At 31.9% G+C, this 127,968-nt stretch overlaps 1 protein-coding gene and 1 pseudogene across 1 annotated transcript; both read right to left on the bottom strand.

The window, feature by feature from the left end:
• Positions 1-36,273: 36,273 nt before the first annotated feature.
• Positions 36,274-101,015, bottom strand: LOC108104198 (vesicular glutamate transporter 3). The gene is made up of 3 exons (XM_017210142.2): positions 100,788-101,015; positions 99,656-100,726; positions 36,274-36,584 (listed from the first exon to the last, which is right to left on the bottom strand). Exons 1-3 carry the CDS (start codon positions 100,974-100,976, stop codon positions 36,384-36,386), a joined length of 1,461 nt encoding a protein of 486 aa, XP_017065631.1. The 5' UTR covers positions 100,977-101,015; the 3' UTR covers positions 36,274-36,383.
• On the bottom strand, positions 50,020-50,949 carry LOC108104199 (annotated as a pseudogene).
• Positions 101,016-127,968: the final 26,953 nt, after the last annotated feature.

Raw genomic sequence — 127,968 nt, 5'->3', positions numbered from 1 at the left:
GTATTATGAATATGTATTATGTATTATGTAATATGTATTATGTATTTTAGGACATCCAATATGTAATATGTATTGAAGGTATTATGTATTATGTGTATTGTGTAATATGTATTATAATTATGTATTATGTATTATGTATTATGTAATATGTATTATGTAATTTGTATTATGTATTATGTATTATGTATTATGTAATATGTAATATGTATTACATAATATGTACATGTATTATGTATTATGTAATATAATATGTATTATGTATTATGTATTATGTATTATGTATTATGTATTATGTATTATGTATTATGTATTATGTATTATGTATTATGTATTATGTATTATGTATTATGTATTATGTATTATGTATTATGTATTATGTATTATGTATTATGTATTATGTATTATGTAATATGTATTATGTATTATGTATTATGTATTATGTATTATGTATTATGTATTATGTATTATGTATTATGCATTATTATGTATTATGTATTATGTATTATGTATTATGTAATATGTATTATGTATTATGTATTATGTATTATGTAATATGTATTATGTATTATGTATTATGTATTATGTATTATGTATTATGTATTATGTATTATGTATTATGTATTATGTAATATGTAATATGTATTATGTATTATGTATTATGTAATATGTATTATGTATTATGTATTATGTATTATGTATTATGTAGAATATGTATTATGTATTATGTATTATGTATTATGTATTATGTATTATGTAATATGTATTATGTATTATGTATTATGTATTATGTATTATGTAATATGTATTATGTAATATGTATTATGTAATATGTATTATGTATTATGTAATATGTATTATGTATTATGTATTATGTATTATGTATTATGTATTATGTATTATGTATTATGTATTATATGTATTATGTATTATGTATTATGTATTATGTAATATGTATTATGTATTATGTATTATGTATTATGTAATATGTATTATGTATTATGTATTATGTATTATGTATTATGTATTATGTAATATGTATTATGTATTATGTATTATGTATTATGTATTATGTATTATGTATTATGTATTATGTATATGTATTATGTATTATGTATTATGTATTATGTATTATGTATTATGTATTATGTATTATGTATTATGTATTATGTATTATGTATTATGTAATATGTATTATGTATTATGTATTATGTATTATGTATGATGTATTATGTATTATGTATTATGTATTATGTATTATGTATTATGTATTATGTATTATGTATTATGTATTATGTATTATGTATTATGTATTATGTATTATGTATTATGTATTATGTATTATGTATTATGTATTATGTATTATGTAATAATGTATTATGTATTATGTATTATGTATTATGTAATATGTATTATGTATTATGTATTATGTATTATGTATTATGTATTATGTATTATGTATTATGTATTATGTATTATGTATTATGTATTATGTATTATGTATTATGTATTATGTATTATGTATTATGTATTATGTATTATGTATTATGTATTATGTATTATGTATTATGTATTATGTATTATGTATTATGTATTATGTATTATGTAATATGTATTATGTATTATGTATTATGTATTATGTATTTATTATGTATTATGTATTATGTATTATGTATTATGTATTATGTATTATGTATTATGTATTATGTATTATGTATTATGTATTATGTATTATGTATTATGTATTATGTATTATGTATTATGTATTATGTATTATGTATTATGTATTATGTATTATGTATTATGTATTATGTATTATGTAATATGTAATATGTAATATGTATTATGTATTATGTATTATGTATTATGTAATATGTATTATGTAGTATTATGTATTATGTATTATGTAATATGTAATATGTAATATGTATTATGTATTATGTATTATGTATTATGTATTATGTATTATGTATTATGTATTATGTATTATGTATTATGTATTATGTATTATGTATTATGTATTATGTATTATGTATTATGTATTATGTATTATGTAATATGTAATATGTATTATGTATTATGTATTATGTATTATGTATTATGTAATATGTATTATGTATTATGTATTATGTATTATGTATTATGTATTATGTATTATGTATTATGTATTATGTATTATGTATTATGTATTATGTATTATGTATTATGTATTATGTATTATGCATTATGTAATATGTATTATGTATTATGTATTATGTATTATGTATTATGTATTATATGTATTATGTATTATGTATTATGTATTATGTATTATGTATTATGTATTATGTATTATGTATTATGTATTATGTATTATGTATTATGTATTATGTAATATGTATTATGTATTATGTATTATGTATTATGTATTATGTATTATGTATTATGTATTATGTATTATGTATTATGTATTATGTATTATGTATTATGTATTATGTATTATGTATTATGTATTATGTATTATGTATTATGTATTATGTATTATGTATTATGTATTATGTATTATGTATTATGTATTATGTATTATGTATTATGTATTATGTATTATGTATTATGTATTATGTATTATGTATTATGTATTATGTATTATGTATTATGTATTATGTATTATGTATTATGTATTATGTATTATGTATTATGTAATATGTATTATGTATTATGTATTATGTATTATGTATTATGTATTATATTATGTATTATGTATTATGTATTATGTATTATGTATTATGTATTATGTATTATGTATTATGTATTATGTATTATGTATTATGTATTATGTATTATGTATTATGTATTATGTATTATGTATTATGTATTATGTAATATGTATTATGTATTATGTATTATGTATTATGTATTATGTATTATGTATTATGTAATATGTATTATGTATTATGTATTATGTATTATGTATTATGTATGTATATGTATTATGTATTATGTAATATGTATTATGTATTATGTATTATGTATTATGTATTATGTATTATGTATTATGTATTATGTATTATGTATTATGTATTATGTATTATGTATTATGTATTATGTATTATGTATTATGTATTATGTATTATGTATTATGTATTATGTATTATGTATTATGTATTATGTATTATGTATTATGTATTATGTATTATGTATTATGTATTATGTATTATGTATTATGTATTATGTATTATGTATTATGTATTATGTATTATGTATTATGTATTATGTATATGTATTATGTATTATGTATTATGTATTATGTATTATGTATTATGTATTATGTATTATGTATTATGTATTATGTATTATGTATTATGTATTATGTATTATGTATTATGTATTATGTATTATGTATTATGTATTATGTATTATGTATTATGTATTATGTATTATGTATTATGTATTATGTATTATGTATTATGTATTATGTATTATGTATTATGTATTATGTATTATGTATTATGTATTATGTATTATGTATTATGTATTATGTATTATGTATTATGTATTATGTATTATGTATTATGTATTATGTATTATGTATTATGTATTATGTATTATGTATTATGTATTATGTATTATGTATTATGTATTATGTATTATGTATTATGTATTATGTATTATGTATTATGTATTATGTATTATGTATTATGTATTATGTATTATGTATTATGTATTATGTATTATGTATTATGTATTATGTATTATGTATTATGTATTATGTATTATGTATTATGTATTATGTATTATGTATTATGTATTATGTATTATGTATTATGTATTATGTATTATGTATTATGTATTATGTATTATGTATTATGTATTATGTATTATGTATTATGTATTATGTATTATGTATTATGTATTATGTATTATGTATTATGTAATATGTATTATGTATTATGTATTATGTATTATGTATTATGTATTATGTATTTATATTATGTATTATGTATTATGTATTATGTATTATGTATTATGTATTATGTAATATGTATTATGTATTATGTATTATGTATATTATGTATTATATGTATTATGTATTATGTATTATGTATTATGTATTATGTATATTATGTATTATGTATTATGTATTATGTATTATGTATTATGTATTATAATATTATGGTTATGTATTATGTATTATGTATTATGTATTATGTATTATGTATTTATGTATTATGTATTATGTATTATGTATTATGTATTATGTATTATTGTATTATGTATTATGTATTATGTATTATGTATTATGTATTATGTATTATGTATTATGTATTATGTATTATGTATTATGTATTATGTAATATGTATTATGTATTATGTATTATGTATTATGTATTATGTATTATGTATTATGTATTATGTATTATGTATTATGTATTATGTATTATATGTATTATGTATTATGTATTATGTATTATGTATTATGTATTATGTATTATGTATTATGTATTATGAATATATTATGTATTATGTGTAATATGTATTATGTATTATGTATTATGTATTATGTAATATGTATATGTATTATGTATTATGTATTATGTATTATGTATTATGATTATGTATTATGTATTATGTATTATGTATTATGTATTATGTATTATGTATTATGTATTATGTATTATGTATTATGTATTATGTATTATGTAATATGTATTATGTATTATGTATTATGTATTATGTATTATGTATTATGTATTATGTATTATGTATTATGTATTATGTATTATGTATTATGTATTATGTATTATGTATTGTATTATGTATTATGTATTATGTATTATGTATTATGTATTATGTATTATGTATTATGTATTATGTATTATGTATTATGTATTATAATAGTATTATGTATTATGTATTATGTATTATGTATTATGTATTATGTATTATGTATTATGTATTATGTATTATGTATTATGTATTATGTATTATGTATTATGTATTATGTATTATGTATTATGTATTATGTATTATGTATTATGTATTATGTATTATGTATTATGTATTATGTATTATGTATTATGTATTATGTATTATGTATTATGTATTATGTATTATGTATTATGTATTATGTATTATGTATTATGTAATATGTATTATGATATGTATTGTATTATGTATTATGTATTATGTAATAATATGTATTAGTATTATGTAATATGTATTATGTATTATGTATTATGTATTATGTATTATGTATTATGTAATATGTATTATGTATTATGTATTATAATATGTATTATGTATTATGTATTATGTATTATGTATTATGTATTATGTATTATGTATTATGTATTATGTATTATGTATTATGTATTATGTATTATGTAATATGTATTATATATGTATTATGTATTATGTATTATGTAATATGTATTATGTATTATGTATTATGTATTATGTATTATGTGTTATGTATTATGTATTATGTATTATGTATTATGTATTATGATTATGAAATATGTATTATGTATTATGTATTATGTATTATGTATTATGTATTATGTATTATGTATTATGTATTATGTATTATGTATTATGTATTATGTATTATGTATTATGTATTATGTATTATGTATTATGTATTATATTATGTATTATGTATTATGTATTATGTATTATGTATTATGTATTATGTATTATGTATTATGTATTATGTATTATGTATTATGTATTATGTATTATGTATTATGTATGTATGTATTATGTATTATATGTATTATGTATTATGTATGTATTATGTATTATGTATTATGTATTATGTATTATGTATTATGTATTATGTATTATGTATTATGTATTATATATGTATTATGTATTATGTATTATGTATTATGTATTATGTATTATGTATTATGTATTATGTATTATGTATTATGTATTATGTATTATGTATTATGTATTATGTATTATGTATTATGTATTATGTATTATGTATTATGTATTATGTATTATGTATTATGTATTATGTATTATGTATTATGTATTATGTATTATGTATTATGTATTATGTATTATGTATTATGTATTATGTATTATGTATTATGTATTATGTATTATGTATTATGTATTATGTATTATGTATGTATTATGTATTATGTATTATGTATTATGTATTATGTATTATGTATTATGTATTATGTATTATGTATTATGTATTATGTATTATGTATTATGTATTATGTATTATGTATTATGTATTATGTATTATGTATTATGTATTATGTATTATGTATTATGTATTATGTATTATGTATTATGTATTATGTATTATGTATTATGTATTATGTATTATGTATTATGTATTATGTATGTATTATGTATTATGTATTATGTATTATGTATTATGTATTATGTATTATGTATTATGTATTATGTATTATGTATTATGTATTATGTATTATGTATTATGTATTATGTATTATGTATTATGTATTATGTATTATGTATTATGTATTATGTATTATGTATTATGTATTATGTATTATGTATTATGTATTATGTATTATGTATTATGTATTATGTATTATGTATTATGTATTATGTATTATGTATTATGTATTATGTATTATGTATTATGTATTATGTATTATGTATTATGTATTATGTATTATGTATTATGTATTATGTATTATGTATTATGTATTATGTATTATGTATTATGTATTATGTATTATGTATTATGTATTATGTATTATGTATTATGTAATTATGTATTATGTATTATGTATTATGTATTATGTATTATGTATTATGTATTATGTATTATGTATTATGTATTATGTATTATGTATTATGTATTATGTATTATGTATTATGTATTATGTATTATGTATTATGTATTATGTATTATGTATTATGTATTATGTATTATGTATTATGTATTATGTATTATGTATTATGTATTATGTATTATGTATTATGTATTATGTATTATGTATTATGTATTATGTATTATGTATTATGTATTATGTATTATGTATTATGTATTATGTATTATGTATTATATTATGTATTATGTATTATGTATTATGTATTATGTATTATGTATTATGTATTAATGTATTATGTATTATGTATTATGTATTATGTATTATGTATTATGTATTATGTATTATGTATTATGTATTATGTATTATGTATTATGTATATTATGTATTATGTATTATGTATTATGTATTATATTATTATGTATTATGTATTATAATTATGTATGTATTATGTATTATGTATTATGTATTATGTATTATGTATTATGTATTATGTATTATGTATTATATGTATTATGTATTATGTATGTAATATGTATTATGTATTATGTATTATGTAATATGTATTATGTATTATGTATTATTATGTATTATGTATTATGTATTATGTGATTATGTATTATGTATTATGTATTATGTATTATGTATTATGTATTATGTATTATGTATTATGTATTATGTATTATGTATTATGTATTATGTATTATGTATTATGTATTATGTATTATGTATTATGTATTATGTATTATGTATTATGTATTATGTATTATGTATTATGTATTATGTATTATGTATTATGTATTATGTATTATGTATTATGTATTATGTATTATGTATTATGTATTATGTATTATGTATTATGTATTATGTATTATGTATTATGTATTATGTATTATGTATTATGTATTATGTATATGTATGTATTATGTATTATGTATTATGTATTATGTATTATGTATTATGTATTATGTATTATTATGTATTATGTATTATGTATTATGTATTATGTATTATGTATTATGTATTATGTATTATGTATTATGTATTATGTATTATGTATTATGTATTATGTATTATGTATTATGTATTATGTATTATGTATTATGTATTATGTATTATGTATTATGTATTATGTATTATGTATTATGTATTATGTATTATGTATTATGTATTATGTATTATGTATTATGTATTATGTATTATGTATTATGTATTATGTATTATGTATTATGTATTATGTATTATGTATTATGTATTATGTATTATGTATTATGTATTATGTATTATGTATTATGTATTATGTATTATGTATGTATTATGTATTATGTATTATGTATTATGTATTATGTATTATGTATTATGTATTATGTATTATGTATTATGTATTATGTATTATGTATTATGTATTATGTATTATGTATTATGTATTATGTGTATTATGTATTATGTATTATGTATTATGTATTATGTATTATGTATTATGTATTATGTATTATGTATTATGTATTATGTATTATGTATTATGTATTATGTATTATGTATTATGTATTATGTATTATGTATTATGTATTATGTATTATGTATTATGTATTATGTATTATGTATTATGTATTATGTATTATGTATTATGTATTATGTATTATGTATTATGTATTATGTATTATGTATTATGTATTATGTATTATGTATTATGTATTATGTATTATGTATTATGTATTATGTATTATGTATTATGTATTATGTATTATGTATTATGTATTATGTATTATGTATTATGTATTATGTATTATGTATTATGTATTATGTATTATGTATTATGTATTATGTATTATGTATTATGTATTATGTATTATGTATTATGTATTATGTATTATGTATTATGTATTATGTATTATGTATTATGTATTATGTATTATGTATTATGTATTATGTATTATGTATTATGTATTATGTATTATGTATTATGTATTATGTATTATGTATTATGTATTATGTATTATGTATTATGTATTATGTATTATGTATTATGTATTATGTATTATGTATTATGTATTATGTATTATGTATTATGTATTATGTATTATGTATTATGTATTATGTATTATGTATTATGTATTATGTATTATGTATTATGTATTATGTATTATGTATTATGTATTATGTATTATGTATTATGTATTATGTATTATGTATTATGTATTATGTATTATGTATTATGTATTATGTATTATGTATTATGTATTATGTATTATGTATTATGTATTATGTATTATGTATTATGTATTATGTATTATGTATTATGTATTATGTATTATGTATTATGTATTATGTATTATGTATTATGTATTATGTATTATGTATTATGTATTATGTATTATGTATTATGTATTATGTATTATGTATTATGTATTATGTATTATGTATTATGTATTATGTATTATGTATTATGTATTATGTATTATGTATTATGTATTATGTATTATGTATTATGTATTATGTATTATGTATTATGTATTATGTATTATGTATTATGTATTATGTATTATGTATTATGTATTATGTATTATGTATTATGTATTATGTATTATGTATTATGTATTATGTATTATGTATTATGTATTATGTATTATGTATTATGTATTATGTATTATGTATTATGTATTATGTATTATGTATTATGTATTATGTATTATGTATTATGTATTATGTATTATGTATTATGTATTATGTATTATGTATTATGTATTATGTATTATGTATTATGTATTATGTATTATGTATTATGTATTATGTATTATGTATTATGTATTATGTATTATGTATTATGTATTATGTATATGTATTATGTATTATGTATTATGTATTATGTATTATGTATTATGTATTATGTATTATGTATTATGTATTATGTATTATGTATTATGTATTATGTATTATGTATTATGTATTATGTATTATGTATTATGTATTATGTATTATGTATTATGTATTATGTATTATGTATTATGTATTATGTATTATGTATTATGTATTATGTATTATGTATTATGTATTATGTATTATGTATTATGTATTATGTATTATGTATTATGTATTATGTATTATGTATTATGTATTATGTATTATGTATTATGTATTATGTATTATGTATTATGTATTATGTATTATGTATTATGTATTATGTATTATGTATTATGTATTATGTATTATGTATTATGTATTATGTATTATGTATTATGTATTATGTATTATGTATTATGTATTATGTATTATGTATTATGTATTATGTATTATGTATTATGTATTATGTATTATGTATTATGTATTATGTATTATGTATTATGTATTATGTATTATGTATTATGTATTATGTATTATGTATTATGTATTATGTATTATGTATTATGTATTATGTATTATGTATTATGTATTATGTATTATGTATTATGTATTATGTATTATGTATTATGTATTATGTATTATGTATTATGTATTATGTATTATGTATTATGTATTATGTATTATGTATTATGTATTATGTATTATGTATTATGTATTATGTATTATGTATTATGTATTATGTATTATGTATTATGTATTATGTATTATGTATTATGTATTATGTATTATGTATTATGTATTATGTATTATGTATTATGTATTATGTATTATGTATTATGTATTATGTATTATGTATTATGTATTATGTATTATGTATTATGTATTATGTATTATGTATTATGTATTATGTATTATGTATTATGTATTATGTATTATGTATTATGTATTATGTATTATGTATTATGTATTATGTATTATGTATTATGTATTATGTATTATGTATTATGTATTATGTATTATGTATTATGTATTATGTATTATGTATTATGTATTATGTATTATGTATTATGTATTATGTATTATGTATTATGTATTATGTATTATGTATTATGTATTATGTATTATGTATTATGTATTATGTATTATGTATTATGTATTATGTATTATGTATTATGTATTATGTATTATGTATTATGTATTATGTATTATGTATTATGTATTATGTATTATGTATTATGTATTATGTATTATGTATTATGTATTATGTATTATGTATTATGTATTATGTATTATGTATTATGTATTATGTATTATGTATTATGTATTATGTATTATGTATTATGTATTATGTATTATGTATTATGTATTATGTATTATGTATTATGTATTATGTATTATGTATTATGTATTATGTATTATGTATTATGTATTATGTATTATGTATTATGTATTATGTATTATGTATTATGTATTATGTATTATGTATTATGTATTATGTATTATGTATTATGTATTATGTATTATGTATTATGTATTATGTATTATGTATTATGTATTATGTATTATGTATTATGTATTATGTATTATGTATTATGTATTATGTATTATGTATTATGTATTATGTATTATGTATTATGTATTATGTATTATGTATTATGTATTATGTATTATGTATTATGTATTATGTATTATGTATTATGTATTATGTATTATGTATTATGTATTATGTATTATGTATTATGTATTATATGTATTATGTATTATGTATTATGTATTATGTATTATGTATTATGTATTATGTATTATGTATTATGTATTATGTATTATGTATTATGTATTATGTATTATGTATTATGTATTATGTATTATGTATTATGTATTATGTATTATGTATTATGTATTATGTATTATGTATTATGTATTATGTATTATGTATTATGTATTATGTATTATGTATTATGTATTATGTATTATGTATTATGTATTATGTATTATGTATTATGTATTATGTATTATGTATTATGTATTATGTATTATGTATTATGTATTATGTATTATGTATTATGTATTATGTATTATGTATTATGTATTATGTATTATGTATTATGTATTATGTATTATGTATTATGTATTATGTATTATGTATTATGTATTATGTATTATGTATTATGTATTATGTATTATGTATTATGTATTATGTATTATGTATTATGTATTATGTATTATGTATTATGTATTATGTATTATGTATTATGTATTATGTATTATGTATTATGTATTATGTATTATGTATTATGTATTATGTATTATGTATTATGTATTATGTATTATGTATTATGTATTATGTATTATGTATTATGTATTATGTATTATGTATTATGTATTATGTATTATGTATTATGTATTATGTATTATGTATTATGTATTATGTATTATGTATTATGTATTATGTATTATGTATTATGTATTATGTATTATGTATTATGTATTATGTATTATGTATTATGTATTATGTATTATGTATTATGTATTATGTATTATGTATTATGTATTATGTATTATGTATTATGTATTATGTATTATGTATTATGTATTATGTATTATGTATTATGTATTATGTATTATGTATTATGTATTATGTATTATGTATTATGTATTATGTATTATGTATTATGTATTATGTATTATGTATTATGTATTATGTATTATGTATTATGTATTATGTATTATGTATTATGTATTATGTATTATGTATTATGTATTATGTATTATGTATTATGTATTATGTATTATGTATTATGTATTATGTATTATGTATTATGTATTATGTATTATGTAATATGTATTATGTATTATGTATTATGTATTATGTATATATGTAATATGTGTATTATGTATTAATAATATTATGTAATATGTATTATGTATTATGTGTTATGTATTATGTAATATGTATTTATGTGTTAATATGTATTATGTATTATGTATTATGTATTATGTATTATGTATTATGTATTATGTATTATGTATTATGTATTATGTATTATGTATTATGTAATATGTATTATGTATTATGTATTATGTATTATGTATTATGTATTATGTATTATGTATTATGTATTATGTATTATGTATTATGTATTATGTATTATGTATTATGTATTATGTATTATGTATTATGTATTATGTATTATGTATTATGTATTAATGTATTATGTATTATGTATTATGTATTATGTATTATGTATTATGTATTATGTATTATGTAATATGTATTATGTATTATGTATTATGTATTATGTATTATGTATTATGTATTATGTATTATGTATTATGTATTATGTAATATGTATTATGTATTATGTATTGTATTATGTATTATGTATTATGTATTATGTATATATGTATTATGTATTATGTATTATGTATTATGTATTATGTATTATGTATTATGTATTATGTATTATGTATTATGTATTATGTATTATGTAATTATGTATTATGTATTATGTATTATGCATGTATTATGTATTATGTATATATAAATATGTATTATGTATTATGTAATATTATGTATTATGTATTATGTAATATGTATTATGTATTATGTATTATGTATTATGTATTATGTATTATGTATTATGTATTATGTATTATGTATTATGTATTATGTATTATGTATTATGTATTATGTATTATGTATTATGTATTATGTATTATGTATTATGTATTATGTATTATGTATTATGTAATATGTATTATGTATTATGTATTATGTATTATGTATTATGTATTATGTATTATGTATTATGTATTATGTATTATGTGTATTATGTATTATGTATTATGTATTATGTATAGTATTATGTATTATGTATTATGTATTATGTATTATGTATTATGTATTATGTATTATGTATTATGTATTATGTATATTATGTATTATGTATTATGTATTATGTATTATGTATTATGTATTATGTATTATGTATTATGTATTATGTATTATGTATTATGTATTATGTATTATGTATTATGTATTATGTAATATGTATTATGTATTATGTATTATGTATTATGTATTATGTATTATGTATTATGTATTATGTATTATGTATTATGTATTATGTATTATGTATTATGTATTATGTATTATGTATTATGTATTATGATTATGTATTATGTATTATGTATTATGTATTATGTATTATGTATTATGTATTATGTATTATGTATTATGTATTATGTATTATGTATTATGTATTATGTATTATGTATTATGTATTATGTATTATGTATTATGTATATATGTATTATGTATTATGTATTATGTATTATGTATTATGTATTATGTATTATGTATTATGTATTATGTATTATGTATTATGTATTATGTAATATGTATTATGTATTATGTATTATGTATTATGTATTATATTATTATGTATTATAGTATTATGTATTATGTATTATGTATTATGTATTATGTATTATGTATTATGTATTATGTATTATGTATTATGTATTATGTATTATGTATTATGTATTATGTATTATGTATTATGTAATATGTATTATGTATTATGTATTATGATTATGTATTATGTATTATGTATTATGTATTATGTATTATGTATTATGTATTATGTAATATGTATTATGTATTATGTATTATGTATTATGTATTATGTATTATGTATTATGTATTATGTATTATGTATTATGTATTATGTATTATGTATTATGTATTATGTATTATGTATTATGATTATGTATTATGTATTATGTATTATGTATTATGTATTATGTATTATGTATTATGTATTATGTATTATGTATTATGTATTATGTATTATGTATTATGTATTAGTATTATGTATGTATTATGTATTATGTATTATGTATTATGTATTATGTATTATGTATTATGTATTATGTATTATGTATTATGTATTATGTATTATGTATTATGTATTATGTATTATGTATTATGTATTATGTATTATGTATTATGTATTATGTATTATGTATTATGTATTATGTATTATGTATTATGTATTATGTATTATGTATTATGTATTATGTATTATGTATTATGTATTATGTATTATGTATTATGTATTATGTATTATGTATTATGTATTATGTATTATGTATTATGTATGTATTATGTATGTATTATGTATTATGTATTATGTATTATGTATTATGTATTATGTATTATGTATTATGTATTATGTATTATGTATTATGTATTATGTATTATGTATTATGTATTATGTATTATGTATTATGTATTATGTATTATGTATTATGTATTATGTATTATGTATATATGTATTATGTATTATGTATTATGTATTATGTATTATGTATTATGTATTATGTATTATGTATTATGTATTATGATTATGTATTATGTATTATGTATTATGTATTATGTATTATGTATTATGTATTATGTATTATGTATTATGTATTATGTATTATGTATTATGTATTATGTATTATGTATTATGTATTATGTATTATGTATTATGTATTATGTATTATGTATTATGTATTATGTATTATTTATTATGTATTATGTATTATGTATTATGTATTATGTATTATGTATTATGTATTATGTATTATGTATTATGTATTATGTATTATGTATTATGTAATATGTATTATGTATTATGTATTATGTATTATGTATTATGTATTATGTATTATGTATTATGTATTATGTATTATGTATTATGTATTATGTATTATGTATTATGTAATATGTATTATGTATTATGTATTATGTATTATGTATTATGTATTATGTATTATGTATTATGTATTATGTATTATGTATTATGTATTATGATTATGTATTATGTATTATGTATTATGTATTATGTATTATGTATTATGTATTATGTATTATGTATTATGTATTATGTATTATGTATTATGTATTATGTATTATGTATTATGTATTATGTATTATGATTATGTATGTATTATGTATTATGTATTATGTATTATGTATTATGTATTATGTATTATGTATTATGTATTATGTATTATGTATTATGTATTATGTATTATGTATTATGTATTATGTATTATGTATTATGTATTATGTATTATGTATTATGTATTATGTATTATGTATTATGTATTATGTATTATGTATTATGTATTATGTATTATGTATTATGTATTATGTATTATGAATATGTATTATGTATTATGTATTATGTATTATGTATTATGTATTATGTATTATGTATTATGTATTATGTATTATGTATTATGTATTATGTAATATGTATTATGTATTATGTATATATGTATTATGTATTATGTATTATGTATTATGTATTATGTATTATGTATTATGTATTATGTAATATGTATTATGTATTATGTATTATGTATTATGTATTATGTATTATGTATTATGTATTATGTATTATGTATTATGTATTATGTATTATGTATTATGTATTATGTATTATGTATTATGTATTATGTATTATGTATTATGTATTATGAATATGTATTATGTATTATGTATTATGTATTATGTATTATGTATTATGTATTATGTATTATGTATTATGTATTATGTATTATGTATTATGTATTATGTATTATGTATTATGTATTATGTATTATGTATTATGTAATATGTATTATGTATTATGTATTATGTATTATGTATTATGTATTATGTATTATGTATTATGTATTATGTATTATGTATTATGTATTATGTATTATGTATTATGTATTATGTATTATGTATTATGTATTATGTATTATGTATTATGTATTATGTATTATGTATTATGTAATATGTATTATGTATTATGTATTATGTATTATGTATTATGTATTATGTATTATGTATTATGTATTATGTATTATGTATTATGTATTATGTATTATGTATTATGTATTATGTATTATGTATTATGTATTATGTATTATGTATTATGTATTATGTATTATGTATTATGTATTATGTATTATGTATTATGTATTATGTATTATGTATTATGTATTATGTATTATGTATTATGTATTATGTATTATGTATTATGTATTATGTATTATGTATTATGTAATGTATTATGTATTATGTAATATGTATTATGTATTATGTAATATGTATTATTATGTATTATGTATTATGTATTATGTATTATGTATTATGTATTATGTATTATGTATTATGTATTATGTATTATGTATTATGTATTATGTATTATGTATTATGTATTATGTATTATGTATTATGTATTATGTATTATGTAATATGTATTATGTATTATGTATTATGTATTATGTATTATGTATTATGTATTATGTATTATGTATTATGTATTATGTATTATGTATTATGTATTATGTATTATGTATTATGTATTATGTATTATGTATTATGTATTATGTATTATGTATTATGTATTATGTATTATGTATTATGTATTATGTATTATGTAATATGTATTATGTATTATGTATTATGTATTATGTATTATGTATTATGTATTATGTATTATGTATTATGTATTATGTATTATGTATTATGTATTATGTATTATGTATTATGTATTATGTATTATGTATTATGTATTATGTATTATGTATTATGTATTATGTATTATGTATTATGTATTATGTATTATGTATTATGTATTATGTATTATGTATTATGTATTATGTATTATGTATTATGTATTATGTATTATGTATTATGTATTATGTATTATGTATTATGTATTATGTATTATGTATTATGTATTATGTATTATGTATTATGTATTATGTATTATGTATTATGTATTATGTATTATGTATTATGTATTATGTATTATGTATTATGTATTATGTATTATGTATTATGTATTATGTATTATGTATTATGTGTATTATGTATTATGTATTATGTATTATGTATTATGTATTATGTATTATGATTATGTATTATGTATTATGTATTATGTATTATGTATTATGTATTATGTATTATGTATTATGTATTATGTATTATGTATTATGTATTATGTATTATGTATTATGTATTATGTATTATGTATTATGTATTATGTATTATGTATTATGTATTATGTATTATGTATTATGTATTATGTATTATGTATTATGATTATGTATTATGTATTATGTATTATGTATTATGTATTATGTATTATGTATTATGTATTATGTATGTATTATGTATTATGTATTATGTATTATGTATTATGTATTATGTATTATGTATTATGTATTATGTATTATGTATTATGTATTATGTGTATTATGTATTATGTATTATGTATTATGTATTATGTATTATGTATTATGTATTATGTATTATGTATTATGTATTATGTATTATGTATTATGTATTATGTATTATGTATTATGTATTATGTATTATGTATTATGTATTATGTATTATGTATTATGTATTATGTATTATGTATTATGTATTATGTATTATGTATTATGTATTATGTATTATGTATTATGTATTATGTATTATGTGATTATGTATTATGTATTATGTATTATGTATTATGTATTATGTATTATGTATTATATATGTATTATGTATTATGTATTATGTATTATGTATTATGTATTATGTATTATGTATTATGTATTATGTATTATGTATTATGTATTATGTATTATGTATTATGTATTATGTATTATGTATTATGTATTATGTATTATGTGTATTATGTATTATGTATTATGTATTATGTATTATGTATTATGTATTATGTATTATGTATTATGTATTATGTATTATGTATTATGTATTATGTATTATGTATTATGTATTATGTATTATGTATTATGTATTATGTATTATGTATTATGTATTATGTATTATGTATTATGTATTATGTATTATGTATTATGTATTATGTATTATGTATTATGTATTATGTATTATGTATTATGTATTATGTATTATGTATTATGTATTATGTATTATGTATTATGTATTATGTATTATGTATTATTTATTATGTATTATGTATTATGTATTATGTATTATGTATTATGTATTATGTATTATGTATTATGTATTATGTATTATGTATTATGTATTATGTATTATGTATTATGTATTATGTATTATGTATTATGTATTATGTATTATGTATTATGTATTATGTATTATGTATTATGTATTATGTATTATGTATTATGTATTATGTATTATGTATTATGTATTATGTATTATGTATTATGTATTATGTATTATGTATTATGTATTATGTATTATGTATTATGTATTATGTATTATGTATTATGTATTATGTATTATGTATTATGTATTATGTATTATGTATTATGTATTATGTATTATGTATTATGTATTATGTATTATGTATTATGTATTATGTATTATGTATTATGTATTATGTATTATGTATTATGTATTATGTATTATGTATTATGTATTATGTATTATGTATTATGTGATTATGTATTATGTATTATGTATTATGTATTATGTATTATGTATTATGTATTATGTATTATGTATTATGTATTATGTATTATGTATTATGTATTATGTATTATGTATTATGTATTATGTATTATGTATTATGTATTATGTATTATGTATTATGTATTATGTATTATGTATTATGTATTATGTATTATGTATTATGTATTATGTATTATGTATTATGTATTATGTATTATGTATTATGTATTATGTATTATGTATTATGTATTATGTATTATGTATTATGTATTATGTATTATGTATTATGTATTATGTATTATGTATTATGTATTATGTATTATGTATTATGTATTATGTATTATGTATTATGTATTATGTATTATGTATTATGTATTATGTATTATGTATTATGTATTATGTATTATGTATTATGTATTATGTATTATGTATTATGTATTATGTATTATGTATTATGTATTATGTATTATGTATTATGTATTATGTATTATGTATTATGTATTATGTATTATGTATTATGTATTATGTATTATTTATTATGTATTATGTATTATGTATTATGTATTATGTATTATGTATTATGTATTATGTATTATGTATTATGTATTATATGTATTATGTATTATGTATTATGTATTATGTATTATGTATTATGTATTATGTATTATGTATTATGTATTATGTATTATGTATTATGTATTATGATTATGTATTATGTATTATGTATTATGTATTATGTATTATGTATTATGTATTATGTATTATGTATTATGTATTATGTATTATGTATTATGTATTATGTATTATGTATTATGTATTATGTATTATGTATTATGTATTATGTATTATGTATTATGTATTATGTATTATGTATTATGTATTATGTATTATGTATTATGTATTATGTATTATGTATTATGTATTATGTATTATGTATTATGTATTATGTATTATGTATTATGTATTATGTATTATGTATTATGTATTATGTATTATGTATTATGTATTATGTATTATGTATTATGTATTATGTATTATGTATTATGTATTATGTATTATGTATTATGTATTATGTATTATGTATTATGTATTATGTATTATGTATTATGTATTATGTATTATGTATTATGTATTATGTATTATGTATTATGTATTATGTATTATGTATTATGTATTATGTATTATGTATTATGTATTATGTATTATGTATTATGTATTATGTATTATGTATTATGTATTATGTATTATGTATTATGTATTATGTATTATGTATTATGTATTATGTATTATGTATTATGTATTATGTATTATGTATTATGTATTATGTATTATGTATTATGTATTATGTATTATGTATTATGTATTATGTATTATGTATTATGTATTATGTATTATGTATTATGTATTATGTATTATGTATTATGTATTATGTATTATGTATTATGTATTATGTATTATGTATTATGTATTATGTATTATGTATTATGTATTATGTATTATGTATTATGTATTATGTATTATGTATTATGTATTATGTATTATGTATTATGTATTATGTATTATGTATTATGTATTATGTATTATGTATTATGTATTATGTATTATGTATTATGTATTATGTATTATGTATTATGTATTATGTATTATGTATTATGTATTATGTATTATGTATTATGTATTATGTATTATGTATTATGTATTATGTATTATGTATTATGTATTATGTATTATGTATTATGTATATGTATTATGTATTATGTATTATGTATTATGTATTATGTATTATGTATTATGTATTATGTATTATGTATTATGTATTATGTATTATGTATTATGTATTATGTATTATGTATATATGTATTATGTATTATGTATTATGTATTATGTATTATGTATTATGTATTATGTATTATGTATTATGTATTATGTATTATGTATTATGTATATATGTATTATGTATTATGTATTATGTATTATGTATTATGTATTATGTATTATGTATTATGTATTATGTATTATGTATTATGTATTATGTATTATGTATTATGTATTATGTATTATGTATTATGTATTATGTATTAGTATGTATTATGTATTATGTATTATGTATTATGTATTATGTATTATGTATTATGTATTATGTATTATGTATTATGTATTATGTATTATGTATTATGTATTATGTATTATGTATTATGTATTATGTATTATGTATTATGTATTATGTATTATGTATTATGTATTATGTATGTATTATGTATTATGTATTATGTATTATGTATTATGTATTATGTATTATGTATTATGTATTATGTATTATGTATTATGTATTATGTATTATGTATTATGTATTATGTATTATGTATTATGTATTATGTATTATGTATTATGTATTATGTATTATGTATTATGTATTATGTATTATGTATTATGTATTATGTATTATGTATTATGTATTATGTATTATGTATTATGTATTATGTATTATGTATTATGTATGTATTATGTATTATGTATTATGTATTATGTATTATGTATTATGTATTATGTATTATGTATTATGTATTATGTATTATGTATTATGTATTATGTATTATGTATTATGTATGTATTATGTATTATGTATTATGTATTATGTATTATGTATTATGTATTATGTATTATGTATTATGTATTATGTATTATGTATTATGTATTATGTATTATGTATTATGTATTATGTATTATATTATGTATTATGTATTATGTATTATGTATTATGTATTATGTATTATGTATTATGTATTATGTATTATGTATTATGTATTATGTATTATGTATTATGTATTATGTATTATGTATTATGTATTATGTATTATGTATTATGTATTATGTATTATGTATTATGTATTATGTATTATGTATTATGTATTATGTATTATGTATTATGTATTATGTATTATGTATTATGTATTATGTATTATGTATTATGTATTATATGTATTATGTATTATGTATTATGTATTATGTATTATGTATTATGTATTATGTAATATGTATTATGTATTATGTATTATGTATTATGTATTATGTATTATGTATTATGTATTATGTATTATGTATTATGTATTATGTATTATGTATTATGTATTATGTATTATGTATTATGTATTATGTATTATGTATTATGTATTATGTATTATGTATTATGTATTATGTATTATGTATTATGTATTATGTATTATGTATTATGTATTATGTATGTATTATGTATTATGTATTATGTATTATGTATTATGTATTATGTATTATGTATTATGTATTATGTATTATGTATTATGTATTATGTATTATGTATTATGTATTATGTATTATGTATTATGTATTATGTATTATGTATTATGTATTATGTATTATGTATTATGTATGTATTATGTATTATGTATTATGTATTATGTATTATGTATTATGTATTATGTATTATGTATTATGTATTATGTATTATGTATTATGTATTATGTATTATGTATTATGTATTATGTATTATGTATTATGTATTATGTATTATGTATTATGTATTATGTATTATGTATTATGTATTATGTATTATGTATTATGTATTATGTATTATGTATTATGTATTATGTATTATGTATTATGTATTATGTATTATGTATTATGTATTATGTATTATGTATTATGTATTATGTATTATGTATTATGTATGTATTATGTATTATGTATTATGTATTATGTATTATGTATTATGTATTATGTATTATGTATTATGTATTATGTATTATGTATTATGTATTATGTATTATGTATTATGTATTATGTATTATGTATTATGTATTATGTATTATGTATTATGTATTATGTATTATGTATTATGTATTATGTATTATGTATTATGTATTATGTATTATGTATTATGTATTATGTATTATGTATTATGTATTATGTATTATGTATTATGTATTATGTATTATGTATTATGTATTATGTATTATGTATTGTATTATGTATTATGTATTATGTATTATGTATTATGTATTATGTATTATGTATTATGTATATTATGTATTATGTATTATGTATTATGTATTATGTATTATGTATTATGTATTATGTATTATGTATTATGTATTATGTATTATGTATTATGTATTATGTATTATGTATTATGTATTATGTATTATGTAATATGTATTATGTATTATGTATTATGTATTATGTATTATGTATTATGTATTATGTATTATGTATTATGTATTATGTATTATGTATTATGTATTATGTATTATGTATTATGTATTATGTATTATGTATTATGTATTATGTATTATGTATTATGTATTATGTATTATGTATTATGTATTATGTATTATGTATTATGTATTAATATATTATGTATTATGTATTATGTATTATGTATTATGTATTATGTATTATGTATTATGTATTATGTATTATGTATTATGTATTATGTGTATTATGTATTATGTATTATGTATTATGTATTATGTATTATGTATTATGTATTATGTATTATGTATTATGTATTATGTATTATGTATTATGTATTATGTATTATGTATTATGTATTATGTATTATGTATTATGTATTATGTATTATGTATTATGTATTATGTATTATGTATTATGTATTATGTATTATGTATTATGTATTATGTATTATGTATTATGTATTATGTATTATGTATTATGTATTATGTATTATGTATGTATTATGTATGTATTATGTATTATGTATTATGTATTATGTATTATGTATTATGTATTATGTATTATGTATTATGTATTATGTATTATGTATTATGTATTATGTATTATGTATTATGTATTATGTATTATGTATTATGTATTATGTATTATGTATTATGTATTATGTATTATGTATTATGTATTATGTATTATGTATTATGTATTATGTATTATTTATTATGTATTATGTATTATGTATTATGTATTATGTATTATGTATTATGTATTATGTATTATGTATTATGTATTATGTATTATGTATTATGTATTATGTATTATGTATTATGTATTATGTATTATGTATTATGTATTATGTATTATGTAATATGTATTATGTATTATGTATTATGTATTATGTATTATGTATTATGTATTATGTAATATGTATTACTATTATGTATTATGTATTATGTATTATGTATTATGTATTATGTATTATGTATTATGTATCATGTATTATGTATTATGTATTATGTATTATGTATTATGTATTATGTATTATGTATTATGTATTATGTATTATGTATTATGTATTATGTATTATGTATTATGTATTATGTATTATGTATTATTTATTATGTATTATGTATTATGTATTATGTATTATGTATTATGTATTATGTATTATGTATTATGTATTATGTATTATGTATTATGTATTATGTATTATGTATTATGTATTATGTATTATGTATTATGTATTATGTATTATGTATTATGTATTATGTATTATGTATTATGTATTATGTATTATGTATTATGTATTATGTATTATGTATTATGTATTATGTATTATGTATTATGTATTATGTATTATGTATTATGTATTATGTATTATGTATTATGTATTATGTATTATGTATTATGTATTATGTATTATGTATATTATGTATTATGTATTATGTATTATGTATTATGTATTATGTATTATGTATTATGTATTATGTATTATGTATTATGTATTATGTATTATGTATTATGTATTATGTATTATGTATTATGTATTATGTATTATGTATTATGTATTATGTATTATGTATTATGTATTATGTATTATGTATTATGTATTATGTATTATGTATTATGTATTATGTATTATGTATTATGTATTATGTATTATGTATTATGTATTATGTATTATGTATTATGTATTATGTATTATGTATTATGTATTATGTATATATGTATTATGTATTATGTATTATGTATTATGTATTATGTATTATGTATTATGTATTATGTATTATGTATTATGTATTATGTATTATGTATTATGTATTATGTATTATGTATTATGTATTATGTATTATGTATTATGTATTATGTATTATGTATTATGTATTATGTATTATGTATTATGTATTATGTATTATGTATTATGTATTATGTATTATGTATTATGTATTATGTATTATGTATTATGTATTATGTATTATGTATTATGTATTATGTATTATGTATTATGTATTATGTATTATGTATTATGTATTATGTATTATGTATTATGTATTATGTATTATGTATTATGTATTATGTATTATGTATTATGTATTATGTATTATGTATTATGTATTATGTATTATGTATTATGTATTATGTATTATGTATTATGTATTATGTATTATGTATTATGTATTATGTGTTATGTATTATGTATTATGTATTATGTATTATGTATTATGTATTATGTATTATGTATTATGTATTATGTATTATGTATTATGTATTATGTATTATGTATTATGTATTATGTATTATGTATTATGTATTATGTATTATGTATTATGTATTATGTATTATGTATTATGTATTATGTATTATGTATTATGTATTATGTATTATGTATTATGTATTATGTATTATGTATTATGTATTATGTATTATGTATTATGTATTATGTATTATGTATTATGTATTATGTATTATGTATTATGTATTATGTATTATGTATTATGTATTATGTATTATGTATTATGTATTATGTATTATGTATTATGTATTATGTGTATTATGTATTATGTATTATGTATTATGTATTATGTATTATGTATTATGTATTATGTATTATGTATTATGTATTATGTATTATGTATTATGTATTATGTATTATGTATTATGTATTATGTATTATGTATTATGTATTATGTATTATGTATTATGTATTATGTATTATGTATTATGTATTATGTATTATGTATTATGTATTATGTGTTATGTATTATGTATTATGTATTTATGTAATATGTATTATGTATTATGTATTATGTATTATGTATTATGTATTATGTATTATGTATTATGTATTATGTATTATGTATTATGTATTATGTATTATGTATTATGTATGTATTATGTATTATGTATTATGTATATATGTATTATGTATTATGTATTATGTATTATATTATGTATTATGTATTATGTATTATGTATTATGTATTATGTATTATGTATTATGTATTATGTATTATGTATTATGTATTATGTATTATGTATTATATGTATTATGTATTATGTATTATGTATTATGTATTATGTATTATGTATTATGTATTATGTATTATGTATTATGTATTATGTATTATGTATTATGTATTATGTATTATGTATGTATTATGTATTATGTATTATGTATTATGTATTATGTATTATGTATTATGTATTATGTATTATGTATTATGTATTATGTATTATGTATTATGTATTATGTATTATGTATTATGTATTATGTATTATGTATTATGTATTATGTATTATGTATTATGTATTATGTATTATGTATTATGTATTATGTATTATGTATTATGTATTATGTATTATGTATTATGTATTATGTATTATGTATTATGTATTATGTATTATGTATTATGTATTATGTATTATGTATTATGTATTATGTATTATGTATTATGTATTATGTATTATGTATTATGTATTATGTAATATGTATTATGTATTATGTATTATGTATATGTATTATGTATTATGTATTATGTATATTATGTATTATGTATCATGTATTATGTATCATGTATTATGTATTGTATTATGTATTATGTATTATGTATTATGTATTATGTATTATGTATTATGTATTATGTATTATGTATTATGTATTATGTATTATGTATTATGTATTATGTATTATGTATTATGTATTATGTATTATGTATTATGTATTATGTATTATGTATTATGTATTATGTATTATGTATTATGTATTATGTATTATGTATTATGTATTATGTATTATGTATTATGTATTATGTATTATATATTATGTATTATGTATTATGTATTATGTATTATGTATTATGTATTATGTATTATGTATTATGTATTATGTATTATGTATTATGTATTATGTATTATGCATTATGTATTATGTATTATGTATTATGTATTATGTATTATGTATTATGTATTATGTATTATGTATTATGTATTATGTATTATGTATTATGTATTATGTATTATGTATTATGTATTATGTATTATGTAGTATGTATTATGTATTATGTATTATGTATTATGTATTATGTATTATGTATTATGTATTATGTATTATGTATTATGTATTATGTATTATGTATTATGTATTATGTATTATGTATTATGTATTATGTATTATGTATTATGTATTATGTATTATGTATTATGTATTATGTATTATGTATTATATATTATGTATTATGTATTATATATATGTATTATGTATTATGTATTATGTATTATGTATTATGTATTATGTATTATGTATTATGTATTATGTATTATGTATTATGTATTATGTAATATGTATTATGTATTATGTATTATGTATTATGTATTATGTATTATGTATTATGTATTATGTATTATGTATTATGTATTATGTATTATGTATTATGTATTATGTATTATGTATTATGTATTATGTATATGTATTATGTGGTATGTATTATGTATTATGTATTATGTATTATGTATTATGTACTATGTATTATGTATTATGTATTATGTATTATGTATTATGTATTATGTATTATGTATTATGTATTATGTATTATGTATTATGTATTATTTATATTATGTATTATGTATTATGTATTATGTATTATGTATTATGTATTATGTATTATGTATTATGTATATGTATTATGCATTATGTATTATGTATTATGTATTATGTATTATGTATTATGTATTATGTAATATGTATTATGTATTATGTATTATGTATTATGTATTATGTATTATGTATTATGTATTATGTATTATGTATTATGTATATGTATTATGTATTATGTATTATGTATTATGTATTATGTATTATGTATTATGTATTATGTATTATGTATTATGTATTATGTATTATGTATTATGTATTATGTATTATGTATTATGTATTATGTATTATGTATTATGTATTATGTATTATGTATTATGTATTATGTATTATGTATTATGTATTATGTATTATGTATTATGTATTATAATTATGTATTATGCATTATGCATTATATTATGTATTATGTATTATGTATTATGTATTATGTATTATATATTATGTATTATGTATTATGTATTATGTATTATGTATTATGTATTATGTATTATGTATTATGTATTATGTATTATGTATTATGTATTATGTATTATGTATTATGTATTATGTATTATGTATTATGTATATATGTATTATGTATTATGTATTATGTATTATGTAATATGTATTATGTATTATGTATTATGTATTATGCTTATTATGTATTATGTATTATGTATTATGTATTATGTATTATGTATTATTATTATGTATTATGTATTATGTATTATGTATTATGTATTATGTATTATGTATTATGTATTATGTATTATGTATTATGTATTATGTATTATGTATTATGTATTATGTATTATGTATTATGTATTATGTATTATGTATTATGTATTATGTATTATGTATTATGTATTATGTATTATGTATTATGTATTATGTATTATGTATTATGTATTATGTATTATGTATTATGTATTATGTATTATATATTATGTATTATGTATTATGTATTATGTAATATGTATTATGTATTATGTATTATGTATTATATATTATGTATTATGTATTATGTATTATGTATTATGTATTATGTATCATGTATTATGTATTATGTATTATGTATTATGTATTATGTATTATGTATTATGTATTATGTATTATGTATTATGTATTATGTATTATGTATTATGTATTATGTATTATGTATTATGTATTATGTATTATGTATTATGTATTATGTATTATGTAATATGTAATATGTATTATGTATTATGTATTATGTATTATGTATTATGTATTATGTATTATGTATTATGTATTATGTATTATGTATTATGTATTATGTATTATGTATTATGTATTATGTATTATGTATTATGTATTATGTATTATGTATTATGTATTATGTATTATGTATTATGTATTATGTATTATGTATTATGTATTATGTATTATGTATTATGTATTATGTATTATGTATTATGTATTATGTATTATGTATTATGTATTATGTATTATGTATTATGTATTATGTATTATGTATTATGTAATATGTATTATGTATTATGTATTATGTATTATGTATTATGTATTATGTATTATGTATTATGTATTATGTATTATGTATTATGTATTATGTATTATGTATTATGTATTATGTATTATGTATTATGTATTATGTATTATGTATTATGTATTATGTATTATGTATTATGTATTATGTATTATGTATTATGTATTATGTATTATGTATTATGTATTATGTATTATGTATTATGTATTATGTATTATGTATTATGTATTATGTATTATGTATTATGTATTATGTATTATGTATTATGTATTATGTATTATGTATTATGTATTATGTATTATGTATTATGTATTATGTATTATGTATTATGTATTATGTATTATGTATTATGTATTATGTATTATGTATTATGTATTATGTATTATGTATTATGTATTATGTATTATGTATTATGTTTTATGTATTATGTATTATGTATTATGTATTATGTATTATGTATTATGTATTATGTATTATGTATTATGTATTATGTATTATGTATTATGTATTATGTATTATGTATTATGTATTATGTATTATGTATTATGTATTATGTATTATGTATTATGTATTATGTATTATGTTTTATGTATTATGTATTATGTATTATGTATTATGTATTATGTATTATGTATTATGTATTATGTATTATTTATTATGTATTATGTATTATGTATTATGTATTATGTATTATGTATTATGTATTATGTATTATGTATTATGTATTATGTATTATGTATTATGTATTATGTATTATGTATTATGTATTATGTATTATGTATTATGTATTATGTATTATGTATTATGTATTATGTATTATGTATTATGTATTATGTATTATGTAATATGTATTATGTATTGTATTATGATTATGTATTATGTATTATGTATTATGTATTATGTAATATGTATTATGTATTATGTAATTATATATGTATTATGTATTATGTATTATGTATTATGTATTATGTATTATGTATTATGTATTATGTATTATGTATTATGTATTATGTATTATGTATTATGTATTATGTATTATGTATTATGTATTATGTATTATGTATTATGTATTATGTATTATGTAATATGTATTATGTATTATGTATTATGTATTATGTATTATGTATTATGTATTATGTATTATGTATTATGTATAATATGTATTATGTATTATGTATTATGTATTATGTATTATGTATTATGTATTATGTATATGTATTATGTAATATGTATTATGTATTATGTATTATGTATTATGTATTATGTATTATGTATTATGTATTATGTATTATGTATTATGTATTATGTATTATGTATTATGTATTATGTATAATGTATTATGTATTATGTATTATGTATTATGTATTATGTATTATGTATTATGTATTATGTATTATGTATTATGTATTATGTATTATGTATTATGTATTATGTATTATGTATTATGTATGTATTATGTAGTTATGTATTATGTATTATGTATTATGTATTATGTATTATGTATTATGTATTATGTATTATGTATTATGTATTATGTATTATGTATTATGTATTATGTATTATGTATTATGTATTATGTATTATGTATTATGTATTATGTATTATGTATTATGTATTATGTATTATGTATTATGTATTATGTATTATGTATTATGTATTATGTATTATGTATTATGTATTATGTATTATGTATTATGTATTATGTATTAAGTATTATGTATTATGTATTATGTATTATGTATTATGTATTATGTATTATGTATTATGTATTATGTATTATGTATTATGTATTATGTATTATGTATTATGTATTATGTATTATGTATTATGTATTATGTATTATGTATTATGTATTATGTATTATGTATTATGTATTATGTATTATGTATTATGTATTATGTATTATGTATTATGTATTATGTATTATGTATTATGTATTATGTATTATGTATTATGTATTATGTATTATGTATTATGTATTATGTAATATGTATTATGTATTATGTATTATGTATTATGTATTATGTATTATGTATTATGTATTATGTATTATGTATTATGTATTATGTATTATGTATTATGTATTATTTATTATTTATTATGTATTATGTATTATGTATTATGTATTATGTATTATGTATTATGTATTATGTATTATGTATTATGTATTATGTATTATGTATTATGTATTATGTATTATGTATTATGTATTATGTATTATGTATTATGTATTATGTATTATGTATTATGTATCATGTATCATGTATCATGTATCATGTATTATGTATTATGTATTATGTATTATGTATTATGTATTATGTATTATGTATTATGTATTATGTATTATGTATTATGTATTATGTATTATGTATTATGTATTATGTATTATGTATTATGTATTATGTATTATGTATTATGTATTATGTATTATGTATTATGTATTATGTATTATGTATTATGTATTATGTATTATGTATTATGTATTATGTATTATGTATTATGTAAATATGTATTATGTATTATGTATTATGTATTATGTATTATGTATTATGTATTATGTATTATGTATTATGTATTATGTATTATGTATTATGTATTATGTATTATGTATTATGTATTATGTATTATGTATTATGTATTATGTATTATGTATTATGTATTATGTATTATGTATTATGTATTATGTATTATGTATTATGTATTATGTATTATGTATTATGTATTATGTATTATGTATTATGTATTATGTATTATGTATTATTTATTATGTATTATGTATTATGTATTATGTATTATGTATTATGTATTATGTATTATGTATTATGTATTATGTATTATGTATTATGTATTATGTATTATGTATTATGTATTATGTATTATGTATTATGTATTATGTATTATGTATTATGTATTATGTATTAAGTATTATGTATTATGTATTATGTATTATGTATTATGTATTATGTATTATGTAATATGATTATGTATTATGTATTATGTATTATGTATTATGTATTATGTATTATGTATTATGTATTATGTATTATGTATTATGTATTATGTAATATGTATTATGTAATTATGTATTATGTATTATGTATTATTATTATGTATTATGTATTATGTATTATGTATTATGTATTATGTATTATGTATTATGTAATATGTATTATGTATTATGTATTATGTATTATGTATTATGTATTATGTATTATGTATTATGTATTATGTATTATGTATTATGTATTATGTATTATGTATTATGTATTATGTATTATGTATTATGTATTATGTATTATGTATTATGTATTATGTATTATGTATTATGTATTATGTATTATGTATTATGTATTATGTATTATGTATTATGTATTATGTATTATGTATTATGTATTATGTATTATGTATTATGTATTATGTATTATGTATTATGTATTATGTATTATATATGTATTATGTATTATGTATTATGTATTATGTATTATGTATTATGTATTATGTATTATGTATTATGTATTATGTATTATGTATTATGTATTATGTATTATGTATTATGTATTATGTATTATGTATTATGTATTATGTATTATGTATTATGTATTATGTATTATGTATTATGTATTATGTATTATGTATTATATTATGTATTATGTATTATGTATTATGTATTATGTATTATGTATTATGTATTATGTATTATGTATTATGTATTATGTATTATGTATTATGTATTATGTATTATGTATTATGTATTATGTATTATGTATTATGTATTATGTATTATGTATTATGTATTATGTATTATGTATTATGTATTATGTATTATGTATTATGTATTATGTATTATGTATTATGTATTATGTATTATGTATTATGTATTATGTATTATGTATTATGTATTATGTATTATGTATTATGTATTATGTATTATGTATTATGTATTATGTATTATGTATTATGTATTATGTATTATGTATTATGTATTATGTATTATGTATTATGTATTATGTATGTATTATGTATTATGTATTATGTATTATGTATTATGTATTATGTATTATGTATTATGTATTATGTATTATGTATTATGTATTATGTATTATGTATTATGTATTATGTATTATGTATTATGTATTATGTATTATGTATTATGTATTATGTATTATGTATTATGTATTATGTATTATGTATTATGTATTATGTATTATGTATTATGTATTATGTATTATGTATTATGTATTATGTATTATGTATTATGTATTATGTATTATGTATTATGTATTATGTATTATGTATTATGTATTATGTATTATGTATTATGTATTATGTATTATGTATTATGTATTATGTATTATGTATTATGTATTATGTATTATGTATTATGTATTATGTATTATGTATTATGTATTATGTATTATGTATTATGTATTATGTATTATGTATTATGTATTATGTATTATGTATTATGTATTATGTATTATGTATTATGTATTATGTATTATGTATTATGTATTATGTATTATGTATTATGTATTATGTATTATGTATTATGTATTATGTATTATGTATTATGTATTATGTATTATGTATTATGTATTATGTATTATGTATTATGTATTATGTATTATGTATTATGTATTATGTATTATGTATTATGTATTATGTATTATGTATTATGTATTATGTATTATGTATTATGTATTATGTATTATGTATTATGTATTATGTATTATGTATTATGTATTATGTATTATGTATTATGTATTATGTATTATGTATTATGTATTATGTATTATGTATTATGTATTATGTATTATGTATTATGTATTATGTATTATATTATGTATTATGTATTATGTATTATGTATTATGTATTATGTATTATGTAATATGTATTATGTATTATGTATTATGTATTATGTATTATGTATTATGTATGTATTATGTATTATGTATTATGTATTATGTATTATGTATTATGTATTATGTATTATGTATTATGTATTATGTATTATGTATTATGTATTATGTATTATGTATTATGTATTATGTATTATGTATTATGTATTATGTATTATGTATTATGTATTATGTATTATGTATTATGTATTATGTATTATGTATTATGTATTATGTATTATGTATTATGTATTATGTATTATGTATTATGTATTATGTATTATGTATTATGTATTATGTATTATGTATTATGTATTATGTATTATGTAATATGTATTATGTATTATGTATTATGTATTATGTATTATGTATTATGTATTATGTATTATGTATTATGTATTATGTATTATGTATTATGTATTATGTATTATGTATTATGTATTATGTATTATGTATTATGTATTATGTATTATGTATTATGTATTATGTATTATGTATTATGTATTATGTATTATGTATTATGTATTATGTATTATGTATTATGTATTATGTATTATGTATTATGTATTATGTATTATGTATTATGTATTATGTATTATGTATTATGTATTATGTATTATGTATTATGTATTATGTATTATGTATTATGTATTATGTATTATGTATTATGTATTATGTATTATGTATTATGTATTATGTATTATGTATTATGTATTATGTATTATGTATTATGTATTATGTATTATGTATTATGTATTATGTATTATGTATTATGTATTATGTATTATGTATTATGTATTATGTATTATGTATTATGTATTATGTATTATGTATTATGTATTATGTATTATGTATTATGTATTATGTATTATGTATTATGTATTATGTATTATGTATTATGTATTATGTATTATGTATTATGTATTATGTATTATGTATTATGTATTATGTATTATGTATTATGTATTATGTATTATGTATTATGTATTATGTATTATGTATTATGTATTATGTATTATGTATTATGTATTATGTATTATGTATTATGTATTATGTATTATGTATTATGTATTATGTATTATGTATTATGTATTATGTATTATGTATTATGTATTATGTATTATGTATTATGTATTATGTATTATGTATTATGTATTATGTATTATGTATTATGTATTATGTATTATGTATTATGTATTATGTATTATGTATTATGTATTATGTATTATGTATTATGTATTATGTATTATGTATTATGTATTATGTATTATGTATTATGTATTATGTATTATGTATTATGTATTATGTATTATGTATTATGTATGAATTTTGTTGTTATGTGTTATCACGAACTTAATTTCTATGGAATATTTCATTATTTATAATGAATGTGGGAATTAATTACATTATATTATGACAGAGATCGGAATCGAATAAAAAAAAATTGGAAATAAGTAACACGTTTTGTATAGTCGAGATAAATCGATTCTTTATTGACTTATTTAGTGGTAAGAAGACTTTTTCTCTCGCTTACCGAGAAAAACCGACTCGAAAATACATTAGCTTATCGTCCTGATTCTGTCTTCTCCTACTCTTTTGAACTGCAGTTTATGGGGTTTGACTAGAAAATTGTATTCATCACAGAAAAAAAACACTTTTATCCAAGCACGAATTGAAAGCAGTCTGAAACTTCCTAATAAACTAAAATCTTTCAGAATAAATGCGGCATTATTTTGAATGAAAGTCAATAATGCCAAACTCTGTAGACAGCCTTTCACGCGATTTTAATTGTTTTAAAATATGTGGACCAGTTTGTTGACAGATGCTTCACAATTAAACGAAAATGTAAGCTCAGCTTGATATTTTATTATGTCAATGACGAACACGTTTTAACAAAATATTTAATACAGTTTATATAAGGAAAAAAATCATAAAGGTATAAAAAGGGGGGCCATTTTAAGTACAGAGTTGCCCAATTTTATGGTTTTTTTTTTTTGGTTTCGACAAAATCTTTCCTTCTTCGGATTCGTTATGTGTTGGTAGTTCCTTATTCCAAGGTTGTATTTCTGCCGTCCCAAAAAAATGATAAACGAGATAAGTAAGTATCGATATAATGCAGGATACTTCAAAAACATTTCGCCATTGATCAATGGAGTCCTAAAAATATAGAATTTCAGATGTTGTGAATTTTAAGCATGTAATTATTAAAAACTGTAACAATTTTATACCAATCGCAGTACTTTTTCTTGGCATTAAAACAGAGTATTAAAATACTGCTCGAATGTGTGATAAATTATATGGCATTACAAGACGGTATTAAGATAATATAAATCCAAACAGCTTTAATTTGCCCAAGTCATAAATAAATTAGATACCGAAGATTTATGAGGCTCCTATTCTGTATTTTTAAGGTATGCAAAATTCTAATAATTGGTTGCATTAATACAATTTAGTCTTCACTAAGAACACCTAACCTATTAACAATAGGTTACAAGGGTTTACTCAACGACATGTTTTGTTTTATTGTGACCCCTTTTTTATGGTATTAATTATTTATTTATTAAATCTTCTCCTTTGGAAACTAATCGAATCTTAAAACTATAACCTAACTATCTAACTGACAGACTTTATATATCAGGTGCCTCAGATTCTGCCTGAGTTCTGTCTGAGACCAGGGTTAGGTTCCGAGAGATAATGTTATGAGACCCGTGAAACTGTGGCATCAATAATATTACAATGAATGAATTCGTTTGACCTTATATAATTCTTATTGCCAATATCTATCCATTTGCAAAAGATTTTTTAAATCAAACCATTATTTTGCTGTTTATAAAGAAATTCTTGTTATATAGCCTCACATGGAGAGTGACGTTACCATCAGTTACTCAACATGCTTTTTCTGACAAACGTAGAGCTCTGTGATGCCACTGCAGCTGGACATGAGTTTTCATCCGGCCACGCACACTCTAACGCTCACAAACTGCGGAAAAATGTGGCGTCCATAATATTACAATGTATGTCTTTGTTTGACTTTGTATAACATATTTTTCAATATCTATCGAATTACCAAAGATTTTTTAATCGGAACAATACGAGTATTTCGCTATATCGTAAGATATTTGGGTTATAAGGCCTTACATGGACAGTGACGTCACAATCATTTAGTAAACATGATTTTTAACACAAGGTGGCGCTTTGGTTATTTCCACTAGCAAATTTAATATTTTACATTTGTGTAAAACAGTAACGGGTATCTTATAGTCGTGGCACTTGACAATAGCATTTCTTCTTGTTTTTGTATAAATAGGACTCTAGTAGTAATAGATAAGTATACTCAGCAGTATGGTTTGATTCTATGCATGAGGCCATCTATCTGTATTCTAAGCCCGATTTTGTTGCTTTGGATCTCACCGAAAACGTTCTTTTATATAGATAGGACTCAAGTAAGTTATGAGTATAGTCTGGCAGTAGGTTTTTCATTTTATGCATAGGACCATCTAGCCAGACCCTGTCACACGCTTGGAAGACGTCGAGGAATATCGCACTGCTGTATTCCCGATTTTCCAAGGAGGTTCATATTTCAGCTGTTAACTGGTTAATCTGCTCGATTGTGCCATGATCTCTGTATTGCGCTCTGCAATAAGCATATATGAGAGATAACATTTCTAGCATAGAAAAGACATAAAATAGACATTTATCAAATCTTGTCATCCCTTGGAAAAGTTTGAACATAGCCTAGGACTTCAGAGAGGTAGCGTGAGGCTTCCTTAAATAACTATAATAAAGTCAAAATCAGAAGATGGGTATGAATTTGGTGATTCATTGGTCCTCTATTGCTGCTGTGACAAAAACTGATTTTAGAGCGAATCAGCCCATAAAAGTAGGGGTCAGATGAGAGGTCTGGGAGCAATCTGGCGGTTAATAAATGCGTGAAATGTTTTTGAACACACCAAAGTCGATTAAGTCAGTCAGTTTCCACATTTCCACATTTAATATTGCATTGTGTAACAAGTTACCTTTTCGGATCACGAGACTCCAGCCTCAGTGCGTATTTTTCGCGATGCAGTCTCCAGCTGCTAGATATGGGTTTGCGAAACAGTTGAAGAAGTCCAATACTTGTGCTTTCGAAATTGTAAAGCGAGATGGACATAGTTATGAAATAGGTAAGTCCGAAAGCCAAAGGCGTTGAACTAAACGAAATACATTAATTTTGTACTTTTCGAGTACACAGAAATGTCAATACGCTCACTGTGTCGTTGTATTTTCATTCCAAGAAAGTGATATATATGATGAACATTAAAACTTTCGTGCTACTTTTTTTATGCAGACATATATGGCTATCAAATTATACAAATTCGGACTTTTTTTTTATTTACTCAATCATTTTAAAGCGTTAATAAAGTGCTGTTCCAGACCCTGCTGGACTGCACAGACTTATGGCCTAATAACACCCAATATCTGTCTCCCTTGCACTATGTGGAATTTTACCCATTTTTGTGGCCAAAATTAATATTTTTAAAATAAACAAGATTTTTCACCACATGTTTCTTGTATAATGATGCACTATAGAAAGGTATTTTTTAAAAGTGGGCGTGGCCCACAAAAATTTAATATTTAGCAATTTTCAAGTTAGAGACCCCAATTTTGGAACACAGGATGAATGTCCTATTTCAAATATGTCCTAAAAATTTGGCCAGATCGGATAATAAATATAGAAGTTAATCAAGATGAAATTCTTTTTGTAGTATTATTCTATGTATTTATTTTCAACTTCATCATATTCATCAATTTTATTATTATTATATAAAAAAAGTATGTATTGTCATCTGCCCTTGCGTCGATATCATTTGCAGACTAAATTTCACAAGCCAACAGCTGGAGGACTTATATTGCTTCTTATAATTCATATTACGCTGGACTGAATTCCTTTCTCAAATTATGAGGATTGGAAACGGGGCTTAGGGGTTTAATTTTCCTAAATCACACTTTCAATTTCTATATATGTAAGTTACCATTTGTGTGTTGGTGAATGGAAGACCAGGATTTGTATTGTAAATTATTTTAAATGGCGAATCAATACTGGACTATACATATCTTAATTTCTGCCCTCTCTCTCTACATGATTATAAATATCTTTCAGTGCAATGATGAGATCAAATATACAGAAATAAATAAAATGTTTTATTTGACAAGACAGGGATCATAATGGTTCTGAAAAATATAAAAAATTGTTTGCAGTGGAAAGGTGTCTAGACTACCGGAATAACATAAAAACACTCTAAAGTTTACCAAACGTCGCCAACAGCTTCAAGTTGCATTCGTCGTGTACGCTAATTATACCCGTTACTCGTGGAGTAAAAGGGTTTACTAGATTCGTTGAAAAGTATGTAACGGGTAGAAGGAAGCGTTTCCAACCCTATAAAGTATATATATTTGTCGAAGATAAGTTTGATTTTATTTGAAATACTGTGTTCAATTATTAACTATAAAGTGTATAGTTTAATGAGAAATAAATGAGTTTGCTAAATGAGAGAGAAAGAAACTTCTAGAACAAGAGTGCGGTAGGGAAGGAGAGCAAAAGCTCTTCTGAGCGTGGCGCAATGCTGAAAGAGAGAGGAAGAGAAGGAAGGCAGTTGAGAAAAGCCCTCAGAAGTGAACCGACGTAGAATAGATCATTGCGACTCGCTTCGCGTTGTGTAAAACAATATGACAGACGAAAACCACCCTCGTTCCCCGACGTCAGAATTCGGATCACCGCCCCTACAAGACAACTCGGAAAATAGCTGCCGCAGGCTATTAGAATCGCAAAAAAAAATTGATAACCGAACTAATCAAAGCCACGCCGCGGCCTTACACACGTGCTTTTCACGCGATGTTACTAACATTCAATCCCGAAGCTGCAGAAGCCGACGCAGCAGCATTGTGCAAAACGGCAAATATGATTCTAAGTGAATATCCGCAAGAAGGTGCATCTTTGGTGATGACGCTCAGCAAATCAGTGCATCGCAGTGGCTGACGCAAATTAGTTTTCCTGCAATTAACGCTACGAAGGCAACGAGCCGCCGGCGGCAGTGTTGCCAATATGCTCAAGTGGCGTCCCAATGCAAATGAATGCCTCTCGGTGTATTCCAGTCGATTAATAACATCATTATTGACCAAGTGGAAATCAATAACCCATGAGGAGATCGCCATATCCCTAGTCTTGGCTCATTCATCACAAACTGACCCTAAACTGCAGTGCGTAGCGTTCACCACAAACATTAAAACACGTACTGATCTACAATAAGAACTCAAGGCGCACTCGTTCAGCAGAAATCTATAACTTTCTGGAAAGGAGGGCCCCGAATGAAGGAGGTTCAAAAATTAGATGTCATAATTGCAGAACACTTTGACATAAGGCAAAAGAATATCGCAAAAGAAGAACAGAAGAGCGAGACAACACTAGACCAGACCATAGCAACAACAGAACGACGAAGGTGCGAGAGAGATCAACAGCGACTTGTTTCAAGTGTGGCGGCATTAGACATATCGCATCAGTGTGTACGAGGGAAACAGCAACAGCAAGCCGAAGCAGCAACGAAAAGAAGAGTAGACATGTGCGCATTACTTAAATTTGGTGAGAAATTTCCATTGTTCTTCGCTTCGGAATCTGAATGCTCTCTGGTAAAAAAAAAACAGTCAGCGTGAAGCTAGCCGGAAAAAGATTCAATAACTTAGTAGCTTTGAAAAGCATAGGAGACACCATTGTCAAAAACAACATGCAAATTCTGTCCACCATACAAATTTCTAAATTTTATTTTGAATTCTCATTTCGCGTAGTAGATAATAAGTGCCTTAAATATTAGGTCGTCAAAAAAGTCTTGATGAATTATCGCTAGTTGGCGTTGAAAGCGCGTAGTTCTTGTTTTATTCGTCGCATCATACTATACCTTTTTGGAAAGCTCATTTCACGCGCTAACACGTGTTTGATTGATTGTCTTTTCTTTTAAGTCGTTCGTGAGTTATAGAGTCGCAATCATGGAGCAAAATAAAGAGAAAATACGGCATATTTTACAGTACTACTACGATAAAGGCAAAACTGCATCTCAAGCCGCCAATAAAATTTGTGCAGTTTATGGACCCGATACAGTTTCCATTTCCACCGCACAACGATGGTATCAACGTTTTCGTTCTTGTGTAGAGGTGGTCCAAGATGCGCAGAAGATGGCCTGTCGTCGAAAATTGCGATAAAATCGCTGAATTGGTCAAAAGAGACCGGCATAGTCAAGAGCTGGGCATGAGTCATCAAACCGTTATAAACGATTTGAAGAAGCTTGGAGTCACTAAGAAGCTCGATGTATGGGTGCCTCACGAATTGTCGCAAAAAAACATCTTTGACCGTATCGACGCATGCGAATCGCTTCTAAATCGCAACAAAATCGACCCGTTTTTGAAGAGTATGGTCTTTTTGACTTGAATCGCATTATTGTAACCAATTTTATGAACAATTAAAAATTCAATAAAAATACCGCAAGACTTTTTTGACAACCTATTATGATAATATGATATGATAATTGGACAAGACATACTTGAACTTGGTTTTGGAGCCAAATAGCTCATGTTAACTGCTTATCTAGAAATCCCGTCACTGTAGCAGCGCAAGAAAGTTCAAGTAAGGTAGTGGAAGTACGAGTTGAATTTGCAACTTTAACTCACAACTGCCTTATATTCGAACAAAAGCGTGATCAGGACATATCGCAAATCATGACTGACTTAAACAGTGATGAAATTCAGAAAGAAATAGCTAATTCTTATGAAGTCAGGAGTTTGCTGCATCGAAAAATTCAAAGAAATGGGAAGACGCGAGCTTGCCAGTCGTACCCAGGGCATTTAGGTGGTCAGTTGTTAATCACGTTCTCGAAGCCATAATGCACTTGGGGTTGCAAAAAACCGTGGACAAGATCTATGAGCAATATTGGTTTTATGGAATGCAAAATATGTACGAAAATTCGTAGAAAATTGTGTGACGTGTAAATTGTCAAAATCACAGTCGGGTAAAATACAATCGGAGTTGCACCCCATTCCCAAGGTAGAGATACCGTGGCATACAATACACATAGACATTAGTGGACAATTGAATGGTAAAAAGGACGAGAAGGAGTATGCCATTGTTCAAATTGATGCTTTCACTAAGTATGTCTACCTATACCATACCTGGAGTTTGGTCACGGTGAACTGCATACAGTCAGTAAAGCCTGCCATTTTGATATTTAGCATTCGGCGAAGTACAATTAGCAAAAATTGTACCTTGATCCGAGCAACTAAGCATTGTGACGTAGAGTTGATGATTGGCAAAGAAGCTAGGCCTTTGGGAAAGCTCCCTGTAAATGAGGAAGTACGAGTAGATTTGAATAAGTTTAGAAAGGAAGCTAAGGAAAGTAAGTGAGTAAGAACGACCAGTATGATAAGGTAAGAGTGGACAAAAAGCATGCTCAGGTAGTAGACATGAATTTGGGGATCAATTATTGTTGAAAAACGAAGATCGGCACCAAACGAAGATGGATCCAAAATTTATAGGACGATTCGAAATTGCGCAATTGCTAGATGTTGACCGATACTTGTTAAAATCATTGAGAACTAGACGAGTGTATAAGTATCCACATGATAGTTTGCGTAGTTTACCTAAGGATCGAAAGACATTGGAATTGGCTTGACAACGGCAAGAGAGTCGTGCGTGCAAGCATGAGATCTGTGACTTAAGAGGGGCGCAGAGGAGAGAAATTTTTTGCAGATGAAAGCGTGGTTTGTATGTGAATAGCCTGCTAAAATACTGTTTTGATCATAAATGAATTGGTAACCAGATGATTGAGCTTGAGCGTGTCGGAGATAAGATTGATTTTATTTGAAATACTGTATGAATTTGCCAAATGAGAGAAAAAGAAACTTCTAGAATAAGAGCGCGGTACGGAAGGAGGGCAAAAGCCTTCTGAGCGTGAGCGAGAGAAAGAGCAGGAAGTGGAGGAAGGCAGTTTAGAAAAACTTAGCCTAATACTTAAATTTAAAATTAAGTTTTATTAGGAGAACGGCCCTAGCTGAGTGTATTAGTGTTCCATGTTAGAGACCGCGCAAGCCTATTTGGATGAGCCTGTAGCTTGATCGTATATTTTTTAGTGGGGAGCAAGTTTGTTTGTTTAGGATAAAGGTGACGTCTTTGCTCTTTTGCTAGTTAACTCGTTGTCGGAAGGTCTGCTGTGTATCTTATATATAGTGTTGGTCCAAGCACGCTACCTTGAGGTACTCCTGCTTCAATTGGATGATATTCGGAGGGGAAATCTACACCGAACTGCGATACTTTTGTGCACAAGAAGTTCTGTGGAAGCAAGGTTTTAAACTATAAATTAAGACGTCTAGCCAGACGCGGCCGAAGGCCTGGGCGATATCCAGAAAGACTGCAGAACAATACTCTCGACTTTCAAATGCATTTCGTATCTCGGAGGTTATTTGATTCACTTATTCAATGGTTCCGTGTTTCTCGCGAAATCCAAATTGGTGGCTTGGAATAGCATTATGGGACTGTAGGTGCTGCGTTATATGACTGGAAGGCAGCTTTTCAAATATCTCTTTTTTCTTTAGCTCTTATCACTCTAAAAAGATGTTTGTTGGGAGCACAAAGCTATTTATTGATTATTACATTTGCCTCCCTTTTACAGCGGGCGATCTATGGGCTTGCCACTCCCTCAGAAGTCTTCTCTTATTGCGTAGCAGTTCGTTGATATGCGCAGAAGTCCGCCAGTTGTTAACAGGATTACAAGGCGGTATTATAGGGGGGAGTGTTGTGCAGCTAGTGACATACCAGACACTAGTTCTTCAACTGAGCTGTTAGTCTCTTCTTTTTGGTACATGTTTGGGAAGCCATCAATATGGGTACTTACATACTGTCTGTATTTAAGCCAATCTGTTTTACGGGAGGTTAAAATATGTATGCATTCTGACATCTGTGGATGGACGTAGAGATGAAGTAAAATAGGCGAGGGATCCGATGACAGATTTGTTAAGTATTCCACATGGACATGCTCTCTAGCCAATCTTCTTGTGATGACAAAATCGATCAAATCAGGCTTCTTATTAGGATCGGTTGGCCAATGTGTAGGCTTGCCAGGAGAGATAAGACCAAGCTTGTTTCTTGGTGCAATTTAAGCGTTTTACAGCTGTATTACTTTGGGGTTGGTGAGTCGAGAGCCCCAGTGGGTGTGTTTTGTGTTGTAATCACCAGCCGCTAGAAATCGGTCACCTAATAAGCCAAAAACCTGTACAAAAATATATTCGGAAATGGAAAAGCGGGTGAGCAGTATACAGCTGAGAGGTTTAAGGTACCGCTTCTGGTATCGATGTGTCTTGATGTAGCTTGTATACAGGCTGTTGCAAATAATGGCAGCTCATAGTGCCTGATGCGTTTCTTGATCAGTATTCCAGTACTGCCATGAGCTTTGCCATCAGGATGGTTTGTTTTATAAAATGTATATCCATTAAGTTAAAAAAAGTTTTTGTTTGTTAGTTGAGTCTCTGATAGTGATCTAGGAACTGCGAGAACTCGTATTTGTGGTGTGAGATGACATTCGCATACCACAAACATATTTTTAAGGAAACCATCTATGCAGTTTTTTGGGAGCGCGTAAGTTCCTGCAGCGTTTGCTGTATTGCTACCATTGGGTTGGTTATAGTTACCAGCAATGCTTCTAGGCCGTTAGGCAATTGTGTGTTTGCAGTTATTTTTTGGCTAATAGTTTCAGGACTCTGGTTCAATGTTGGTTGCAGCACTGAATCACTGCTGACCTGTCAGGTTAGATTCTGAGGCGTAGGTCCCATTGTTATGTCTTAACGCCTGTGCAAAAGAAACTCCCGGGGTCGGGGTTGACGGTATATATGGATACCTGTTCCGGGTTACAGGATTTCGAGCTGCAGTTATATGTTGGCCTAGTCGACTTTTTAACTCTTTATAGATAGGACAACCTCTGTCATTTGCAGTGTGGTTTCCCCCACAATTACTACATTTTTTGGCATGGTGGTTCTTGTTTATAGGGCAAGCCTTAGTTGAATGTTCGTCGTCGCAGGCAACGCAGACTGCGCATAGTGTGCAGCAAGTGTACGTATGGCCGTATTCTTGACCATTCTTGCATTGCACAGGCCCATTCCGCTTATGGGGTTCCTCAACGGTAATCCTATGGTGCAATGGATATTGAAACTTATAGATTGGGTGATGTTTATTGTTTTTCAATTGCATACTTTCAGGCTCCAACTTTACCTCGAACATTGGCTATGGAACTTTGTTTTTATACCCGTTACTCGTAGAGTAAAAGGGTATACTAGATTCGTTGAAAAGTATGTAACAGATAGACGGAAGCGTTTGCGACCCTATAAAGTATATATATTCTTGATCAGGATCAATAGCAAAGACGATTGAGCCATGTCCGTCTGTCCGTCCGTCCGTCCGTCCGTCCGTATGAACGCTAAGATCTCAGGAACTATAATAGATACAAAGTTGAGATTAACCATGAAGATTCTTGAGGTCCCTGGACAGCGCAAGTTTATTACAGCATCCTGCCACGCCCACTCTAACGCCCACAAATCGCAAAAAACTAAAATTGCTGAAATCTCAGGAACTAATGGAGCTAGAAAGTTGAAATTCGGCAACACCCACCCATACGCCCGCAAGGCTCAAAAGACGGTTTTCGGATTTTCTAGAAAAGCTGATATCTCGGTAACTATAATTGTTAGAAATTTCGGATTAAGCATGTAGGTTTTTATCATGCTCCTAATGCGATTTGTTTTTTTCCGATTAAGCCACGCCCACTATAACGCCCACAAAACCCTAAAAACCAAAAATGCAAAAATCTCAAGAACTATAAGAGCTACATAATTGTGCTTAAGAACACGTATTAAAGAGATGCATCTGCAACTTTTTTTTTGCATCCGACCACGCCTACTCTAACGCCCACAAACCGCGGAAAACTGTGGCGTCTATTATATTATTTTGAATGCCTTCGTTTGACCTTGTATAACTTATTTCTCTTAATATCTATCGATTTACCAAAGATTTTTCAAATCGGAACATTATTTCGCTATTTATGAAGAAATTAAGGTTATAAGGCCTCACATGGGTAGTGACGTCACTATAAGCATACTCAACATACTTCCTCTGACAATAGGTGGCGCCTTGTGAATTTCCACTAGCAAAATAATATTTTAAAATTTTGTAAAACAGTAACGGGTATCTTATAGTCGCGGCACTCGACTATAGCGTTTCCTCTTGTTATTTAATATAGTCCTAGCCTGTTTGACATTAAAACCCTTTTCTTTAAGTCCATATATAATCTCATAGATAGGGACTTTTGCTTCGATACTATTAATAACTACTTGTTGTCCTTTGCAACTTTTAAGTTGGTAGGTGTAATAGTTAATTTTTCCGTTGTCGAGGTGTTTTTTCACTGATCGGTAACCTTGTTCGTCCTTTTTCATTCCCTAGTATTACCCCTTTTTATGAACTTTACATAGAATTTGTTAGCTCCTTTTAGAAAATCGGTTTCCTGTCAGCGCATTGTTTGGCACATTGGCTGCAGTTTTCTTGTTAACTTTTGATGCATTTTTTTTTATTGTGAGCTTAATTTCCTTTTTATTTGCACATACCGATCGATTCCTGGTTGTATTAGTGGTCCGTTATTTTTTGTATTTCTGGGTTGGGTAGGGGCTGATGCTTGATATGGTTGTTGTGGTGGTTGTTGTCGTCGTTAGTGTCGAAGTCACCGTTTTAAACGAGGGCATTGTGCTTGTCGTTGTTGTAATAAGCAGATCATTGGTTATGTTGTAGGGGCCGGGGGACGGGCATTAAGCACTCCACGGCTATGTTTGAGTTGTGCCGCTTGAACATAATAAGCCGGGAGAGAGCGAGCGTGCTCTCTCCGTATTCGCTTGCAGTGTTGCAGTTGTTCTTGATTATAATAGCTACATAATTGTGCTTAAGAACACGTATTAAAGATATGCCTCTGCAACTTGCAACGAAGTTGCATCCGGCCACGCCTACTCTAACGCCCACAAACCGCGGAAAACTGTGGCGTCTATTATATTATTATGAATGCCTTCGTTTGACCGTGTATAACTTATTTCTGTTAATATCTATCGATTTACCAAAGATTTTTCAAATCGGAATTTCGCTATTTAGCGAGCGTGCTCTCTCCGTATTCGCTTGCAAGGTTGCAGTTGTTCTTGATTCTATCAATTCTTCCGCTCTTATGGAGAAGTAAGCGTTATTTCCGATTGACTTTCGTCTTGTTGTTGCTGCCGAGACTTGCTTATTATGGTTTTTCGAGAGAGAGATTTGTAACTAACTGTGTTATCGCTTATATTAGAAAACTTTATATTGGACATTTCCAATGCACATGAGCACAAGTACCAATGCGTACACTCCGAGCGACTTTTCTCGAAATAGAACTCGGCTTTTGTGGTGTGTCTTTATTACTCGGGGGAGCGATATAAAAACACGTCTGTTGTCATTGACTTTTACTTACAAAAGCATACAAAGTTCAAGAAAATATAAATTTCAAATTCCACTTCTTGACAATTTTATATTTATGCCGTCAAGTCTAGATATCCTTTCCTCTAACTGAATTGATGATCTATTATATACAGTGAAATCATTTTTTAAGAAAATTGAATTGACCCCTCGTCGTAAAACGGATATCTGTTCCTATAATATATATATATATATATATATATAAATATATATACATTTAGATTCAGCTAGTCGACTTGTGGATCTTCCCTACCATTAAAAGCATCATTCCATAGTAACATACCGAAAAAGGAATGCGCCCAAGATGCGCATATAATATGATGATGATGAACTGTATTGAAATCTGTTATCATTTTGACTGATACATTCAAAATGTTTTGAAAAATATGTTTACAAATATAATTACAAGACCCTACTCAGTTTTTCAACTAGAGTTATTACTAGATATCGATGTGTATAGACTCATTCCAAATAGCATTCGATGAGGGTTAGTACAAGATTATCATAGATATATGCAAAGGCAATTAATAAGAATATATTTAAAGTATACCATTAAAAGAGGTTTTCCCAATTGAATTAAAAACTTTGATATAGATAACATAGACGAAATTTACCCCTACCGCCTACATACATCCCTTTTATCCCTTTTGTCCGTAAAATTGTTTTGGGTCTAAAAAGAATAAAAATAACAAATTAATTGCTAAACTCAGGAACAAGAAAAACTTCGTAATTCATTATATAAATTTGCAGCAACGTTAACAGAATGGGTTAGGACTAAAAAATATTCATAGAGGCTTTCGCTTTTTAAAATAACCTTTAGCTATAGACATATATTGATTTAGGGCTTAAAATGGTTTAAGATAAAACGAATACGATTTTTAAAATTGACAAAATAAAAAAAAGGAGGGAGAGGGCGTAGGCGAAAAAGTGTTCCGCTTCCGAAAGTGTTTAAACAAGAATTCCAAAAAACAAACACATTCTTTATTTGTATCGTATTATTTATTAAATAAACTACGATCATGAAAAAAATCATCATTTCAAAAGTTATAAGGTTTTGAAAAATTGTGATTTTCATTAATTTTTTCTTCACTAATTATTTTTTATAATAAATAATTTTTAATATTTTTGGCTGAATTTAGTTCATTTATTAAATGAAATCTTTTATGAAACATTTTAAAAAAATGTAGTGAAAATTTCAATCACTTCCGGACCGTGGTTCTGAGAAAAACTAGTTTAAAGTTTTTCATTGCAGCAGAAATCCGTCGTCGCATGCAGCGCATATCAACGAACTGCAAGCCCATAGTTTTCCCGCTGCAAAAGGGAGGCTTAAAACAGCAATCTATCTTCTACGCAAAGGCTTAGAAGATGAAAATAATCGATCTCAATTATCCTAACAAAAACAATGAAAATAATAAGCCAGTTGTGCAGACTTGTATGGATCGCTACAGCCAAATCAAAAGGAAGCTGAGCCCCCTTAATTCTCAGCGCAAAATAACCCGTGACAATGCTAGCATAGCTGCAATAGAAACGCCCTTGAACTCAAACCGATTTAAAACCTTGGCGGACTATTATAATCGTAATAAAATGCAGTTTTTATTAATTCTGGTTTTTGGTATACACATATATCTAATGCTTAGGTTTTTGATTGATTACTTTCGGAATTTGGGTAACAAGGGAATCATAGAAAATCTGGGTGTATGTATATATAGCACATCCAAAAATCATACGCCATATAAAGCGCTCGATTGTGTTGAGTAAATCATTAGAAATATTGTACATCGTGTAAGCCTTTACAAAATTTGAGAACATTTTCGTTAAAATAAAGCAGTAATTGGTAAACAAATAAATAACAAAATAAATAAATCAGGTAGTCAATTAAATCAATAAAAAGCTTCAGCTAAACTTAGGTAAAACACACAACTTAATTGAATTATATCTTAAATCTCACTGGTGTTTGTAAACTGAGCTATGCAAGCTAAATTCAATTTGTGCAAGTGTGTGCGTCGATCTAAGTCGTTTTCGTTTGTTCAAATCCTTAAAATCATTTTAAGCCCTCATAAGGAGGTGCGGCTCTGACCTCAACGAATCCGTTAAATACTGAATGTTCATGGTCTTTTGGAAGTAGCGTTTCTCGTTGGGCGAGTTCACCATATAGACTATTGGACGGACACCAACGTTGCGCCAAAGATCGGCAATGTGAATGTTGATTTCATCTTTACTAAGAAAGACCACGCTTATTCCGATCACGGGAGCAATTATGTTGCGAAAGATAGCGCCATAGATTGAGGTAATAAGTGTAGAGGACTTAAGGATGGCCAGTGACAAGTACGTCTCATGCCATAGTCCGCAAACACTTTCAGGCTTTAGCTTTAGTGACAACTGTCCGCTGGGTAAAAGTTTCATCGGAGGTAATAAACTTTTCCAGCTGGTCAATCATCTTGGCGCTGTTATCGTGCAGTCGTAGAAACACTGTGGACTCAGCGGCCTCTGCTTCTAGGAAGTTGGATAATTGCCGAAGGGAAGCCACCGATTCCGCGTCGTACTGCGACCCCATGGGATGCTGCTCCGCGATGTTTAGCTTTTCCAACCCCACCAGTGTCTGTTGGGCCACATTTATTTTTGTGGGGTTGGCCACGACTATTTCGACGCAGACCGTGAGGCCGGCATCCAGAAGCAAGTTCCGATATCCACGTGCGAGCCACTTCTTGATAGCTGTCTTTTAGTTTTCAGCCGGCTGCCCGGTTGGCTATGGGCCAGTAAGTGGGCCATTCCTCTGGACCACTTAAAAGGTTTAGAAGTCGCTTCTCGTTACGACTTTGCTGGAGCTTGACGAACTTGGAGGCAATACAAACGACAAGAAGGTCAGTGTATACCACGGAATGGCCAGGTTGCAAAGTAACCAGAAAACGTTGAAGCAGAAGAGGATCAGACTCACCTAACACCGAGGGACAGCCACAACCAACGCCAGTAAGACATTCAACAACAAAACCTGAATAGAATACGTTCGCCACCACCCGCTACCGCTCCACTTGCCACTCCCTCGTCGGATCTAAGGGGTTATGTGCAGTTTCTAGAAGATTTGTTAAATGCTTTCTTTTCCACAAATGGCTTTTGATATCACGTTGACTATAAAATCACTAATTTAATTGGCACCATTAATAAAAACCGTTGAAAAAGCAAATGATGACTATGATGACTGTGAGGTTGATGCGGCCGAATATAGTGAAGTCGAGAAAAGGAAGCCTAAGCCCCCGCCTATTTATAGAAAATTTCGAATGTTCTTGTCAACAAAATTATTGAGCTTATTGGCAAGGATAACTTCCACCCCTTGTAGAGGGCAACATTCAGGAATCAAAAGTTCAAATGAAGTCTGAAGATAATTACAGAGCATTATCGAAATATTTTACTGAGAATAAAAAGAACTTTTACACGTATCAGCTAGAAAGCAGCAAGGGCCTGCAAGTCGTACTTAAGGGCATAGAGTTCGAAGTATCGCCTGCAGAGATAACAAAGGCGCTACAAGACAAGGGATATTGCGCTAAGACAGTCTTCAATATCCTTAACAGGGATAGAAAGCTGCAGCCACCTGTTAAGAAACCACTCCTTAAGAAATACGAAGTGCACCCTATATACAATCCTCAGTACCTCCAGCACCGCAGAATTACAGTTAAGGAACCAGACAAACGCAATCTCCCAGTGCAATGTGCGAATTGCCAAGAATATGGCCATACAAGGTATTACTGTAAGGTGTGCCCGGTGTGTGTAGTTTGTTGAGACCTTTATGACTCCGCACACTACCCAGCGAGCAAAGATTACTACAAGTCCAAAAATTGCAGCAAGTACAGTGGCAATCACACTGCTAACTATAGAGGTTGCCCAGTTTATAAAGAACTCAAAAGTCGCATCCACCAAAGAGGAATTTCTGCCCGCACCCAAAATAAGCAGTTCATAGCCTCCAGATCAAACCATGATGTCTTATTCTCCACTCTGTAAAAAAAAACATACGCAAGTGCTTTAAAAACAGGACTGGCTACCCTGCCTCGAAGAGTTCATTTTCGGAATCAGCATACGAAGAACTGAACTCGGCTCAGCAGGAAGAATCGCCAGAGCAGCCAAAAAGCAATTTTGAAGCTATGATATGTAGCCTACAACTATGAAAGATCTGATGCGAAACCAAAATCTATTGAATCAAATGCTGGTTTCACAACAATCCAAATAATGACTTCCCTTCGGATATTTACGCGGAACGCTGACGGCTTTTCGCAGCATAAGCTCGAGTTAGCTCGATTCCTACTTGACAATCAAATCTACGTAATGCTGCTTTCAGAATCACACTTTACAAACCGATACAATTTACAATTACGAGGATATTCATTCCACGGAACAAATCATCCAGAAGGTAAAGAACATGGTGGGACTGGATTTCTAATCAGAAGCCGTATTAAGCCCCACTATCATACAACATCTATAAATATACAACTAAATACTGGCAAGCAACTTACACTAGCCGCCGAATACTGCCCCTTCGCTTCACTATATCCGAAGATGAGTTTATGTAGTTTTTCAACTCACTCGGAGACCATTTCATAGCAGCAGGAGACTACAATGGGAAAGCAGCTCTACAATGCAATTATCAAAGCAGAGAACATGCTAGACTATGTTTCCTCTGGCACGCCAACATACTGGCCGGCATACCCAAAGAAACTACCCGATTTAATAGACTTTGCGATTACCAAAAACATTCCTAAAAATCTGATAAGGGCCGAATGCCTTTCGGGTCATTCATCTGATCACTCGCCTATCCTATTTATTTTATTCCGACATCCAGGAACATTGGAACAATCATTTAAACTGACCTCACAAAAAACCAATTGCGTTAAGTACAGAAAGTATATTAGCTCACAAATTGAGTTAAGTCCTCATCTCAACGTTGAAGCTAACGTAGACATCTTTGTTGATTCACTGGAGTCTGTACTCGTCTCTGCAGCTTCAGCTTCAACACATCAAACTATAAACACACAATGCAACCAAAGGAAGGCAAAGATACAAATTGAAAAGCTCGTCCATGAAAAGCGACGCTTACCTCGATAGTGGCAATTCCACAGATCGCCATCTGCTACGCAAAGCTTAAGACATACCTTCACGTCAACTTACTCAAGCTCTACAGCAAGAAGAAACATATGTCCACCGCCGCTAAATAGAGCAATTGTCAACTTCTAGTACAAAACAGTCACTATGGAGAGTTCACCCAACTCTGAGTTCACCGAAAGAAGCCGTGATGCCTATTAGAAATTCCACAGGCGGCTGGGCGCAGACAAAGCAAGCACATTTGAAAACCACCTTAAAAATGTCTTCCAAACAAATCCTGCCATTAGTGCATTTACTTAGCCGACTTTACCATAAGAGCCTCAGCCTCAACACGAGCCAATTGAGTTTCGCCCAAACGAAATCGTTAACATCATCAAAAGTCAACTGAATCCGAAAAAAACTCCGGGCTGCGACCTCATAACTCACAAAATGATTATTGAGCTCCCATATTGCGCCGTTTGCACTATTACCAAGCTTTTTCATGCTATCACAAAACTTGGCCACTTTCCAGTGAGATAGAAAAAGTCAATTATAATAATGATAGCAAAGCCGGAAAAATACCACACAATCCCCACGTTGATAGACCTATGAGCCTACTCTCATGCTTATCTAAACTCTTTGAAAAATGTTTATTGACTTGAATAAACACATACCTGAGAATCCAGGAAGGAAACCCGCACATCAATTTGGGTTTCGTGAAAAGCACGGAACAAGTGATCAGGTCAACCGGATAACATCAGAAATGAGCAACTGCGCAGCTAGCTCTTCATCTGGTCGATCTTGAAAAATAGCTATCAGATTGGCGAATTAAAGTGAACGAACAAAAATGCAAGCACGTTACTTTCACCCTGAACAGGCAAAACTGCCCTCCGCTTACGTTAAACAACACTCTACTCCCGCAAGCAAACGAAGTAACATTGCTAGGAGTACATCTCGACAGAAGACTCACATGGCGCCGGCACATTGAAGCCAAAAGAACACACCTAAAGCTAAAAGCCAGCAGCCTTCATTGGCTTATTAACGATCGGTCTTCTCTTAGCCTTGAACAAAGTCCTACTGTACAGTTCGGTACTAAAATCTATATGGATGTACCGCTTCTAGTTATGGGGGAACGCCAGAGTTACCGCTGATGTCATGCATCTGACACCCAAGCCGCCGCGGACATTGTCCCACTAACGGCGGTGCCGTTCAACCCGGACATCGAACCAGCAACGCAGCGTAACCCCGAAACTGACTCTTGTAAACAACAATTACAGAACATCCGGCCGAAAACGCTGACCTACGCTTGCGTGCAGTCACAGCATATATACTCCCACTCTAAAGATAGATTTCATTATGTGCTCAGAGTTAGAATAAAAATCAGTCTTAGATCGACACCAAAAGGAGGCAGTTGTGGTTTTATTCAAAGATAAAAGTTGTGCTTCCCACCAAAGGACCAACCAAAGGACCAACCAAAGGACCAACCGAAGGACCAAAACGGAGGATAACCCGGATCAAGGACTCATACAGAAGAAAGCCTATCCCGGACCACTGACATAATTGACGCAGCCTGTATCTAAAAGGACAGAAGGATGGAAATCACCAGGATCATCGCATTCATCGCTCTGTAATAATCGGGTAAGCCAAGGGACAAAGTGAAAATGAAAAAAAAAGAAAATATTTTAATATTGATATCCAAATCAAAAAATATATATGTACCTATATCAATTGAAACCATCATCACCGATTGGAAAAAAATGCATCGAGCATTATTATGGATATATAAAGCTAAACATTTAATCAAAATCATGCAATTTTTTTTTCCATAAAAATCTATATTTACTGTATATTTACTCGCGATTGGCAGAGAATGCATCGCGCATTAAATATGGATAACTAAATCAAAAATATATATGTATCTATACCAATTGTGTCCATCATCACTGTCTGGCACAAAGTGCATCGCGCATTACTATAGATATATATAAAGCTAAATATTCAATCAAAATTATGCATTACAATTTTTTCACAAGAATCCATATTTACTGTGACACTCATCGCGATCGGTACAGAATATATCGCGCATTAAATATGGATATCTAAACAAAAAATATATATGTATCTATACCAACTGTGACCCTCATCGCGATCGGCGCAGAATGCATCGCGCATTATTATAAATATATATAAAGCTATTTATTCAATCAAAAGTATGTATTACAACTTTTTCACAAGAATCTATATTTACTGTGACCCTCATCGCGATCGGCACAGAATGCATCGCGCATTAAATATTTTTTTTTTCGCGCTACTCCCGTTGCTTGACGTGCAACCCACCTCCCGCCCAACAGACCGAGGGGCGCTGCCGTCTGACGTACGGCTCGGAACACGGGGATAGATCCGAGTGGATTAGGAAACGAGGTACGAGGAAAGTTAGTTTTGTGCTAAATGAATTAGTATCGAAACTTTCAAAGTGTTAGAAGAGGAGTTAGAAGTAATTTTATAAAGATCATTGTAGTTTGAACATAGTACCCGAAATGGTTAATGTTGGGCAAAGTTCGAACTACAATGCTCTAAGGATAGAAGAATATAGTTTCTAGTAATCCTAAGGGGTACATGGATATTCAAGCGGCCAAAAGGCCCTGGCTATCAATTTCACCCTTAAGAAGATTATGTATAAAGACGACCCCAAGCATCGTCCTACGATTAGCGAGGGATGGCAAATTGATTAGTAAGAGTCTACTTTTATAAGAGGGAAGGTGTATATTTGCATCCCAGTTGAGACCGCGGAGAGCAAATATTAAAAAATTCTTTTGGATGGATTCAATAAGGCACTGGTGAACCCCATACTGGGGGTCCCAGATACATGATCCATATTCCAGAATCGAACGAACCAAAGAAATAAAGTGTTTTGGTAACATAGGGGTCGTTAAATTCCTTCGACCACCTTTTAATGAAACCAAGAACTCCTCTAACTTTATTAACCATAGAGGAAATATGGTCGGAAAACTTAAGTTTTGCATCGAGTAGGATGCCAAGATCCTCAACTGCATTAATTCTTTCCAGAGCTATACCATGCAAAGTATAAGTGGCAGCTTTAGGTCTTAGGCGACAGAAGGTCATTGCTTTGCACTTAGAGCCATTAAGATTTAATAAGTTTGCAGAGCACCAGTTTTGAAAATTATTAAGGTCAGATTGCAGTTTCACCTGGTAGGAGGCATCAGTATATTGCAGACAGAGTTTGACATCATCTGCATACATAAGTACTAGGGAGTCATTAACAACCAAGGGAAGGTCGTTAATGAATAAAGTAAAAAGCAACGGACCAAGGTGGCTTCCCTGAGGGACCCCGGAGGAAGCATAGACTAAAGCAGACACTGAATTTTTAAAAAGAACTCGTTGCGTTCTACCTGTGAGGTAACTGCTAATCCATCCCAGGAGATCAGTAGGAAAACCGATAAGATTAAGTTTTTCTAAAAGAACGCCGTGATTCACGGAGTCAAATGCTTTACTGAAGTCAGTGTAAATGACATCCGTCTGAAATTTATTTTGGAATCCAGTGATCACGAAGGATGTTAGTTCCAGAAGATTGGTAGTGGTAGACTGTTGTTTCATAAAGCCATGCTGGCATGGAGATATGACAGATCTACACTGGTGCTGCATGTGAGGCAATTTTTTCGAAAAGTTTCGGAATTGCTGATAGTTTAGATATACCTCTGTAATTTTCAGCATCCGATTTTTTCCCCTTCTTGTGAAGGGGAATGATAAGGGACTCTTTCCAGATAGGTTAAAGGTTAAATAATTGTAAAAGGGGTTTGGCCAGGGTTGCAGAGCAGTACCTAAGCACACAGCCCAGTACCCCGTTTGGACCTGGCGAAAAGACTGGCTTCACATTCTGAAGATCCTTTATAACCCCACATTCCGACAAGGTGGGTCGGGAAATAAAGTTAGACCGGGGGATATCGTAAGCGTAAGTCTGGGCGTTTATTAACCCTTTATGACCCTTATCGCGATTGGCGCAGAATGCATCGCGCATTATTATAGATATATATAAAGCCAAATATTCAACCAAAATTATGCGTTACAATTTTTCACAAAAATCTATATTTACTGTGACCCTCATCGCGATCGGCGCAGAATGCATCGTGCTTTATTATAGATTATCAAATTAAAAATATCTCAAAACAAAATCGTACAATGAAACTAATAGCTGGCCTAAATTAATGCACACTTTCAATTTTCTGCAGCCTCCACAAACCCTTAATAAACATCCTCAACTTTCACTCACATTAGTCATGTTTTCGTGGCCGAGTACTCTATTTACATGAAGGAGGGGGAGAGGGGCTACCACTGACGTCGGCCTTGCTCAGGGCTTTTCGTTCTTTATGTACATATATATATGTATATGCGGGAAAGTGAAGCCGGGAGCGGATGACGACTCGTTGGATTGTTTTTGTTTCTCCTTCTCCCCTTCTCTTTGTTCTCTGCACTTGACACGGAACTTGATACGTTGGGTCTCAGACTCGACAACTACATTGTTGCGAGGTAGGAAAAACACAAACTCAGAACTTGCTGACTAGAGAAAAAACAAGTCTTAAACATTATCGATAAAAACTCCCAATAAAAACTACATTGTGCAGTCCGCATTGCACTTTAAAAAAAATAATTCGAATTAACATTTTCAAAAATAGTTTACATGCAAACTTTTTATATAAAGTATTTCTTGTTACCCAGCTTACCGACCAACCACTTTGTCCCATGGTTACCCCTTCACAAAATAAAGAACACACACACACTAATATTGTCTGTCTTACAGATTCTTAACATAATATAATACAAACACCAGTAACTAATATACACTGAGAAATTCTTTTTACCTAAACATATCTACACATACATATACGTATACCCATCTTTATATTTACTATATATGTAAGTCTTTATATCTTGATTTTTACTATATACATAAACACACTTATCTCCTACATACTAATGAAGCTACCTTTTAACAAATAGACGTAGGTACATCCAATTTCTGCACAAAAAAATTATTTTTATTAAAGCACATAGTATGGTTCAGATGTAAGTCTACTAAATTTACTACATTTTTAATTACGCAAATACGTATTCTTTCACCTGATCTCAAGGAAAACTATTGTACAAAAAACCAGATCTAGACTAGGTCTCAGAAGTAGTACTAGCTTACCTGAAATTGGAAAAGAAGAATTTTTTGTCATGGATTCCGGACACGCTACGGGTGGCTCTAGGATTACTAGCCCCACCATTACTGCCGCTAATAATCTAGGGAATGCTAGCACTATTTTAAATATATCGAGCACCACCACCTTGAATACCACCTTAAACCCCTCTGATATACTAAGCTTTGTTAAGCAGTTGCCTACGTTCGAGGGCACCCAGGGTACCCTCCAGAAATTTATTATGAGCGTTGAAGAGGTAATCATGTTAATAAGAGGTACAGACCAAAATCCGTACGGTCAGTTGATACTGAGAACTATGAGAAACCAAATTATAGGCAGGGCGGACGTAGCTTTGAATAACTTGAACACTAAACTCAAATGGAACAGTATCAAGGAAAACCTTCAATGCATGTATGCATGAAAAAAGACGGAACCTATAATTATAGCCGAAATTCAAAACCTCCCCAGTGGGTTGTCCCTGGGTAAATTATTTTTTGAAATCATTAGGCTCCGGAGCGAACTGTTGGAGCTCCCCGCAGACTCGGACTATGGTGTACTACATCGAAAAGCGCCCTTTACGATGGGATCTGCCTTAACGCCTTCTTGGTTGGGTTACGGGATCCGCTCAGGACGGAAATCCGAGCCCGAAATCAGATGACGATCGAAACGGCTTATGAGTGGTGCCAGGCCGAACAAAATTGTATATATCAGAAACAAAACAAAACACAAAACAATTGGTTCAACTCTGGTCGTAATAGGCCCTATCAGAGAAATTCGTATCAAAGCAACTCTTGCAGTATTGGTAATTACTCCTCTAAAACCTAAGGATTACCGCGGAAATAATTATTCTTCGGCAAACCTGTTCCGTCAAAGCTCCAATCAAAGCCAGTATCGTCCCAATAAGAACAGACAGAATAATGACAATAGGGGAAACAACTCTTTAGCAACATTGACAACAGCACAAATTTCAACAAAAAGCCTCGACCGACAAGTCGGTTACATAAATTAAAAAACGCATGACCTGTCTCTTCCTTATATAGTTATAACCTTGTCTAATTTCCCGCAACCATTAAAATTCCTCGTGGATACCGGTTCACTTATTCTTTCGTCGACCCAAACCTTATTTCGCAAAGCGCTATACAGGAATTAGAAAACAATGTCCGAATCAAAACAGTCCTGGAAAGTTATGCACTGAACTTAAGAGCTATTTTACCCATACCGGCGGAATTTAAAGAACATGGCGAATGGCAGTTATTACTTTTGAAATTTCACCCATACTTTGATGGTCTTCTTGGTATGGATTTCTTGACTAACAGAAAAGCAAAAATAAATATTGAAGAACTTAAACTCGAAACCCCTTTCGCAGCAATTAATATAATAACCGAAATTAATAGAGGAACCGAAGAACTTTTTATCCAGCCCCAAAGTAAAAATATTATAAAACTACCAGTTAACCTAAACAAAGCAATCCTCTAGAAATAGGCAACAATTTCCGCTTTTCCGGGGGACTTTACACTGCCGAAGACGGCCAAAGCTTCCTAGAAGTAACTAACGAAACAGCTAAGAATAGCTATTCTCCTTGGGGCGCCCCTGTTTGGGTAGTCCCTAAAAAGTCAGACTCACCCGACCAAAACAAATGGAGATAAGTAATAGATTTCAGGAAGCTAAACGACAAGACCATTACGGACAGGTACCCAATCCCTAACATTAACGACATTCTCGACAACATTGGCAGGGCAAAATATTTTTCCACTCTATACTTGGTCTATCTGCTTGGTCTATCTTGACGACATAATAATATTCTCTGCCTCCCCCCAGAAACATTTAACGGACATAAGCTCTGTATTTCAGAGATTACGTCAAGCCAATTTGAAAATCCAGATGACCAAGTCAACCTTCTTAAGAAAAGAAATTAATTTCTTGGGGCACACAATAACTCAGGATGGTATTAAACCCAACCCCGACAAAATAGCAGCAGTAAAAAATTTCCCATGCCACAAAACTACTGAACAGATAAAATCATTTTTAGGCCTTTTGGGGTACTACAGGAAATTTATCAAGGAATTCGATAAAATAACAAAGCCTATTTCCCAACAACTTAAGGGGGGCAAATCCGTTATTATAGATGCAGAATTTATAGAAGTGTTCGAAATTTGCAACACCCTTCTAACAAACAACCCTATTCTACAACACCCTGATTTCGAAAAGCCATTTACCCTTACCACAGACGCAAGTAACTTTGCCTTAGGGCATTCAAGAATAGAAAAGGAAATGTTAGCAATAATCTGGGCTGTCCGATGCTTTCGACCATATTTGTATGGCAACAAGTTCATAATCCTTACTGATCATAAACCCTTAACATGGTTACAAAATTTCAAAGGTAAAAATTCGAAGTTGGAAGTTAACCCTCTCCGAGTATGACTACGACATTGTTTACAAAAAAGGCTCTCAAAATGTGATTGCGGATACTTTAAGCAGAATAGAACCGAACACACTTGTAAATGACGTTGACCCGGGTATGTTAGCCAATATTCCATTAGCAAAAAAAGCTCTTAATACATTCAATGCACAGGTTATATTAGAAATCAACCAAACTCCCTTACTCGTAGTAAGCAACCCATTTCAGAATAAACAAGAGGAAACGCTATGGTCGAGTGTCGCGACTATAAGATACCCGTTACTGTTGTACAAAATTTTAAAATATTATTTTGCTAGTGGAAATTTACAAGGCGCCACCTATTGTCAGAGGAAGTATAATGAGTATGCTTATAGTGATGTCACTGCCCATGTGAGGCCTTATAAACTAAATTTCTTCATAAGTAGCGAAATAATGTTCCGATTTAAAAAAATCCTTGGTAAATCGATAGATATTAACAGAAATAAGTTATACAAGGTCAAACGAAGGCATTCATAATAATATAATAGACGCCACAGTTTTCCGCGGTTTGTTGGCATTAGAGTGGGCATGGCCAGATGCAACTTCGTGGCAAGTTGCCGAGGCACCTGCTAAATAATTAATAATTTTTGTAGCTCTTTTAGTTTTCGATATTTTTGCATTTTTGGTTTTTCGGGTCCCATCATAAAAAAGCATCATAAAAACCTACATGCTTAATCCGAACATTCTATCTCTATCTCTTATAGTCTTTTGAGCCTTGTGGGCGTATGGGTGGGTGTGGCCGGATAGTAGTACCACTATAAGATGCGCTGCCATCTAAAGATTATACTTTCTGAATTTCAATTTTCTAGCTCCAATAGTTCCTGAGATTTCAGCTAATTTAGTTTTTTGCGATTTTTGGGCGTTATAGTGGGCGTGGCAGGCAACTTGCGCTGCGTAGGGACCTCAAGAATCTTTATGGTTAATCTCAATTTTGTATCTTTTATAGTTCCTGAGATCTCAGCGTTCATACGGACAGACGGACGGACGGACAGACGAACAGACGGACAGACGGTCAGACAGACGGACATGTCTCATTCGTCTTCGCTATTCATCCTGATAAAGAATATATATAGGGTCGGAAACGCTTCCTTCTACCTGTTACATACTTTTCAACGAATCTAGTATACCCTTTTACTCTACGAGTAACGGGTATAAAAACGGACACGTATTGCAGAACCATTGTATACCACAGAAAAAGCGACAGACAGCCTTTGGCCATCTATTCGACTGACGAAATTTTCGAGGTAATACAAGAAGATTGCCTGATATATTTCGCAGACTCACAGCTGTATAAGATTCACAGATGTCTCATTTTTCTACGCGAACCTGTTGACCCTGACGAAACTGTTAATTTGATAAGAACCCACCACTCTAACAATAATCATAGAGGGGTGGAAGAGATGTACCAACACCTAAAAGGGAAAATCTATGTACCCAACCTAAAATCTCTAAACTCCAAAGAAATCCGAGACTGCGAAAAATGCCTCACACTAAAGTACCATAGAAGCACCCATAAACCCCCGTTTATACTTCCCGAAATTCCAAACAGACCCCTCGATATATTACACACGGATATATATACTATAAATAACAACTATAACCTTACCTTAATAACAAGAATGGAATTTCTGTTGGCCTACTCTCTGTCCAACAGAAATTCCATTCTTGTTATTAAAGCTTTCAAAACTTTATTTTGCCAATTTGGAATACCCAAAAAAATAATGCTTGATCAAGGAGCCGAGTTTTCGGGAGCCATTTTTAAGGACCTTCTGATGCAATATGAAATAGAACTACACGTTACTTCTTTCCAACAGTCGAGTAGCAACTCAACGGGCGACCGTTTGCATTCCACTTTAACAGAAATCTATAGAATAATTCTGAGCAAAAGGAAGAAATTAAAAGTATCCTTGGAGCATGACCAGATACTTTCCGAAACTTTAATAACCTATAATAATGCGATTCACTCTAGTACAAATCTAACCCCATTCGAACTCTTTAGTGATCGCACTCACATTTTTGAGAGAACAGTTAGATTTGATAACAAACACTATTTACTAAAGACTATTTACTAAAGTAGAACGAATTCCAAACTACACTGTACCCTACTTTGAAACAACACATGGAGGAGGCTACAAGGAAACGAACAGACCGCCTTAACGAGAACTGGACAGATCCCTCAGATCTAGCGGCGGGTACTTCCATCTTTCGCAAAGAAAATAGGAGAAATAAAATTACACATTGATTTAGTAAACACAAGGTTTTACGAGATGGTGGGGTAACTTTACGCACTACGAGACAACAGAAACTACACAAACAAAAAATAAGGAGAGCCATATTGCAAACAAACGACACATAAACTTACCTAAAAGTCTTGGACATTCACACCTATGATGTAATTTTTACAGTTTAACCTTGAGAACAACTCAACGGCTCATTACCGAAAATTTGGATAAAGATCAACCCCTTAAAAAATAAACCTGGGAACAGCGAGAGTGGTAAAATCCTTTAAAATTTTTAATCACGTTATTCACCTGAGTGACTATGAGGACTCAGCGGCTAAAATACGCAAGGTGATAGGGAATTTACCTAACGAACAATGAGAAAAGTAGGTCCAGAAGGGGTCTTATTAACGGTTTAGGCCACATAGTAAAAAAGTTTCAGGAAACATGGACGCCAACGGCGAAGCAAAGATTTATAAAGACCTGGAAATCTTACACGAAGATTCCGAAATGAACGTTATTTTCAAAAATGAGACCCGCATAAGATTCGAGGAAATAACCGAACATATAAACAAGGAACAGGAACTTATAGGCAACTTCATCAATTCTTACCAGAACAAAATTTTTAAACAAATGGACGATGATCATAGAAACATTCAGCTTATCTAATATACAGACAGGATTAACTTTTACATAGACTTACTGTATAACCACATAACTAATATTGCAGAAAGCTTACTATTTGGCAAATTAAAAATTGTCCCAAAATATTTACTAAATTCAGTCGAAATGGAAAAGATAAGAACCTTTTTAACAGATCAAAAAGTAGCGGTTTAATTACAACATGAGGTGTGTTTTCATTAGAATCCACTAAAAGTTCCAATTCTGTCACAACAAGCTTACAATTTGTACCGCATAATTGCATTACCACTTAACAAAACACTTTATGTAGACGTACCAAAAGTTATTATTAAGAATGACGTAGAAATTAAGATTATCGATACACCTTGTTTAAAAGTAAGTGGTACACATGTCTGCAAAACTCCTTCAACATCAAATATCACTGAATGCCTCCAGAACCTTCTGGACGACAAGCAGCACTACACAAAGAGGACACCAACCACAGATCTTCGTCCCTATAAAAGGAATGATGGTGATCCTCAACGTGGAAAATTTGGACATCACCTCCAATTGTATCTCGAGCAAGATCTTCAGTGGATCCATGCTTATACGATATGATAATTGTTCTATCTCCGCCAATGGGACCAAATATTATACGTCGAGGCCGCTTCTACACTAATCGACGACATCGAAATTAACGTGCCACACATCCGGAATTTGACGACGATCCCAATAGACGAACCTATAAGCCTTCAAGAACTACACCTCAGCATCCTGGAAAATGAATTGGCAGTTACCAGCATAGAGGAACGTGCCACCACTCACCTGTCAGTCCTATACATGCTCCTAGCATTAACAATCCTGATTTTTCTTACCCCCGCCTGTGGACCCTATCGTCACTCCCGCCATATCTTCTCTATGGCCATCGTTCCGAGTTAAGGGGAAAGGAGTTACCGCTAATGTCATGCATATGACATTACCTCCACCCAAGCCGCCACGGACATTGTCCCACTAACGGCGGTGCCGGACATCGAACCAGCAACGCAGAGTAACCCCGAAGCTGACTCTTGTAAATAACTGGGCCACAGGGCATCCGGCCGAAAACTCTGACCTACGCTTAAGTGCAGTCACAGCATATGTACCCCCACTCTAAAGATAGATTTCATTATGTACTCAGAGCTAGAATAAAAATCAGTCTTAGATCGACACCAAAAGAAGGCAGTTGTGGTTTTATTCAAAGTTATAAGTTATGCTTCCCACCAAAGGACCAACCGAAGGACCAAAACGGAGGACAACCCGGATCAAGGACTCATCCAGAAGACAGCCTATCCCGGACCACTGACATAATTCCAGCAATAGCAATATCGACATTGTCCAACGAGTTCAGTCGAAGATCTTGAGAACAATCACCGGGGCACCGTGATACGTTCGCAACGAAAACATACACCTCGACTTAAACATTGTATCAGTCAAAGAAGTGATCACAAAACAGAAGGAAAAGTACTTTACCAAACAATCCTGGCGAGAGGTTTAACAAGGTTGAGCAACCAATCACGTCTTCGTCGCAATGACTTACCCACCCAGCGAACGACTTGAGGGACGGGCTACCAGAATGCAGTCTTAGTATACTATTAGTTCAATTATAAGAAATACCGTAGTACGTTCGCAACGAAAACATACTCCGCGACTATACCAGTCATTTACCAAGCTATTGTTGTACCCTAACCACCTGACGAGAGGTCTAACAAGGTTGAGCAACCAATCACGTCTTCGGCGCAATGACTTACCCACCCAGCGACCAAGTCTCAAAATTAAGAGTAGATTCAATACATAAAAGCAAAGCTCAAAAAAAAAGAAAAAGTATGATCTCCTTGTATTGAATCATCATGGAATGTAGACATTAGAGCTTATTTTTTATTTTTTATTAATGTAACCGGGTTGAGTAGCGCTACTCTTTCTCTAACCATTATTTTAAAATTATCTATTGGAACATGTCCAAAGAATTTTTCCCTCGGTTCCACTTTGAGCTTGCTGATTTTATGTATACCGGATTGCGTTTCAAGCCTTTGGAAAATGTACCTATGTGTTATATTCAAATGGTATACAAATCGCTTACATCATATCATAACCATGTTTAAATAAACATAGCGTAAGTTTTACACGCATGGTCACTATTTTATGTACTTTGTCATGGTTTATGACTCCGTATACGTTGGGCTCTGAATCTTCTTTTGTAGTTTGCCTTTCGCTGCGCAGGATTTTTGTCTACTTTGATATGGTGTAGTGACTTTATATATATTTCCAGTGACATTTTGTAGCTCTTTGGTGGTTATTCTTAATAACACATCAGCTACTTAGTTGTATTTTCCCTTTAGATATTCGACAATGAAATCATATTCTTATAGTTCTAGCCTCATACGTGTCAGTTTTGAGCTAGGATTGATTATTGAAAATAAGTATGTTAAGGGTCTATTTTTATTGTGAAATGTTTGCAGCTAATTTTTGCTCTGTAGAACACTCATTACTTTAAACCTTTATGAAAGTTCTTGATGCATATGCAATGGGAAGTTGGAGTCCATTACGATTTTGAGTTTAAACCGCTCCACTTGCTTGCTTGCATCAGTAATTATACAAAATTCCTGTCTGAAACCTGGATATTGCAACGAATAAGTTCCATAAGATTTGTTTTTAAATACTGGAATGATTTTTCATATTCATCTGTGTTCAAGAGGAAAATTATTTTTACATAATCTTGTTATGTGCCGTGAGCTTGCTTATTTTTTCACAAATCTAGCTTATACGGGCGCTCATCACCTGGCAACACTGTATAGCTCATAAGAGACAGCGCTGTTGCGCGTGTCAAATATGTCGATTAAGTTCAAGTAACTGCGATCATATTAACGCATTCTTCAGAACTGCTTGGGTCTTGGATTTGTTTATATGTCTGTACAATGTGGCCAATGTATTGTGCCACTATGTGATGTACTATTATTAGGTTGTCAAAAAAGTCTTGCGGTATAAAATTGGTTACAATAATGCGATTCAAGTAAAATATAAGTATATAAGTAATATAAGTTATTTTTACTAAACTTGTAACACTAATATTACTTAATTATTTATTATATGAAATATAGAGTAATTATTTATTCTTTTAATTAATTTAAAAATAATTAATTTGGAATATTAAACAACATTTTTTTTATTATTTTTATTATGTTTTTATTTATGTTTTTTTTATGTTTTTTGACCCGTTACTCGTAAAGTAAAAGGGCATACTATATTCGATGAATGAATGGGTAACAGGTAAAAGGAAGAGTTTCTGACCCTACAAAACATATATATTCTTGATCAGTATCAATAGCGAAGTCGATAAAGCCATGTCCGTCTGTCCGTATGAACGCTGAGATCTCATGATCTATAACAGATAAAAAGTTGAGATTAAGCAAGAAGGTTCTTGGGGTCCATACGCAGCGCAAGTTTATTTCAGCATCCTGCTACGCCCACTCTAACGCCCACAAATCACGGAAAACTAAAATCGCTGAAATCCCAGGAAATATTAGATCTAGAAAGTTAAAATTAAGTATGTATAATCTTGCCCACAAAATCCGGAAAACCAAAAATGCAAAAATCTCGGGAACTATAAGGGCTAAAAAGTTGTGCTTAAGAATACGTATTTAGGTTCTAAGGCCTCACATGGGCAGTGATGTCACTATCAGTTACACAACATGCTTTCTCTGACAATAGGTGGCGCTTTGTGAATTTTCACTAGCTAAATGAATATTTTAATATTATTTAAAGCAGTAACGGGTATCTTATAGTCGTGGCACTCGACTATAGCGATTCCTCTTATTGATATTTAAATTCTTACATGAATCTTAAGTTATTGAATTTTTGTATTCTGTTTCCAAGTCCGTAATAAACGTTCCATTGTAACGTTCTTTAGAATAAAATCTTCAAATATCGCTTTTGCTACCTTTTTTCCATTTTTTTTTGGTATAGGTATAGCTACAAGGTATTTTGTTAAATTACAGATTAAGGTAACTAAGTATTCATTCCCTTTTTCAGACACGATTACCCTGTCGAAATCTGTTTGTGATGCTTTTGTAATAGTTAAAGGAGTCTTTGGGTGCGTAAATGCGAAAACCAGCATTTTGGACATTTTCGGATGTAATCTGTGATATATTTGGACATTTCTTTCCAGAAATAATGTCTTATTTCTTTTGCCAAAGTTTTTGTAATACCAGTAAATCCGAAAACCGTGTATTTATTGTGCTTCGGGAAAAACTATTCAATAAAATCATAGAAGTACAGTGACTGCCTTCATAAATCTACAACAGCGCTTTTAGCGATGTAAATGTTGTTTATATTGATTAATCAATTAATTAATTCCTGAAGTCTTCTTGTCGACTGCAGCAAGATCTTCACTAGAACCCATAAACACTGCCAAAAATGCGACATACGCAATAATAAAAATCAGGACTGGTTACCCCTGCCTCAAAGTTACCCCTGCCTGTGTGTAGCCCACAACAAAGCCTTACGGAATTTATATCGATTATGCGCACAACTATGCTAGACAGATCTGAAATAGAATGCAAAACCAGCATAAACTCGAGTTAGTTCAATTCCTACTTGACAATCATATCGAAGTAATACTGCTTTCAGAAACATACCTTACAAACAGATACAATTTTTAGCTACGAGGATATTCGTATAACGGAACAACTCATCCAGATGTTAAAGCACATGGTGCGACTGGAATTCTAATCAGAACCCGTATTAAGCACCACTATCATAAAAAATTTGCTAAAAACTACCTACAGGCCACATCTATAAATTTACAACTAAAAACTGGCAAGAACTTTCACTAGCCGCCGTATACCCCTCGCTTCACTATAGCTGAAAATGAGTTTATGTAGTTTTTCAACTCACTAGGAGACCACTTCATAGCAGCAGGAGACTACAATGGGAAAGCAGCTCTACAATGCAATTATTAAAGCAGAGAACATGCTAGACTATGTTTCCTCTGGCACGCCAACATACTGGCCGGCATACCCAAAGAAACTACCCGATTTAATAGACTTTGCGATTACCAAAAACATTTCTAAAAATCTGATAAGCGCAGAATGTATTTCGGATTTTTCATCTGATCACTCGCCTGTCCTGTTTATTCTACTCCAACATCCTTGAACATTGGATAAATCTTAAAATTGAGCTCACAGAAAGCCAATTGGGTTTAGTACAGAAAGTATATTAGCTCACACATTGAGATAAGTCCTCACCTCAACGATGAACTCAACGTAGACAGCTTTATTAATTCACTGGAGTTTCAGATCGAGCTTCAACACCTCAAGCAATAAACACGCAATGCAATCAAAAGAAGACAAATCTACAAACCGAATAGCTCGTCTCGAAAGGCGACGCTTACATCGAGAGTGGCAATTCCACTAATCTCCAACTGTTAAGCAAAGCTCAAGACACGCCTTCACGTCAAACCGTGATGCCTATTAGAAATTACACACGCGGGTGGGCGCGCAGTGACGCAGACAGAGCCAGCAGGTTTGCCAACAACCTTAAAAATGTCTTTCTACCAAATTCTGCCCCTAGTGCATTTACTTTGCCGACTTTACCATAAGAGCCTCAGCTTCAACATGAGACAATTGAGTTTCGCCCAAACGAAATCGTTAACATCATCAAAAGTCAACTGAATCCGAAAAAATTCCCGGGCTGCGACCTCATAACTCCCAAAATAATTATTGAGCTCCCATATTGCGCCGTTTGCACTATTACCAAGCTTTTCCATGCCATCACAAAACTTGGCCACTTTCCATTGAGGTGGAAAAAGTCAATTATAATAATGATAGTAAAGCCGGAAAAAGACCACACAATACCCACGTTGATAGACCTATAAGCCTACTCTCATGCTTATCTAAACTCTTTGAAAAATGTTTATTGTTTCGATTAAACACATACCTGAGAATCCTTCCTGGATTCCCCTCCCGCACATCAAATTGGGTTTCGTGAAAAGCACGGAACAATTGAGCAGGTCAACCGGATAACATCCGAAATTCGGAACGCGTTTGAAAAACAACAGTACTGTACTACCATATTCTTAGGTGTCTCTCAAGCATTTGGTAGATTCTGGCTAGAAGGGTCTAATGTACAAGATCAAGACAATCCTCCCCTACAGCACCCACAAGCTATTAGCAACACTGCTTTATCTGATGATTACACTGTTGGAGCTGGAGTTCCTCAAGGTAGCGTGCTAGGGCCAACATTATATGTCCTTTAACAGACATCCCGACAAGCACACGACTAACAATATCTACGTTTGCCAATGTTACAGTTATTCTTAGCCGCTCAAAATTCCCAATGCAAGCATCGGCGCAGCTAGCTCTTCATCTGGTCGATGTTGAACGAACAAAAATGAAAGCACGTTACGTTTACCATGAACAGGCAAAACTGCCTGGAAAACAACACTCTACTCCCGCAAGCAAACGATGTAGCATGCCTAGGAGTACATTTCGACAGAAGACTCACATAGCGGCAAAACATTTAAGCCAAAAGAACTCACTTATTAACGCTCAGTCTCCTCTTAACCTCGAATATAAAGCCCTGCTGTGTAACTCGGTACTAAAACCTATATGGATGAACGGCTCGCAGTTATGGAGGAAAGCCAGCAATAGCATTATTCACATTGTCCAGCGAGTTCAGTCGAAGATCTTGAGAACAATCACCGGGTTACCTTAGTACGTTCACAACGAAAATATACACCGCGACTTAAACATTCTACCTGTCAAAGAAATGATCGCAGAACAGAAGGAAAAGTGCTTTACCAACCTATTTTTGCACCATAACCACCTGGCGAAAGGTCTAACAAGGTTGAACGACCGACTTCAACCAAAAGAATTCAGTCTTAGTATACTGTTAGTTAAATTTTAATGTTAAGATTTGTAAACTTATTGTTAGTCTCAAAATTAAAAAAAAAACAATATATTGATGTTTAATCATCATTAAATGAATGCGTTTATTAACTCAAAAAAAAATTGTCTTTAGAAATATCAACGATTACATCGAGAATAAAAAACCACCACGACAAAATTCTCTTTTACCTAATAAAATAAGAGCTTTTATTGATGGACCTTTTAGTATTGGTAAAATCAACAATATGCTCAGTTAGATAGATAATCCAAATGAATTAAAATTCGAGAATATTTGTGTGTTTTATACGAGTTTATATCAACTTAAATACGAGTACTTGAGAAAACAAATAAAACCTATCAAAGGGATGGAATTTCATACTTTTATAACTTTCGTGTACCAGACCCGAGTCAAGCAAAGAATAATTCTATTATAATTTTTGTTGATGTAGCTTTTGAAAAAAAAGACAACATTGACTCCATGTTTACGTTATATATAACATACTCGTATACCTAAACAGTTGATTCGCAACAATATGTATATATAAAAATCATACTAATTTTTATATGGTATACACTACATTCATGAAATTCTGGATAAAAGTAGTGAGATATAAATTTGGGTTCTTGCTTATAAGTAAAGATAATTTATAATGGTAAAGATATGGATTATGGAAGATATAGAAAGAGTTTTTATCAGGTTATTTTGATTTACAATGTTATTACATTGATATATTCACAGTTTAACAACAGATTTTATTACTTCTTCATGACTGACCTTTCCATGAAGGGCAATAGATTATGTTATAAATAATTGAATACGTTTTTTCTTTTGTCGCGACTCCCGTTGCTTGGCGTGAAACCCACCTCCCGCCCAACCGAGCGGCGCTGCCGTCTGACGTACGGCACGGAACACGGGAATAGATCAGAGTGGATTAGTAAAGATATGAGGAAAGTTAGTTTTGTGCTAAATGGACACGACACCAAGCATCTTCCTACGATTAGCGAGGGATGGCAAATTGATTAGTAAGAGTCTACTTTTATAAGAGGGAAGGTGTACGAGAGCAAATACTAAAAAATTCTTTTGGATGGATTCAATAAGGCACTGGTGAACCCCATACTGGGGGTCCCAGATACATGATCCATATTCCAGAATCGAACGAACCAAAGAAATAAAGTGTTTTGGTAACATAGGGGTCGTTAAATTCCTTCGACCACCTTTTAATGAAACTAAGCACTCCTCTAGCTTTATTAACCATAGAGGAAATATGGTCGGAAAACTTAGATTTGCATCGAGAAAGATGCCAAGATCTTCAACTGCATTAATTCTTTCCAGAGCTACACCATGCAGATTATAAGTGGCAACTTTTGTTCTTAGGCGACAGAAAGTCATTGCTTTGCACTTAGAGCCATTAAGATTTAATAAGTTTGCAGAGTACCAGACTTGAAAATTATTAAGGTCAGATTGCAGTTTCACCTGGTAGGAGGCATCGGTATATTGCAGACAGAGTTTGACATCATCTGCATACATAAGTACTAGGGAGTCATTAACAACCAAGGGAAGGTCGTTAATGAATAAAGTAAAAAGCAACGGACCAAGGTGGCTTCCCTGAGGGACCCCGGAGGAAGCATAGACTAAAGCAGACACTGAATTTTTAAAAAGAACTCGTTGCGTTCTACCTGTGAGGTAACTGCTAATCCATCCCAGGAGATCAGTAGGAAAACCGATAAGATTAAGTTTTTCTAAAAGAAGGCCGTGATTCACGGAGTCAAATGCTTTACTGAAGTCAGTGACCCTGAGGGACCCCGGAGGAAGCATAGACTAAAGCAGACACTGAATTTTTAAAAAGAACTCGTTGCGTTCTACCTGTGAGGTAACTGCTAATCCATCCCAGGAGATCAGTAGGAAAACCGATAAGATTAAGTTTTTCTAAAAGAAGGCCGTGATTCACGGAGTCAAATGCTTTACTGAAGTCAGTGTAAATGACATCCGTCTGAAATTTATTTTGGAATCCAGTGATCACGAAGGATGTTAGTTCCAGAAGATTGGTAGTGGTAGACTGTTGTTTCATAAAGCCATGCTGGCATGGAGATATGACAGATCTACACTGGTGCTGCATGTGAGGCAATTTTTTCGAAAAGTTTCGGAATTGCTGTTAGTTTAGATATACCTCTGTAATTTTCAGCATCCGATTTTTTCCCCTTCTTGTGAAGGGGAATGATAAGGGACTCTTTCCAGATAGCGGAAACGTAGACGTTTCCAGGGAAAGGTTAAATAATTTTAAAAGGGGTTTGGCCAGGGTTGCAGAGCAGTACCTAAGCACACAGCCCAGTACCCCGTTTGGACCTGGCGAAAAGACTGGCTTCACATTCTGAAGATCCTTTATAACCCCACATTCCGACAAGGTGGGTCGGGAAATAAAGTTAGACCGGGTGATTTCATAAGCGTAAGTTTGCGCGTTTATTAACAAAGGTGAGTAGGTAGTTTGAAAAAACTGTGCAAAAAGATCGGCAATTTCCCTATCCGTGGTTGCAGTAGATTTTTAGGTTTTAGATTTACGCTTGGTGTTAACAAAACTATAGAACTGTTTCGGATCCAGTGCCAACTGGTTCTTACGTCGAGGTAAATGGTTCTTATAACACTGAATGTTATGCACGGTAAAGTTAGACCATAACAGTCAATGCTATTAGTTCTTAAGTATTTTTTAAAAAATCTTAATTTGATATTTTTTAGATTAGAAAGGTGCCTTGTATACCAAGGGGGTTTATCCGCCATAGCCGGATACCGCAACGGAACAAAGCGATCAAAAATTAGGTTTAATGTACTATAAAATATATCTAGAGCAGTCGACATATCGGTACATGCGTACAAATCGGACCAGTCAAATTCTGAAATAAAGTTATTAATTTTTTTAAAGTCGGCTTTACGAAAACATCGAATTTTATTATCAGCGTAATTGTTCTTAGGCTTAGTGCATAGCCCCGTATCGATCGTAAGATCAAATGTTTGATGATAAGGATCTTCAGGGTGTGTGAGAGGTGGAGCTCTGTATATGGATACGGTGTCCGTATCAGAGAGAAAGCACAGTTCGAGTAAACGACCTAAAGAATTCCCTACATGATTAATTTGAGCCAGTGACATGTCTAACATGCCAGTCGTAATGTCGTGATGCGACGTAGGTGTTAAAGCTAAGGTGTTATCGTTCATGGACCAAGCCACCTGGAGTAGGTTGAAATCACCCAACACCACCAGTTGATCCATGTCCGATAACATTGAGAAGCAGACTGAATGGCTGCTAGGTGCCGCTCATATGTCAAGGAATCGGACTATTCAGAATATAAGAGCAAGTAATATATAAATTTAACCTAGACAATGAAATTTTAACTGTGATAAATTCTAAGTCTCCAGTTTAAAGATTTAACACCTCGGAAACGAGATTAGAGTCCACTGAAATTAGGACTCCACCACCATTTCCGAGGGATCGGTCAAGCCTATATATTGTGTACCTACTAGGGAAAATTTCAGAATTAAGATTTTCTGGAGTTAGCCCGGTTTCGGTAAACACAATGACCTGGGATGCAAACGAGAAGCTTACCGAGAACAAATTAGAAAGTTTAGAGCGTAAGCGAAAGAATAATGGGTGATGTTAGTTCTTTAGGTTGGCAGGAGCGTTTACTTGTGATAGCTTTACTCCTAAAGGGCGACTCTTTTTCTTCTTTTTATTTTTAAGCTGATGTTTTTGAACGAAAATATGTTGCGGCCAGAAATTGGTCGAACAGATATCGTCAAAAGCCATCGGAGGAACACGGATCTTGAAAGATGCCACGTTCCTAGCGTAGGAATATTTATATTTAGTGATATTTTTCACCCTAATATCGACTTTAAGTTTTGCTTGAATGTAAGCTAAGATGTCCGATTCGGATAAAATGTGTTTCTCTAGAGGAATACCAATCAAGGGCTTTGGCGGGGCGGATGGTTTACCCACGCTACCAGTGGGTGCTGGTAATCCAGACCCTACGTCCTCTGGTGAGTCAAGAGTAAATTCTTTTGGGCTTGTAGAACATTTGGCACGGGAGGGTCCAATGCGACTACCTCGGACTGCTCATCGAACCAATGCCTACGCACCTTAGCAACATTTTCCGGATCCGAAATATGGGCTATTACCGGTGTCGTCACGATTAAAGTGGTAGACGGCAGAGGTGACAATGAAGGAGACTGTTGAACATCAGACGGAGGGAGAAGGGAGTTATTTGCATTACTGGCGGTAACCGCCGGCGGCAAACGGGACGTTTTTTTGTGTGTGCAGATTTTTATATGTACAATTCAATTCTAAATATAGACGAAAAACAATCTCTTGCATAACGGAACTAATGTAATCACAATTCCTACTGGATCCTATAAACAAAATTATTTTTTTACTGATTATATCTATAAACAAGAAGAAACGCTATATTCGGGGGCTGCGACTATAAGGTACCAAATACTGCTTTATATAATTTTAAAATATTCATTTTGCTAGTGGAAATTCACACGGCTCTACCTTTGTCAGAAAAAGCATATTAAGTAACTGATAGGGACGTGACTCTCCATGTGAGGCCATATAACATAAATTTCTTCATAAATAGCGAAATGTTTCGATTTGAAAATCTTTTTGCAAATCGATAGATATTGGCAATAAGAATTATACAAGGTCAAACCAATTCATTCATTATCATATTATGGATGCCACAGTTTTCCGCGGTATGTGGGCGTTAGAGTGGGCGTGGCCGGATGAAAACTCATGTCCAGCTGCAGTGGCTTCTCTAAAACACATTTTCTTAAGATTAGCTTTCTACCAATATCTACCCTTTTACTGTTCCTGTCCCTTATGTTTTGTTGTAATTGTTGTAGCTCTATTGAGTTATTAACTACAACGTTGTGAAGTGGTATTGCCATCCACGAGTCATTTTGACTCACCACCTTGAGGAAATGTTCTGGGTATCTTTAAGCATCTGTTGACCTAACTTCATGTGGTGTTATGATGGTAATTTTACCAATCCTTGCTGAACATCCTGTAGGCATGTCTATTATGCCTTGATTAGGTAGCTATAGTCGGGGGCAGCGACTTTAAGATACCCAATACTGCTTTATATAGTTTTAAAATATTCATTTTGCTAGTGGAAGTTCACACGGCTCTACCTTTGTCAGAAAAAGCACTTTGAGTAACTGATGGTGACGTGACTCTCCATGTAAGGGCATAAAACATAAATTACTTCATAAATAGCAAAATGTTTTGATTTGAAAAATCTTTTGCAAATTTATAAATATTGGCAATAAGAATTACACAAGGTCAAACCAATTCATTCATTGTCATATTATGGATGCCACCGTTTTCCGCGGTTTGTGGGCGTTAGAGTGGACGTGGCCGGATGAAAACTCATGTCCAGCTGCAGTGGCTTCTCTAAAACACATATTCTTAAGATTAACTTTCTACCAATATCTGCCCTTTTACTGTTCCTGTCCCTTATTTTTTGTTGTAATTTACAACAATTAGGCATGTCTATTATGCCTTGGTTAGGTAGCAGTATCACTTCTTGGTTGCTCCCGCATGGTATGTGAGCAGAACAGCCACTGTTTTTTCAATTCAGCTTCTTCAATGATGTATTTTCTTCATACTCGATAAATTTTCATGTTTGCTTGTTGCTCGGCTTGATGGGTGATATTTCACAGCTCTAGTCATTTGCCTCTTTCCAGGCCCAATACTTCCTTTACACTGGTACTGGAATCGTTTTGAAGATATTTGCATGTTGATTTGCATATATGGGTAGTCTTGCGTCGATTATTTACAAGTTACCCTTTAATATTGCTTGTGCCTTCATTAATTTATAAATCAATTGCAATTTTTTCATCGAATTTCCTCCTGGAAGAAGTTGGTTCCTCTGCAGTTTTTGCTGAATTTCATCCAGTTTTATTTGGTTCGATCAGAGGTTTGACTTTTCCTTGATTAACGTCTGTTATAAGGGCAATAGCTTCTGATAAGAGACCGAATGCTTCATCAATCTAGTTTCGTATCTGATTAATTAAAATGAAGAATTTAATTGCGTCCGTGTAGATTAAGAAGTGATTTCTCATTGTTTGCTCCATCTTATTTAATTCCAGTATAACTATTTCGAAGTTTCTGTTTACGTCTTCTGTAGTAGTGCGTACTAAATCCGACGTCGCATTGATAATTGAGGTCTGATTAATCATATAATCATTTTATCGCTTTTCATTTCGGATGATAGTTTGCATGTTTTCTTTGACCCTGTTTGCAGTGCCAATGTCAAAAAACAGTATGAACATTCTTTGTCTTTTCGATTCTTGTGTGATGATTTTATTTCTCTTCTCTTCTCTTTCTCTTCAATTCGCATTTCAATTGTAGGGCTGATTGTTGTAAAATATTCATTGAACTCGCCCAGTCTTGGACAAATGGTGTCTGTTTTTTCCATAACTTCATCAGCTTGCTTCAGTACTTCGAAGTAGGCTTCCATATTATAGTAAAATAGTAATAGCAGATTCGATGAGATCATTTCCACTTTTCCGATTTTGTCCGTTAGTACTACTGTTTGTTGGTCTATATTGTGACTCTTGATGAGTTCATATATGATATCATAGCACCACTTGCTATTTGCAGAATCATGAGTAGGCTGAGAATTGTCGCTTTGCCTGATGCCCTTTTGGCTGCTCTTTTCATCCTTTTCTGGATTGACTCTTCAGCTTGGTCGTCCTTGTTTTGAGACGGTAACAAGAAGATTATATTTAAGGGTCTTTTGATTTCCCCAGTATTCTTCTTTCCATTTTCTCCAGAATTCTCCATAAGCAGTCTTCTAACGAGAAAATGACCCGGCGTCAGAATATCCTCTTCTTCATACTCATGGTAACTAGGGGACGGGAGTTTAGCGCTGCCTCAATTTGTCACACAAAAGTGTTGAAAACTCTTCAATGTGAAGCTGTTGTCACCGATTGCTCTCCTGAGATGGTATTTCACCGATTTTACTCTAGCTTCCCAAAATCCTCCCATATGGGGGGCTTGCCGGCGGGATAAAGTGCCACTGCACTCCTAAGTCGCTTACGACTTCCAGATCTATGGCCTTTGTTGCCATATATACAAATAGGCATACATTAGTTTGTCAAAAAAGTCTTGCGGTATTTTTATTGAATTTTCAATTGTTCATAAAATTGGTTACAATAATGCGATTCAAGTCAAATATGCGCCGTTTTGTTGGATGACGTGTTCCCAACGAGATGCCAACTTCATAATGTCCTTCTCATAGAAGCTCGCCTCCCTATTGGCAAAAAACTCGGAGAGCCAATTTCCACAGGACTCTCTTGTGGCCAACTTCAGACTACCAAGCGCATTCGTCATGGACAGAAACAGGTGGTCATTTGGTGCAAGATCCGGACTATACGGTGGATGCAAAAGGACCTCCCATCCGAGCTCCCGGAGCTTCTGGCGCGTCACTAAAGATGTGTGTGGCCTGGCGTTGTATTGGTGGAAGACAATTCGGCCTCTGTTGATCAAGCGGTCCAGTTGTTGGCAGTACAGATCCGAATTGAGCGTTTGGCCATAGGGGAGCAGCTCTTAGTGGATTATTCCCTGCCAATCCCACAAAACACACGGAAGAACCTTCCTGGCCGTCAATCTAGGCTTGGCCACTGTCTGGGCCGCTTCACCGCTTTTCGACCACGACCGTTTGCGCCTTAAATTATCGTAAGTGACCGACTTTTCATCGCCAGTCACCATACTCTTCAAAAACGTGTCAATTTTGTTGCGATTTAGAAGCGATTCGCATGCGTCGATACGGTCAAAGATGTTTTTCTGCGTCAATTCGTGTGGCACCCATACATCGAGCTTCTTAGTGACTCCAAGCTTCAAATGGTTTATAACGGTTTGATGACTCATGCCCAGCTCTTCACCGGCTGCTACTATGCCGGTCTCTTTCGACCAATTCAGCGATTTTATCGCAATTTTCGACGACAGGCTTTCCGGAGCGTGACGCATCTTCGACCACCTCTACACCAGAACGAAAACGTTGATACCATCGTTGTGCGGTGGAAATGGAAACTGTATCGGGTCCATAAACTGCAAAAATTTTATTGGTGGCTTGAGATGCATTTTTGCCTTTATCGTAGTAGTACTGTAAAATATGCCGTATTTTCTTTTTATTTTGCTCCATGATTGCGACGCTATAACTCACGAACGATTTAAAAGAAAAGACAATCAAACACGTGTTAGCGCGTGAAATGAGCTTTCCAAAAAGCTATTGTATGACCTGATGCGACGAATAAAACAAGAACTACGCGCTTTCAGCGCCAACTTGCGAAAATACCTCAAGACTTTTTTGACAAACTAATATAGTGGCATATTCACAAATTCCGTTATGTACCAAGAAATAAGAATCTGCAGCGTAGGCGATCCCACGCTGAACCAATGTAAACAATCCACATCCGGAGCAGGCAATGCGGCTTCTCAATAACATAAACAATTCTTTAAATGACTAAGCCCCGTTCTCTGAATTATTATGTACAATCAACATCCCAAGCGGGCGATCTCGCTCCCCAACTTATGTAAACAAAGGGCAGTAGAAGTAAGATTTTTGTCACAATAATTTAGTATCAAGCTGAGATCCATCAAATAAATACGTAAACTTAATCTTCCGTGTGTTTGTACTCAAGCGTTTTGCTAAGTCAATTGACGGGACATTAATTCGACTCAACAATTAATAAAACATAAACATTTTACTGGCGCCGTCGGTAGGATACAAAAAGTATCCGAAATTAAATGTTATAATTCAGTTCTCGAATAATAATTACGCAACACATTTTAAAATCCTTCAACTTGGATTATAACTCCAATTCGGTTGTACAACAAAAAGTGGAAGAATAGAAATACAACAAAAAAATAAAGGAATAAGTCCATAGGCACCTAACAGTTTAAAAAAAAAATAAATTTTAAGAAAAGTTAAAATTAAACAAACACTCAAACCTTAATAAGTGAAATTGAAAATAAAATACAACAAAAAAAAAAACAATAAGTCCAAAGGCACCTAACAGTTAATAACAACATATAAATTTTAAGAAAAATTTAAATTTAACAAACAATTAAACTTTAATAAGTAAAATCAAAAATAAACAAAAACAAAATTTTACCATAACAAAAAAAAATTTGTATTTTAACAATGGCACAACCAATTATCGCCGCACCCCAAAACGTTACGCTAAGCGACAACAACCTTGATGAAGCTCGTCGACAGCTAAAAGACATTTTAGCCATTTAAGGGTGATCCAGAAACTCTCTACACCTTCGTCAGCAGAGTGGACTATGTAGTTTCACTCTATCCAACTAATGATGTGCGACAACAGAGGATTCTTCTTGGAGCCATCGAAAGAAACTTGGACGGACACGTTACATGATCATTGGGCCTTCCGAACATTGAAGATTGGCCTACCCGTAGATCGAGACTAGTTGCAGAAGTTAAACCCCAAACACCGAACTACAAACTACTGGAGAACTTCAGGGAGACACCTTACAAAGGAAATCTATGACCATTCTAACCTAATTTTAATCAATACACGCCATCATTTAGACCCACCTATACACAGCAGATGCCTAACAACCAAGCTATGTGGCACGCACCAAATTATTTCGGACCCAACCAATACATGAACTCACAACCATTTACTCACAAAAATCCTTTCCCACAACTTTGCAATAAAATTCAAAATCCTCAAACAGCATATTTTAAAGGAAATACATTCCCTCAAAAAAATACTAACTACCCGGTTACCAAACGACTAAAACCATCGGACAGTGAGCAAACTAAAATGTCTATTGACGAATTGAGATTTCAAGACGCGCACGAATACGAAGAAATACAACCTAATTATTATGAACAACAGTATTATGACCAAAATCAATACCATGGGTTGATTAATGAAGGGCAGCAACAGGTACAATCCACCCAAAATAAAGATGAACAAAATCAAAATAACTCAGAGAGAAAAGAAAATTTTCGGTTAACAGCCCAAGACAACACCAATACATAGAAGTAGCATACAAAGGTTGCACATACAATTGCCTTATAGACACAGGATTCACAATAAATATGATCAAAAAAAATATATTTTGTCTTCCTATTCAAAATACTAAATGTGAAGTTTTGACATCAAATGGTCCTATTACATTGAACAACGTAATTATATTACCCAGCAATAGTATTTTTAAAACAAATGAACCATTTTATGTACTCAGTTTTTCTAATAATTATGATATACTGATTGGCAGAAAATTGTTGAAAAATGCACAATCAATTATAAATTACAAAAATAGCACAGTTACCCTTTTTGATAAAACATACAAATTAATAACTTCAAAATCAGAAAAAAAAAATTTTATATCCAAAAGGAACTGGAACCAATTAAAAAAATTCGAATTTAGATTGTTTCGATTGGGCCACCTTAATCAGGAGCAAACTTTAAGGTTGAAAAGTTTATTAAATAAATTCAAAAATCTTCAATATGAAGAAGGAGACAATTTAACATTTACAAATACTATTAAACACGTACTATATACAACACATAACTCCCCAATTAATTCAAAACAGTGCCCACTTGCTCAAGCGCACGAAATTGAAGTCGAACACAAAGTGCAGGAAATGCTTAATCAAGGATTAATTAGGGAAAGTAATTCACCATACAATAGTCCTACCTGGGTAGTACCCAAAAAAACGGATGCTTCTGGTAAAATTATGTATAGAGTAGTAATTGACTAAGCTCAATGAAATAACTATTCCCGACAGATATCCAATACCAAACATGGACGAAATCCTTGGTAAACTAGGAAAATGCCAATATTTTACCACTATCGATTTGGCAAATGGATTTCATCAAATAGAAATGGACCCAGAATCAATATCTAAAACTGCATTTTCTACTAAAAGCGGTCATTACGAATACCTTCGAATGCCATTTGGTCTTAGAAATGCACCCGCTACTTTTCAAAGTTGCATGAATATTATCCTTCGACCGTTGCTCAATAAACACTTTTTAGTGTATTTAGACGATATTATAATTTTTTCCACATCCCTTACCGAACATTTAAAATCATTACAACTAGTTTTTTCCAAACTTGCAGAAGCAAATTTAAAATTTCAGTTAGACAAATGTGAATTCTTAAAAAAAGAAGCTAGCTTTCTTGGTCACATCGTAACCCCTAATGGCAGAAAACCAAACCCCCTTAAAGTTAAAGCCATAGTTTCATATCCAATTCCAACAAAAGTAAAAGAGATCAGAGCTTTCTTTGGATTAACCGGTTATTATCGTAAATTTATCCCAAACTACGCAGACATAGCAAAACCAATGACCAAATGTTTAAAAAAAGGAGCAAAGACAGATACACAAAATCTCGATTACATAGAAGCATTCAAAAAACTTAAAGCTTTAATAATTAGAGAACCAATTCTCCAATTACCCGATTTTGAAAAAAAAATTCACTTTAACCACAGATGCCAGTAATTTAGCCTTGGGCCGTACTTTTTCAAAACTGTCATCCTATATCCTTTATTAGCAGAACACATAATGAACATGAATTAAATTACAGTGCTATCGAACTATTTACTAGGCTATTTACTAGGACGACAATTTCTCATTGCTAGTGACCATCAACCTCTAGATGGCTGCATACATTAAAAGAACCGAATGCCAAGTTACAAAAATGGAGAGCCAAGTTAAACGAATACCAATTTAAAATCGACTATATTAAAGGAAAAGAAAATTCAGTTGCTGATGAATTATCAAGAATTAAAATTGAAGAAAATCATCACAGTGAAGTTACTCAACATAGTGCAGAAGAAGATATTAGTAACCTAATTCATTTAACAGAAAACCCAATAAACTATTTCAAAAAACAAATAATTTTCATTAACTCCGATACAAATAAAGTAGAGCATTCAACAATATTTGGTAACTCCATTACCACAATCCAATATAATGTAATGGCACTCGAAAAGGCCCAACAAATTTTGCTTTATCATTTTATTCATAGAAACATTACCATTTATATCGAAAACGATATAGATTTTGAAATCATTCAAAGAGCATACAGAGAAATTATTAATACCACTTACACTAAAGTAATTCGCAGCCTCTACCTATTAAAGAATGTTTGTTCATACGCCGAATTCAAAGAAACTATACTTCAATCACATGAAAAACTTTTACATCCAGGTATACAGAAAATGACTAAATTAGTCACAGAAAATCGCTTCTTTCCAAATAGCCAACTATTAATTCAAAATATAATAAATAAATGCAACATATGAAATTTGGCTAAAACAGAACACAGAAATACCAAAATGCCTTTTAAAATCACACCCAACCCTGAACATTGTCGAGATAATTTTGTGGTAGATATTTATTTATCTGAGGGAAAACATTACATCAGTCGCATTGACATTTATTCTAAATTCGCTACATCTGAACATATTAAAACAAAGAATTGGATAGAATGCAGGAACGCACTAATGCGCATTTTTAATCAGTTAGTTAAACCCAAATTACTAAAGGCAGACAAAGACGGAGCTTTTACCAGCCGGACTTTAAAGCGATGGCTTGAAGTAGAAGGTACGTCAGAAACAAAGCTCTAGAAGATGACCTCCACTTTCCCTCTATTAGGGAACAGATAAACAGGCACTCGAGTCGGTACAACGATCGTCTCACAGCTCACACAAACCACCTAGCCTCCTCGCTGGCTTACGCTACTATTAGAAGACGTCTAAAGCGAAGGCATCCAGCCGATCTCTGGACAAGAGGACGCCAAATTTCTCGAGTCCTAAAGCAGTAATTTAGCATTAGCATTTAGCATTGATCTCTAGTTATCTAGTTATAAAAATTTGTTAATTTCCTTCCTGTTATGTATTTATGTTAGTTGTTCTTTGTAGTACTCAACGTATTATAGCCATTAAGTTGGCTGATTGACGTTTAATAAATGTATTGTTATATCCAAAAAAAAAAAAAAAAAAAAAAAAATGAAGTAGAAGGAATTGAATTACAACTCAACACGGCAAAAAACGGTGTAGCAGACGTTGAAATACTACATAAGACAATAAATGAATAAATCCGAAAAATCAACTCATCCGATGATGAAGAAGTAAAATTAAGCAAGATAGAGACAATTCTTTATACATACAACCATAAAAAAAAACATGACACCACTGGACAAACACCTGATCAAATATTCTTATACGCTGAGCACCCAATATTAGACACTCAAAATATTAAAGAAAGGAAAATAGATAAAATAAATGAAGATCGACAGGAATTTAACATTGACACTAGATGCAGAAAAGGTCCACTTCAAAAGGGAAAATTAGAAAATCTATTTAAGGCAAATAAAAATGTAGAAAAAATAGATGAAGACCATTACAAAATTACTAATCGAAATAGGGAAACCCAATACTACAAAACACAATTTAAGAAACAAAAAAAACTAATGCCGTTAAACTTCCACAGCAACCTTCTGTACAATGATGTTGTTGCTTTTATTTACCACGGGCCACACTCAACAAATTCAAATAACCAACCCAGATTCCGACCTTGGCTATTTACTCTTCTCGAGCACTCCAATTCAAATACCGGTAGTGTATAAACATCACTGTTTAAGAACTAATTTAACGGAAATCAATATTATCACTGAATCTTTTGGTCACAAACTCGCCCAGAATGAAATATTTGTACAACAAACTATTGAAAGAATTCAATGGTATAACTATTCATCAGCAAAATAGGCAGAAACGTGGACTATTTGACATAATTGGTTCACAGGTTAAATTTTTTTTTGGCACACTTGATGAAAATGATAGGGTAAAAATTAACAAAAATAATTGCAGAAAATTCAATTCAACTTCATAAATTAAATGATGTCGTAAAGTTTGTGAATGAAGTACTGGAGAAACTTATTAACTACGAAAATAACCGCAATAGTATTGACACACTTGTTTATGAACTCATGCAATTTATTGAGTACATTGAAGACATAGAAATGGGCATGAAACTTTCACGGACTTTTTAATCCAAAGTTACTCAATTACGACAAATCCATTAACACGATTCTAATCCATTAACAGCCAAAATATATTTTTAATCAAAACATCAACTTGGATTGACCACAAAAATATCGAATTACTACTTATTTCACATATCCCTATTAACTACAAAATCATTAACACCATTAAAATAATTCCTTATCCCGACCATATCAGTTAGACTATTCAGATCAAGAATCATATTTTGAAGATGAGAATAAAATTTATAATCAAGACAATAAAGAAGTTAATAATGAATGCATTAAAAATATAATTAAGCGCAAAAACCCAATTTGTAATTTTATACCAACTCTTTCAAAAGAATTATTCAATACGTTGAACTAAATATTATACTTACATGGAATCTACCTGAAACTACAATCGAACAAAATTGTCAAGAATTAAATGGCCAAATAAAAATAAATGGAAGCAAAATTATTAGAATAAAACAATGTAGAGTTAAAATTGGAAATGTTATTTTAAGCGCAAATTCGTTAAGTCCAGAACAGCATTGTATTCACCGATTAATGTAACTAAGATAAAGATAGTAGAACATAATGACGTTTTAAAACTAATTTCAGAAAATAATACCACATTTTACGTAATTATAATATTAGTAGTTATCGTTCTTATTATTTTTGTTGTCCTATCAAAATTGTTTACACTAAATCCACTTTCCTTTTTGTATACAACATTTAGAAAACAAGCCAAAAATAATCTAGAACCACAACAAGAAATAGAACCGGCACAAAACCAGTTGCCTGCATTGTACCCTGAAATGCCAGCCCAAACATAGGCAACCCTTTTAAGGGGAGGGAAGTGACATATTCACAAATTCCGTTATGCACCAAGAAATAAGAATCTGCAGCGTAGGCGATCCCACGCTGAACCAATGTAAACAATCCAAATCCGGAGCAGGCAATGCGGCTTCTCAATAACATAAACAATTCTTTAAATGACTAAGTCACGCTCTCTGAGTGGCACTCTCGTTCTCAAATTATTGTGTACAATCAATATCCCAAGCGGGCGATCTCGCTCCCAAACTTATGTAAACAAAGGGCAGTAGAAGTAAGATTTGTCACAATAATTTAGTCTTAAGCTGAGATCCATCAAATAAATACGTAAACTTAATCTTCCGTGTGTTTGTACTCAAGCGTTGTCCTAAGTCAATTGACTGGACATTAATTCGACTCAACAATTAATAAAAAATAAACATTTTACTATATATCCGTTATGCGACTTTTATCTTCTACCCTTGCGTAGTCGACGCCAGTATTTCGAAACGCCAGTATAACCTGTCACTCGATACACTGGTAGATTTTCATTAGCTGATTGGTTATTTTCTGTTTGTATCTTATGCAGATTACACAATCGCGCTTGTACTTCTTTATGGAGTTCCGCAATCCAAATATCCAGTACTCTCTTTGGATGTAGCTTGTCATCAGTGTCATTCCACTATGTAACGTTTTTTTTATGAACTTCGTCAATTATGAGCCACGAAAGGTGTGATTTTCCAATTATAATTGGATGTTTCACGTCATATGGCACCTTTGCATTCTGAAGCCGTCCTCCTACCTTTAGAATACTATCTCCAGCCAAAAAGGGGTTGAGTTCCAGGAATTTACACTTTGTTTTAAAAGGTTTTCCAGTTTTAAGTGAATGAATTTCATGGCCAAACTCTAGCTGTTGCTGTAATTTAAGAACTGCTGTTTTGACATTTTTTAATTCGTCCTTTATTTTTGCTAGAAAACGTAATAGGTAAGCCATTATGCTGTTTAGCTTATTTATTGACGCTTGTCGTTACACTCGAAACTACGATGGGATCGCTTGTTTTAATTTGTGGCCATTGGTGCGATGGTATTTCCAACTATTGCGGTCCATTCCACCAATTCGTGCAGGTAGCCAGAATTTTGGGGGAAATTCCTCTCGAAGCCACATCCGCTGGGTTTTCTTCTGATTATAAGTAGTTCCATTCCACGTTAGGTAATTTTTTGTTTATTTCTTCTACTCGAGTTTTAATGACTTTGGTTCCAACTTTGGAATATACCACGGCTGCATATGCTTTTTCTGAGGCGTCGCAAAATCCATGGAGCTCTATGCCCTCAGTATTTGAGCTTCCAGACCATCGCGGTATCTTATTTTCCGCTAAGTCTGGAAGAGCACTTGCATAATCTTCCCAAATTTTAGCCACTTCAGGTTCCAGTTCTGCGTCCCATGTGAGAGGCAGTTTCCACAGCTGCTGAATGAAGCATTTGATGACTGCTTGGTGTGGCAAATAGTATTTGCCTTTGCTAATGGTGTTAAGTGGTTCCATGTGTCCCAGTTCCAAGAACTCTTTTATGAAGGTATTGTATTCAGTGAAGATTTGCGATTGACTTCTGAATTTTTTCTCCATTTGAAGCAGTCTTGCAATAGCCTGCCTCCGAGAATCTCCTTCTCTATCCCAAATCGTAGTTTTTTGCAAACATAAAACATATTGTTGTTGTTGCGCTGATGACCTATTTGTCCGATGCTCTAGCTTTATTGCCCAAGACAATCCATCCTAATGTGGTTTTTTGTCCTGGTATGTCTTTGACTCTTTTGACTTGGCAGTTAAGTGTAAGTATGTAAGTAAGTGGGAATAAGTCAATGCCAATTACTATATCGATTCTACTAGGCTCGTTGAAGTATGGGTCAGCTAGCTCGCAGCCCATCCAATCTTTATTGACATCCATGTAATTTGTAATTTGCATTTGTAAATCTGCTCGGTATAGCTCTGAGTAGCTTTGGCAATACCAAGGCTTGCGTTGTTGCTTTAAAGGTGTTTTAAACTTTGGTTTGATTTCCAAGTTCACGGTATTCTTTAGCACTTCAACGCTTTGAGAGATGCCTTGAATTTCTATATTGCTCTTTGTTTTCCTAACTTTTAACTGCTGAGCTGCTTCCTCTGATATAAGAGTTTTTTGGGAGCCTCGATCAATTAAGGCTCTAAATTGCTCATATTTACCGGCCTTATTTTTTACTAAAATCAGCGTTGCTAGCAACGTATCTTGCCCGTTGTACCTCTTGAGGCAATTGCTGATAACTGACTCCTTAGTATTTGTTTCCTCCTGGAGTAAGTTATTATGGGCCGTGGAGCATCGTGTGCAAGTCCAATTTTTCTTGCATTCTTTAAAGATATGGGTGCCAAACATTTATAGCATAACGAGTTCTTAAACACAAATTCTTTGCGTTGTTTTTACTGTTTCTGCTTTGAATTTTTGGCATCTGTCAATTTCGTGCCCCTTCATTAGGCAAAAGCGGCATCTTTTATGGCTCGTTTTCTTCGCTTCTACATGGATGACACTTTTTTCCCCTGAATCTATTGAGTTGTAATATTGCTCAATAAATTCCAGCACATTATCCAACTCCTGAATTTCCCTGGGCTTATTCACATGTTGCTCGTAAAGTTGTAGGGCTTCTTGAGAAACTTTGCGCAGCAGTATCTGAGTGAATATGGCATCAGCTTTTTTGCCAATTTGGACTTATTCTTTGATTATTTAAATACACTCTGTTGCTGTATCCAGGAATTTACGGATACTGCCTTCATCATTGTTCTTCAGCAGTTCCATGTCCAAGAGTTGGTTGACGCGGTCAGCAATTATTTCGCGCATGTTTTTGTAGCGCTTGCATATTAGCTCCAATGCCTGGTTATATCTGGCTGGATCCATTTAGCAAATGTCCGACTACCATTTTGGCTTCTCCTTTTAGGCATGACTTTAGGTAATTCAGTTTCCTTGTGTCACTGATGTCTTTCCTGCTATTGATCACCTCGGAGAATAATTATTTATTAGGTCACTTCTTTTATGTGCTGCCTCGCCTTTTCGGCTCTTTTGTCCACGAGTTCCACCAAGATGTCTACTGGGCTCAGGCATTTATTTGATGTATCTTCTTTTGAGGCTCCTGCTTTTGATGTACTTGCCATGGCGAGATCGGCAGATTCGACCTTCATCAGAGACTCTTTTATATTTCTTGATAAATGCCATGGTGGTGTCGTATATTTTGTCATTAAATTACGCCAATTTTGGTCAGCATTGCGTGATTCGCAGTGAATATTGCTGCCGAATCATCTAAAGCTGATGGGTTTTCCTTTTTGGCTATCCCTTGCAAGATCTCCTGACGAACCACCACTTGCCCCTTCAGCAGTTCCATTGTTTTCTCGGATAGATTCTTGTTCGTGTTAATTTAAATTATTTTACTTTATTTGGCTTAACCCTATAGAGGTGTTTTTGGTTCGATCTTAGTATCATGCTCGCAACTTCTTGTGGTTAGCCAAAAAATGTAAAACAAATTTCACAAATTTCACAAATTTCACAAATTTCACAAATTTTTAAAATTTTCACTTTTTGCTTTCTGCTGTTTAAAGCCTCAGAAACGCTTCAATTGGTAAACTTGTAGGATTTTTTACTCGAAGGACCAAAATGTTTACACCATTACGTGGAGAACATTTACTGTAGCACTTGTCAGTGAATTCAGATCCAAACGCACTGACGATATTGGTTGTACTACGCCGTTTAGGAGGAGCGGCTCTCCTTTTATTCATTTCTAGACCTAAACTAATGCTGAATTTGTATATACTTATGTACTAGCGCTGTGTTTGTAAGACAACAGAGAGATAAGGCCATCTGTTCGGGATGATCCTAAAATAATTATGTGCTAACAGCGAGATAAGGCTATATCTTTGGGACGATCCTTAGTACACATGTGGGATGTAGTAATGTGATATCATTGCCACGATAGTGTAGATGCGCTATATTTTAGTTTAAGTAAAACCATTTACCTACCGAGATAAAAGCCTTTCCACAAAAAGCAAAAACCGTCTTTTGAGCATGCTGGGCGTAAGAGTGAGTCTTGCGTTATAACGGTAAAACCATAAGATGCGATGGCATCTCAAGATTATACCTACTTAATTTGAACTATCTAGCTCTAATAGTTCCTTCGCTATTAATACTGATCAAGAATATATATACTTTTATGATCGGAAACGCTTCCTTCTACCCGTTACATACTTTTCAACGAACCTAATATACCCATTTACTCTACGTATAACGGGTAAAATTAATACTATTCGAATGGAATGTAACATTATTAGTGGTTCATGTGTCGACAACACACTCCATCCCATGTTACACAAATTCGAAATTAATGTTCGATCTGGCTATAAAATGAATGTGACACAATATAATCTTACTTACTCGCCTATCAACAGTGATGTAATAAGCCAACTTCCCATACGGCAAACGGAGATTTGGTAAATTTACGTGGTGAAAACGTTTTGATTCGGATGCATGTTCGCATGATAGAATAATTATTTATGACAAAAGGCCTGGTTCATACACTCAACCAAGCATTAGCAATTGTAAAGCTATTGTAAACTTTAAAATTAATGAAAAATATACTGAAAGTAAACAATGAACGAAATTTTAAATGTTAGAGAAAAAATTCTCTAATTCTCCTGAAATCTTAGCGTTCATACGGACAGACCGATGGACAGACAGACAATATATATATAATTTATAGGGTCGGAAACGCTTCCTTCTGCCTATTCCATTCTTTTAAATCTCATTCTCGTACTCATTCATGAACGATACGTCAAATATTGTCCTTTAAACGGATTAGTACATCTATTTGTTTGATATTTTCAAAACGATTGAAGATAATAAAAACAATAATAATAAGTATATTTTTAAAGAAATTGGAATAGTATTCGAAAACATATCAAACTTTAATAATAGTGAAAACAGTTTTGCACAAATATGAAGATACCTTAAGGCAATACCTATTAGAAGCAAATTATCTGTAAGGGCATGGATTCAGAACCGCCATTTGATAAATGTCGAAGACATACAGTGTTTAGAGGAAGCAGATTGCCTTATTTTAAAGGTGGTGTTATTGCTCTAAACATTGCACACAACGTTCAATTTATTTAAAGAAGATTGAAATAAACAAAACGCGAATTCCGATAATTTTGAAGTTTTTCCACGAAAACTATTCAAATAAAAAAAGTAATTAACAGGTTTTTTCTATGGGGACATCACTTCTAATACCTTCCTTAAATAAGAACGTTCATAAATAAGGGTGCACCAAATCTGACTGTTTTATGTGAAATGGATAAAATAGTAGTATTATTAATAAGTAAAAGGAAATATATACATGCACAGGTGGTGGTGGAGCATGGCTCAATCGACTTCGCTATTGATCCTGATCAAGAATATATATACTTTATAGAGTCAGAAACGCTTCCTTCTATCTGTTACATACTTAGCAACGAGTCTAGTACACCCCTTTACTCTACGAGTAACGGGTATAAAAACTAGGCAGGTTGCTATGTTAAAAAATGTATATTACCCGTCTCAGGCACTGGGTAAATTTCCCAGTAGCAAACAAATTAATCCAAATCTTAAATTCCATTTGAAATGAAATTAAATTTGAAATTTTAAAATTAAAAAAAAATAAGTTTTCACTTCAGTCAGTTTAACTAGAAATAAAACAAAAACAAAGTTAACTTGGTTTGCCTTTATTTTGTGCGTGAGGATGGCACCATAGCCACTTGCACTTGCATCTGTATTCAGCTCTATGGGATATTGCGGTCGAAGATAATTCAAATCGGATCATGAGTTAGTACTGAGATAATCTACTGACGTATTTCTTTATGCTCTGATTTCCAATAAAAGCTACTATTTTTGGAAGTCAACTAATACAACGGTTTCATCTGTTCAGAGAACTTTGGGACAAATTTACGGAAGTACGACGCTAAACCTATAAATTGTCTCAGTTGTGAAACATTCTTTGGTTGAGATAGTCCAGCCAGAGCTTGTATTATAGAGCGGCAACACTTGGTTAGCCGAAGTCACAACACTTTGTTGTTATATCAATAATATGCATAGGGCATTGCCTTTGTCACTCAGCCCAATATGCCAAGTGCCCACATACATTTCAAGTGCAAACGTAATATGATATGCACTCTTAGCGTACCCCGCCTATAGCCGAGTCATCATGGTTCCCACACTGAGCGCTTATATACATATGTATGCATAACTCTAATCTACCTTAGTTTAAGAGAACTTAAGAATATTCATTGCCAAGGATCGCCAAGGAATGGGGTATACCGCATCGTATACTGCTCTATGATACAGATAGAAATGTCATGGACCATACGGTTACCTTGCAAAGACCCTCAAGGATCAGTACTGGGTCCACTATTGAGGAATGTAGTAGTTGGCTTTTCAGATGACAGTTCTTACACTGTAAGAAGCTGAGCACCTCGGAAACACATCAGAAGCCATTATAGAGAAGTGGCTCTCAACGGACGGTCTCGATATAGCACACCATTTAACGAAGACGGTCCTTAGTGGAGGCAGCCACCATCCAAGCAGGAGGCCTATCCATAAAATCTGCTAGAGCAATCGGATACTTGGGAGTTATGATGGACACCAGAGCAGCTCCCTAAAGCTCCCTTAAAGTGAGAAATCAGATAATGTGAAACGTTAAGCATCAGGGGTTCAGGCTACTTTTGCAATCCGTGTCTAAGGCACGGCGCTGTAGTCGGCGCATATGTGGGCGAACGCAACCAATGCCGAATCTTACAGAAAGGGTCTAGAATCAACGTACATACTCTGAGTACTCTGTTTATGCTGCCCTTGCCATCTCTGGTATGCTAACAGCGACGGAAGAGCGAATTTTTTCCGACGAAGTGTTCTAGAGTTGCTTCGCGACCTAGCCGCTCTTCTTGTTTCATTTTCTATTTTTATTGTTCCATCCCCCTAACCCAATCTCAAAATTTACATACATACATAAGCAAATAAACTAATTATTTAAAACAAATGTATACAAAGTACATTGGTATCGGTTCTACATGTAGTGGTAAGTATCATACACATCATTGCCCTCATTTTTCCACACACAAAGGGTAATTAATAGAGAAATTGTAAAAGAGTTTTGAGAATGCTAATGTTTTCTGATTCCAAGGGTGAAAGATTGGGTTTCGGGGGTGCGCGAACCGTCTAGTAATGACAAACTATCTACTGCAACTGAGTTGCTTGTAAGTTATTAAAACAGGTGCCTCAAATATAATAATTTCTGGACTGAAAGGTCGTTGCGTCGTAGTCGAGTTCAGTGTGAGACCATGGTTAGGTTTCAAGATTAATGTTTCGGATGATCGTTGAGTTTTTTTTTTTGGTAGGTCGCTTTAAACCTCGATATCTCCGTTAAAGGCGTTTGCATTTCCCCAAATCTGAGTGCCGTATGCCCATATTGTCTTAGGAATGGAGCTGCATAGCAGGACCTTGTAGTCTATGCGCTAGAGATCTGGGATTTATGATCCAGTGGATACCATAACATTTATAACATTGTTTAAGGTTATCGGAGATGCCCTCTGTCTGTTCAGAGTGAACATTATGTGGTTGGACTATTCTTCGTGGATTTTAACACGCCAGTCAGATAGCCACCTCTAGATTATCAATAGGTGATTTGCCTGTTGCTCCGTAAAACAAGTACTGCATTTGGAGCGGCCCAGCCAGCGAACGTTTAAAGTAGTTAAACACTCGTTTGTGGGATGTCACCTATTTAGAGTACAAAGAGTTGCTTTGCATCTCACCAAAAATGCTCTTTTGTATAGTTAGGATTCAAGTAGTTTATCCGTATACTCTGGCAGTAGTGTTTTGATTTAATGCATAAGGCCATCTAGCCAGTCTCTGGCGAACGCTTGGGAGACGTCGAGGAATTTCGCATTGCAGTATTCAAAATTTTCAAATGCGGTACCAGGCGGTATTTTAGCTGTTATCAAAGTAACCTGCTCGATTGTACTATGACATTTGCGAAAGCCAATGCTGCAAGTGCTGCTTTTCCTACAGTATTTATAATTGAGGCGATTGATTCGCTCAGGGGGCTTAGATTAGGATGGGCTTGCCACACAGGAAATCTGGCGCTTGTCGGTGACTACTTTTCTATATACTTCCGCTGTGAGTACGCTACGCAGTCGTCTGTTCTCTAGAATGAGCTGTTCGATCAGAAGGTTACTTGAGTATGGACTTAACGATTCATATGTCCTCTTTAGTGTTGAAATTTTTACTGCTGCGATAACAATTGATTCCACAACGATGGAGCTGTCGATGTCTTCCGCGAAGTTAAGCTGTGGGCCCAGGTGTGTACTCACATATTTCTTGTACGTTAGCTTTTCCATTGTTTGCGACGTTAGCCTATGATGGTAGTTCATGATTTCTGGGCTATGGAGAAGCTAGTGCAGGGGTGGTCAGATGAGAGGTCCGGAAGCGATCTGGCAATTATTATATTGAGTGGAATATTTTTGGTCACACCAAAGTCGATTAAATCAGGCTGTAATCTAGGGCCAGTAGGTTAGGATATCCGGTGATACGAAAACAAGAGACAAAGAATTTAGCCATTCACTGCGCGCCTATACAGCTGTTTGAGATCTTAATAGTAGATCGGGTTCGACTGGTGGCTGTAAATCGGAGTGAGCTCTCCATAATTTGTTGCAATTGCGAGAAAGTTTTTTATGATGGCGCGATGATCTTTGTTTATTTCTTATTTAAAAGGTTCTTAAAATGTTCTACTTTTTTACACAGATCGACAAGTACGGTAAAGTAGTTTTCCATTGTGGGTTCTGTTAGAGGAAATGCCTGAAGCATGTTTCGCATGTTTTTCTTTTTACCTTATTGTGGGATGAGCTTTCGATTTGCTTGTGCACATGTTAATAAGAGAACTCTAGCAGAGTTGAATCTGCAGGTCTCCCACGCAGTACTCTTTGGAAGTTATTTCCGCTGATAAACTTTTAATGTTAAAGAACATTTTGATATGACATAACAGGTATATAGCTCTATCGATACTGGTTTGATAGCTTGTATCAATGAATAACCCTAAAATAAGTGCCGTCAATATTTTGTTTGTCGGATTCGGAAACAACAACAGAGTAAAACAATTTTGATCTTTTGAAGAAAAAGATTGAAATTGATGTCGATGTTTTTCTAGAATGTTTCTTAGTTGTATCATAGGAATTTTTTGATGTTGAAGTTGTTTTATTTTGTTTTATTTGCAGAATTTTGTACTAACGATTAAATGAATAAATAAATCGCAACAGCATAAAATTACAAGTCTTGAAAACACTGAAAACGAATAAAGTCTAATCATGAAAATCAACGTTGAGATTGCAGAAAGTGTAAGCATTAACATTGTCGAGAATCCTTATAATCAAGCAAAAAACGAGATTAACGACCTGATTAAGAACTGCAAGTCAGTTAAGACGAAATTTACAAACGGTCAGTTGCGTATCGTTTTAGACGCGACACCCCTGTACATTCACGTCTGCGTAGTGCATTATATTATTTACAATCAAATCGAGTAGTGGCTAAGGATGTAATCGACGAGAACTCTGAGTCTGAGTTCAACAGTCCGGTCGTCCTAGTAATAAAACGCGACTATTCAGCGGCTATGCATTAATTACAAAAGGAAGGAAAGTTTTCTAGGTACGAGTCATAGTTAGGGGAGTTAGATGATGTGCATTAATGTATGCCACCTGTTTCGAGATATGTTATACAAAATATAATTATGCAAAAAAATCGGTGCCGTGAGAGGCCGAGAGATTTTTTCTATTATTTTTTTTAGCAGCGCTGCGACTTTGTGGTGTCAGCGATAGAGAACGAAATGAAATGGGCCAAGCCGAGCGGTCGGCGACTCGCGAGCGCTTATCTCGGCTTGTCCTATAAATAAACATGATAATTCAGCATACAGTGATGCTGAACAATTGTAAGCCTTAATTCTCGTATTAGCGAGATGACTTCCCCCGTTGGAAGAACCATACTTTCAAGCGAATTGGTTTCCAGGGGATAGTTAGCTAATTTCCTTGTTGCCCACTTCCACAATCCGGAACGGATTGACAGCAGCTTAAGCCTTCAAAGTGCGGAGAACGAGGAGGGATGAAATTCCACTTGATTTCCATCGACGTAAGGGAACTCCAGATCTCGCTGTGTTGAGGATCGCTAAGGAACAGCTAAAGCAGCTCAATAAGCTCGTTCTTAGCTCCCACAAAATTGGTTGCGTTGTCCGACCAAATGGTTTGAGGCTTTCCCCTCAGACTTATGAATCTTTTCAGAGCTGCAACAAACCATTGTGTTGAAAGATCCTCGACGACTTGCAAATGCGTAGCCTTAGTGGCGAAACAAACAAAGATGGCTACGTAGCATTTTATAGGAGGCCTGTTTCCTCGGACTGTGAATAGAGACCGCAAAAGTCCACTGCAGCGATGACAAATGGGCGGTTCGGCTGAACCCGATTCTCTGGGAGTGGTACCATGATGTGCTCTACTAGTTTGGGCCTTAATTTAAAGCACTTAATGCACTTGTTGATGACAGCAGATACCGGTTTTCGCCCTCCAATAGGCCAGAATCTCTGCCGTAGAGCGGCTAGCAAGCTCTGCGCCCCTGCATGTAAGAACTTGCGATGAAAATGATCAATGATGACTGAGGATAGGTAATGAAGGAAGGATCATTGGGAGCTTGTCATCGAAGCTTGGCATCGTCCGCCGGCGCGCATGATACCTCCTTCATCCAGAAACGGGTTTAAAGAAAGAAGCTTGCTCTTGGTTGAAAAGCTGAAGAGTAAACTATCCGATAGGGTATCCTAAGCTAATTTAGCCTCGAGTGCCTTAAAACGATGGTGGGAAGGTTTTGGTTGAAATAGCTGCTCGCATATATCATTTTCCTTCGACATGATTGTTGTAGTATCAGAGCCACTTCTCTTTAATGTGTCAGAAATTGACTCAGGCTCAGACTGAGTCAAGAACCCTTCTTGAATCGAGGTAACTGAAGATGAACGCGTAGAGGCTCCTACATTTGCACACCCTGATCGAGATTTTCCGGTATTTTCCACTCAGATAAGTTAAGGTCCAACTGTGGGTGATAATCGGTGATTGACCGAGTAACGGCAAGGGACGTGCTGTACTCGGCATCAGCGGATTGCGCGAAAATGTTGACCGACTTATCCGATGCTAAAGAGGACTCGCCGAGGACTTGCCCAGGTGGTGGTATGGGCAAGGCTACAGAAACTAAAGATGAGCTATTCGGCGGCATTTCAGGACCAGGCTGAGGAAGGGTTGCAATAGGATTCGATTGCATATGCATAAGAGTATGGTAATTCTAGTGGCAGTTCCTACAGTTGTCAGATGTGCATTGCCGTAAGCCGTGTCCCTTCCGTAGGCAATTTAAACAAAGTTACAACCTTTTTGCTTCGTTGTAGCGCTGAGTTGAAGGCAATCATAAAAGTTGTGGGAAATTCATCAAATAATGCTCCCTTGCCTCACATAGTACACACGATGGCAATGTCGAAGCCGAAGCAATAAGTGCGGTGCGATGATTTCTACTAGCTACATTTCCCACCTGTTTGCTAGGTGTGTGCTCTACCATAGCGCATTCCAAGTTATCCATAATGCGGCACCGAAGATCTTAAAATGTGGAAAATTTGTCCCAATTCGGCAGCTCATTTGCAGGCAACCCCTCTTCCCATGTTCTGATGGTCCAGCTTTGGAGAAATGAGATGGATCAAAACACCGTCAAGAATTTCCTGCGTAGTTGCCATAGTACTAAGGTCGCGCAAAAGTGAATTGCCTTGTCGCTCAATTACCGCAAACCACTTGCTGATCCCTTCTCCACACCTGGTAGCTTGAATAATGTCAAAGTCGGAATTCATCCTCTCGACTAACTCTAACCCCACCTGCAATTCGCTGTCATCGAATTTTTCCAACTGTTCATCACTCAAGAATGAACTTAATGCCGCAAGTTGACGCGCCACGGAGTTTGACTTTGCCCGATAAAATTCTTCGTTATCTGGGGCACGTTGCACAATCTCTCTTTTATTTGCTTTCGAAATTTCGAATTATTTTCGGAAAGGGTATACAACAGTTACTACGCGAACTTTTCGATGCACTCGACTAACGGCGACGAAAGCGAGAATAGAAGTAGCGGGTAGAACGGAACTGAAAAACAAAAAACCTCCGCTTAGCAACCGAAATTGTGTAACACTCGGCGTTATGCAAAGTTTTCGAAATGTAAAGCAGGCGATGCTGACTGCAGCTTTGGTTTGTAGGTATAAGCGAATACCATACAAGCGATGCGAATTGAGTTTATTGACCTTTACACCGAATTGTGTGTTTCTTAACTTTCACACGCGTTCACGATCACGTCGGGGTCACCAAATGTTTTGAGGGGCATTAATTTATGCAACCTGTTTCTAGATATGTTTTACAACATATAATTATGCAAAAAAAATGCGGTGCCGTAAAGGGTGCGAAAGAAAAGACCGAGACATTCTTTCTATTAATTATTTTAGCAGCGCTGCGACTGCGTGTTGATAGCGATAGAAAACGATATGTAATGGACCAAGCCGAGCGATCGGAGACTCGCGAGCGCTTATCTCGGCTTGTCTTATAGATAAACGAGATAATTCAGCATACAGTGATGTAATTCTAACCCTTAATTCTGATATTAGCTAGATGACAGACAGAGTGTTTAAATATAGTACAGATTCATATAATAACATATACTACTTTATAAGATCAAGTTACCTAGATTCCAAGTTATCTACGTTTTAAAATTGAAAACTATATTGGGTTTTCTAAAGATTAATATTAAATTGCCTGGAAATCAGCAACGCAAACAAATTCCTCAGGCAACCAAAGTTACTGTAAATTGACGGTAAAAAAGTGAGTTCTTAGATTTTTCTTAGCTCTGGGCTCACGATAAAATCATGTATGATAAGATCTGGTAATGCATTTTAATTGTTGGAGCCCAATTTAGCAATTTTAGAGCGGTGAAAGAGCAAGGTTGAAAGTTTATTTAACATCTGTATTGTTTGGATATCGGCTATCTCTATCGACTCCTCTTGTGGTTCCGCATGAGCACCTATTATTTTGTATATTGCCAGAAAAAGAAGTTTAAGAATTACGATCTCATATTTTTATAGCCGTTACTAGTAGAGTGAAAGGCTATACTAGATTGGTTTAAAAGTATGTAAGAGATAGAAGGAAGCGTTTCCGACCCTATAAAGTATATATATTCTTGATCAGGATCTATAGAAAAGTCGATTGAGCCATGTCCGGTTGCCCGTTTGTCCATCTGTCCGTCCGTATGCACGCTGAGATCTCAGAAAAACGATTCTTGAGGTCCATAAGCAGCTTATTTTAGAATCCTCCACACCCACTCCAACACCCATAAATCACAAAAAATCGCTCAAATATGAGGAACTATTAGAGCCAGCAAGATGAAATTATGTATGTATAATCTTGAGATGCCAGCGCATCTTGTGATGGTATTGTCCGGCCACACCCACTCTTACGCCGACCAAGCTCGAAAGATGTGTTTCGCATTTTGTATCTCGGTAACTATAGGTGATAAAAAGTGCCGATTAAGCATATAGGTTTTTATGATGCCCCGAAACTGCGGCGTCCATAATATTATAATGATATAAGTTTTCTGACAATAGGTGGCGCTTAGTAAATTTATACTAGCAAAATACATTTTTTTAAATTGTGTAAAACAGTAACTGGTATATTATAGTTACGGCACTCGACTACAGCTATTCTTCTTGTTTTTAATTTTGCACACATCGTAGTCAATTTGTACCGTTCAGTCTTCTTAATTATACTATATTATACTACTACTTTACAAGACAGGAAAAAACCATAAAATAAAGATATCAGAAAAATAGAAACTATGTTGGATAACTCAAGAAATTGCAACGTTCTATCTCTTATAGTTCCTGAAATAAATAATCTTATAAAATAAGGACAATTGTACGCGGTTTGTGGGCGTAAAGTAGGCGCCGACGGATGGTGAAGAACTCAGGATTTTTACTAATTCCTCTTTTATGGATGAAGAGTAAGCGTGTACATATATACATATAAGACGAGAATAATCGAGTTTTTGGATATTATTTCGTACTTCCATAGATTGGCCAATACACCATTTTTTTAATTTGGCTCTTCAACGAAGGCGTATTTTAATGTTTGAAACGCATTTATTAAAATATGTAGCGCCAATAAACTTTATTAATAAAATAAATAATATAATAATAAAACAATAAAATTCTATACTTTACCTCTCGAGTGACAATAAATCCAGCAGTCAAAGGCGAAATAAAGGACGCAGACATATGAATTGTTTGACAAAATGCCAAAACGGCAGCCGAATGTCCATAATTTGGGGCTAAGTCAATTATATTAGCCATTGCTCCTGCATAAGATGCAGTTATAAATATGACTGCTATAAACCACACTGTTAACAAAATGTTTACATTATCTATATAACCGATACAATACAATAAAAGCCCTGGAATTATTTGGGATATAGCTGTAAATAATTTCCTTACATTAGTAAGACTTAAAACTTTAAATAATACCAATTTATCTGCAATATAACAAAAAACCACTGATGAAATATATGAGCAAATAAATGGCATTCCAGTTATAAAACCATTTGTTTCAAAATTAAACTTCAAAACATTCCCCATAAATGTTGGTCCATTGACAATAAAAATATAGTGAACATATATTCTACCAAACGTTGTTATAGCAATGGCCCAAGCTGGCAATGATTTAAATATTTTTAACCAAGGTACTTTAATTTTATCTGAATTGTTTACTCCTTTTTTCACATTAATTTCTATATAATTGAGCTCTTTTTCAGATATTCGAGGGTGTTCACGAGGTGTATTAAAAGCAAGTAAATACCAAAATATACACCAAACCATCCCTACGGTTCCGGTTGTATAGAAAACAAATGGCCAGTCAAGTTCTGATAAAATAAAACCACACAACGGGTATGTTAATCCTATACCAATGCTAAAACCTTGAAAACTTGACATAAAACGTGAGCGTTCTGTAAGTGGTATCCAATAGCCAACTATTGCATACATGGCAGGCCACGTCAGGCCAGAAGCAAATCCCTGTATAGACCGTAACACAATTACAGCTATGTAATGCAAGTGTGCTGCTAACGGCATCAGAATACTACAAAGAGCTGTTGCGAACTGTGACCATCCAAATACACATTTAGTTCCAAACAGTTCTGTGGCAACCCCTCCAACTACCTGGGATAACACGTAGCACCAATAAAAGGAACTTATAATTACAGATTTTACAATAGTTATTTGTTCCTCATTGCTACTACTCTGAAAACATTATAAAAAAAATTATTTAATGTTTATAGCTTTAAAATGATTGAAATATTACCAAAATTCTTTGAGATCCGTTAAGAGATTGGTGTTGCGTTGAATTGTTACTTGAAGTCATAGCTACCAAAGCGAAATTCATATCGTTGCGCATCATAAAAGAGACCAGAAAACCAGACCAAGAAAGGAAATAAAGCACTAAGCGAGCCGGAATTCTTTCTGTAACCAAAAATAAAAAAATAATGAACATTGGTTTAATATTTTTGTAATTATTTTTAACAATTTCATAAAAATCCAGTTAATAAAGCTCCATTTTATGGCTCATACTTAAGGATGTTTACGTCACTGTTCATGTCAGGCCTGATAACCAAAATTTCTTAATAAATAGCGAAATAATGTAATGTAATGTGGTATTCAAAAAAATACCACATTCACATACCGAGATTTAAGAGTTTTTGGGTTTCCGTAATTTGTGGGCGTTAAACAGGTGTGAAATGAGATACGGAAAATGGAGAGATGGTGAAAAAATAAAACGCATTTGGGGCATCATTAGAAACTACATGCTTAATCCAAACTTTCTATCACTTATAGTTACCGATATCTCAGCGTTTCTTCAAAGAGTGAAAACCGTGTTTCGAGCTTGGTGGGCGTGGACGGATAGTGGTTTCATCTTAAGCGATGGTATCTGAAGATTGTACATATATAATCTCAATCTTTTTAGCTGAGTTCCTGAGATTTCAAAGATTTATCTTTTTCGTGATTTGTGGGCGTTAGAGTGGGCGAGGCAGTATGCTGGAAAAAACTTGCGCTGCCTGATTAATTTCAACTTTGTATCTCGGACCAATGGACAGAAGAACGGGCGAATAAACGGATTTGGCTTACTCGACTTCGCTAATAATACTGATCAAGAATGGTGTCGGAATTGCTTCCTTCAACCTGTTACATACTTTTTATCGAATCTAGTATCCCCTTTTTCTTTACGAGAAACGGGTTTAAAAATAATACACTTAATGAATATCTTAAGGAGAAAGGTAACGTTAAGTTAGATTATAAGATAAAATAATTTTCAGCTTTTGAATACATATTATAATAATAAATAATATATATATTATATAAAAAAATAAGGGAGATGAATGCATATAAAGGAACGGCCGTAGACGGCCTTATTCCTGAGAACGAGAAGTTATTTATGTTTACCGGCCGACGGCAATGATTTATGCTATCCTTTAGCTCATCAAGGGTTTACGGATAGCAGGCATAAACTTTGCTCTTCAATTAACCCCAATACACTGCTGATACAGGTTTTTTTATGATATCTTTGCTTTTATTTATTGAATCTACTCCTAATTTTGAGACTAACAATAAATTTACACATCTTAACATTAAAATTTAACTAACGCGTCCCTCAAGTCGGTCACTGGGTGGGTAAGTCATTGCGACGAAGACGTGATTGGTTGCTCAAACTTGTTAGAGCTCTCGCCAGGTGGTTAAGGTTAGCTTGCTAAAGTAGTTTTCCTTCTTTTCTGCGATCACTTCTTTGACTGGTAGAATGTTTAGGTCGCGGTGTATGTTTTCGTTGCGAACGTACCTCGGTGCCCCGGTGATTGTTCTCAAGATCTTCGAAAGAATGTCAATATTGCCATTGCTGGCGCTCCCCCATAACTGGGAGCCGTACAACCATATAGGTTTTAGTACCGAGTTGTACAGCAGGACTTTATATTCAAGGCTAGGAGGAAACCGATCGTTGATAAGCCAATGAAGACTGATGGCTTTTAGCTTTAGGTGTGTTCTTTTGGCTTCAATGTGCCGGCGCCATGTGAGTCTTCTGTTGAGATGTAATCCAAGGTATGTTACTTTGCTTGCGGGAGTAAAGTGTTGTTCAACGTAAGCGGCGGGCAGTTGTGCCTGTTCAGGGTGAAAGTAATGTACTTGCACTTTTGTTCGCATTGCCCAGATGAAGCTAGCTGCGCAGTTGCTTGCATCGGGCATTTTGAGTATCATCTGCAAACGTAGATATTGTTAGCCGTGTGCTTGTCGGGCCGTCTGCTGTGTAGAGAACATATAATATTGGCCCTAGCACGCTACCTTGAGGAACTCCAGATCGAAAAGATCAGATATATCGAACCTCACAACAAATTTTCTGTCGTAGACAGACTCTAAAAGCTTGTGGTTGCTGTAGGGGAGCCAGACTGCCAGAATATGGCACTACAGTACTCTCGTTTTTCGAACGCGTTCCGGATTTCTGATGTTATCCGGTTCACCTGCTCAATTGTTCCGTGCTCATTATGCATTTTTCAAAGAGTTTATAGGTCTATACGACGTGGGTTTGTGTGGTCTATTCCCGGCTTTGCTATCATTATTATAATTGACTTCCATCTCACTGGAATGTGGCCAAGTTTTGCCATGGCATTGAAAAGCTGGTTGAGAGTCCAAACGGCGCAATATGGGAGCTTAATGATCATTGTTTTAGTTATGAGGTGCAGCCCGGCGGTTTTTTAAAACATAATAAACAGCTTTGAAACAAAAATAATTTAAATAAAAACAAAAAAATCAGCAATAAACAATAAATAAAAACAAGAGAGCAAAAAAAAAAAAAAAAAAAAAAAAAAAAAAAAAAAAAAAATTAAAAAAAAAAAAAAAAAAAAATAAAAAAAAAAAAAAAATTAAAAAAAGTTAGAGGTGGGCGTGGCTGCGTAGGGAACTTAAGAATGTGGCTCAATCGACTTCGCTATTGATCCTGATCAAAAATATATATACTTTATAGAGTCGGAAACGCTTCCTTCATACTATTCAACGAATACCCTTTTACTCTACGAGTAACGGGTATAAAGGGCGTAACGGAGTAATATGAGGAAAGATATAAATACAGAAGATAAAGGAGAAAATGAAAATTATGATTTTGACAGCAGTCATTTGAGTCGAGAAAATATATGGAATATATATATGCCTCCGAACCAAAAAAAAAAAAATTTAATTAATGTATTGAGATTAGGGAACAGTATACTAAAAATTATTGATAAGATTAACTTGTCTAGTGGTGGTATGTGGTTATAATCCAAATCCTGCTCTGTACTCTCTAATATTTTATAAACAACCCCAAAATGATAATGATCATTATTTAGAAATATATAAAAATATAATTTTAGAAAGATATATAAATAGAATTGGTTAAAACGTGAATAATCATATTAAGGGTTTTTCTTAATAACAGAGGAATTGCGAATGGAAGGATTATTCTTCAATTGGAGTATATATATTAAATTCAAAAAAGTCTTTTATATTTTATCATCATGTCTGTTTGACAACGTCAACCGTAACAACAACAACAACTGCAACTGTAACGACAGCGCGATTAACGACGTCATTATCTAGCAGCGCAAACATTAGTACTTCTGCCGCTGCGCTGCCCGAAAAAGAGGACAAAAACAAAAAAAATATTAAGCCGGCTGTGCAGACTGGTATGGATCGCTACATCCAAATCAAAAGGAAGCTAAGCCCCCTAAATTCTCAACGCAAAATAACCCGTGGCAATGCTAACACAGCTGCAATAGAAACGCCCTCTAACTCAAACCGTTTTAAAATCTTGGCAGAATATAAGGATGATGCTGAATCTACTGAAGTCGAAAAAAGGAAGACTAAGCCCCCGCCAATTTACACACGAGAAAAAAGTTCCAACGTTCTGGTCAACCAAATTATAGATCTTATTGGCAAGGACAATTTTCACATAATACCACTCGTAAAGGGCAACATCCAGGAAACAAAAGTTCAAACGAAGTCTGAAGATAATTACAGAGTATTATAAAAATATCTCACCGACAAAAAAAAGAACTTTTATACGTATCAGCTAAAAAGCAGCAAGGGCCTGCAAGTAGTACTTAAGGGCATTGAGTCCGAAGAATCGCCTGCAGAGATAACAAAGGCGCTACAAGAGAAGGGATTTAGCGGTAAGACAGTCTTCAATATCCTTAACAGGGATAGAAAGCCGCAGCCACTCTTTAAGGTTGAGCTCGAACCAGAAATTAAGCCCCTAAAGAAATACGAAGTGCACCCTATATACAATCTTCAGTTCCTGCTGCACCGCAGAATTACGGTTGAGGAGCCCCACAAACGCAATGGCCCGGTGCAATTTGCGAACTGCCAAGAATTTGGCTATACAAGGTCTTACTGTAAACTGCGCCCGGTGTGTGTAGTTTGTGGTGAGCTTCATGACTCCGCACACTGCCCAGCGAGCAAAGATGACCACAACTCAAAAAAGTGCGGCAACTGCGGTGGAAATCACACTGCTAACTATAGAGGTTGCCCAGTTTATAAGGAGCTGAAAAATCGAATCCACCAGAGGGAAATTACTGCCAGCACCCAAAATAAACAGTTGATAGCCTCCAGGTCAAAGCCTGAAGCCCTCTTCTTGACTGCAGCCACTAGGACCCATAAACTCTGCCAAAAATATTACATACGCAAGTGCTTTAAAATCAGGACTGTCTACCCCAGCCTCAAAAAGCTCATTGCCTGCTGATTGCGGCAAGAACCGAACACGGCTCAGCAGCATCAACCGCCAGAGCAGCCAAAAAGTAACTTTGAAGCTATGATATGCAGTCTACAACAAAGCCTTACGGAGTTTATGTCGTTTATGCGTACAACTATGCAAGATCTGATGCGAAACCAAAATCTATTAATACAAATGCTGGTTTCACAACAATCCAAATAATGACTTTCCTACGAATATCTACGTGGAACGCTAACGGCGTTTCGCAGCATAAACTCGAGTTAGCGCAATTCCAACTAGACAATCAAATCGACGTAATGCTGCTTTTAGAAACACATCTTACAAACAGATACAATTTTCAACTACGAGGATATTCATTCTATTGAACAAACCATACAGATGGTAAAGCACACGGCGGGACTGGAATTTTAATCAGGAGCCGTATTAAGCACCATTATCATACGAAATTTGCTAAAAACTACCTACAGGCCACATCCATAAATATACACCTAAATACTGGCAAGCAATTAATGCTAGCCGCCGTATACTGCCCCCTATGCTTCACCATAGCCGAAGATGAGTTTATGCAGTTTTTCAACTCACTCGGAGACCACTTCATAGCAGCAGGAGACTACAATGCTAAGCACACACACTGGGGATCTCGTCTCGTGACTCCAAAAGGAAAGCAGCTCTAAAATGCAATTATCAAAGCCAAGAACAAGCTCGACTATGTTTCCTCTGGCACACCAACATACTGGCCGGCAGACCCAAAGAATCTTCTGGATTTAATAGACTTTGCGATTACCAAAAACATTCCTAAAAACATGAAAAGCGCCGAATGCATTTCGGATCTTTCATCTGATCAATCGCCTGTCATTTTTACTCTACTCCGACATCCAGGAACATGGGATCAACCATTAAAACTGACCTCACATAAAACCAATTGGGTTAAGTACAGGAAGTATATTAGCTCACACATTGAGCTAAGTCCTCAGCGATGAAGCCAACGTAGACAGTTTTGTTAACTCACTGGAATCTGTACTCGTCTCTGCAACTCGAGTTTCAAGTCAAATCTACAAATCGAAAAGCTCGTCCTCAAAAAGCGACGCTTACGTCGAGCATGGCAATTTCACAGATCGTCATCTGCTAAGCAAAGCTTAAAACATGCCTCACGTCAACTTGCTCAAGCTCTGCAGCAAGAAGAAACATATGCCCACCGCCGCTACATTGAGCAATTGTCAACTAATAGTACAAAACACTCACTATGGAGAGCTCACCCAACTCTGAGCTCACCGAAAGAAACCGTGATCCCTATTAGAAATTCCACGGACGGCTGTGCGCGCAGTGACGCAGACCGAGCCAGCACGTTTGCCAACCACCTTAAATATGTCTTCCAACCAAATCCTGCCACTAATGCGTTTACTTTGCCAGCCTAAACATGAGCCAATTGAGTTTCGCCCAAACGAAATCGTAAACATCATCAAAAGACAACTGAATCCGAAAAAATACCCGGGCTGCGACCTCATAATAACTCATAATAACTACCAAAACAAAAGTTTTCAAGCTTGTTAACAGACATTTTTTTTTTGTATTGTAGCTTTGCTTTTATTTATTGAATCTACTCTTAATTTTGAGACTAACAATAAGTTGACGAATCTTAACATTAAAATTTAACTAACAGTATACTAAGACTGCATTCTGGTTGCGCGTCCCTCAGGTCGGTCGCTGGGTAGGTAGGTCATTGCGACAAAAGAACACACTGAAGCCAAAAGAACACACCTAAAGCTAAAAGACAGCAGCCTTCATTGGCTTATCAACGCCCGGTCACCTCTTAGCCTTGAATTTAAAATCATGCTGTACAACTCGGTACTAAAACCTATATGGATATACGGTTCCCAGTTATGGGAGAACGCCAGAAATAGCAACATTGACATTGTTCAGAGAGTTCAGTCGAAGATCCTGAGAACAATCACCGGGGCACCGTGGTACGTTCGCAACGAAAACATACACCGCGACTTAAACATTCAACCAGTCAAAGAAGTGATCGCAGAACAAAAGGTAAAGTACTTCACCAAGCTATCGGTGCACCCTAACCACCTGGCGAGATGTCTAACAAGGCTGAGCAACCAATCACGCCTCCGTCGCAATGACCTACCTACCCAGCGACCGACCTGAGGGACGCGCAACCAGAATGCAGTCTTAGTATACTGTTAGTTAAATTTTAATGTTAAGATTCGTCAACTTATTGTTAGTCTCAAAATTAAGAGTAGATTCAATAAATAAAAGCAAAGCTATAATACAAAACAAAAAAAATGTCTGTTAACAAGTTTGAAAACTTTTGTTTTGGTAGAGAGCAATCGGAATATATAAAAAGAGGTGTTAAATTCATTAAAACTTTTTTAATTGATAATTATAGTAATCTAAACTTAGATGGCCATGACTTACCCACAAAGGAATACAGAGATGGCAATAGTAGAAAATGGGACGAAGATCTATGTCGGGAGCAGTCAGCTAGCTAAAACCAAATTAATGGTTTGCAATTTGCATCGATGTAAGCAGAATTATCTCATTTATCTTAAGACAAGCCGAGACTAGCGCTCGCGAGTGGACGATCGCTCTGCTCGCCCCACACATTCGTTCTTTATCGCTGTAGAAACGCATTCGCAGCGCTGCTAAAATAAAACTTGAAAATAACTCTCTTGGCCTTTTCTTCTGTTGAGATGTACTCCAAGGTATGTTACTTTGTTTGCGGGAGTAAAGTGTTGTTCAACGTAAGCGGCGGGCAGATGTACCTGTTCGGGGAGAACGTAATGTGCTTGCACTTTTGTTCGTTCACTTCAATTCGCCAATCGCCATTTTTCGGCATCGACCAGATGAAGAGCTAACTGCGCAGTTGCTTGCATCGGGCATTTTAAGTATCATCGGAACACGTATATATTGTTAGCCGTATGCTTGTCGGGCTGTCTGCTGTGTAGAGAACATATAATGTTGGTCCTAGCACGCTACCTCGAGGAACTCCAGATCGAAAAGATTGATCATTAGATATAGCAGTGTTGCAGCTTACAACAAATTTTCTGTCGTAGACGTAAGACTCTAAAAGCTTGTCGTTGCTGTAGGGGAGCATTGTCTTGATCTTGTACATTAGACCCTTCTAGCCAGACTGCCAGAATATGACAGTACTGTACTCTCGTTTTTCGAACGCGTTCCGAATTTCGGATGTTATCCGGTTGACCTGCTCAATTGTTCCGTGCTTTTCACGAAACTCAAATTGATGTGACGGGATTCCTTCCTGGTTTCTCAAACATGTGTTTATGCGAGTCATTATGCATTTTTCAAAGAGTTTATAGGTCTATACGACGTGGGGTTGTGTGGTCTATTCCCGGCTTTGCTATCATTATTATTATTGACTTCCATCTCACTGAAATGTGGCCAAGTTTTGTCATGGCATTGAAAAGCTGGTTGAGAGTCCAAACGGCGCAATATGGGAGCTTAATGATCATTGTTGGAGTTATGAGGTCGCAGCCCGGCGGTTTTTAAAACATAATATAAACAGCTTTGAAACTAAAATAATTTAAATAATAACAAAAAAAACGGCAATAAACAATAAATAAAAACAAGAAAAAACAAATAAACAGCTACAAATAAAACAATAAAATAAAACAACAACAAACAATAGTATAAATATTGACCTCACTTATGTGGATAATATGTTTACACTGTTAATCTGATAAGTTTAGTTTATAACACCCTTTACTCGTAGATTAAAAGGCTATAGTGTATTCGTTGAACATATTATTGATTAGGATCAATAGCCGAGTCGATTAAGCCATGTTCGGTTGTCAGACGCACGGTCTGTCTGGCTGTTAAGATTAAGCATGTAGATTCTTAAGGTCTCTAACCAGCGCGTTTCATCTTGCCATGCCTACTCTAACGCCCACAAATACCGAGCAACTAAAATCCCTGAAATCTAAGGAACTATTAGATGTAGAAAGTTCGGATTAAGGATGAATAATTTTGAGAAGCCAATATATATATCGTATATATATATATCGTATCTGATATATCGGTTACTATACGAGTACATGACCGAAAGTTTGGATTAAGCATGTAGTTTCTAAGGATGACCCAATGCGTATTATTTACCATTTAGAAGCAAATTAAATGTTTTAAAATTATATAAAACAGTAACGTGTATCTTATAGTCACGACATTCGATTCGTTATTTATCGCTGTAAAAACGCAGTCGCAGCGCTGCTAAAATAAACCTTTGAAAATAACTCTCTCGGCCTTTTCTTTAAATTGCAAAATATTTAGAAACAGGTTGCATAAAATAATGCCCTCCTCAAAACATTGGTGACCCCGACGTGATCAAGAACGCGTGTGAAAGTTAAGAAATTATAACATATCGTTTTAATAATTTCAAGCGCCTCTTACACCATTCGATGTAAAAGTGAACAAACTCAGTTCGCATCGTTTGTACGGTATTCGCTTATACCTGCAAACCAAAGCTGCAGTCAGATTCGGCTGCGATGCATTAAGCGGAGGTTTTTCGTTTTCGGTCTTCCATCTATTTCGCTTTCGGCGCGAGTCAAGTAGGTTCGAGACGTACCAAATTATCGAAAGTCACTTGGCCAAGTTCGATGAAAGTGAATTGCAGGTGCGGTTAGAGTTAGTCAAGAGGATGAATTCCGACTTCGACTGCTCTCAACTTAACCTCGAACGGCTAGTGATCGCGGAGACGAAATCCGACACGCGCATAAGATTTTTCACCGCCTACTGTGACACAAAAGGGAGAATTTACCGCTACTTGAACAGCGAAAGGAGAAATTTCATGGCAAATGCAACCAAATTGGATGGCATCAGTTCCGCCTTCAAGCGCAATTCTAGGCCTGCCAGACTGCCGGAATTTCATCTTCCGCGATTTGGAGGATCATACATCGATTGGCCGGACTTCTACGCTATGATCAACACGGTGGTGGAAACAAACGAGGAATTGTCAAATGTAAAAAAAATTCCAGCATCCTGCTTTGACGGCGCAGCGTTGGACACCATTCGATCCCTGATACCCACTGAGAAGAATTATGACGGGACCTTAGAACTATTGATTTTACGTTTTGATAATAAATTGTTACATTTCTAGGCTCACGTTCGGTCATTTTACAAGCTACCAGGTGTGGAGAAGGGATCAGCAAGTGGTTTGAGGCAATTGAGCTACAAGGCAAATTCACACTTGCGCGCCCTCAGTACTATGGCAACTACGCAGAAAATTCTTGACGGTGTTTTGATACATCTCATCTCTTCAAAGCTGGATTATCGGAACCAGGAGAGGTGGGAGGAAGGGTTGCCTGCAAAGGAGCCGCATGATGGAGAATTTCGAATGCGCTATGGTAGACCATACACGTAGCGAAAAGCTGGGAAATGTAGCTAGTAGATGTCATCACACCGCGCTTATTGCTACGTCTTCGACATTGCCATCGTGTGTACTATATGAGTCAAGGGACCATTATTTGACGAAATGCGCAGAGCTTCTTGGATTGACTCCAACTCAGCGCTACAACGAAGCAAAAAGGTTGCACCTTTGTTTAAATTGCCTACGGAAGGGACACGGATTACGACAATGCGGATCTGGTGGCTTTATGAACTACCACCAGAAGAATCATACTCTTCTGCATATGCAATTGAATCCCATTGCAACCCTTCCTCACATGGTATTGAAATGCCGCCGATTACCAAATCGTTAGTTTCTGTAGCCTTGCCCAAACCACCACCTGTAGCTTCGACGCCAAATAATGCCGATTACGTGTTGCTTGCCACCGCAATAGATTATAACAAAAACCGCTCTGGCGAATTCGTACCTTGCCGGGCCTTACTCTACTCGGCCTCTCAAATCAACTTCGTCTCCTCACGTTTCGCAAATCAACTACAACTCCAAATCCATCGCAACATCTCTATATCAGGGATTGGAGAGTCCTCTCTAGCATCGGATAAGTCGGTCAACATTTTCGCAAAATCCGCTGATGCCAAGTACACCACGTCCCTTGTAGCTACCCGGTCAATCACCGATTATCACCCACAGTTCGACCTTAACCCATCTGAGTGGAAGATACCAGAAAATCTCGAGCTCGCCGACCCTCTCTTTTACAAAAGTCAGCGCATTGACTTGCTTATTGGAGCAAGTTTATTCTTCGAGCTGCTTTTAAACAAATTAATTTAGGAAACCACTTGCACACCGTGCAGAAAACCAGACTTGGCTGGATAGTCTCAGGGGGTCTAAAGGTAGGAACCTCTACGCGTTTATCCTTAGTTTCCTCGCTTCCGGAGCGGAGCAAATGGCACTCCCCCGAGCACAACGTACAGCCAAGCAGCTTGGTCCTAATCAAGGATGACAATTTACCTTCCTTGCGGTGGCGCCTCGGCAGGGTGGAGAGCACTGACTGGAGATGACGGCGCCAATCGAGTTGCGGTGATCAGCACTAGCTCTGGATTGTGCAAGCGGGCAACAAGGAAGCTAAGATTAGCTATCACTCGGCTCGCCCCCACACATTCTTTCTTTATCGCTGTAGAAACGCAGTCGCAGCGCTGCTAAAAAAACCTTTGAAAATAACTCTCTCGTCCTTTTATTTTTCACCGTTCATGGCACCGCATTTTTTTCGTGCAATTTTAAATTGAAAAATATTTAGAAACAGGTGGTATAAATTAATGCCCTCCTCAAAACAACCTAAGAAAACTTGTAAATCAATGTGACGTCGCTTGGCCGATCACGGGGAAATGCCTTCAGAACACTCGTTGAAATCGGTTAGCGATAACAAGGACAACAGGAGTGTTTGTTGGAGATAGTGGCTAGTATTTTATCCTCAAATATGTAAATCAGATATCTTTAACTGAAATACAATTCCATACCGCAGTTTCTCTTCCCTCTCTCTGTGATGGCGCAAATCGGTGTTAGCCGGGCCGCCAATTTTAAGCTCGTCATCACCCGATTAAGTGTGACCGAATACCCTAACCCTAAAAATCCTCACACAAATAATACTCGCTTCTAGCGGCGCTTATTAATTCAAACTTAATTATCGATAGCCGTTCCGCGACTTCCCCATCCCCGTGAAGCAGCCGTATTCATCACGTCCAGGATAGCTAGCTTCGAAGTGGGACGCATTGTCGTCTTGGCTCGATCGTTAGTCCGCACCGCCGCTCGACGATGTACTCTTCCCTATCTCTACCGGTGATCACCTCTTCCACAGTGGCTTGTTTCCACTCTCTTCATAATATGGCCGGATCACATATGAACACCAGATCTCCACGACGAATGAGATTGACAGGCTTGCACCATCTCTACCTGAGCACAATTGTTGGCAAGTACTCATGTACCCATCGCTTCCAGAACCGATCCCGCATCATTCTTGCAATGCGTCACTGCTTCCTGGTAGTGCATCTCTCGGACTCCGGAATATCGGGCACTCCCTTCAACAAATCGTTGGGTGTCAGTGGAGCCTCCTGGTCCACCGTCACTGGTAAATGAGTTAGTAGACGAGAGTTCACTATGCCAGTACGTGCTCTTTGGGCGCGATCTCTTTCATCGTGCGCGCTTCACGCACTGCACCAACCTTTCCCAGGCGCCACCCTCAACTAGGTTCGCTGAGCAATTAAAGATCCACTGGACTCCTTTGGACCACAGCTCGCCCGGTATCTGTGCAGGCTCAAATATTGGCCAACTGTTCACGGCGGCTCATGAAGTTCCTTAAGGCGATTATACAGGAATCTGTATACAAATCGTGGGCCATCTCCATGTGGATATCCCTTGTGGTTAGACACGTAAGCAATGCCACCCACCTTTTCTTCGTGTGACGTCCAACAGTCACAAGTAGCGGTCCAAAATAATCCAGGCAGGTAAAGTTAAATGCCCAACCGTGGGCCTCCAGCCAGTCCTCTGGCAGGGGACCTATCTCGAGCTGCTCTGGTCGCGCCCTCCGTAGCTTGCAATCGTTGCATTTGCTCCTCACCTTTCGTAGCAGTCTCCGTAAGTTCGTTATCGAGATCTTCTGCCGTGTCGCTCCAATAGTTGCCTCCACGTTTTGGTGACACATCCTTTCATGGTAATGGCGTACAATCATCTATGGCACGCACATCGCGATGCCGATCCTTCCGCTGGTTCGCATTACTCCATCCTCATCGAAATATGGGGACAACCCGTATAGTTGGCTGCCCTTGGCGGCCTTTCTTTGGCTGTTCTCAGCAAACGCTTCTCGCTGCGATTGCCTTATCCCTCAGCTCAGTCCGTGGTCCTCTCGATCACAACGTAGTCCACGATCACTACGTAGTCTGAGCACCCATGCGGTGCTCCTTATCAACCGGTTGTAGCTCGAAAATCTCTGTAAAGATATGAAGCTCGCCGTGACTATGACAAAGTCACATTTCATCTCTTCATCTGGCGTCGAGGGAATCCAATCCTCTCTCGATCTCGGCCAGCTCTCTTCTGGTCCTCGTAGAAATGGTGGACCGCTTAGCCACCGGGAACCAATGCTCAAGTCGAAGGCCTTGCGCGGCAGCGTTGCATCATCTGCCACGTTATCGGCAGACGGAGTCCATCTCCATTGCCAGCCCAGTCTCGTATCGTCGGCCAACTCCCTTTGTCGTCTCCTCCGGGATACTCAGGGCCCGTGCGTCGTAGGCTTTACTCCGCCAGCTGCGACTGACTGTGCCGGCTTAACTCCGAAATTCTCGATCTCGAAGTAACCACTGACCATCTCCTCTAGAAGATTATCCTTTAGCACGATCTCTGAAGTGGTGATCTTGTCATTCCACTCATCGGTCCATACACCACACATCTAAGTGCGGTGGCTGCTGCATATGGTCCTCCAGATCCATAGCTTCTGGTTCTGAGGGGTATTCCTGAATGCACATGATCCAGTTCAATTAGGATCCTTGGAGTCGCTTTATTTTACGGCTTCGCAGGCAGGCGCGCATTCGCCTTCCCTGCCTTTACATTTCGGCGAAAGCTCTGCACCGGAAGGTTCAAATTGGCCAAACTGGACACTCATGGCGCTTTGGCTCGCCCGCTGCACTGATCTGCAGGCTAACCATTCTTGTGCGCTGTTTGGCAGATTTTCCGCCAAACCACTGCACATTCAATTGTCGACTCTCACTTTTCAGGTTCAGGCTGCGGATGAGTTCAACATCGATGAGCGTGACAGAAGATCCTCCAACCAGCAGTGCGTAGGTGTCGACCTGAATAACTGCGGCTGACGTAGGCAAGCTCTTCTTGCTGGAATCCGCTGACTGTGGCATCCGTATCCGTCGGTTGCTGTCTCTGTATAGCTGTCGGTCTTGACTGCTCCTCTGATCCCTCCTCCTCCTCTTGGTCCATACTCCAAACATGAAAAACATAACCTCAACTTCCCGGAGGACTCGATTCGCGTCGTTGTAGAAGCGTAATTGAATTCCTTGCAGTCCTTGATTTCATGTTGTCCTTCACAAATAGGCCAACATCTGGGGCGGTCTGCAGAACCCTTCGCTTCGGGTACTCCTTGATTCCGACGTCCGTGACAGTGCACACCAATTTGGCGAATTCAGTAAGCCAATCGCTCAGGTCTACCACTGTCGGATACGGCTGTATCGTAGCCGCGTGCTTCCCCCAGTCCAACTACACAACAGCTCCTCCATTAGGGTTGGGTTCCCTAGGTGCTGGTTGCCGGTCGTGGTTGACTGCAGGAACGCTGCCAGATTGCTCACCTTAGTGGCGAACGGCACGATCCTTGCGATGTTGGCCTCTTGAATTGGCTGTACATCGCGCACCTCATCAGTTAGCTGCGGAACAATAGCTCCCGACGTCCATACTGGAATCGTAGCTGCTCCATAACAGCTTGCACATTGCTGGGGTGGATGAGCAGCGATTTCACTGCTGCTCGGGCCTCGCCCTTCAGGGCTTTCACTAGCCTCTGGATATTCTCCAGTTCTTTACACTGCTAAGCTGGCGTTGTCTCCGTGAACGCTCACAGGAATATTGGCCATTCCTCAGGCTGACCCTCGTACTCGGGAAGATCAGGCAATCTACGTGGCGTCCATCCAGGACGTCATCGTCGCCACTCCAAATGATAGGTTCGAGACGAGTACAGAGTCCAGTGAATTAACAAAGCTATCTTTGTTGGCTTCATCGTTGAGATGTGGACTTATCTCAATGTGTGAGCAAATATACTTTCTTTCGGAATAGAATAAATTGGACAGGCGAGTGATCAGATGAAAAATCCGAAATACATTCGGCGCTTATCAGATTTTTATACCCGTTACTCGTAGTGTTAAAGGGTATGCTAGATTCTTTGAAAATTATGTAACAGGTAAAAGGAAGAGCTTCCGATCCTATAATATCCTAGTATATATAGTCTTGATCAGGATCAATAGCGAAAACGAATGAGCCATGTCCGTTTGTTCGTCCGTCTGTCCGTATAAACGCTGAGATCTATAAGAGAACTATAACAGATGCAAAGTTGAGATTAAGCATGAAGATTCTTGAGGTCCATACGCAGCGCAAGTTAATTTCATCATCGTACCACGCTCACTCTAACGCCCACAAATCGCGGCAGTTTAGTGACTTGCTGTTAGCCAGTAAATGCCTAATTGATAAGGCATCGTTGGTATAATTGCAGAACGGACAGGTCCTGGTTTCAGTTGAGTCTATATAGTGTGTATGTGTAATTTTTGTGTGTCCAAGCCTGAGTCTTGTAATTATTATCTGGTCTCTACGTGTGACCGATGAGTGAATGTTTTTGGTAATTTGGTGGCAGTTAAGTTGTGGATGATTAATTGCTTGGTAGCACCGTGAAGTTTTGGATACGTTTTATTTCATTTTTGAGAGATATGTATTTTAATATATTTTAATATGTCCTGTGTGTTTGAGTTTTCGATGGTTGTAAATGGTTGTCTTGTAGGGTTTTTTGCTAGGGCGTCTGCCATTCGTTTCCATGTATTCCTACGTGACCGGGGATTCAGAAGGTTACGGGTGTTAGTATTTTTTATTGCGTCGATGGCAGAGAGTGAGTCTGAGCATACGCAAAATTTGCCTCTTTTAGTTTTATGTATTTGCAGTGCTTCTACTATTGCAAGTAGCTCTGCGGAGAACACTGAAGAGTAGTGTGGTAGGTGATAAAGTTTGATGCATTCAGTTTCGCTTGTGATTGCCAGGCTAGTGGTGCCGATTGCTTGAGATCCGTCGGTGTAAATGTATGTGTATTTGTGTTCGTCTTGTCTCTTAATTTCTGTAAATTGTAATCTGAAAATTTCAGGAGGGTTATATTTTTTGTCGAATTTATTTAACGATGTGTCTATTTTTAGAGGGTTTGTGTTCTATGTCGTTGTGATTATTGGTGAGTCTTTGGCGTTAGCAAGGGACTTAATGTTTTTTGACGTAAGGAACTCTCGTGTGTCTTCTAAGGCGTCTGCATTTGCTTCGTAAAGTATGTTATTTGTTGGGGTGGTTCTGAAGTCTCCGTGCGGGCAGTAGCCGTAGATTGGAAGACCGTAGTCTGCTTTTGAGACGATTGTTGCTTTTGTGACGTTTAGGAGTGAAGATGCAGTTAAATTTATTTTATTACGTTAATATATTGTGTTAGGTTGTTGTTTAGTAGTTCCGTGTGAGTTTTCCACCTGTATTTGTTATTGAAATGCAGACCAAGGATTTTTAATTATATTACTTCTTGGATTTGCGTGTTTCCTGTTGTTATGGTGCAGTTACAATTATGTTTTCTGCAAACATGGAGGTGTTTGCATTTTGTGGTAGATAACATGGCTCCGGAGTATTCTGCCAGTCTGTAATAGTGGATATTATCGGATTTAGGTTTATATTTAGGTTTTTTTTTGGTTTTTTAGTTTTAGGATGATGTTGAAGTCATCTGTGTATGCACTTAGGCTGATGTTCCGAATGCCGTTATGCATTGGCTTAAAGGAGGAGATGTCAGAGTCAATGCGCACTAGTAGTTTACTATTTGTCATGTAGTTAATAATTTTGGGCCAGTTTTCCAGGTTACAATTTGGTCAAGTATAGAGTGGATGCCAATTCTATCTATGTTTTATCAAGGTTTTTTATGATTGCGTAGTGGTTGCGTGGTTAATGCTGCTGAATATTCTATTGCAGTTATAGGTTTTTCTATTTCGGTTGCTCTTTTGCTAGGAATATGTGAGAGATGAATAGTATTGCTGAGTGACGTTTGTTTGTGATTAATAAAGGTGCTTGAAAAATTGCTGTCGGAGGAGGTTTTTGAGAAATTTAAGCAGAAGAGCTGAGCAATTTTAACTTTGTTACTAATGTTTTGTTTTATGGATGGGTTGAATATACAGTGTGTGTTTTTGAGGATTAATGCCGCAAAAGCGTCGGATGTTGTCAGCTCGTTTTGGGTTTGGTGTCCGGTGAGATTTGGAATGTGAATTTGTTAATGCTTGCTTTTTTAGTTTGTTTGAGTGTTAGTTTAAATAGGGCATTTGACTTTTGTACTGTACAATGTTTTTTGTAGATATGTTTCTTTTAAGCTCGTTCCATTTTTTCATTTTATCGTCTCGTTGTTTTTTGAGATTGTTGTTTCACCATTGTACTTTATGAAGCTTACCCGTTGGGTGTGTTTGTGGTATTGCCTTGTGAGCGCTCGAAAGGATAGTTTTTGTATTGTTGCAGCTTCTTTGTTTATGTTTGTGCTTGGTGATCGTTCCGAAGAGAAGTTTTCTGTTAGCTACGCAAATTTAGGCCAGTTTGCCTTATACATAATGAAAGTGGGTTTGCGTGTGGTTGATTGCAGGTTAGCAGTATTTGATGTGAAGAGGTTAATTATGATGGGGAAGTGATCGCTTCCAAAAAGGTTATCTTATCTACTGTCAATTTTGGGGAGTGGGCTGCCGAGAGTCAGATCGACATTTGTTAGTGAGTTATGTGTGCTGAAATGTATTGAAGACATATCGTTTAGAAGAATTTAGTTAGATTGTGTTATGTATTTATCTAGTATTTTCCCTCTAGGATTGTTTTGCTTTGAGCCCCAGTTTTTGTACCAGCCGTTGAAGTCACCAGTGACAATTGTGGGTGTGGAAGAGTTGTCTAATACAGCCTGAAGGTTATATAGTGAGAACGATTTGTTTTGGCGATGTATGCCGAAATAAGTCTGAATTGGATTTTCGAGTTTATTATTTGTTTTCTACTGCTGGGTCTGGCTTTTTTATTTTTGCTTGATTAGCTTTCGTGGGTTTTAGGTTTGTAGTGTTTTGTTTTTGTCGTTAGAGAAAATTGGAAGTATATGATTATGGCGAGTGTGGTACATTGTAAGTGCTGTTTTGTGATCGACTTTTTCTGTAATTTTAATGTTTGTTAGTTCTTGTTGTTTTTTGAATGTTGGACAGTTGCGGTCTAGTGGGCTGTGTTTGGAGTCGGTATCGGCGATGTTTATGCAGTTAATGCAGCATTTTTCATAGTGGCATGTCTCATTTATCTCTGTATGAACTTTATCAGAGCGGTTCCTACAAAGTTCATTAGGGTTCTAAACGCACTAGTGGCAGTATTTGGTTGGAAAACATTTTTAAGGTAGTTGGCAAACGTGCTGACTCTGCTTGCTGTAGAGTTTAAGTAAGTTGACGTGAGGTATGTCTTAAGTTTCGCTTAGCAGATGGCGAGCTGTGGACGTCCACGTCCTTTACTTACCGCGAGGAGTACTTTAAAGACAATCTGCACTTGTTAAAGGTTGAGAAGCCCAAAGAGCGCGACCTGAAGGAACGCGAGAAGGTCAGGAGACATCTAGTGACAAGGACAAAGAAAAGGATAAAAAAAAGAATTTCAAAGCACAGAAGGCTGAATCCGAGCCGGAGGACATGCCGACAGAGTTCCAGAACGACGATGCGGATCGGTCCTGTCACACCAAAGCTGGTGCGGACTGGCTAACCTTGCCGTCTGATAAAGCAACTTTTTGAACTTTGTAGCTACATAAGTGCTTTTGTTTATATATATATATAAAGAAGCGATAATTGGCAATCACACTTGGTGTTTGGAAAGATATGGAGTCAAATATGAGGAAACGCATTCGCCTGTATGTCGATACAAGATAAACCCTTTGGTCCTGGCACTGGCTGCAGAGCCGAATCCTCAATTGCACCAAATAGATGTACTGCTTACCTGAACAGCGAGCTAAACGATATTGTCTATATGTATCAGCCTGGGGTATACATTGGCGTGGTATCATCACATTAAATCTTACGAACGAGGCGAGCAGCAGACAAGTGGCATGGAAAGTTGAACGAAGCCTATGCGATATAGGATTTAAGGATTAAGGTTAAGCTTATGAATTTTTATGATCCTAATTAACTATGTAAACAGATACCGATATATCGCAATGTAACTCCAAATATAAATTCCAATCTATAGTTTCGATTGTGTCTGGTCACACTGACTCTCTTATGAATTTTTCCAGCGATTTGACGCTTACAATTAAATCTGTAATATGAACCTTATTCTGCGCTCGTTTGCCACAACATTTGGAACACAGTCTTCATCAACCCGTTACTACGTTTTCCAATTTTAAAATAATAATTTTGATAGCAGAAGCAAACTCAGTAAACAATTTTACTGGCGTCTCCTTTTGTTAAAAAAAATGTTTAATCCTATCCATTTCAAAATAATTTTCTAATTTGAAAAACAAAAAAATATGTTTTAATAATATGGATGCCATAGTTTTCCACGTTTTGGGGATCAATGAGCAGTCCCATCTCTATCATCAGAGTTCTTATCGTTTAGACGGTCCAATGGAAGTAGTATGTAAACGCTGGTTCTGGCACAGATTTATGGGCTATTAAGCTGTCACATTAGTGATAAAAACATGGTTTCCCACACCCCGAAACCCATTAACCGTCGTATCCTGTGATAAGGATTCCCCCTCACCCTTTTAGTCAGAATGGATTCTGGCACAGAAATCATAAACCCAGAAATTATAGTTTTTAAAATCAGTGCACGTGTTTAATGAAGTAATAAAATGTGACGATTGTGTCATGATTAGTTTTCCGACCCCACCTATCCGTAATTTGGGAATATTGAAATGTATTCCTGACCCTAATTAAAAGGATTGGGAACGTCTTAAGGGGTTAAATTTTCTCAAAACACACTGTCAATTTCTGTATATGTAAGCCTCTGTCTACGTGTGTATGGTTGAGTGGTAACCCCAGATGTGTGTGGAAACATGACATGTGGAACCGATGAGGAAGATCCATTCCAACACATAGATAAAAAGGACACACATTAGTGATTAAAACATGGTTTCCCCCACCCCGAAACCCATTATCAGTCGTCTCCTGTGATTATGATTCCCTTTCACCACCCCGCAGGCCCTTTTAGTCAGTATGGATTCTGGCACTGAAATCATAAACCCATAAATTATAGTTTTTAAAATCAGTGCAATCAGTGCAGTGGACGCACCATAAGATCTATAAGATCCTCCCTCCATTGGTTTTCTGAAAGACATGACCCTTTGCTATCTCTTGGGCGAGTCCACCTGGAAACTCACTCCTACCCTCAAATGTGCGCTCGGGTCTGCTTGTGCGCGGAGCTGCGAACTCACCCCAACCCTCAAGTGTGTGCTGATATCTGCTTTTGCACGGAGGTGTAGAAATTTATTTTTAAGCGTTTTAATAAAAAGTTGAAAAATGCTTTCCAATGACACCAAACACACCAAACGGAATGTAATGATCTTGGACTCCTATGACCTATACCCGAAATATAGAAATTCGAAAGCATTTTGTCTGAATTCTCTGGATTTGAGCGGAAAAGTCTCCGAGCTACCGGAATTACACAAGCGAACTCTGGAGTTTACCCAATACCGCAAGCAGCTTGAGGTTCCGTTCGTCGTGTACGCCGACTTTGAATGTGTACTGGAGCCAAGAAATATTGAAGTAAGCCAAAAATTACTCAATTTAAACTCTCATATACCTATAGCTTATGCTTATTATAGAATATTAAGTGTGCCTTTGATTCTAAGCTAGATGAAGTTGTAATAAAAACAGGTAGTAACACAGGATCAAATTTTGTAGACTCTCTTGTACAATTTTAAACTAATCATAATGACTCCTGAAGACGAGCTTGAATTTCAGAATTCATTAAATTGTCATATTTGTAAAAAATATTATCAAATGATAGAGTTAGGGATCATTGCATTTAACAGGTTGATTTAGGGGTGCAGCTCATTCTAAATGTAACTTGGAGTATAGACTATGTAAATGTATACCAGTGTTTTTCCATAATTTTTCTAATTTTTCCATGTCAGGCCATCTACCTGATATTCGCAGTGCAATTGACTTATGATCTGTATTCTTATACGCATCTGCAAAAACGGGAATACATTTGCAGGTAGATGGTTTGATAACAACACGGAAAATCCTAAAATATTGATATGACCTTGATATGACAATGACCTGCTCATGCAATACAGCTGAAGACACCCGAAACACTCAGATCAGTCGAAGACACCCGAAACACCCGACTCATTTCAAGACACTCGAATCATTTCAAGACACTCGACTCATTTTCAAGACACCCGACTCACTTTTCCCAAAAACATGGGTGTCTCAGACACTCGCTTCATTTGCTATGAGTGTGTCGGGAGTCTGTGCATTAGGATCATGTGCCTAGAATTGAGCGGGTGTCAAAAACGCAAACACCCTAAACGCACAAAGCGATCTGTGCACTCCGGGTGTGTGCTCTTTTCTTGCTGTTCATGAGTGCGACAAACACTCGAAATGTATGAGTGTGATTCGGGTGCCGAAAAAAGACACCCTTGACGTTCTCTGGTGTAGAGGTTAAATTGGTAACTACATGGGAGTCTACAGATGTTCATAAACTCGGTCGAAAAAAACATAGTGCTAAAAATTTAATTTTAAAATTCAATTTTAATAGTACAACTAAAATAAATGATGAGTTTTATAATGAAAAAACTTTCTATTTGATAAGCCAATTTATTTGGGTTTTGCTGTATTGGACTTATCAAAATGGAAAATGTATGATTTTCATTACCAATAAATGAAACGCAAATTTCAAGAAAATTTTGTTTTAAATTACATGGATACGGACTCATTTACCTTTACTATAAAAACTGATAATTTTTATAAGGATATTCGTGGTGATATTGAATCAAAATTTGATACATCCGATTATTCAGATAGAAGAATCGATTTTTATAATTTTAAAAAAGTTAATAAAAAGAGGTTAGGATATTTTAAAGATGAGTTGAATGGAAAACCAATGAGTGAATTTATAGGTCTATGCTCCAAAGTTTATAGTTATAACATAGATGAAGTTGTGAACTCTGTTAATAAAGCAAAAGGTGTGAGTTCCAGAAATGATCAATTGATCATGGTACTCTATCAATAAAACATAAAAGGACATTGTGGATAGTATCAATTTCTTAGAACTTGAAAATATATTCTTAAGAGATATTATAAATGGGAGAAATACAGATGTCAATACATTAAATGAACTTAGAGATAAGGAAGTAAACATAAAACAAGTATTATTTTATAAGTCAATTGAATTGGAAATGTTTTATTTTGATCGAGATTGTGTTAAATATAAGTACATCAAAAATAAATTGTAAAAAACATATAATATTTTATTAAAATTTTTAGTATACACATTATTATTATAAAAGGTAGAAAAGTTTACAAAACTAGACTAGCTTAATGATATAGCGCTGGCTACAGTGGCCTTTGGCTATGTGAGTTTTTGGTGCTTAAGTCTTAATATATATACATGTTGTGTCTTAACTTAATATTTAATCGTTATCTATTTATTCTGTACATTATTTTTCTTAAGTTAGGCAACTAGTCTTATTAAATGTTTATATTTAGATTTTGTGGTATAATTGTGTTGATTTTAGGAAAAGTAGTATTTTATTAATGTTTTCTGGGTTTAGGTCATTGAGGAGATGTAGCGGGTTGGAGTTCTGGAAGATAGTTTGCTTTGTTTGCAGGAGAGGTGGAAATGTGCTTAGTTTGTGGTGTAGGGTGAGGTTGCCTTGACAGAAAGGGCAAGGTGGTGTTGGAATTTGGTTCAGATAGTGTTGGTGGGTGAGGCTGGTGTGTCCTAGACGTAGTCGGGTAATTTTAGCTTGGTCGAGTCTATTCCAGTTTGGGTGGGTTTGTCTAATGGTCGCTAATATGGTGACTATTGGTGTTGATGGATTGGTACCATTGGCTACAGTGTATTAAGTTTTGGCTTTGTCTTGCCTTGAGTTCAGATTTGAGTTGTCTTTTTATATCAGTAGGATTTATATTGGGTATAAAGATTAGTGGGCTATTGTTGGTCGACTTTGCTGCTTGATCTGCTAGTTCGTTTCCCGTAATGCCTGCATGGCCAGGAATCCAAATTAATTTTATTTTTGGGGCTAACTGTGTTAATAGTGATCTTATTTTATTTGGGTAAAAATTATTATTGTTTGTATTTTTAATTGAGTCTATTGCTGCGAGGCAGTCTGATCAGATTACATATTTGCCTCTTTTGTTTTTTATAATTTTGATAGCTTCGAGAATGGCGATGATTTCGGCTGTTAAAACAGAGGAGTATGGTGGTAGGATTCCACAGTTTAGGATGCTTGTTTCCGTTGTAATGGCGTATGTTATAATGTCGGTTATTTTTGATCCGTCAGTGAATATAAAGTTGTGTGATTTAAGGTTTGATTTAGTGTCTTCGTATATTTTCGTATATTTCTTTGGGTGTGTTGCTTTTTTTATGTAGTCGTATGGATGTGTCTATAAGGTTGGGTAGGTCCCAGGTAGGCTTGAGCTTGTTTAGTTTTTGTGGTTCGAAAGGTAGGTGAAAATGCTGTCAGAGATTCATTATACGGTCTATAATTGGTGGAGATTTCTTTTTAAGTTTACTTTGTTTTACGAATTTGTGAATTGGTGTGTCTTTGGAATAAATGAGGTTTTTATTTAGTTTGGCTGTTTGCAGATCTCGTTTTAATTCTATTGGAGGAATATTGGCTTCTTGTAGGAGGTTATTTGTTGGAGTAGAACGAAAGACTCCGAGAGCTAGGCGAATAGCGGAGTTTAGGGGCGGTTTTAATTTGTTAAGTGTGGTTTTGGGTGCGTGTCCGTATAGGAACAGGCCGTAATCTATTTTTGCAACAATAGTAGCTTTTACCACGTTAATTAATGTGTATGTGCTGCAGTTAAACTTGAGACTGGATAGGCATTTTATTATATTTAGTTTTTTATGAAGTGCAGGTATAAGTTTATCTATGTGTGTGTTCCATTTGTATTTGCTGTCTATATTTATTCCTAAGATTTTTAACGAGTTTACTGTGGGGATTTGCATGCTATTGAATGTAACGACACAAGTGCAGTAGTGGTTTTTGCAAATGTGGAGGTGTTGGCACTTTGATAAGGATAGGGATGTCATTTAGAAGGTTGCCTAAGTTAAAGCTAATATTTTTCTTTTTATTAAAGTTAATTATGAGAAAATAGTCATCAGCGTATGCATTAAATTTGATTTCCTTGTGTAAGGATATTATATCGGACAATTTATTAAAGGCTATGAGGAATAGTATAACGGAGATTGGGGATCCTTGAAGAATTCCATTGAATAAGGGTAGTGTGTTGGATCTGTGTTGACCGACACGAATTATTACTTTTCTGTTAAGCATAAAATTTCGGACGTAATTTATTATTTTCGGCCCTGTTTTCCATTCCTGAAGTTGGTCGATTATAGAATGCACACCTACTCGGTCGAAGGCTTTTGAAAAATCAAGAGTGACGAGTGAGCTGTGTTGGTGTGACTTCGATATGAGATAGTCTACGTAAAGTAGACTGTCCGAAGTCGATTTGACTTTTTTAAATCCAAATTGGTTCTTATTTAGCAGATTGTTGTAAGTTGCAAACCACCAAAGTCTTTTGGCTATGATCTGTGTTTTTGCTAGGCAACAGTTGAGGGAGATGGGTCTGTAGGAGGTGGTTTGAGTTTTGTCACTGTTTGGTTTCAGGATAGGAATTATAAGGCTAGTTTTTAAGGCTTGTGGTATGTGACTATCGAATATTTTGTTAAATAGGGCTGTTATTCTGTTTTTTGTAGTATTGGAGCTATTTTTGATCATTTGGTAGGAGATTCTGTTGAGTCCTGGGGCAGATCCTTTGAGGGTTTGTAGTGCTGACGCTAGTTCGAGGTTTGAAATCTGCTTTTCTATGGATTGAGCTGATGGGGAGGGTGTGTAATCTACATTATTGTTCCTGTATTTGTTGTTTCGAAAATGTTCTGGGAAGTTCATGTCGTGTGACAGGTTTGAAAAATGTTTAGCAAAGATATTGGCAATTTCGTTATTGGTTGTAGTTACTTCGTTGTTGTCTGAGTTTGTTATGGCGTGGATTTGTTTAACTGGGTTAAGTCCGCAGAAGCGTCTTATATTCGCCCATATTTTGGATGAAGGGGTTGATGGTTGAAGTAAAGGATCTAGAGGCTTCATTTTTACTATTTTTTAAGGTGTAGCTAAATTTTGCATTTTTATGTCTGTAGTCTTTGATGTTTTCTAGTGTTATATGGCGGTTGAGTATTTTCCACGTTTTTTGTTTTTCTTTTTGTAGCTAGTCGAGATTTTTGTTCCACCATGGAACTCTGCAGGGGTGGGTATTGGATGAGGTTTGTGGAATGGAAAGGTTTGCGGTAGATAGAATGATTCTGTTAATTTGGGCTGCTTCTTTGTTTACGTTTTGGGAGGTTGGGTATTTTTCGTTTGATTGTTGCGTAAATAAGTTGTATTTTTCCCAGTTGGCCTCTTTTAGCTTAAAGAAGGGTATGCTGAATTTTTGTGTATTAGTTGATGGAAATAGGGTGATGATAATAGGAAAATGATCGCTACCATGAAGGTCATTCAGTATTTCCCACTTAGTGTGGGGGGCCAAAATTGGGGAGCAGAGTGTAAGGTCTATGTGTGTGTATGTATTGTAAGTTGAAAAATGAGTGGGAGATTTGTCGTTTGAGTTATTTTTCCTCGTGTGTTTGTTGTTGGTGAGCCCTAGGAAGGATGCCAACCATTGAAATCCCCCATAATTAGTGACGGTGCTTGTTGTGTGTTAAATGCGTTTTGGAGTGTCTGATGTTTTATTCACTTACTCCATTGACAAAGGAAAGTAGAAATGAAAGACATAAATGACCACAGTTGTATGTATCAAAATGTTGAACTCTCTCGTAGTTGTATTGTATTTGTTTTCCCAAATACTTGACAACTTCTATAGGTGGTTGTAGATTTCCGAAACTATCAAAATAATGTATATCATTTTTATTTTTGTTATATGCCACCCAATGTGTACCACTTGATTATGAATCATCTAGGTTTACTATACCACATTATCGAATTCTTGGAGAGCGTGGAAGTAAATCCCTCATATATACTCCTCGAAAATTTGGTATATATTTTTGAGCAAAAGTTGAAATGTCTATATTTGAAAGTGGTCTATTAGTTTTTTCGCTTCTTAATACCATATCCCTTACTATATGGTTTTAGGTAGAATCCATAACCTGTTGTATACGGTTTGAGATATAACTCTTCTCCTACAGCAACACTTTCAATTTTTCTATTATGTCGTTTCTTCTCGTCCATATCCTCTTTCGCCATTTTATCGTTGTTTATTGTTTTTGCAATTGCGGCACTTCCACTAGCTAAACTACCGAGGGCACTTAGGGCAGTCAAAATAGGTACGATTGTTAAAAACCACCAGTTTTGGGTACATTACACTTGGTACTTTCACGTTTTTCTTTGAACCCATTGTCTATTGAACTGATTTTCGTGCAATTTTAATTGCACTCATAATGTCCAATGGCTTTTGTTTTTTTAATGTTCTAGAAGCAGCGTTAATAACAGATTCGTCGTCTTCCCTTTACATTTCTTTTTTGTTTTTGATATCCCCATTCCAAATTTTTTTTTTGCTTTCATAATGTTGGTCACCAAATATGATGCTGCTTTTTCACCAGTTTATTTATTCCCTGATCACCTCGTTTCAAACGTTTTTCTAGCTGTGTACCCGGCCCACAAAATTTATATCCTGGTATATGGGCTTCAAACGATAATGTATTAATTAAGTTGTTGACAAGACCACCACCTCGTTTACAATTGAAAACACTAATGAATCGATCATAAAAACGCTTCCCCATTATATTGATGTTTAATCATCAAAAATTTCTCATCGAATGAGGTACATAAGCTTTAAGAATGCGTTTAATAAGTCAAAAATAAAAAATTATCGTTAGAAATATCAACGATGAAAACGAGAAAAAACAACCCCCACGACAAAGTTCTCTCTTACCTAAAACAATAAGAGCTCTTATTGTTGGACCTTTAAATTGTGGTAAAATCAACATTATGCTCAGTGCAAACGGATTGAAATTCGAAAATATTTACGTGTTTTCTAAGAGTTTATATCAATATCAGTGTAAATGACATCCGTCTGAAGTTTATTTTGGAATCCAGTGATCACGAAGTTTGCTAGTTCAAGAAGATTGGTAGTGGTAGACCGTTGTTTTATAAAGCCATGCTGGCATGGAGATATGACCGACCTACACTGGTGCTGCAAGTGAGGCAATTTTTTCGAAAAGTTTCGGAATTGCTGATAGTTTAGATATACCTCTGTAATTTTCAGCATCCGATTTTTTTCCCTTCTTGTGAAGGGGAATGATAAGGGACTCTTTCCAGATAGCGGAAACGTAGACGTTTTCAGGGAAAGGTTAAATAATTTTAAAAGGGGTTTGGCCAGGGTTGCAGAGCAGTAC

The sequence above is a fragment of the Drosophila eugracilis genome, unplaced genomic scaffold (genome assembly GCF_018153835.1).
Source record: "Drosophila eugracilis isolate 14026-0451.02 unplaced genomic scaffold, ASM1815383v1 contig_1778, whole genome shotgun sequence".
Lineage (NCBI taxonomy): Eukaryota > Metazoa > Arthropoda > Insecta > Diptera > Drosophilidae > Drosophila > Drosophila eugracilis.
Note: the sequence above shows the minus strand (reverse complement) of the source record. Positions and strands in the feature narration are given on the sequence as shown.

What these genes read in the sequence shown, in the direction of transcription:
- LOC108104198 (XM_017210142.2), bottom strand. Translation starts at nt 100,976, where the DNA reads ATGTTCATTATTTTTTTATTTTTGGTTACAGAAAGAATTCCGGCTCGC. An exon ending in ACGGATCTCAAAGAATTTTG is followed by an intron (nt 100,727 to 100,787) that starts GTAATATTTCAA and finishes TAATGTTTTCAG; the next exon opens with AGTAGTAGCAATGAGGAACA. An exon ending in GATTTATTGTCACTCGAGAG is followed by an intron (nt 36,585 to 99,655) that starts GTAAAGTATAGA and finishes CTATATTTTTAG; the next exon opens with GACTCCATTGATCAATGGCG.